Below are 144,179 nucleotides of genomic sequence, written 5' to 3'. Positions count from 1 at the left end.
GCCCCACCCTAGCACTCTATCCTGCCAGCTCCTCCGGTCCAGGGACTGTGCAGTATCTGTATAGTGAGACCTGCTGCTCTATTGTCCTGTTCTTACACTATGGGGCAGCTACAGGGAGCGAACTGTGGCCAAACACCAATAATGTGTCTAATTCAGTTGTTCTAATTAATCTGTATCTGGGAAAGCTGGGTTATAACCAGTATGGCTGCAACCAGAATTTTGTTAGTGAATTATAGCTTAAAGGGGTCATCGGGGCTAAATCCACAAGTCTGCAGTCACTTTGTGTTGCTTGCGATCAGATGCTCAATGGACTATCTGCAGGATATTTCCCTTAGGTTAAAGGGGTTGTCTGGTCAGCAGTGATAAGTCTGCAGTCCCTCTGTGTGTCCCTCTATGTGACTGCAGAGTTATGAATCCTCCCAGGACATGCACTTTGCACTGTGAGGATCTGCAGGTTTCTGTGCCGGGAACGGCGCCACGTGACTACAATTGTGCGCTGTGCATATGCGTGCACTGGGAGGATTCATAAGTCTGCAGTCACACTCAGTGGCACATAGAGGGACTGGGGACATCATTTTAGATCGGACAACCCCTTTATCTTAAGGGTAATTTTTCTACGTTGGAAATGTGCTACAGATAGTCCATTATAGCATCGTGGTGGCAAAGAGACACAAAGTGACTACAGACTAAGATCACAAGTCCTGTAATCATCTGTTAGAATGGATCCTGCAGAGATCAGTTGTCAAAAGTTCTGCAAACACAACTTTTATTTCTATTTTGAAAAATCTGATTTTTGCAGGTTCCTTTTTTTTTATTTTAACATTGGAGTCTATGGAAAATGGCTATTAATCTTCCATTTGAATGTGATCCGTTAAGAAAAAAATGTCTCTTTTACAAATGAAAGAAAAGAACAGACGGCTAAAAAGCAATCCATCCGTTCATCTATTTTCCATGTTAAAAAAACAGATCCCACAGACATCAATTTCTTCAAAATGGGCTAAAATGTTTTGTCTACACAACTTTTTTAGCCAAGGAATTGCTGCTGGATCTGTTCTAACGGATGAGCACTGGACATGTGAACCTGTGGAGCGTTTTGGAAATTCGCAACTTGTCAATTAAATTTATGTGGATTTTCCCTTTAGATTAGATGCGGAAAATCCACAAGTAAAAAATGCATATCCTGCGGACACATACTAAAAACAAGTATAATCCACACAACTAATTCAACAAAGTTTTGTCAAAGCCAAATACCAGGAAGTATAAAAATCAAAGCAGCTATATTTAAAACATTAACATACAAAAACTGCAACGTCAAAAATGCAATAAAAACCTGTAAAAAAAAAAACAACAAAAGAAAATATGTAAAATAGTCAACTGAAAAAAAAAAACTGCAAGTAACCTACCGTAATTTAACTAATAGGAGTAGAAGTAATCCAGAAAATCTGCATACAAAAAAGGAGTAATACAGAAATTCGGCATATTTCCCAACCCCCCCCCCCCCCCCCCCCCGTAATGTTTGACCTGAAAGAATTCTCTTCATGTGTGAAAGATTTACAGCACAAGTGCAAAGGGTGACCACACCAGAACACCCTCCCTGGTCATCCTAGACGCCATCTTTAATTTTCTGTCTTATTTTCAAGCTAGTTTTACTAGGTACAATCAGGTTAATTAGATTTTTGCTCCTCCTGAAAATGACCGTAGGATGGTCCGGATGGATACATGATGGCACAGGGTCGTGTCCCAGAATGTGCCAATGTGACGTGCTGATTAGCCAATGTCCCAATTTAGACGGGGTTTTAATGTAGTCCTTTTTTTTTTTTTTTTTCTTGTAAATCCCTTTGTCTTCCATCTGTGATATGCCATATTTTCTGTTCAATTGATCTAATTTTGTGAAAGGCGTCAACAGTTTTTTTTGGGGTACCCATTTTACTACAAATCTCTTTCAAGATGGCCGCTTCTTTTATAAAATCGGAATTTAGTGAACACATTTTTTTTTTTTTTTTTTTTTTTTTTATTCTCCACCATTGGTCATAAGGAATATTCCTAACCCATTTTCGCAAATAGCTACTATTAAATTCTAAATGGCTATTAACATCCACCTTTTTCAAAAAAGGTGGATGTTATAATTTTCCCAAGTGGGTCTATAGCGATATTCAGGTCCAAACCTTGAATTCGTTCAGTGGAACATGTAGCTGTGAACTCTTGTCCCCAAAGATTAAGTTCTTCAACAAAAGAATGAACCTCCTCAATGGTACCCCTCCAGATGAAGAAGACATCGTCCATAAAACACCAAAAAAACAATGTGACCCATTGCCAGGAAGGACCGCACGATGGAGAGACTCAAAGGATTTTCAACTTTACTGTGGCACAGTGGTTGGCGTCGCCCAACACCGCTCATTTTTTTCCTTTTAACCATTTTTTTCCCATGGTTTACTCCCGTGGGAATGATTGCAGGTGCAGCAGCTACCCTGTTATTCACCATCTCTTCCTCTGCTGTGTGATCCATAGTAGCAGGGTGAGATGCAAGACACAGGCAGGGGCAGGCTGGCCCAGGGGGAGGCAGGCAATTGCCCCCGGGCTGCCGTCCCAACCACTGTAGAGGGCCGGCCGCCTGCTGCATAATGTCATTATAACACACACATGGCCGCGCACAGTTCACTGCGCACGGCCGTGTCTCTGGTACTGTGATGCCGCGGGACCGGCACTGACATACAGGCGCAGACCGTGTCAGCCGGAGCATTATAGTCCAGGAGACACGGCTGCGAGCAGTTCACTGTGGGCGGCCGTGTATTGTAATGACGTCCTGTCAGGGCCGCCATCAGGGCATTACTGCCCGTACTGGTGTATGGGGCCCAGAAGCAAGGAGGGAGAACCGGCTGCTCACCAAAAGCTGCCCTCCCCCTGCTGCTCTGCACTAATCTGTGTGATCGGTGCAGGAGAGGAAGATGAACGGAGGCTGTTGGAGCGGCAGCAGGTGAAGTGAGTAATTTCAGGACCTATCAGGTCATGTGCCTGATCACATGACCGGTGACCCGGCAGGTCCTGTAGCTCATGCAGCCTCCATGCAGCCTCCATGCAGCCTCCATGCAGCTCCCAGCGTCTCATCTCCTGGTCTGCACTGATCAGGAACGGCAAGATGAGGTAGTGTGTGTGTGTGTGTGTGTGTGTGTGTGTGTGTGTGTGTGTGTACATGTGCTTGTAAGGCTGGTTTCAGACGTCCGTGTTTTAGGTACGTGTGACATCTGTTTTTAACACGGATGCCACACGTACCCATGTTATTCTCTGATGTGCCTCACACGTCCGTGTTTGCACACGGACCATGTGACCTTTCATGACCCCGCACGCACACACGCAGGCATCTCCGGCAGCACGGATGTCACACGGATCGCACACTGATGTGATCCTTTTGACATCAGTGTAAAACATACCGGAGAAAATATGGGTCTTTTTAATAAAAATATTTACTCCTCTCCAGAGATGCTGCCTCCGGCTCCTTATCGCCGCTCATTATACTCACTGAATATTCAGTGCCCTGTGGAGCAGCGCTGGGGACCTCAGTGCCGGGGACCGCATCGCTGGGTGAGTGTACAGCAGAGTGTGTGTGTGTATGTGTGTGTATATACACATGCATGTGTGCTATGTGTGTATGCGCACGGTGTATCCATGTGTCTGCTATGTGTGTATACATGTGTGTATATGTGCTCAGTGTGTGTGTGTGTGTGTGTGTGTGTGTGTGTGTGTGTGTGTTTGTGTGTGTGGTGAGAACCTAGAAGCCGGAACATTGCGGGGACAGCATCGGGGACTCATCACAGTTCCCAGTCAACTCTGATGAACCCGTGAAGCTGTAGCGCGGGGGTCATCAGGATGTCATCAGAGTTCATTGGGAACTCCGATGACCTCCTGGATGTCACTATGCTGAAGAATACTTGCCTGTCCTTGGCGGTGCTATATTTCTGGCGCCCTGGCCTAGCCAGGTCGTCACAGATAACATACAAACACCCCCCACTCCCACTAGACAGGGACACCAGCCAAACAAAAATCCTTGTTGCCTCCCTCCAGTGTCTGATGTCCACACCAGGTGGGGCGGAGCTAAGCGGTTGGCTCCACCCACCGAGGAGTTCACAGGCCTGGAGGAGGGAAAAGTGGCAGTTGAGTGTTGGACTTTGAGGAGTGAGGAGCAAGCACTTGGGTGTCTGGGTTTGTGGCCCAGGCACTGACAGCAAGGTTGGCAGACTGTGGTGGCCGTCTGCAGGAGTGGTGGAGCAACGCAGAACCGTAGGGCCGGGGACGGGCGACGGCCCGCCGGTACCGACCGGGGAGTGAAGTGAAGCCAGCACACACAGGCAGGGCCATCGGACCCCGACCAGGCTTGGAGCCGCCGCCAATAGTCAGATCCGAATGTGACTGGAACCCCAGGGGTTTCACAACAGCAAAAGTCCCGATTGAAGGCAACCGCCCACACCGTGAGGGTATACAGCTACCGCCTAAGGCTAGAGACCCAAGGGCCAGCGTCTGTGGGCAAACGGGCTCCTCCGGTACCCATACACCGGGGAGCAGACTACCGTTGGGAATCCATAGTAGTCAGAAAGAGAACATTAAGGTGCAGGGAAAGACAGCCGCCATCACCTGTCCGGGGAGAAGCACTGCAGCCGGCTGCGGGACCCGTCCATCCAGCCGTTTGGTTTACCGAGGACTTTGTACCTTTCTTTCTGAGTGAGTACACCCGTGCCATCTGGCACCGCGCCGCGCTGTCCCTGCACCTCACCGACCCTGCCTCCCCGTCACAACATCACCGGGCCCCCGGGACCACCGACCCCTACCCACGGAGGGGGAAAACAACATCTCAGCTGCTCCCTTCCATCGCTCCCAGGATCCCCGTCACCAGCAGCGGTGGTGCCCATCTTCACCACGACCCGTGGGTGGCGTCACGGACCAAATCCCCCAAACCAACCACCCCTTTCACTCACGGGCGAGGAGCGCCGCTCGAGTCCCCGGATCCGGCCCACCGTTCGAGCCACCAAGCAGCAGTCGCAGCAACGCTGGACCCGAGCGTTAGCGAAAGCACAGCAGCGACGGCGTCCTCCCCGCCCGCGACAACTTGGCGTCACAAACAGGATTAAACCCATCTACTTACCAGTAGAAGTGCGCCTTGTGATCTCCGCTGGCGGTGTCCGTCTGAAAACTTTGAAGCGCCGCCATCTTGGCGCGAAAATCTCCCACTCAAGCATCTTCTCCGAGCAGGGAAGGCGCGAAAGCGAAGCCCCGCCCCCAACAAACGGAAATGCTGAAGAGTACCAAGGGGGCGCGAGAGTGTGTCTGCCTGATGTAGCCGAGGCTATAAAAGCGGGGACGCCAGGACTCTGGCAGCAATTGGTTCCTGGAATACGGCCACGCATGATGTCCCGTCCGTCCGGCACCGCAGAAATCTCCGAGCCCACGCCAGGAACAGCGGCGTGGGTGGAAGCCCGGACCGCACAGATGTGCTGCCGCCTTCAAGCCTAGGTCCGGTTTTTGATGGAGCGCTGGGTGGCTGAGATGGAGGAAGTGGCTTTGGCCGTGCGGAGATGCGAGGTGGAGACAGAGTTGGAGGAGCGGGTAAGCGACCCACGCCCCTATGTCCGAGAAGGACTGGCCGCTGCGGCTGAGGGGCCCGGCCTGCGCCCGCTCACCCTCCTGCTTCCCCCGCCATCCGTACCAGCTGCTGTTGCCCCTCCGCTCGGTCTGCTACCCCCAACACCAGTGGCGGAAGCCAACCCGTCCGTCCTAGAGGACCGGCCTGGGGGCGTTGTTCGGAACCGGCCTGCCTCCCTCCCGCTACCGTGGAAGGCCCCGCGGGAAGAAGCTGTCCGCGACAAGGAGCCATCGGCCCCGGAAGTGGCCGCACCTGAAGCCGTCCCGGCTCCAGCAGTTTGCCCAGCCGTGGAAGAACCAGCCGCTGCTGGCCCGAAGGCTCAATGGGTGAGGTCAATAAGCCCTGAATCCCCCGCCTCGGCTGAGGCTGCGCCGGGCCGCAACTGCAAAGCCGCAGTCCAGGCCATGTCACCGCAGGACCCCCACAACAGAGAACCGGTCGTGGCCGGTGTGGGTGCGGTCCAGCGGGGCCCGACCCGGGCGCAGGGGTCTGCCAACGCCCCATACTGGGACAGGGAGCCAAACCCGTTGGGTCGGGAGATCGCCGCTAGAGAGCAGCAGAGGGTCGAAGTGCTGGCGAGGGTGATCCGAGAGAAAGATGCACTCCGGCATGCCACCTTTCGGGTGCGGGGCCCAGTGTACGAGGGTCAAGTCCGGCAGTTCGACCAAAGAAGGGGGTTTGGCTTCATCTATGAGCCGGGCCTGGAGACCGAAGTATTCGTGGCCTGCCGCGATGTCAATTCACACCTCCCCACGGGCCACCCAGGTCGTGATCTACTGCCGGGCGACCTAGTGACTTACACTCGCCACTGCGGAGAGAGGGGCTCGTTCGCCCTGGATGTAAAACAGAGGAAGAGCCGCAGTGAGCAGACGTGGCCCCAGCCCCCTCCTCCACCAAGCCGTCCGGATGTGGAGCTGGATGAGGTCTCAGAGGAGTATGACCTAAAGTAGTGGCAGCGGTCCTCCGTTGCAAGCAGTTGTCCCCCGTTGGGACCCTCAGCAGTTTGAATGAATGACTCTAATGAACCGTGACATTTACCTGATTGACTACCTGATTATTCCGGCCGTTGCCGTCAAGTTGTTCCTGGAGGGACCCTATGTGTTTACCCCACCTGCATGAGACTACTCATGGACAAGGCCGAGAACTGGCAGGCCACCCACGAACTAGTGGGCTTGTAAATAAGTTGAGGGATGATATTCCGTTGGAGCCGCCTCCGGAGAGGCAGATTTGGAGGAAGGGCCCGCAGCAGAGCAGGCTGGGGCCCGGCCACCACCAGGACCGGTGGCCATCCTCCGGGGGTCAGGGGTCCCCCCAAGGACGTGGGGTCCCCTGAAGTGACAGCCGGGTGCGAGTCACCGTAACCGTTCCCGCTCGGGCAGCCTGAACCTGGACTGGGGTCAAGGGGTGCTGCCCACTTCTTAGGGGCAGCATCAGGGCTAGGTTGCTTGGGTGGGAGAGCAGAAGACACCCGTCCGTCCGTCCGTCTGTTATTAAAAATGTTATATATGTGCAACGTTTAAGTGTCCTTGCAAGAAATGCTTATGTTTGAAATGTTTTATGTTATTTATATCTTTCTACAGTTTTGAAAAATAAAACCGGTGATGGACGGGCAGCCCGCGGATGGTCTGCATTTCACCAAGGGGGAATGTGGCGCTCTGGCCTAGCCAGGTCGTCACAGATAACATACAAACACCCCCCACCCCCACTAGACAGGTACACTAGCCAAACAAAAATCCTTGTTGCCTCCCTCCAGTGTCTGATATCCACACCAGGTGGGGCGGAGCTAAGCGGTTGGCTCCACCCACCGAGGAGTTCACAGGCCTGGAGGCGGGAAAACTGGCAGTTGAGTGTTGGACTTTGAGGAGTGAGAAGCAAGCATTTGGGTGTCTGGGTTTGTGGCCCAGGCACTGACAGCAAGGTTGGCAGACGGTGGTGGCCGTCTGCAGGAGTGGTGGAGCAACGCGGAACCGTAGGACAGGGGACGGGCGACGGCCCGCCGGTACCGACCAGGGAGCGAAGTGAAGCCAGCACACACAGGCAGGGCCATCGGACCCCGACCAGGCTTGGAGCCGCCGACAATAGTCAGATCCGAATGTGACTGGAACCCCAGGGGTTTCACAACAGCAAAAGTCCCGATTGAAGGCAACTGCCCACACCGTGAGGGTATATAGCTACCGCCTAAGGCTAGAGACCCAAGGGCCAGCATCTGCAGGCAAACGGGCTCCTCCGGTACCCATACATCGGGGAGCGGACTACCGTTGGGAATCCATAGTAGTCAGAAAGAGAACATTAAGGTGCAGGGAAAGACAGCCGCCATCACCTGTCCGGGGAGAAGCACTGCAGCCGGCTGCGGGACCTGTCCATCCAGCCGTTTGGTTTACCGAGGACTTTGTACCTTTCTTGCTGAGTGAGTACACTCGTGCCATGTGGCACCGCGCCGCGCTGTCCCTGCAACCCTGCACCTCATCGACCCTGCCTCCCCGTCACAAAATCACCGGGCCCCGGGACCACCGACCCCTACCCATGGAGGGGGAAAACAACATCTCAGCTGCTCCCTACCATCGCTCCCGGGATCCCCGTCACCAGCAGCGGTGGTGCCCATCTTCACCACGACCCGTGGGTGGCGTCACTGACTAAACCCCCCCAAACCAACCACCCCTTTCACTCACGGGCGAGGAGCGCCGCTCGAGTCCCCGGATCCGGCCCACCGCTCGAGCCACCGAGCAGCAGTCGCAGCAGCGCCGGACCCGAGTGTTAGCGAGAGAGCAGCAGCGACGGCGTCCTCCCCGCCCGCGACATATTCCTCGCTGTCCCCGCGATGCTCCAGCTTCCAGGTCTTGAGTTCGGTGAATAATCGATGAATATAATGAGCGGCAGTCAGGCGTGGGAGGCAGCAGAGCCGGAGAAAGCAGGTAAATATGAAAAATCTTTTTATTTCACAGACCCGTGTTTTCTCTGCCACCTGTCACACGCATGCAAACACGGATGTCACACGCGAGACACACGTATGACCATAACCATGCGTGTGACTGGTACCTGATTAAACACGGACGTCTGAAACCAGCCTTAGGCTGTGTGTGTATGTGGAGTATTTAACAGAGTTGTGTTTAATAGGTGCATGTATTAGAGATGTGTATGTTGGTGCATGCAGTAGGGCAATGTGTTTGTATATGTGCATGTGAGCTGTGTGTGTGTTTATATTTGAATGAAGGCGAGCCTTGTGTGCCTGTGGGCATGGAGCGGAGCCGTGTGCGCCTGTGGGCATGGAGCGGAGCCGTGTGCGCCTGTGGGCATGGAACGGAGCCGTGTGGGCATGGAGCGGAGCCGTGTGCGCCTGTGGGCATGGAGCGGAGCCGTGTGCGCCTGTGGGCATGGAGCAGAGCCGTGTGGGCATGGAGCGGAGCCGTGTGCGCCTGTGGGCATGGAGCGGAGCCATGTGCGCCTGTGGGCATGGAGCGGAGCAGTGTGCGCCTGTGGGCATGGAGCGGAGCCGTGTGCGCCAGTGGGCATGGAGCGGAGCCGTGTGCGCCAGTGGGCATGGAGCGGAGCCGTGTGCGCCTGTGGGCATGGAGCGGAGCCGTGTGCGCTTGTGGGTATGGAGCGGAGCCGCGAGCGTCTGAGGGCCTGTCTGTCTCTCGGCTCATACACAGCACCATACTATATATACAGGAGCACACTACAGTCTGCATTATGTCTGTATATACTATATGTATATAGTGTGGATGTGTGTGTACAGTATAGTGCTGTGTATACACTATATACAGCCCCCAGACTCTATATTATACACAGTGGGTACGGAAAGTATTCAGACCCCTCTACATTTTTCACTCTTTCATTGCAGCCATTTGGTAAATTCAAAAAAGTTCTTTTTTTTCTCATTAATGTACACTCTGCACCCCATCCCCCATCTTGACAGAAGAAAACAGAAATTTAGAAAGTTTTGAAAATTTATTAAACAAGAATACTTTCCGTACCCACTGTATATGCAGCCAGCAGCCTCTATATATTCTATATACACACAGCCATCAGCCTGCATCCTCAATTTACATTAGAATGAAACAAAAATCAAATCATTGATCATTTCACACAAAACTCCAAAAATGGGCCAGACAAAAGTATTGGCACCCTTAGCCTAATACAACCTTTAGCCAAAATAACTGCGAACAACCGCTTCCGGCAACCATCAATGAGCTTCTTACAATGCTCTGCTGTTATTTTAGACCATTCTTCTTTGGCAAACTGCTCCAGGTCCCTGAGATTTGAAGGGTGCCTTCTCCAAACTGCCATTTTGAGATCTCTCCACAGGTGTTCTATGGGATTCAGGTCTCGACTCATTGCTGGCCACTTTAGTAGTCTCCAGTGCTTTCTATCAAACCATTTTCTAGTGCTTTTTCAAGTGTGTTTTGGGTCATTGTCCTGCTGGAAGATCCATGACCTCTGAGGGAGACCCAGCTCTCTCACACTGGGCCCTACATTATGCTGCAAAATTTGTTGGTAGTCTTCAGATTTCATAATGCCATGCACAAGGTCAAGCAGTTCAGTGCCAGAGGCAGCAAAGCAACCCCAAAACATCAGGGAACCTCTGCCATGTTTGACTGTAGGGACCGTGTACTTTGCTTTGAATGCCTCTTTTTTTTCCTGTAAACTCTTATGTTGATGGCTTTTCCCAAAAAGCTCTACTTTTGTCTCATCTGACCAGAGAACATTCTTCCAAAACGTTTTAGGCTTTCTCAGGTAAGTTTTGGCAAACTACCGCCTGGCTTTTTTATATCTCGGTATAAGAAGCGGGGTCTTCCTGGGTATCCTACTATACAGTCCCTTTTAATTCAGATGCTGACGGATAGTACGGGTTGACACTGTTGTACCCTCGGACTGCAGGGCAGCTTGAACTTGTTTGGATACTAGCCGAGGTTCTTTATCCACCATCCACACAATCTTGCGTTGAAATCTCTCGTCAATTTTTCTTTTCCTTCCACATCTAGGGAGGTTAGCCACAGTGCCATGGGCTTTAAACTTCTTGATGACACTGCGCACCATAGACACAGGAACTTTCAGGTCTTTGGAGTTGGACTTGTAGCCTTGAGATTGCTCATGCTTCCTCACAATTTGGATTCTCAAATCCTTAGACAGTTCTTTGGTCTTCTTTCTTTTCTCCATGCTCAATGTGGTACACACAAGGGCACAGAACAGAGGTTGAGTCAACTTTAATCCATGTCAACTGGCTGCAAGTGTTATTTAGTTATTGCCAACACCTGTTAGGTGCCACAGGTAAGTTACAGATGCTGTTTACACAAATTAGAGAAGCATCACATGATTTTTCAAACAATGCCAATACTTTTGTCCACCCCCTTTTTTATGTTTGGTATGGAATTATATCCAATTTGGCTTTATGACCATTTTTTCTCTTTTCATTGAAGACAAATTAAATGAAGATAATAATACCAAAGAATTTGTGATTGCAATCATTTTCAAGAAGAAACTGAGTATTATCTGACAGAATTGCAGGGGTGCCAATACTTTTGGCCAGCACTGTATATATACATATTAGCTGTAGTACCCGGGCGTTGCCCTGGATAGTAACTGTCTCTCTGTCTCTCTCCCAGTCTCTGTCTGTGTGTCGCTATCTGTGTGTCTCTTTCTTTCTGTCTGTGTCTATGTCTGTCTGTTTCTATCAGTCTGTCTCCATCTCTGTGTCCATCTCTGTGTCTGTCTCTTGTCCAGGTCTGTCTCTTGTCCAGGTCTGTCTCTTGTCCAGGTCTGTCTCTTGTCCAGGTCTGTCTCTTGTCCAGGTCTGTCTCTTGTCCAGGTCTGTCTCTTGTCCAGGTCTGTCTCTTGTCCAGGTCTGTCTCTTGTCCAGGTCTGTCTCTTGTCCAGGTCTGTCTCTATCCGTCTCCCCACCGACATCTTATTACCTCATACATAAGCTTCTTATACTAACAGTTTATTTTGTTCCTATAGCAACCACTGACAGTTGCTATTAATAGCCTGTAGCTCCCACCTCCATTCAGTTTAATGGAGGCAGGATTTTGGAGAGTAAGGGGTACTTTGCACATTGCGACATCGCTACTGCGATATCGTTGGGGTCAAATCGAAAGGGACGCACATCCAGCACAACGTGTAAAGCCTAGAAGCACCAATAAACGATCGCAAAAGCGTTGAAAATGGGTGATCTGTGCAGTGTCGGTCATTTCCATAATTTCGCTGCAGCAACATCTCCTTACCTGTGTCCCGCCTGCAATGAGGAAGGAAGGTGGGTGGAATGTTTACGTCCTGCTCATTTCTCCCCCTCCACTTCTATTGGCCGCCTGCCATGTGACTTCGCTGTGACGCTGCACGACCCCCCCCCTTAGGAAGGAGGCGGTTCGCCGGCCAGAGCGACGTCGCAGGGCAGGTGAGTGCGTGTGAAGCTGGTGTAGCGATAAGGTTTGCTACAGCAGCTATCACAAGATATCGCATCTGCGACGGGGGCGAGGACTATCGCGCTTGGCATCGCTACAATCGGCTAGTGATGTCGCAGCATGCAAAGTACCCCTAACTGTAAAGCGCAGGGTTACATTTTCTTGTCAAAACATAGTCTATGACATTCCCTGAGTCACATGAGACGTCCGTGCAAAATTTTGTGATTGTAAATGCGACGGTGCAAATTCCTTTAGTGGACATACACACATAGATACACTGAGCTTTATATATTAGATATACATACATATGGCTGATGATTCCGTCTGGGGCTTGTCATTTTGATAACCCAAAAACATGGTGCATGCAGTTGTTTTTTTTTTCAGGCTGTCAAAATGATGACTGTGCTGCATAGCAGAACCGAACAGCGGTTAATGTTTGGTTTGTGAGGACGGTTTGCAGAAGTGGAGTTTTGCCAAGAATGGCGGTGGTACTATGGAAGGTTTGAGTGGTGGAGGCGGAGCTGGGATGGAGCCTGGGCAGAGTCTCAAGGGGCCTGAACATTTTGCCAGTATGGGGCCCTGAAAATCCTGGTCCTGCGTCATGCTGCGTGCGCTGCCTCCCCACCGAAGAGGAGCATCAAACAAGTCTGTGGGCCACACAGGAGGCAAGAGAAGTGTTGTCCTCAATCATCAAAAGTTAAAGCCCCCAGTATGTGCATGTCTGTGTGTATAGGATTGTGTCTATTTATGTGTGTGCATGTTTGTTTGTGATTGTCTTCAAATATGTATATGCTTAATGTGAATAAACCTGTGTACGTGTCTGTACGCCGTGTGGGTGTACGTGTCTGTACGCCGTGTGGGTGTACGTGTCTGTACGCCGTGTGGGTGTACGTCAGTAGTGTATGCTTGCATGTCCGTGTTTCTGGGGTTCTACGTATGTGTGTATGATGCGTGTATGTAAGGGTACGTGACCATGATCAGGGTTCACAGCATTTTGGATGTGGAGTGTTTTCGCTGCATCTAAAATGCTGTGTTTTACAGTACAAGCACAGTGGATGGATTTCTAAAAATGCTGCTGCTGCTCGGTGGCTCGAGCGGTGGGCCGGATCTGGGGACTCGAGCGGTGCTCCTCGCCCGTGAGTGAAAGGGGAATAGTTTTTGGGGTTTGGGAAGTCAGTCCGTGACGCCACCCACGGTTGTGGTGAGGTTGGGACACCACCGTTGCTCCGGACGGAGATCCCGGGAGCGATGACAGGGAGCAGCCGAGATGTTTCTCTCCCATCCGTGGGTAGGGGGTTTTTGGTGGTCCCGGGGCCCGGTGATGGTGACTGGAAAGTGGATGACGGGGTTTGGCGAGGTGCAGGGTCGCGGGAGTCAGCGCAGTGCCAGACGGCACGGTAGTACTTACTCAGCCAATAACGTACACGGAGTCTCTGGTAAAACAAACGGCTGGATGGACGGGTCCCGCAGGCGGCTGCGGTGGTCACTCCCGGTAGGTTGGCGGTGACTGTCTCTCCCTGCACCTGTGATGTGTTTTCGGCTCTGATGGCTTCCCACCGGTAGCCCGCTCCCCAGCGGTGTGTTTGCCAGAGGAGCCCCTTTTTGCCCGCAGGCTCTGGCCCTGGGAACTCTAGCTGTGGCGGTAGCTGTATTTCCCTTCATGGTTGAGCGGTTGCCTTCAGTCGGGTCTTTGCTGCTGGGAAACCCCGGAGGTTTCCGTCGCTAACGGATTTGACCGGTTTTACGGCGACTCCTAGCCTGGTCGGGGTCCGTAAGCCCTGCCGAATGGTGCTGGCTTCTCTTCGCTCCCCGGTTCGGTACCCGCGGGCCACCGCCCGTCCCCGGTCCTTACGGTTTACTCCAATCAGCCTCTCCTGCAGACGGTCACCACCGTCTGCCAACCTTGCTATGTCTGTCCTGAACACACACCCGGACGCCTTCAGTCTCCTCCACTACCACTTCACTTCTCTTCTCCTCAAACTCATGATCTCACTTCCTTTTCCCGCCTCCAGGACTGTGAACTCCTCGGTGGGTGGGGCCAACCACCTGGCTCCACCCCCTGGTGTGGACATCAGCCCCTGGAGGAAGGCAACAAGGATTTTTGTTTGACTTCGGTGTGCCTAGCCGGTGTGTGGGGTGTGTTGCTGTAGTACCTGTGATGTCCTGGCTTGTCCAGGGCGCCACATTCCCCCTTAGTAAAATGCAGACCGTCCGCGGGCTGCCCGGCCATCACCGGTTTTATTTTTGTTAACTGTAGAAAAGGGGTAAAAACACATAAACATTAAAACAAGCTTTACTGTATAAACTTCCCTTAACAGGAGGCACGGTTCTTAAACATTGCAAACGGTAACGGCTTCCGCTCTTCTCCCACCCAAACAACCTGGCCCTGATGCTGCCCCTAAGAAGTGGGCAGCACCCCTTGCCCCAGTCCATCACCAGGCTGCCCGAGCGGGTAAGGTCTCCTTCAGGGGACCCACGTCCATGGGTGTGATACCAATGTGATATGACTGAAGTATGAATGTGATTAGATAGGGATCATAATCAAAAGATAGGAGTGATCCCAGATATTATTTGACCTATCAATAATTCAGTATCAAAGAGATGTCCTCTGGATAACGAATTTCACTATGATGACCAAAGAATACATGTCAAACAGATTTTAAGATAATAAGGAAGTAACATTTACAGTTCCACTTACCGGAAACTTGTGGTTGGCTTAAAGACAGGTTTAAGGAAGCTTGCATATGAAATTTACGGCTCATTGCAATATTTCACTAACACTATGGTCAACTGTGGTCGGTCAGTTGTCAACTGGCAGGATGTACAAGTAAATGTGCAGGAAGCTGCTGGTGCCCACAGCAGTTTGTGGTCAAGTTACATGAACATGACTCAGCTGTCACATGCTGGTGACCATTTAAACACAACCTACAAATTTTCCTATAAAAATACACCGGACTCGCTTAATGTTAGGGGAAACCTTCCAGGACATTGAAGTGTACGCACTGCTCCTGTGATGCAAGATGCCATGTTGTTTCCTTTATCATTAAATCGAGTTCCCTCCGATGTGAAAGGATTTCTACAACAAACGGTAATGTTGATGCATATTTCTGTTATTGTATAAGATTCTATGACTATAGTTCTAAATGCCTATGTACCATTAACTATTCATGTGCTATTAAAATAAATAGTATCTTGCTATAAAGAATATTAGTATTCGTGCCTGATTAGGATATCAGTGAGCGCTTCGTAAGTACGGGCTTTCAGCCCCCTTTTTAGTAGAATTTAGCAAGACATAAATTGGCGTAGTCGGCAGGATTACTTCTATAAGAAGTAATTAAACTAATTTTTGTAACTTGGAAATTAAAAACATATATTTGGCAAATTTCCAGATATTTTTTCAATCTTTTTGCATAGTGTCAAAATGTTCAGAAAACGTAAGGATAATGTTAAGGAGGTTGTTGTGGAGATCCCCGGCTGGACTGAGGCTCCCTACAATCTTATAGCACATGAATTGGTCAATTGTGGATTGGCAGAACAATGGCAGAATAAGCTCAAGGGTAGTGAGATTACTGATGTTGTTAATGTACTCAGTAGTGTCCCTGTGAAAGCAGGTGATGTAGTGTCTTTAGGACGGCGCATCTGGATTTTGGCAAGTGCATATCGCGAGATGCATGAGCGTAATCTAAAGATGCAGAAGAAATGTTCCCAAATGGAACAAAAGATGATAGAATTAGGTGGCCAGAAAACAGTTCTGGAATGTAATACCAGACTGTTGAAGGATAAATTGGAACATTATCAGAATGTGGCAGAAAAAGCTGCCGTAAAAATTGCTCAAAATAAGTACAAGAAAAGAAGAGGAAAAGTAAATAAAACCAAAGTACATAAGTATCGCCTCAGCTTCTGTAAACTGGGATCCAGATACTTGGGATGGGGATGTGTGGGATTCATCATCATCATCTGATGAAAAGGATTACCATAAAGGGAAGATTCAGGCTAATCCCGTAAGGAGGCGCCTAGAGAGGACAGAGAATGAGATCATCCGGGAACATGTCCGGGATGGTCAGGGAAATCTGCAATATGACGAAGATGGTAATGCCATCACAAATGAGAGAACGATTCCTCATGTAAAAAATCGAGTAACCATTGAAGATTACTCTCAGGGAGAAGTTGATAGTGTTTTAACACAGTTTAGACAAAAACCAGGAGAAGGAGAAATTCCCTGGTTGGTCAGGGTGCACGATCTCTGAGGAGGTGGAGTGCACTTTGACGCCGGAGACGTGGCAAAATTTGTCACCATGTCTCGGGACCCAGTAATTCAGAGATCAATAAAAAATTATTTTGTTGATCATAATGAGCATGGTACTCAAAACTTAATCATGATCCTAGCCCATGCTTTTCTGGACAAATACCCATCAGAAGCAGACTTTCCTATCAATGATAAACCTTGGTATACCTTAAAAGATGGTATGGAAAGGCTGAAGGAAGAAGCAATTAGGAATGCTCTTCCTCTTTTGGGAATGGATGATGATTATCTCCAGTACCCATTGACAGCCAGCATAAGAAATAGGCTGGTTAAACATGCTCCTCCAGCATACAAAACAGTTATTTTAACCCTAACTGTAGCGCTGACTGGAGAATCAATCGGTGTAGTTCTAGGGAGGATGAGGGAGTTACAGGATATGGGACAGTGGGATAAATCATCCCCTGGAGGCCATCTTGGTAACAGTAAGCCAAACAATCCTGATTGGAAAAAGAAATCAGTAGGGGAGGCCCCACGGGTGTCTCGCAAAGACATGTTCCAGGCTTTGCTTAAAGCCGGGATCAATAAGGAAAGGATTGATGGAAAGGAGACAGGAGAATTATGGAAGTTGTACAAACAAAGTTCTATCCGCAAAGAAAGTGACCACTACAAATGTGGAAGGGGGTTCAAAAACCCCCAAGGTAAAGAAATCAGAGGGAAAAGGGGAAAAAACCCCAAAGAAAGTGTCTTGGGAAGATTTTCAGTCAGTTTATCCATGGGAAGAACTGGCTGCAGCCGTGGCCACAAAGGTTACGGAAGGAAGAGCTAATACACAGACTGAAGTCTGTGTAAATGAAAGTTCAGAAGGAAGTGATTTACTATAGGTAGCCAGCCAAGCCCCCCTATTGATAAAAAGGGACGAACGTCCCTACGTCAATCTTAGCATACATTGGAAAGGGGGAAATGTTCAAAGAGTCCCAGCTTTGATTGACACTGGGGCGGAGGCTACTTTAATTCATGGAAACCCAGAAAAAACAAAAGGACCTCGAGTAAAAATTGCTGGACTAGGTGGTCAAGTGATCACTGGGGTTCAGACACAGGTAGCTTTGAAGATAATTTACCTATCAAGAAGTATACGGTGCTGGTAGTTCCTATACCAGAATATATTTTGGGAATTGATGTCCTAAAAGGGATGACTCTTAATCTAACAGAAGGAAAATTCTCCTTTGGGATTAAGTCTTGTCATAAGGAAATGCGACCAGTGGTGGTGGGCAAAGTCAAAATTCCCCCTGTACATGTGCCTCCAGCTACAAAAATGGTAGCTATGAAACAATATCGAATACCAGGAGGTCACAGAGAGATAAGAGAAACCATTAAAGAATTGGTAGAAACTGGGGTAATGCGCCCTACTACTACTGCATGGAATAATCCTGTCTGGCCAGTTAAAAAGAGTGATGGCTCCTGGCGCATGACAGTTGATTATCGGGAGTTAAACAAGAATACTCCTCCCTTGACAGCTGCAGTTCCGGATACAATAACGATTGTGGAAAATATTCAGACTCACTCCGGAACTTGGTATGCAGTAATTGATTTGGCAAATGCTTTCTTTACTATACCTATAGAAGAGAAGGCTCAAGATCAATTTGCATTCACTTGGTTAGGAAGACAATATACCTTTACCAGGTTACCCCAAGGATGGCTACATAGCCCCACAATCTGTCACCGGACGGTGGCAGAGCATTTGGATGGATTTGATCTACCATCAGAAATGCAGATTTCACATTATATCGATGATATAATGATACAAGGACAAGATGAGCAAAGTGTGAAAGATCAATTGACAAAACTGATTGCTCATATGAGAAGTAAAGGATGGGAAATCAATGATGCCAAGGTTCAAGGACCGTCTCAGGTGGTAAAATTTCTAGGGATTCAGTGGAACAAGGGGCACAGAGAGATCTTGCCCAATGCCAGACAGAAAATTATTAATTTCCCGGTCCCTAAATCCAAACAAAAGACTCAGTCTTATATTGGATTGTTTGGTTTTTGGAGACAACATATCCCTCATTTGGGACAAATGTTGGCTCCTTTGTACAAAGTAACGAGGAAAAAATGAGTTCCACTGGGGAGAGGAACAACAAAATGCGTTTGAGATGGTCAAGGAAGCGATACAACAAGCCGTGGAACTTTGGCCAATGTTGTCAGGACCCGTGGAGCTGCATGTGTCAGTTCAGCATATGTATGCCAATTGGTCACTTTGGCAAAAACAAGGGGGAAAAAGAGTTCCTCTTGGATTTTGGAATAGAAAATTACCAGATGCTGGAGAAAAATACACTCCTTTTGAACAGCAATTGTTAGCTTGTTATTGGGCTCTGGTGGAGACCGAACAATTAACCATTGAACATGAAGTATTGCTGAGACCAGCAATACCCATAATGCAGTGGGTGTTGTCCAATCCTAAAACCAATAGGGTGGGGCATGCCCAGGAGCAAAGTATCATTAAATGGAAATGGTACATTTCGGAAAGGGCCAAGAAGGGAGAAGGCGGGATCGCCACTCTACATGAGAAAGTGGCAGAGGTAGCTGAGGAAACATCTTTTCCCAGCAAAGCTGCCATGCTAGAAGAATCCCCGGTGAAGTGGGGGAAAGCATATGAAGATTTAACCGAACAACAACAAACACATGCATGGTTCACAGACGGATCGGCCCGTTATGTGAGTGGGAAAAGGTTGTGGAAAAGTGTTGCATATAATCCCAGATTGGAAAAATTTCTGTCAGTAGAAGGGGAAGGCAAAAGTAGCCAATATGCAGAACTCTATGCCATATTCTTGGCATTATCTTTTGAACAAGGAAAAGAGTGTCATCTTTTCACTGATTCCTGGTCAGTAGCAAATGGATTAGCCACATGGATGATGGGATGGAAAAAACACAATTGGTTAATTCATGGAAAAGAGATTTGGGGCAAGGAAGTGTGGCAAGAGATTGAAGAGATTATTCAATTTACCAAGACCACTGTATTTCATGTCGATGCTCATGTTCCTACTAACTCACTTGAACGTTTGTTTAATTCAGAAGCAGATAAAGCAGCAGCCATCAGACAAGTCAGTCCAACAGTTGACAAGGAAAAAGAGTCATGGTTGCAAGGTACAGCTGTTTGGGCACACCAGAAAAGTGGACATTTGGGAGAAAAAGCCACTTACAGGTGGGCTCAGGAAAGGGGTGTGCCTCTTACTCTTGATATCCTCAAAGAAACCATTCTACACTGTCCAGTGTGCCAACATTCACAAAAGAGGGAGGTTCCACATACAGTAATGGGACACATAGGTCGAGGACAATTACCTGCACAAATTTGGCAGATGGATTTCATTGGTCCATTGACAGAAAGTAGAGGGTGTAAATACGTCTGCACTGCAGTAGACACATACTCAGGTTTGATGGTGGGTTTTCCCTGTAAGGCAGCAACCCAGTGGAGTACTGAGAGAACTTTAGAAATCATCACTCAATACTATGGAGTTCCATTGCAGGTACAATCAGATAATGGTTCTCATTTTACTGGCCAGAAGATAAAAGATTATGCCCAAGAGCATAACATTCAATGGGTGTATCACATGCCATACTATCCCCAGGCTGCTGGTCTGGTGGAAAGAATGAATGGGTTATTGAAATCCACCTTGAAAAAAGTAAATCAATCTCAGCGAAGCCCTACAGATAATAAACAATAGACCTATCACAGATTCTATGACTCCTCTCATGAGGATGTTGACACCAAATCTTACTGAGGTACACTTAATGAGGCACACGTAGTGAGTACAATCATTTATTGGAAAGTGGAAGAAGAGGCAAAACTCCCAGAAAGAGTGACACCTTATTCAGCAGGTTTAGACCTCAGTACATTGGAAACTGTCGTGGTACCCCCAGGTAAGGTAAAACCAATTTCAACAGGATTGGGTTGCCAGATGCCAAAGGATCATTATGGTCAAATAGCCACTCGCTCTAGTTTAGCGTTAAAAGGAGCCATAGTGGTGGGAGGGGTAATAGATGCAGATTATCAGGGAGAAATCAAGGTACTGATGTTAAATTTGGGAAATTTAACCTTTGATCTTGGTGAAACACCAGAAGGTGGCTCAGATGTTGATAATTCCAATAAACTTGTCTGAAATAAGAGAAGGAACTGCCCCGGCAGAATTAACAATATGGGGTACTAAAGGTTTTGGATCCTCTAATATTAAAAATGTAGGAGCAAAAATATGGATTCAAAACCTCCAAGGACCACCCTCAGAGACAGAGGTAATAGCGGTCGGAAAAGATCGTACTCTCCTGATAATGAGACCAGGAGTGGAGAAGTGGGAATATGTCCCACAAGAAAAATGTTATTTACGAGAATAATAGTGTATCTTTATTTGCAGAAGGTGTGGTAAATAAGCGGAATCCATGGTATAGGTTATTGGGAAGAGCTCGATAGTGATGAGATGGAGAAATTCCTGTGTTTGATGTTTGCCTCTTTGGTCGTTGGATGGACAAGTCTACATCAGGAGGAACCTATGGCGAATAAATTTCTGATGCATCATCACATTTTCAACACACAGATTGCTGGATCTGTACACATTCTTCGCTTACAGCCACCAATATCCCTTATCTGGATGTCCCGGTATCGATGGAGGAAATCTTAAAGTGGAAAAGTTGTTCTGATCATCTTGCTGATAAAGACACTTGAAATGTTCGTCTATAGAATACTACAGTACCCATTTCCGTAGTGGGATGGATCAATCTTCCATGGTGGCAAGGCAATTTGAATGCAACAGTCACCAATTTGCAATATTTGGCTTTTAAGGGAGGAATTTGGGTACCAAGAAATAAGACTGGACTGACCAACCTGGGATTCATCCCTATGGGGAATATAAAAATAAGTTTTGGGACAGCTATAAATACTGTAGATGCTTTTAAACCCAGCTTAGTGGAAAGGACAATTCATGATATGTTATGGCCTTATGCCAATATGTTCATAAATGGGTCTAGTGAAACTTGTAGTAACATATCGGGAAATGTAATGTGTAATGATTCCTTTGAATATCGAGCAAATGCCAAAACACATGATGTTCAAGGGAGCTTTTCAGATAATATTGCTTTTAGTTTTAATATACATAGTAGTGAAAGTGATTATATTTGTGATTCAACGTTTATCCAAACAAACCAAGAAAACAAAATTTGTGGCAAACGATATTTCTTGGTCATGGTATGGTATATTCCGAGTGATCTTCCTCTAGTGGAATACTGATGATGGAAAATAATCGCTGGGATCAAGGACCGATTGTGATACCAATGTGATATGACTGAAGTATGAATGTGATTCGATAGGGATCATAATCAAAAGATAGGAGTGATCCCAGATATTATTTGACCTATCAATAATTCAGTATCAAAGAGATGTCCTCTGGATAACCAATTTCACTATGATGACCAAAGAATACATGTCAAACAGATTTTAAGATAATAAGGAAGTAACATTTACAGTTCCACTTACCGGAAACTTGTGGTTGGCTTAAAGACAGGTTTAAGGAAGCTTGCATATGAAATTTACGGCTCAATGCAATATTTCACTAACACTATGGTCAACTGTGGTCGGTCAGTTGTCAACTGGCAGGATGTACAAGTAAATGTGCAGGAAGCTGCTGGTGCCCACAGCAGTTTGTGGTCAAGTTACATGAACATGACTCAGCTGTCACATGCTGGTGACCATTTAAACACAACCTACAAATTTTCCTATAAAAATACACCGGACTCGCTTAATGTTAGGGGAAACCTTCCAGGACATTGAAGTGTACGCACTGCTCCTGTGATGCAAGATGCCATGTTGTTTCCTTTATCATTAAATCGAGTTCCCTCCGATGTGAAAGGATTGCTACAACAAACGGTAATGTTGATGCATATTTCTGTTATTGTATAAGATTCTATGACTATAGTTCTAAATGCCTATGTACCATTAACTATTCATGTGCTATTGAAATAAATAGTATCTTGCTATAAAGAATATTAGTATTCGTGCCTGATTAGGATATCAGTGAGCGCTTCGTAAGTACGGGCTTTCAGCCCCCTTTTTAGTAGAATTTAGCAAGACAATGGGGAACCCCTGAACCCCCAGAGGATGGCCACCGATTACGGTAGTGGCGGGCCTGGGCCATCCCTTTCCTCCAGGCCCATCCTCCCAAATCAGCCTCTCCGGAGGCGGTAACGGTATCAAGCCAACAATTTTTATTTACATCCCACTAGTTTGTGGTTGCCCTGCCAGTTCTCGGGCTTGTCCGTAAGAAGTCCCTTACGCAACGGTTGCAGGAAGTCCCTATGGGGACCAGTTGCCAGCAACGGCCGGTTCAATCAAAGTTCCAATCAGGTGACATCTTCTGTTGTTTCACTTATCATTCAAAACTTTTAACGGTACACTCAACACACAAAGCCCCTTTTAAAGAGTAGTTTCCCTGTACCTAAGTGGGGGTCTACCTAGGTTGGGACGAGTGGACCTTCGGGGCCCAGTGTCAGTGGTGGCAGGTAGTGGGGTAGAGGGAAAAACAAGTTCCTCCTCCCTGCTATCGTGTGGGGCAGGCGGAGGCGTAGGGGAGCTGGGTACAGGTACATCCCTGGGCACTGGTTCATGGTTGATCGCTTCCATCACTTCCTCATCCACGGGTTGTGGGAACAGTATCATTGGAAGAATCACCACGCCGTTCTGTGTAGGCCAGTCTGCCGGAAAATCACCCATCATGGTATGGATTACCTCCTTTTCTTTCTCCGCCGGTCTGGGAACTGGAGCTTCAGCCGCTACCCTCAATGCTGGTGGGCACCTCTTTAGATGGTCCCGGGAAACCGTGGCCAGAGTCCCCCCCCTGGTCACGGCTGATCTGGTAGGCCTTCCCATTCTCCCATCCCGTGGGCTGTACTACGTACTGGGCTTTTTCCCATTGATCATGCAGCTTGTGGGTCCTTCTTTTACGCTTCAGCACTACATCCCCAGGCTGGAAGGGACCGGCTGGCACCTTCTTGTTGAAGCACTGCTCTTGTTGTTCCCGACTCCGGCACAAGTTCTTTTCAACATATTCCTGGACCTGTCGGTACTGTGTTCTCCGCCGAGCGTCCCATTCAGCTGTCGAAGGGAGTGCTTCTGGGGCTTCCAAGCCCATTTCCAAATCCACTGGTAGCCGGCCGGGACGAGCCCTCATCAGGTATGCTGGAGTGCATTTCGTAGAGCTGGAAGGGATGTTGTTAACCATATCGACCAGGTCAGGTAGCTTCTCCGGCCACAGGTTCCGCTCTTCCAGCGGTAACGTCTTGAGGAGGCCCAGGACCAAGTGGTTCATCTTTTCGCACATGCCATTGGTTTGGGCATGGTAAGGCGTGGTCCGGATTTTCTTACAGCCGTACAACTGGCAGAATTCCTGGAATACCTCTGCTTCAAAGGCCGGGCCCTGGTCGGTAAGCACCCTCTCGGGGTACCCATGTGGTCGACAGAAATAAGCCTGGAACGCCTTAGCAGCGGTACGGCCGGTTAGGTCCTTGACTGGGACAACCACCATGAACCTGGAATAGTGGTCTACAATGGTTAGAGCGTAGGTGTACCCACTTCGGCTGGGGGTGAGCTTTACATGGTCGAGGGCAACCAGCTCCAGCGGTTGATGCGTAATGATCGGGTGTAGGGGTGCCTTCTGGCTGGCCTCGTCCTTCCTTCTCAATGTGCAGGGGCCACATTCTTGGCACCAGGCCTCCACGGATTCCCGCATTCCACTCCAATAGAACCGCTCTCTCAACAACATCTCCAGCTTCTTCCACCCGAAGTGCCCAGCACCATCATGGTATGCTTGCAGGACGGTGGGCACGTTAGCCTGGGGAATCACCAGCTGGCGAATCTTCTCGTGGGTCTTCGGATTAATCAGCTCACGATACAACTTCCCCTGGTGTAGGTACAGCCGGGTCCGTCCTCGCCATAGACGTTGGGCTTCGGCAGGGACGGCAGGGTCTATCCCAGCAGAACCCTGTTCCACCAGGGTCTTGACCAGGCGGACAGCAGGTGCCTGGTCCTGAGCTTCCTGCCACTCCTGACTGGGCAGCAGGTCCAGGTTCACCCATTGTTGATGGACATGCACCTTCTCAGTTAGCGGCCGGTGAAATGCAGGCAACTCGATCTCTTCGAGGTCGTCATCCTCTGGCCCCTCTTCCGACAGGTGGGGCATCCGGGAAAGTGCATCGGCATTAACGTTGGTACGGCCGGCCCGGTATTTAATGGTGAAATCGTAGTTGGCTAACCTGGCCACCCACCGCTGCAACAACGCGCCCAGCTTGGCTGTATCTAGATGGGTCAGTGTGTTATTGTCCGTGTAAGCGGTGAACTTGGCTGCTGCCAGGTAATGGCGGAACCGCTCGGTGATAGCCCACACCAGTGCTAAGAGCTCAAGCTTGAAAGAGCTGTAGTTCTCAGGGTTCCTCTGTCGGTCGGCGTTTTCGGCTAGCATAAGCAATTGCCTTCTCCCTTCCATCTTGGACCTGGGATAGAACAGCCCCCAAGCCCACATTGCTGGCATTGGTGTAGAGGATAAATGGGCGGCTGTAGTCAGGGTACGCTAGGATTTCCTCTCCGGTCAGAGCCGCTCTCAGCTGGCGGAAGGATTCCTCATGCTTTTCTTCCCACACCAATGGGGCTCCTAGGGGTCTACCCCCCTTGGTCTGTCCCACGAGGAGGTCTTGCATGGGGGCAGCCATCTTCGTGTACCCCTTGATGAAGCGACGGTAATATCCCACCAGGCCCAGGAACTGCCTCACTTCCCTCACCATGGTCAGTCTCGGCCAGTCTTGGATGGCGGTGATCTTCTCGGGGTCGGGGGCGACACCTTCCGCACCAACCACATGTCCAAGGTACTGCACTCTGGGCTTCAGCAGATGACACTTTGAGGGCTTCAACTTCATCCCATACTTAGCAAGGGACGCGAACACCTCGGCTAGGTGCTCCAGGTGGGCTTCATACGTCTGTGAGTACACAATCACATCATCTAGGTACAGCAAGACTGTCTCGAAATTTAGGTGTCCACGACAGCATTCCATCAGCCGTTGGAAGGTCCCGGGGGCATTGCACAGCCCGAACGGCATGCTGTTGAACTCGCAGAATCCCATAGGAGTGGCGAAGGCAGTCTTCTCTCGGTCTTCCGGCGCCACGGCCACTTGCCAGTACCCACTGGTGAGGTCAAGGGTGGAGAAGTAGTTAGCAGTTCTCAGCGCGGCCAAAGACTCTTCGATACGGGGCAGTGGATAAGCATCTTTATGCGTTATCTGGTTAATCTTCCGGTAGTCCACACACATCCGCATGGTGCCATCCTTCTTTTTGACCAGCACCAACGGGGCAGCCCAGGGACTACAGCTGTCCCGAATAACCCCTGCCTCCTTCATGTTCCTCAACATATCTTTGGCGCATTGGTAATGTGCAGGGGGAATAGGCCGGTACGTCTCTTTGATAGGGGGGTGCTCACCGGTGGGGATGTGGTGTTGGACCCCTTTAATCTGCCCAAAGTCTAATGGATGTTTGCTGAAAACTTGCTCATACTCCTGCACCACCCTGTACACCCCTTCTTTATGATGTGTAGGAGTATCGTCAGTGCCCACGTGTAGCTGTTGGTGCCACTTATTTGACTCCCCTTGGGGCGGGTGAGTGCTGGTAGTAGGTGGAGAGGCTGGGGGAGCTGCCTCGTGGATCGTGTGGGGATCTAGGGTGAGCAGCTTGGCAAGGGTGGCATACCGGGGAAGCCTGACTTCTTCCTCCCCACAGTTCAGCACCCTCACGGATACTCTCCCCTTCCTTACATCTACCACCCCTCGGGCGGCCATTACGGTGGGCCAGTGTTCGGAGGGAATGGGCTCTATCATGGCAGGGTAGTCATGCCCCTGAGGCCCTACTGCCGCTCTACACCAAATCATCATCTCACTCCTAGGGGGTACAATCAACGGAGCAACATCCATCACTCTCACTCCACCAATCTCTCCTCCTGTTGAGTTTACATGCTGGCGGTACATCAAGGCTCGGATCTCACGCTGCACAGCTCTCTGTCGGCTCCCCGCCGCTGTGGCAGCCAGCTGTTGCAGTAGGGCCAACACCTCACCCATACAGTGCTCAATCACATTGGTTCCTAGCACTATCTTCGGGTTATGGTCACTGGGTTCATTCATGATCACAATCATACCCTGGTGTTGCAGTTCAGCTCGCCCCACTGTCATAGCCACTTGTTTATACCCCACTTGGGTCAAGGGGAGTCCATCAGCAGCAATCAGTGTTATACTAGTATCTGGGGGTGCCAGCTCGTCTGTCCCCCAATACCGCTGGTATAATGTGTATGGTATGGTGGTTACCTGTGATCCAGTGTCCAAGAGAGCCATCACCGGTATGTCGTCCACAGCCACGGGGATGATGGGATGGGCGCCGATGTACCGGGCCCGCCAGTCTGTGGGGCCACGGGGCTCTATGCCTGAGGATTGGCCCGTGGCCCCAGGGGTTGCTTGTTTAACGGGCACTATCGGAAGTAATGACCAGGCTTGTTGCACTTGTAGCAGGTTGGAGGTCTGTTCCGTGAGTTGTTAGCACCTCTCCGCTGCATCCAGGGAACATCCTTCGGGCTGTCGGCAAGCTGTATCCTGGGTGGAGGCTGGGATCTGGTCAAAGGTTGAAGTGCAGCGAAGATCTTGGCGAGGTCTCCGTCCATACGGCGGACCTGGGCTGCCAGTTCTTCCATTGTGCTGCTGGGAGCTGGTGGAGCAGGGGCAACCACGACGGGGGCTGTCTCAATGGGCCACGGGGCTGGCTCCGAGATTTCTGAAGCTGGGGGTTGCAGTGCTTTAATGGCCCGTTCCTTTAACACAGCAAAGTCCACATCAGGGTGTTCCAGGGCCCACAGCCGGAGCTGTTTGCGATCCTCAGAGGACCTCATCCCCTGCACGAATTGCTCTACTAGCATCTTGTTGCTATGCGCCTCATTGATAGTGCCTACCCGCTTTAGGGTGCGAAGAGCGGTTTGCAGGCGTAAAGCATAGTCCCGAATGCTATCCACAGGCCGTTGTCGGCACTGGTAAAACTGCATCCTCAGCTCAGCTTCGGTACGGGTCTCAAAGGCAGTCTGTAGCTTTTCAAATATGGTGGCTACAGAGAGCCGGTCCCCCTCGGCCCAGGTCTCCGCTTCCTGCTCGGCCGCGCCGGTTAACTGGCCCAGCACTACCGCTGCACGTTGCTTATCGTACAGGGGGTACAGTTCCAAAAGTGGATTAAGCTTTTTCCGGAAGACCTGTAAAGCATCAGGTTTCCCGTCATACTGCGGTAGCCAGGTAGCTCCGGGCGCATAAGGCAAGGAGAACGGCATCACCTGAGCGAGAGCGGGGGCCGCGGCACCTCCCGCCAGCACGGCCGGGACCTGGGCAGGCCCATTCCCATCCACGGGTGCCACTGCGGCTGCGACCACCGCTCCTCCAGCGGCTCCGTCGGGCGCCGACATCTTGTTTCCATCCCCCTTAGCTTCTTTCTGGCCCCTCCTCTATCAGGGCGGGGTTTTGGCCTTTGCGCCTCCGCTACTCGAGAAGACGCTCGAGCGGGAACTTTTCGCGCCAAAACTTTTCGCGGCTTCTGAAATTTTCCGGCCGGACACCTCCGGCGGTCACAAGGCGCACCTCTACCAGACGGCAGAGCGGTAAGATCCTGTTCGTGACGCCAAGTTGTCGCGGGCGGAGGAGGGGACGCTGCGCTCTCCCACTGCTCGGGTCCGGCTGCGGCTGCGGCCTGCTGCTTGCTCGGTGGCTCGAGCGATGGCCCGGATCCCGGGGACTCGAGCGGCGCTCCTCGCCCGTGAGTGAAAGGGGTTTGGTTGTTGGGATAGTTTGTCCGTGACGCCACCCACGGTTGTGGTGATTGTGTGGACACCACCGCTGCTCTGGCTGGGGATCCCGGGAGTGGTGGTATGGAGCAGCCAGTTGTTGATTTGCCCCTCCGTGGGTAGGGGATTGATGGTCCCGGGGCCCAGTGATGGGGTTGGGATGGTGGACAGTCAGGTTATGGGGCCTGTGGAGGTGCAGGGGCAGCGCTGTGCCGCACGGCACGGAGGTACTCACTCAGCCAAAAGATGATGACAAAGTTCTCGGTAAACAAACGGCTGGTTGGACGGGTCCCTCGGGCGGCTACGGTGCTGATGTTCCCTGCAGTTAGCGGTGACGGTCTCTTCCCTGCACCTATGTATAGTCTGTTGGTAGCGATGGATTCCCACCGGTAACCCGCTCCCCGACCTGGATATGAGCCGGAGGAGCCCCTCTCTTGCCCGCAGGTGCTGGCCCTGGGAAACTGGTGCCTTGGCGGTGGCGGTGTCTCCCCTTAACGGTCGGACTGTTGCCTTCAATCGGGACTTGGTTGTTGGGAGACCCAGTGGTCCCCTTCACTGACGGATTTGGCAAATTATGGCGACTCCTAGCCTTGCCGGGTTCCGAAAGGCCCCTACCCTGGTGCAGACTGTTCTTTGTATAGCGCTCCAGTATCGCTGGGTCATCACCCGCCCACGGTCCTTTCGGCAACCTCCGAGCAATCTCTCCTGCAGACGGTCACCGCCGTCTGCCAACCTTGCTGTCTCAGTCCGGGGCACACATCCGGACTAACTTCAGGCTTCTTTTTGTCACTTTTCTCTGTCACTACTCTCACTTTCTTTCTTCTCCTTCGCTGTTACTCCTCACTCCTTTCAACTCTCAAACTAGGCTTCACTCCTCACTCAAGCTCTTCCCTGAGCTAACTGAACTGCCTGGTTTTCCCGCCTCCAGGGCTGTGAACTCCTCGGTGGGTGGAGCCAACCGCCTGGCCCGCCCCCTGGTGTGGACACCAGCCCCTGGAGGAAGGCAACAAGGATTTGAGTTTTGACTTTGGTGTACCTGCAGGGAATGTGGGGTGCGTGTGGTGTTGTGACCTGTGACCCCTGGCTTGCCCAGGGCGTCACACATGCGGCGTCCATAGGCATGCATTGCAACTCGCACCGGATGCGGCGCGATGCGGTTTTTTTTGTTGGACAAAAAAACGTGCTAGGCACCGTTCCATCCGGCCGCCGCATCGGCTAAATCTGCCACATGCGGCAAAAACCGGACCGAACGCAAGCCCATGCGGCACAATACGGCACTAATGTAAGTCTATGCAGGAAAAACCGCAACCGGTGGCAAAAAAAAACTGTTGCGTTTTTCCTGCAGAGCGCCGTATTGTGCCGCACGGAAAAAAACGGATGTGTGAAAGCAGCCTTAGGCTAAGTTCACACATCAGTTTTTTTTCCAATCAGGCACAATCCGGTTTGTGCCTGATGCAACGGATCAGTCTCAGATTGTGAAAAAACTGATGCGACGGATCCGTTTTTTGTTGGGTTTTTTTTTGTTTTTTTTTTTGTTATGCTGAGAGAGTGACAGAGACCCCACCATCACTGCACAAACACCGGCACTACCTCACACGCATCATCACCGCACACGCCAGCACTACCCAGCATGCATCATCACCGCACAGGCAGGCACTACCTCACACGCATTACTACCGCACGCATTATCACCGCACACGCCGGCACTACCCTGCACGCATCTTCACCGCACACAACCCGGCATTACTTCAGTGACGTCACCGCTGACAGCGCGACTCCATTCAGTTGCTGCGTGGAGCTGATAGAGAGAGGCGGTGTTCTACTGCCGTTCCTGTCAGCTTCATGTAGTAGAGCTGAGAGCGTCGCTGGACCTCTGTGGATTACGTCGGACCTGGAGGGGTATTTGGGGATTTTAATAAAATGGTGAAAGAGGGTGTTTTTTTGTCTTTTATTCCAAATAAAGGATTTTTTTGGGTGTATGTGTTTATTTACTTTCACTTACAGGTTAATCATTGGGGGTGTCTCATAGACGCCTGCCATGATTAACCCCTTATTACCCCGATTGCCACCGCACCAGGGCAATTCAGGAAGAGCCGGGTAGAGTCCCTGGACTGTCGCATCTAATGGATGTGGCAATTCCGGGCGGCTGCTGGCTGATATTTTTAGGCTGGGGGGCTCCCCATAACGTAGAGCTCCCCATCCTGAGAATACAAGCCTTCAGCCGTGTGGCATTATCTTGGCTGATATCAAAATTGGGGGGGAACCACACGCAGTTTTTCTTTTAATTATTTATTTATTTTACTGCACAATATAGACCCGGCCACCGGCTGCTGTGATTGATTGCAGTGAGGCAGCTGTCACTCAGCGTGGGGGCGTGTCTGCCTGCAACTAATCATAGGCGCCGGTGTGCGGGGAAAGCAGGGAATACGAGATTGAATAATGAGCGGACGGCATTTTCAAATCAGGAGAAGCCGCCGGAGCAGTGTGACAGCTGTGCAGCCCTGCGCCGGTGATCGGTGAGTGGGTGAGAGTGAGTGAATAAGTCAGTGAGTCAGTCAGTGAGTGAGAGAGTTTGTGATTGATTGATTGATTTTTCAGACAAGCAATGAATTTATATCTCTTCTGGGCATGCTCAGAAGTAAAAACCGGATACCGTACATGCTTCCGGCGTTTGAAGCATGACACCGAATCCGGCTCGCATAGACTTTCATTATGCACCATGCCGCACAGCGCCGCACCCGGAGCTATGCATTTTTTTGCCGCTGGCAAAAAAAGGTTCCTCTCTGCGTCCTGTGCGGCCGCCGGAGTGACGTTTTTTGCCGCATCAGGCAAAAACCGGATCAAACGCAAGACCATGCGGCACAATCCGGCGCTAATAAAAGTCTATGACGAAAAACCACACCCGGCGGCAAAAAAAACCCCAGATGCGTTTTTCCCGCAAGGCGCCGGATTGTGCCGCACAGCAAAAACCTGATGTGTGAACATACCCTTAGCTGCACACCCTGTTCAGCCCTGTTCAGCTCTCCTCCTGCATCCTAGCTGCCTGCACACCCTGTTCAGCTCTCCTCCTGGGTCCTAGCTGCCTGCACACCCTGTTCAGCTCTTCTCCTGGGTCCTAGCTGCCTGCACACCCTGTTCAGCTCTTCTCCTGGGTCCTAGCTGCCTGCACACCCTGTTCAGCTCTTCTCCTGGGTCCTAGCTGCCTGCACACCCTGTTCAGCTCTTCTCCTGGGTCCTAGCTGCCTGCACACCCTGTTCAGCTCTTCTCCTGGGTCCTAGCTGCCTGCACACCCTGTTCAGCTCTCCTCCTGCATCCTAGCTGCCTGCACACCCTGTTCAGCTCTCCTCCTGGGTCCTAGCTGCCTGCATACCCTGTTCAGCTCTCCTCCTGGGTCCTAGCTGCCTGCACACCCTGTTCAGCTCTCCTCCTTGGTCCTAGCTGCCTGCACACCCTGTTCAGCTCTCCTCCTGGGTCCTAGCTGCCTGCGCTCCCTGTTCAGCCCTCCTCCTAGGTCCTAGCTGCCTGCACACCCTGTTCAGCTCTCCTCCTGGGTCCTAGCTGCTTGCACACCCTGTTCAGCACTCCTCCTGGGTCCTAGCCGCCTGCACACCCTGTAGTTAACTCCCTGCCTGTTCTGCACATTGCTGATCTGTGGTGGCTCAGAGCGATCACGGACAGCTTCTGCAGTTTCAGTTTGCTGGATGGGTGTAGATGGGGAGTGGATATGGATGTGGCAGTTTGTAAAATGGGTGTGCTTAGGGGCGTGGCCTAAAAATTGCCAACTTTGTCCCTCTTTCCCTTCTTTAAAAGTTGGGAGGTATGCTGCCAGCATTATACATTGAGCATGGGGGGCCTGCCTGCAGTATACATGGAGCATGGGGGGCCTGCCAGCAGTATACATGGAGCATGGGGGAGCTGCCAGCATTATACATGGAGCATTAGGGGACTGCCAGCAGTATATATGGAGCATGGGGGGACTGCCAGCAGTATACATGGAGCATGGGGGGACTGCCAGCAGTATATATGGAGCATGGGGGGACTGCCAGCAGTATACATGGAGTATGGGGGGACTGCCAGCATTATACATGGAGCATGGGGGGACTGCCAGCATTATACATGGAGCATGGGGGGCTGCCAGCATTATACATGGAGCATGGAGGGGCTGCCAGCATTATACATGGAGCATGGAGGGGCTGCCAGCAGTATATATGGAGCATGGGGGGACTGCCAGCAGTATATATGGAGCATGGGGGGACTGCCAGCAGTATATATGGAGCATGGGGGGACTGCCAGCAGTATACATGGAGTATGGGGGGACTGCCAGCATTATACATGGAGCATGGGGGGACTGCCAGCATTATACATGGAGCATGGGGGGCTGCCAGCATTATACATGGAGCATGGAGGGGCTGCCAGCATTATACATGGAGCATGGGGGGACTGCCAGCAGTATATATGGAGCATGGGGGAGCTGCCAGCAGTATATATGGAGCATGGGGGGACTGCCAGCAGTATACATGGAGTATGGGGGGACTGCCAGCATTATACATGGAGCATGGGGGGACTGCCAGCATTATACATGGAGCATGGGGGGCTGCCAGCATTATACATGGAGCATGGAGGGGCTGCCAGCAGTATACATGGAGAATGGGGGGACTGCCAGTAGTATACATGGAGAATGGGGGACTGCCAGCAGTATACATGGAGCATGGGGGACTGCCAGCAGTATACATGGAGCATGGGGGACTGCCAGCAGTATACATGGAGCATGGAGGGACAGCCAGCAGTATACATGGAGCATGGGGGGGACTGACAGCAGTATACATGGAGCATGGGGGGACTGCCAGCAGTATACATGGAGCATGGGGGGACTGCCAGCAGTATATATGGAGCATGGAGGGGCTGCCAGCAGTATACATGGAGAATGGGGGGGACTGCCAGCAGTATATATGGAGCATGGGGGGGACTGCCAGCAGTATACATGGAGCATGGGGGAGCTGCCAGCATTATACATGGAGCATGGGGGAGCTGCCAGCATTATACATGGAGCATGGGGGGGGGACTGCCAGCAGTATACATGGAGCATGGAGGGGCTGCCAGCAGTATACATGGAGCATGGGGGGGGGAGCTGCCAGCATTATACATGGAGCATGGGGGAGCTGCAAGCATTATACATGGAGCATGGGGGAGCTGCCAGCATTATACATGGAGCATGGGGGAGCTGCCAGCATTATACATGGAGCATGGGGGGGGGACTGCCAGCAGTATACATGGAGCATGGGGGAGCTGCCAGCATTATACATGGAGCATGGGGGGGACTGCCAGCATTATACATGGAGCATGGGGGGCTGCCAGCATTATACATGGAGCATGGGGGAGCTGCCAGCATTATACATGGAGCATGGGGGGACTGCCAGCAGTATACATGGAGCATGGGGGAGCTGCCAGCAGTATACATGGAGCATGGGGGAGCTGCCAGCAGTATACATGGAGCATGGGGGGACTGCCAGCAGTATACATGGAGCATGGGGGAGCTGCCAGCAGTATATATGGAGCATGGGGGAGCTGCCAGCAGTATATATGGAGCATGGGGGAGCTGCCAGCATTATACATGGAGCATGGGGGGACTGCCAGCAGTATACATGGAGCATGGGGGAGCTGCCAGCAGTATATATGGAGCATGGGGGAGCTGCCAGCATTATACATGGAGCATGGGGGGACTGCCAGCAGTATACATGGAGCATGGGGGAGCTGCCAGCATTATACATGGAGCATGGGGGGACTGCCAGCATTATACATGGAGCATGGGGGGAGCTGCCAGCATTATACATGGAGCATGGGGGGGACTGCCAGCAGTATACATGGAGCATGGGGGAGCTGCCAGTATTATACATGGAGCATGGGGGGACTGCCAGCAGTATACATGGGGCATGGGGGGAACTGCCAGCATTATACAGGGAGCATGGGGGGACTGCCAGCATTATACATGGAGCTTCACCCCAAAATGGTTGTTGCTTTCCCAACCTCACCATGAAAACAGAGTACAATAGTCCATCTTGATTGGCTGTAAGCAGGGCTGTATTTTGCCTTCATGCTGCCCTAGGCACTTTAAGTGGTCGCGCCCCTTAGTGACAACGTAACACTGAGTTTTCGCACACGACATCTGTTTAAGGCAGATCTACCCTCTAAAACACTTGAAAAAGTATCAATGAGAAACGAAGGGCACTAACCCCCCCCCCCCCAATGGGGATCACCACAGGCACATCAAAACGTAGCATCAGTATAAAATATTCCCACCACACCGTCCCCACTTATATACTGTGACTGTCAAACTGCCCCTAATAAACTACACACTGCCCTCCCTTATAAATTATACCCACCACACCTTCCTCAATTATGAAATATGATCTGCACATTGACCTCACATCATGTTGCCCCCTCCTCACAATGTCCCATGCATGCTGCCCCTTCCTCACAATGTCCCATGCATGCTGCCCCCTCCTCACAATGTCCCATGCATGCTGCCCCCTCCTCCCAATGTCCCATGCATGCTGCCCCTTCCTCAGTGTCCCATGCATGCTGCCCCCGGCTCACAATATCCCATGCATGCTGCCCCCTCCTCACAGTGTCCCATGCATGCTTCCCCCTCCTCACAATGTCCCATGCATCCTGCCTCCTCCTCACAATGTCCCATGCATGCTGCCCCCTCCTCACAGTGTCCCATGCGTGCTTCCCCCTCCTCACGGTTTCCCATGCGTGCTGCCCCCTCCTCAGAATGTCCCATGCATGCTGCTCCCTCCTCACAATGTCCCATGCATGCTTCCCCCTCCTCACAATGTCCCATGCATGCTGCCCCCTCCTCACAATGTCCCATGCATGCTGCCCCCTCCTCAAAATGTCCCATGGATGCTGCCCCCTCCTCACAATGTCCCATGGATGCTGCCCCCTCCTCACAATGTCCCATGCATGCATGCTTCCCCCTCCTCACAGTGTCCCATGCATGCTGCCCCCTCCTCACAATGTCCCATGCATGCTGCCCCCTCCTCAGTGTCCCATGCATGCTGCTCCCTCCTCAGTGTCCCATGCATGCTGCCCCTCTTCACAATGTCCCATGCATGCTGCTCCCTCCTCACAGTTTCCCATGCATGCTGTTCCCTCCTCACAATGTCCCATGCATGCTGCCCCTCTCCATGAGCTCCTAATGCTGCCTTCCTCTTTTCCATAATGACACCTCCATGCTTCCCCATTCATCATACTAAGACCACCACACTAACGCTTATGCTGAGACACCCCTCCCCCCCACACACACACACACACTCACACACACACTACCCCACTCTTGATATTGACTCCCCTACATTGCTCCACTCCATACTGAGCCCACACATGCTGTCCCTTCTCCATAATGAGCTCCCAATGCTGCCCCCTCTCATTCTGAGTCCTTACACTCCCCCCCCCCCCCCCCATCGATTTTGTCATTGCACTATCCCTCAACCCTTGTCCTCTGTCTCTTGGATTGGCCCCTCTCTCCCATTCCCCCAGCAGCAGCCGCTCTCCCCCGCCTTCACCAGCAGCCTCTCCCCCAGCATCAGCCTCTCTCCCCCCAGCCCCCCCAGCATCAACCTCTCTCCCCCCAGCGTCCCCCAGCTTCAGCCTCTCTCCCCCCAGCCTCCCCCAGCTTCAGCCTCTCTCCCCCCAGCCTCCCCCAGCTTCAGCCTCTCTCCCCCAGCTTCCCCCAGCTTCAGCCTCTCTCCCCCAGCTTCCCCCAGCATCAGCCTCTCTCCCCCAGCTTCCCCCAGTATCAGCCTCTCTCCCCCAGCTTCCCCCAGCATCAGCCTCTCTCCTCCCAGCCTCCCTCAGCATCAGCCTCCCTCCTCCCAGCCTCCCCCAGCATCAGCCTCCCCCCTCCTACCCTCCCCCAGCATCAGCCTCCCCCCTACTAGCCTCCCCCAGCATCAGCCTCCCCCCTCCTAGCCTCCCCCCTCCTACCCTCCCCCAGCATCAGCCTCCCCCCTCCTAGCCTCCCCCAGCATCAGCCTCCCCCCTCCCAGCCTCCCCGAGCATCAGCCTCCCCCCTCCCAGCCTCCCCCAGTATCAGCCTCCCCCCTCCCAGCCTCCCCCAGTATCAGCCTCCCTCCTCCCAGGCTCCCCCAGCACCAGCCTCCCTCCTCCCAGCCTCCCCCAGCATCAGCCTCTCTCCTCCCAGCCTCCCCCAGCATCAACCTCCCTCAGCATCAGCCTCCCTCCTCCCAGCCTCCCCCAGCATCAGCCTCCCCCCTCCCAGCCTCCCCCAGCATCAGCCTCCCCCCTCCTACCCTCCCCCAGCATCAGCCTCCCCCTACTAGCCTCCCCCAGCATCAGCCTCCCCCCTCCTAGCCTCCCCCCTCCTAGCCTCCCCCAGCATCGGCCTCTCTCCTCCCAGCCTCCCCCAGCGTCAGCCTCCCCCCTCCCAGCCTTCCGCAACATCAGCCTCCCCTCCCCCAGCATCAGACTCTCTCCTCCCACCCCATACGCAGATCTCCAGTCTGCATTAGAGACACCCCCACGCTCCTTATGAATCTTCAGCTCTGCGAGCACTTACCTGCTCCAGGGCCCGCCGTCATCTTCCTGGCTCACGTGAGTATCCTCTTCTGACACCGGCTTCCATCGCGGCGTCCTCTACGACGTCCTGCTGTGAGCTCTGCATGTGAAATCCACACAGCATTGGACACAGCACAGAGGAAGGAGCTGATTGGCACGCCTGTGACCCCGGAAGAGCAGGCGCCGGCTGTTCCGGGGTCAATCAGCTCTCTGTGCCCGGCCGCCGCAGTTTGTCTGCATTCGCGTCTTAATTGACGCGGATACAAATAAATAAAGGTGCGCCTCTCCCCCCTCCCCCTCCGAAAATACAGCGGATTTAATGAATGTGTGAAAAAAAGACACGGGACCACGTGTGCCAAATGGTAAATACGGCCCTGGCTGTAAGGCATTATAGGGAAGCCTGCCCGGTGGTGCTCAAGCTCATAGGAGCCTTCTCTGGCTGATTACATATTCTGTATTGTATAAACTGGTGGCAGGCATTTTTGTTTAATTTGTTTATTTTAAGAATTGTACCAATACAAAAATCACTCAAGTAACAATAAGAGATAACATTTAAGGCAATGTTATTGTACAAGACATCAATAGTCAGAGCCCCTGATTAACTGCACACAATCTTATGCAAAGCACAACAGATCTCATACCATCCTGTCTAGTATATTTTCAATATTCAGACAATGACCAATGGCTGGTTATTTTCCCATGGATTAGAGAGTCATGTTTAGCAAATAAGTAAAAGCATCTAGGGGGGACCACAACATCTAAAACTTGCAGTATGAGATTCTTAACCGTTATCCAAAAGGGTGAACTTATTGTAAAGTCCCAAAATATGTGACAATGTTCCCACCGCTCCAACAATGGTCAGAAGTAGAAGGAAAAAAGCTATGTAAGACCTCTGGTGTATGGTACCAATGCATCAATATTTTATACTGATTCTCCAACTGTGCTATACATAGAGAAGATTTAGCAGCTCTCCACAGCGTTCCCTGTCCAAATATGCCTCCACTTAGTCATACACTGATGAGCAAAAGGGTAACAATGCTCTGAACTTTTTACTTTCAGGACCCATATCTCTTCATCCACTACAGCTTCAACTATGAAGCTCCCTTCATTTTATAGACAATAATCTTGGCTATCTCATACATAAATTTGACTTGCTTCTATTTAGTATATGATTAGTTATGAAGATTCTTGTCATGTCACTCCATTGTTACTGTTTTTAGTGTTTGAAAATCTTTTTCTTCTTGTATACTACAAATTCTAATCTATTCTTACATTCCCTAATAGTTCAGTGTGTTAATAGGATAATTCCCAAGGGACAAATCATTGGTTCGAATTGAGCCACAGCCATGAAGAAGATTTTTCAAGAAAAGAGAAACAGCATCGATAGCGTTCACTTAGCCAAGAAAATTGCCAAACTGCATCATGTGAGGCCATGACAGCTGGAAGAAGAAGAAATAAAGTCCGTCCATCGATTCAAAAACCAAGAGGTGGACAACCAGGCAAAATATTTGAGTTAACATGTCTGCTCGTCACAGGGTCTATCAGTTTTGGTGACAAACTCGGCAGTAGAGGTGGCTTATATGCTTCTTAATAGTGAAATCACCAATGTCTGTGCAAGCACCAAGCAAAGCACGTTACACAAGTCTGGAATGGAGGCCTGAAAAAAGTGAAGAAGCCTCGACTTCAATATCCTCATAAAAAATGTCGGCTCAAGTTTGCAAAGAAGTACAATAAGTGGACAAAAGAAGATTGGAAACAGGTGACATTGAGCAATGAGATATTGTTAGAATGGCCCACTACTCCTCTGCCTCTCCATTCTCCAAATCTCTCCTTTGGCTCCCAGCTTCCCACCAGATACCATTAAAACTACTTACAATGACTTACAAGGCTGTCTATAACCTATCTCCCAACTAATATCCTGATAACGTCCCACATGTAATCTCTGGTCCTCACAAAAACCTCTTCTGTCCTCCACTCTCATACGTTCCTGACCTTTTTGCCTTCAATATGTCTCCTGTGTATCCTCCATCTTCTGGGATTCTGTGCCCCAACAAAACCATTATTCTCCACTTTTGGAACTTTCAAACTAAACTTGAAAGCCCATCTCTTCAGGAAGGCCTACAGTCTTGAATGACCCCTCTGCCACCTCACCACCACCGGAGCTGCTGCAGTCCCCAAACCTACAGTCTATTTCACCTTTACTCTGTAGACTGTGAGCCTTGGAAGGCAGGGTTATCTCCCTCTGTTCCAGTCTGTTAAGGTGGTGTCACACACAGCGACGATGACAACGACGTCGCTGCTACGTCACCATTTTCTGTGACGTTGCAGCGACGTCCCGTCGCTGTCGCTGTGTGTGATATCCAGCGACGAGCTGGCCCCTGCTGTGAGGTCGCCGCTCGTTGCTGAATGTCCAGCTTCATATTTTGGTCGTCGCTCTCCCGCTGTGAAGCACACATCGCTGTGTGTGACAGCGAGAGAGCGACGAAATGAAGTGAGCAGGATGCAGGGAGCCGGCGTCTGGCAGCTGCGGTAAGCTGTAACCAGGATAAACATCGGGTAACCAAGGGAAGACCTTTCCCTGGTTACCCGATATTTACCTTCGTTACCAGCGTCCGCCGCTCTCGCTGCCAGTGCCAGCTCCCTGCTCTCTGCACATGTAGCTGCAGTACACATCGGGTAATTAACCCGATGTGTACTGTAGCTAGGAATGCAGGGAGCCAGCACTAAGCGGTGTGTGCGGCTCCCTGCTCTCTGCACATTTAGCTGCAGTACACATCGGGTAATTAACCCGATGTGTACCGTAGCTAGGAATGCAGGGAGTCAGCGCTAAGCAGTGTGCGCGGCTCCCTGCTCTCTGCACATGTAGCACAGCGACGCTTGTCGTTATGATCGCTGCTGCTTCTGCTGTGATTGACAGCTAAGCAGCGATCATAACAGCGACTTACAAGGTCGCTGTTGCGTCACAGAAAATGGTGACGTAACAGCGACGTCGTTGTCACTGTCGCTATGTGTGAACCCAGCTTTAGGCTATGTGCGCACGTTGTGTAATTACATGCAGTTAAGCTGTGATCTGCAGGGCAGCGTAACTGCATGCGTCCTGCGTCCCCTGCATAATCTATGAAGATTGTGCAGGAGACGTGGGCACGTGGCGTATTAGAGCGCAGCGCTTCGGCTACTGCCCGAAGCGCGCGTTCTAAGAAGTAACATGTCACTTCTTCCGTGCGCTCTGCATGCAGTCCCCGCTCTGTCTATGGGAGGGGCTGCAGTCAGAGCGCATGAAATCAGCCTTTTTTTTTTATTTTTTCAGTACGGACTGTTTCTGCAGCGATTTGAAGCGCACATGTGCTGTTCAGATCGCTGCAGAAATTTCTGCAGGGACAGAACACAACGTGCGCACACAGCCTTAGTTTGTTTATTGTGATTTGTATTTTGTATACAAACCCTTTTCACATGTGTAACATCATGGAATCGATGATGCTCTAAAAATAAATGACTGTTCTATAAGACAATGTTCTATAGATAAGATGTACTCACAGAAGGCAGGCGTGTAGACGTCTCCTGTGCTAGAATATCCGTAAAAACAAATAACCGCTTATGAATTATTACTGATGCCCAACATTCTTCCATCTGAGCATGTGCAGAAACTCCATGGCAGTATTTTTATTCAAATACTACCCCCTTTTCCAACAGCGCACAGCCCTCTCTTATTCAGTGGTCTCGTATATGCTATCTATATATATATATATCTTATTTTTTATCTTTTAATTGTAATTTTTATTCTAACTACCTTTATTTAAATCCCCTGTGAAGACTGGATATTTTCCCATATCAGTGGCTGCCTGTTGGCTGTTTCTTGTACAGCATATTTTTATTACATTTTTTTTTCCCAACACAGAAATTACAGAGTAATACTTCCATTTTATAGGGGAGGGGGGATAAGGGTAAATGAGGTAACATCTTTTTAGAAGAATATTAATGGAGGAATGGGAAGGTATCGGGGGAGGTATTCCTTTAAAATGAAAAATAAGAACTCTTTATGATTTATAAATATAGTACTAAACAACACAATAAATCATTGCTCTACATCGTGAGATCAGTACGTATCATCTGTGCTCCCTGTTGGCTGCTTCTGAGCATGCTCAGTTCAGACAGCGGACCTCAGCATGCATGTTTTCTGAGCATGCTCAGTTCAGACAGCGGACCTCAGCATGCATGTTTTCTGAGCATGCTCAGTTCAGACAGCGGACCTCAGCATGCATGTTTCCTGAGCATGCTCAGTTCAGACAGCGGACCTCAGCATGCATGTTTCCTGAGCATGCTCAGTTCAGACAGCGGACCTCAGCATGCATGTTTCCTGAGCATGCTCAGTTCAGACAGCGGACCTCAGCATGCATGTTTCCTGAGCATGCTCAGTTCAGACAGCGGACCTCAGCATGCATGTTTCCTGAGCATGCTCCGTTCAGACAGCGGACCTCAGCATGCATGTTTCCTGAGCATGCTCAGTTCAGACAGCGGACCTCAGCATGCATGTTTCCTGAGCATGCCCAGTTCAGACAGCGGACCTCAGCATGCATGTTTCCTGAGCATGCTCAGTTCAGACAGCGGACCTCAGCATGCATGTTTTCTAAGCATGCTCAGTTCAGACAGCGGACCTCAGCATGCATGTTTTCTGAGCATGCTCAGTTCAGACAGCGGACCTCAGCATGCATGTTTCCTGAGCATGCTCTCTGGGGTTTTCTCAGCCTGTGGTTACGGAGCATGCACGAGACTTTGGTAATCTCACGATACTTCGGGCGGGGGCTTAAGCAGCAGTACTGTAATGGCGTGCTTAGCTGGGCAGCAGAGCTTGCTTGTGGTGACATGTAAGTGTGTTTCCTGCTTATTCCGGTGTGTGGTCTCCGCCATTGTGCCTTTCTTCATGCTGTTTCCCGTGTGTGCTTTGTTGTAGATGTCCAGCTTCGGGCGTAGTGAGAAGAGGGGGGAGGTAAATCTAGGATTGTAGGAAGCCATTACCTGCTAGATGGAATCTAATGTGTCTGAATTGTGCGTTTCTACTATGGATGAATCGGTCCATACCGAACACAGTGTTTTATACATGGGTCAAATCAATGCTGTGACATTTCAGGAGGTCATTCATTCCTGTAAAGCTTGTAACCCTGCTCCCAGCAATGATTCATCTGCTGTGCAATTACCCTCAGAGGGTGAAGTCTATGAATCTGATGATTCAGCCCGTTCTGGCGGATTCCGAGACACGATCACGGCCGTGCGAGTGCTCCCTGAACACCCACTTTTGAAAAGCCCTTATGCAGTGGGATTGCTGCAATCCGGAGTGGAAATTAGATTAGATGATGAGATTTAGCGGTACTTTGCACGCTGCGACATCGCAGGCCGATGCCGCGATGCCGAGCGCGATAGTCCCCGCCCCCGTCGCAGCAGCGATATCCTTGATAGCTGGCATAGCGAACATTATCGCTATGGCAGCTTCACATGGACTCACCTGTCCTGCGACCGTCGCTCTGGCCGGCGACCCGCCTCCTTGTTAAGGGGGCGGGTCGTGCAGCGTCATAGCGACGTCACACGCCAGGCGGCCAATAGGAGCGGAGGGGCGGAGATGAGCGGGATGTAAACATCCCGCCCACCTCCTTCCTTCCGCATATCCTACGGAAGCCGCGGTGACGCCGGTAGGAGATGTTCCTCGCTCCTGCGACTTCACACACAGCGATGTGTGCTGCCTCAGGAGCGAGGAACAACATCGGACCGTCGCGTCAGCGTAATTATGGATTACGCCGACGCTGCAGCGATGATACGATTACGACGCTTTTGCGCTCGTTAATCGTATCATCCAGCCTTTACACACTACGATGTCGCATGCGATGCCGGAAGTGCGTCACTTTTAATTTGACCCCACCGACATCGCAGCTGCAATGTAGTGTGCAAAGTACCCCTTTGAGCTAAATTAGACGCCAAGATTTCCAAGATTTGGGAATCACCCCCTTCATTATTCTTGCAGTTGCTAAATTAGCAAAGAGACCTTTCCTCTGAACACGAGATCATGTCTTTTTAGTGCTGGTTAGTGAGGTATGTTGTAAGGGATTACTCACTATGAGAAGAAAAAAATAATCCAGCTTCCGGAATAATATAAAATCTTCAGCAAGCTTTATTTTAAAGGACGGAAAAAATACTTCTCATTACAAGGGATAAACTAGGGAGCCCATGTGCGGCTACGCGTTTCGACTGCTACCTGCGTTCTTTGTGAAGCCAGGCTTGACAATAAGTATTTTTTACGTCCTTTAAAATAAAGCTTGCAAAAGATTTTATATTATTCCGGAAGCTGGATTATTTTTTTCTTCTGTTGGATCCTTGCACTACCAGAGTGTTATCCTTGCATGCCGGACCTTGCCACAGCTGAGCTGGATCACCTTTTTCCCTTCATTACTCAGTATGGCAGCGCTTGACGTAGGCACAGGCACAAAGTTGTTTTGTGAAAAAAACCAAAAGATTTATTATAGTCCATAAATCTCCAACAAATGACTAGAAAACAGCCTTATCTTGGGCATAAAGATATAATAAGGCCTAAGCCACACGGTGAGAAAATCGGTGCGAGTGGAGAGCGATAAAACATCGCATTCCCCTCGGACCAATATTAGCCTGTGTGACAGCACACATGAGCGATTTATTTTCTCAGCCCTAATCGGACCAAGAAAACAATCGCAGCATGCTGCCACTGTAATGCGAGACTCTCTCTCTCACCCATTCAAGTGAATGGGGCAAGAGAAAACTCGCACTGCACTTGCATTACACCGGTATACCGCGAGTGCAGAGCGAGAATCACAATAGCCAACTACAGAGGAGAGGGGGAGAGAAATCCCTCCCGCCCCTCCTCAAAGCTGGCCCGCCCCCTGCAGCTGAGGTCCGCTCGCACAGTCGGACCTCAGACGCAAATATACTAGCATGGCCAGCGTGAGCCCAGTGTCATGCGAGCATCGCACTAGTGCCCCCGGCCTAAGCAAAACAGTCCATCCAGCAATTACAGGCTCATCCGGCTACAGATGTTTTCCACCCCGGTCTGCACAGGAACACCTGTCCGCTCAGTTTCACACAGCTTTAATTTCAAGGGGTGTTTTCACCTTCACTCCCAGAGAGCCCAATGAGGCAGGTGAGCTGCCTTTTATTGTGGAACTGAAGGTAAGGGAATGGCCAGACCCACCCAGCTCTAGTAGCCGTTCCTAAAACCTGGACCCAAAATCTGGGCCCATTAAAATACACATCTCAGCACTGCTGAAGCTTCTCCAGGTTCTACATCACCGAGCCCTGCCAGGACCTGTCCTGCTGCAAACTTACATATATATCTATCTGGACATAAGCGATTGAGGATAGTTAGTGGTAATATTCATATTTTGAACAGGTTCCTTACTTAGTATGAGAGATGTCTGTATTGTAGTGATTTGGAGAAAATTATCCCTACACTTAACAATTATTGTAGCAGGTTGACACGTGGTATAGATGTTTCTACCATATGAGACCACCGCTTCAAGTATGACTTGATCAATGGAAAGGTTATGCTAAGAGTTGGTGTTTCACAAGGTACAATGCTGCACACCTCACAAGCAAATCCAGTACTGATGAAACAGTCTGAGGCAGAATACACAGAGAGAGCCCGTTACATCTCTGGTATCATTCCTTTTCTTCATCTGGGTTAGATCTTCATGACTTTTCAGCTATGTCTTACCTCTACAGAATTCTGCTCAGACATTTTTGGCTTTTTACATGCCATGTATATAAGGACCGAGCCATACACTGTGCCCCCTGGTAGTACAAGCTGTGCCTTATGTGGCCTGAAATAAATATTAATTTACTATATTATAAAAATATAAATAATGAGTAATACACCACAACCTCTAAAAAGAATTACCATACACACTGTGCCTCAAAAGTATATGGCAATGAAGAGTACTTCCATTAATATTAGGAGAGTTCAGTCTGTTGTTCAATCAAGCACCATTATAAAAGATAATTGGGACTTGGCCTCTCTGGATGCAGCCAAGGCATTTGATTCTCTGTAGTAGAACTTCCTGATCGCCGCCTTCAAAATTTTGGATTCGGTCCCAGGCTCTGTAACTGGATTTAAATGTCATATCGGGCTCATAAGGCCAGAATGGTGGTTAATGGGGTCTCATCTGAGCCCTTTTGGGGTTGGGAAGGGGGACTCGGCAGGGGTGCCCTTTTTCCCCCGGCCCTTTTTGCCCTGTCCATTGAAGCTTTAGCAATTAAGATTTGCTCTAATAAATTGATATAGGGTATTCAAGTTGCTGATCGAGTGAATACCATCAGGATGATGTGATTTATATTTATGGATGATGTGGAGCAGTGTTTGTCTTTGGTTGTCTGCGTCATAAATGAATTTAGTAAATACTCTGGGTTAGGCATAAATTGGGATAAATCCAATCTGATGTCTCCTTCCCACTGCCCCACGACTCATCTGGATGCTCTATCCCTACTGCCCCACGACTCATCTGGAGGCTCTATCCCCACTGCCCCACGACTCATCTGGAGGCTCTATCCCCACTGCCCCACGACTCATCTGGAGGCTCTATCCCCACTGCCCCACGACTCATCTGGAGGCTCTATCCCTACTGCCCCACGACTCATCTGGATGCTCTATCCCCACTGCCCCACGACTCATCTGGAGGCTCTATCCCCACTGCCCCACGACTCATCTGGAGGCTCTATCCCCACTGCCCGACGACTCATCTGGAGGCTCTATCCCCACTGCCCCACGACTCATCTGGAGGCTCTATCCCCACTGCCCCACGACTCATCTGGAGGCTCTATCCCCACTGCCCCACAACTCATCTGGAGGCTCTATCCCCACTGCCCCACGACTCATCTGGAGGCTCTATCCCCACTGCCCCACGACTCATCTGGAGGCTCTATCCCCACTGCCTTTTAGTCTCTAATTTGAAATACTTGGGGATTATTATACAAAAGGATAGTAAACAGGATTTACATTCTAATATGTACCCTCCTTTGGAACTGGCCAAATCTAAATTCCTGTTATGGAGCAAGTTACCTTTATCGGTTCCATGGTGTATTAATTTATTAATGATGATACTGCTTCCTAAATTTAGCTATTTCCTTCAACATAGCGCTGTTCCTGTCGCTAAATCCTTTCTCATCTCTAAATACGTTAATCTCTGGGTTTATATGGGGCAATGAAGACCTAAATTAAAACTGACTACATTACAAAGATCCAAGTAAATGGGGGGGTGTAGCATTACCAGATTTTTTTTTTTTATTACTTAGCCGGCCAAGTAAAGATGCTTGGCTCTTATTTCCCTAATTTGGAGTGTCAATCTACTCTGTTTTCTGGAAACAGATTGGGTACGCAGAAGCTCCTGCCCATACTTAGATTAGCGCATTTAGATTTTAGATTTGGAAACACGCACTTTCCCTCGTTATCAGACCACCCATCATCCGTACTCTGGAGCTCACACGGCATTCTCTGTTTAGATTATATAGATGAGCAAAATGCTTTAGGCTATGTGCGCACTAGAAATGTGAAGTTTCTCAAGAAAATTTCTTGAGAAACTTCTGCCAGTGAAAGATTTCCGGACCTGCGGAAAAAATCCGCACCAAATCCGCATGCAGATTTGCCGCGGATTTGCCGCTGATTTACCGCGGATTTACTGCAGGTTTGTCCCTGCAATAAATAATAAAGATAATCGATAGACAGATAATGGATAGAGGGAAAGATGGATAGATGAATAGATAGATAGATAGAGGGATAGATAGATAGATGAGAAAAACCTATATAATGTTCCACCTCCCTGCATTTTCTAAGCTGGCACCCTTTAGTGACTTTCATGTGGCACTAAAGGGTGCTTAGCCTTGTATTTAGCCATAAAATAAATAAATAATTAAAAAAAACCGACGTGAGGTCCCCCCATTTTTTGTAGCCAGCTAGGGTAAAGCAGACGGCTGCAGCCTGCAGACCACCGCTGGCAGCTTCACCTTGGCTGGTAATCCAAAACAGAGGGCACCCCACGCTGTTATTTTAAATTATATAAATAATTTAAAACAAAAAACGTGCGGGTCCCCCCCATATTGGATCACCAGCCAAGGTAAAGCGGACAGCTGGGGTCTGATATTCTCAGACTAGGGAGGTCCACTGTTATTGGACACTCCCCAGCCTAAAAATAGCAGGCCGCAGCCGCCCCAGAAGTGGCGCATCCATTAGACGTGCCAATCCTGGCGCTTTGCCCCAGCTCATCCCGCGCCCTGGTGCGTTGGCAAACGGGGGTAATATATGGGGTTGATGCCAGATGTAATGTCACCTGGCATCAAGCCCTGGGGTTGGTGAGGTCAGGCGTCTATCAGATACCCGACATCACCAACCCAGTCAGTAATAATTAAAAAATAGACAACAAAAAAAGTTTTATTTGAAAAAACACTCCCCAAAACATTCCCTCTTTAACCAATTTATTGAAAAGAGCACAATCAATTCCACTTCCGGCGTAATCCAATAAGGAGGGGGGGGCACGGCGATCCATACCATAGTCGCTGTCCCAGTCAATGAAGAACAGAATGTTCCCCATTGGCTGGGAGAGCAATGCAGTGACCTGAGCTAACATCAATAGGTCAGCTCAGGTCACTGCAGGGGATGACGAGCGCTGCCATCAGGAGCATAGATGAGATCATTACCTTCTGTGATCATCTCCTGTACTGCTGACGTCAGCGCTGTCACTGACTTCTATGCCCGCCGCGTTGTCAGAAGTATCGCGAGAGCCCGTGACGTCACCGCTAGTGACAGTCTCGGGCCGCTCGCGAGACGGGCATAGACAGCAGTGATCGCGGTGATGTCAGGAGGCAGGAGATCGTCACAGCAGGTAATGATCTCACCTCCTGACAGCAGCGATCGTCATCCCCGCGGCTCCCAGCACTGCAGGGTGTCAGTGTCTGCCTGCGCTGCCGCGTGACAGGCTGCTGACACTGCGAGCAGACACTGATACCCTGCAGTGCAGTGTCAGTGTCTGCCTGTGTCAGTGTCTGCCTGCGCTGCCGCGTGACAAGCTGCTGACACTGCGGGCACACACTGACACCCTGCAGTGCAGGCAGCCGCGAGGCCGGAGCAGGACACAGACTGCACGGGCACCTGGAGGTCGCACGGAAGTGCTTCTGTGCGGCGTCCAGGGAGTGTGACGTCTGTGTTTACTCTGCTCCGCTTCCTCTTCCTGGCATAATGACATCGCTTCCTGCAAAACCGCAGGCAGCGATGAGCATTCCCGCAGGTAATTCGCGGCTATTCCGGTGGTATACCGCACATCATTGCTACCTGCGGAATACCCCCGGAATACCGCAGGTACCTGCGGAAATTAATGGACATGCACATTTTCTCAAGAAAGTTTCTCGAGAAAATTTTCTCAAGAAATTTTCTTGAGAAAAATCTGCACAGTGCGCACAACTATTTTTTTTTTCTCATTGAATTTCATGGGAAATGTCTGCACAAAGATTGCAGACATTTCTCAAGAAATTTCCGGGGCAAATCCGCGGGTAAATCCGCAGGTAAAAAGCTCTAGTGCGCACATAGCCTAAATGTCCTTTGACCAGATCTAGTCCAAATTTCGTATATCTAGGCATCATTTTTTAGGTACTTCTAGCTCAGGGCTGTCCAGCATCACATACAGCAAACATCTACAAACGATTTAATATCTTTCCCTTTGATTGGGATTCTTCGATCTCAGGGCCCTAAGGGTGGATATCCTCTTTATGCATATACTCGCTATCCGTGGGGAATGAGTCCTAGCCATTGACAGTCAGGGAGAAATGGGGGTTGTTAATTCCAGATTTCAAGAGGAGGATTGGGAGGAAGTTTTAGTATCCCCATCTAAGGTCTCCCCCTTGCAGTAATCAAGTGATTCAAATATATATATAGTGCACGAGGCATATTTAACTCCACTAAGATTAATTTGGATGCATCACTGGGTGACATCAGAGGTCTCGAGGTGTCATGGGGAGGACGCAGACTTTATCCACATGATCTGGAGCTGCCGGTAATTGCCCTACTTCTGGCGAGAGGCTGTCTCAATTCTATCCTCCCTAGCCTCTTTCCCCATACCCCACCTTTATTATAGGGGCCAGCTGCATCCTGCGAGTGCATTTGCCATTTTGACCTGTGTTGGCTGGTGGCTTTTTTTCTGGAGATCATCTTTCCCCATACTTTTTGATCCACTGCTCTGTCTTTTTGGAGTTTTTGGATGAAGGGTCATGGTCTCATCACCTCAGAATTTTCTGGAGTCTCTTTTTATGGCTAGGAAAATTATAGCCCTTCGGTGAATGGGCGACTCTCACCCAACTGCACGTGCTTGGATAGAGCTGGTCAATGCAATGATTCCTTTTGAATGGACTGTATCCCAGAATATAGGGTGCCCCTGAAATCTTTGCCAAGGTCTGGGAGATATGGCACTCATCCCTCTGACGTTATCCACCTGATTATAGTGATTCTTGTCTTTTTATCCATGTGATGTACTTTATTTATAGACTGAGATCTGTTTCATATACGTGTCAGGTCGGCGCCCAATGACAGAAGCCGCTATACTGTTACTCTAGCTCCTGATAAGATGTTTATATACGTCAGGTACGTCAGTTATGTAGTCTAGTCATGCTGGGTAGTGACACTGCTGCCTCGTATCAGATTGTATTGTGTTCATGTCTACTGTAGGTGATGGCTCCCTCTTGTTCTGTATTGCATTCTTGTACACATGTTTTACATATCTTTACCTTGTACCTGTTGTTGTTATGTCGCGGGCGGGGAGGGAGCCGTCGCTGCTCGCGCTCTTGCTGGCGCTCGGGTCCGGCGCTGCTGCTCGGTGGCTCGAGCGGTGGGCCGGATCCGGGGACTCGAGCGGCGCTCCTCGCCCGTGAGTGAAAGGGGTAGTTCGGTTTGGGGATTTGGTCCGTGACGCACCCATGGTTTGTGGTGAGGTGGGGCACCACCGCTGCTGGTGACGGGGATCCCGGGAGCGATGGCAGGAGCAGCTGGGATGTTGTTTCCCCCACCTGTGGGTAGGGGGTTGGTTGTCCCGGGGCCCACTAAGGTGTGACGGGGAGGTACGGTTGGTGAGGTGCAGGGGGGGGGGCAGCGCGGTGCCGGATGACACGGTGGTACTCACTCAGCCAAGAACAGATGCAGAGTCTCCGGTAAAACAAATGGCTGGATGGACTGGTCCCGCAGCCGGCTGCTGTGGTTTCTCCCAGACGGTTGGTGGTGGCTGCCTTTCCCTGCACCTTTTGTGTAACTTCGGTCCCGATGGCTTCCCACCAGTAAACCCACTCCCCAGCGTGGATATATGCCGGAGGACCCCTTTTGCCCCCAGCTCTGGCCCTGGGAATTCTAGCTGTGGTGGTAGCTGTATTTCCCTTGTGCTGTTTGGACGGTTGCCTTCAATCGGGTCTTGGCTGTTTGGAAACCCCTGGGGTTCCGGTCACTAACGGATTTGACCCTGTTTAAAACGGCGACTCCAAGCCTGGACGGGGCCCGCAGGCCCTGCCGGTTTGTGCTGGCTTCTCTTCGCTCCCTGGTTCGGTACCGCGGGCCACCGCCCGTCCCCGTCCTACGGTTCCGCGTCAAATCTGCCTCTCCTGCAGATGGCCACCACAGTCTGCCAACCTTGCTCTTGGTGCCCGGGCCACGTACCCAGATACTGTCAGTCTGCTCCTCTACTACCACTTCACTCCTCTCGCTTTCACCTCTCTCACTCAACTGCCTTCCTTTCCCGCCTCCAGGACTGTGAACTCCTCAGTGGGGTGGGCCAACCGCCTGGCTCCGCCCCACCTGGTGTGGACATCAGCCCCTGGAGGGAGGCAACAAGAATTTGTGTCTGACTGATGTGCCTATCTCGGGGTGTGGGGTGTGTTGTTGCAGTACCTGTGACGACCTGGCTAGTCCAGGGCGCTACAGTTATATTTAGTTGTTTAATAAACAAATTTAAAAAAGTAAAGGACAATATGCATCATACCTCTAAAATTAATAACTTACAGTGCCCCAAATTCTTTATGTAAAATGGGACCACATCCCCAAGATATTAATAAGAATATACACTGCATCAGCAGTCCTCTTAATACTCCTCAGGTGTCGTGACAATGTTAAAGTGAATCTGTTACCAGGTTTTTGCTCCCCCCACTTGACAGCAGCATAATGTAGGGACAGAGGTCATTATTCCAGCGATGTGTCACTTACGGAGCTGTTGTCTGTCATTTTGATAGAATCAATGTTTTCTCTGCTGCAGATCTAGCAGTTACACAGAGCTCATGAATATGCTGGACTACCCGGAAGCAGGCCAAGTAGCCCTGTAATGATAATCTCCTGCTGATTAAACAGTGATTCTCAAAACTACACTAAGCAGCCCAATAAGTGACACATCACTGGAATCCAGGTATCTGTCTCTACATTATGCTGCTCTCAGAGTAGGTAGCAACAGGGGTGGCAAGCTTAGGCAAGAACTCCCTGGCCATCAGTCCAGTGAGAAGATCATTAAAGGTGCAAGGGAAATCCGACTGTGAACAACTGATTCAGGAGAATTGTTGGGAGCCAGGCTGATCCTATCCCTGAGGTCGTCAGCCTATTCATTATTTTGGAGTCATTTCATCAAGGAAGTGTACATGCTCCATTACATGATCTTTTCATAGCATACCTGAATGTAATGGGGAGCTAAGCTTATGTGTGCCGACCCCGTGCCAGCAGCCGGCGCTGCTCGGATCCGTACCTGCTGTGTGGCTCGAGGGATCCTCCAGACCCGGGGATCATGCGGACACGCCGAATGAAAAGGGGGACGTAGTTGTACGGCCTTGGCCGTATTTGGTTCGCGACGCCACCCACTGGGTGTGGTGAAATAAGACACCACTGCTGCTGTTGTGGGATACCCGGGGGAGATATAATGGCAGCTGGATGTTAACCCCTCCGTGGGTAGGGATGGTTGCCCCGGGGCCCAGTGTCTCTGTGCAAGGTATGGCGATGGCAGGGGCTTGCGCGCCCGGACGGACCAGGGGATGTTTGGTTACTCACAATTAAATGAACCACACGAGTCTTTTGGTAAACCAAGGTGCTGGTGGCCGGCCGCCACGGCCGGTTGTACTCTGGTCCCCCACCCGGGCTGGTGGTCGCCGTCTTTTCCTCTGCACTAGTTGTGGTTGTGTTTTTAGACTTCCCGGTATGAAACATGGGAGTCCGCTCCCGCCTTTCTGTGTGCCTGAGGAGCCGTGCCCGCTGATGCTGACCCGTGGGATCTATGGGCCCTGGCGGTTGCACTATCCCACTCTGTGGGTGATTGTCTGCTTTTGGGACTTTGGTTGGGACAGGACCTATAATCCTGCCCTCAATCGGTTGATTAGCTAGGCCGTTGGTTCCGGTCCTGGCTTCAGGGTCCGAGTACCCCCTCTGTGCAAGGTTTCCGGTCGGGTCTCCGGTGTCGGTACCGGCGGGCTCCAACCCTGCTTCAGTCCTCCTCGGATTTGCCGAGCCGTCTTCCCGTCTCCTACTGACAGAGACCACCATCTGCCACCTAGCCAAGGTACCAGGGCTCCGACCCTGGCACCGTCCAACTTGAACTTCTCCGCTGGAGCTACACCTAGCCCCAGCCTCCACTCCTCTCAACTTGAACTACAGCTTAATCTGCCTTAGACTGACTGCTTTCCTGCCCCGGGTTGTCTAGACCCCTAGGTGGGCGTTTCCTAACTGCCTGGTCCCGCCCACTGGTGTGCCTGTCTTGCCCTGAGGGGGGTGACTAGGGTTTCAGGTCAGCTGTATGTGACCTAGGTGAGGGAAGGTGTTATGCGGGGGCCTACTGTGTGACTACCTGGTTTTGCCAGGGCGTCACATTTCCCCTAGGTTTAATACAGACCGTCCGCGGGCTGTCCGACCACCAACATTTATTTAACGGGAACTGAAAATAGAAAAAGAACATTTTACAACCATAATAACAGTGGTACATTTGTTTTTCTTCCCTTATGGGAGGCACTTCTTAAACGTTACACATGCAATCCGGGATGGGATGGACCGGGTCCTTCTCACCTCACCCCCCCCCAAAACAACCTGCCCCCTGGTGCCACCGCTAAGCAATGGTGTGCACTCCTTGCCCAAGTCCAGGACAGGGCCGGGTAAAAAGTTCCTTACCCGGCAGTCTTTTTCAAGGGTCCCACGTCCAGGGGACCCCTGACCCGGAGGGTAGTCACTGGTTTTGGTGGTGACTTGGCCTCGTCGACTCTACCGCAGGCCCTTCCTCCAACCAGCCTCTCCAGAGACTGCAGCAGGGTGAGAAGGTTGGTCAGGGACTATTTACAAGGCCCAATAGTTTTTGGATTGGCCTGCCAGTTCACGGCCATGGTCCATTTTTAAAACTTTTTCAACCTTTCTTTAAATTGGGAACGGTCCCAACAGGGACTTGCACTTGGGGTAGCCAGTGTTTCGCTACCACTGCTGCATGGGGCCGTATGGCTCACTCGGCACCCTGGATTCAGCACCCCTGGACCAGCTGAAATGCATCCCAGAACTCTGAACTTCTATCGGGAACGGCGGTGGTATAGCAGGTGATGCTGTTGCTCCGGGGAACTGTGCTTGCCGGCACTCTCTCACCACGTAGGGAACCGGCTCCGGGCAGGTCAGCGAGGTCGGGATGGTCTGGGTACCTCTCTCCCGACGCGACGCTGTATAGGCAGCTCGGCTCTCATGTGCCCACACCACGGCCACCATTCTCCGGACCTCCGCTTTCCACTCCAGCACTTGCTGGTGCGACTGCGATCGCACCCGGACACAGAATCTCGCCAGCTCCCGCTCCAGCCAGGCAGCGGTTCCATCGGTAAGCGATCTGATTCGTGTTCTTCTGCGGGAATCACCACTCCGCCTCGGGGCGCCGCCATTCCAGCGGTTGGCGCGGCTCCACCATCAGGATTAGGCGCAGACATCTTCCCGCTTCTCCCCCTTGGTCTTTTGCAAGCTCTCCCTTGTGCAGCAGGTCAGTTTCGTTTTCGGCCGTGTTCCCAGGGGGCGGGGCTTCAGCTTTGCGCCCTTTCTTGGGGGAGAAAACGCTGGGCTGTAGTTTTTCGCGCCTAAAAATGGCGGCAAAAAACGTCGACTTCTGAAAATGTTTCAACGGTTCACCGCTGACTGTCCAATTCAAGGTGCACTTCCACCAGGTAGGTGGATGAGTTCGAATCCTGTTCGTGACGCCAAGTTTCGGGGTGTGCTGCGCCCCATGCTAGCAGCCGGCGCTGCTCGGATCTGGACCTGCTGTGTGGCTCGAGGGATCCTCCGGACCCGGGGGTCACGCGGACACACCGAATGAACAGGGGGACATAGTTGTACGGCCTTGGCCGTATTTGGTTTGTGACGCCACTCTCGGGGTGTGGTGAAGTGGGACACCACCGATGCTGTTGTGGGATACCCGGGGGCGATGTAGTGGCAGCCGGATGTTAACCCTCTCCGTGGGTAGGGATGGTTGCCCCGGGGCCCAGTGTCTCTGTGCAAGGTATGGCGATGGCAGGGGCTTGCGCGCTCGGACGGACCAGGGGATGTTTGGTTACTCACAATTAAATGAATCACACGAGTCTTTTGGTAAACTAAGGTGCTGGTGGCCGGCCGCTGCGGCCGGTTGTACTCTGGTCCCCCACCCGGGCTGGTGGTCACAGTCTTTTTTTCTGCACTAGTTGTGGTTGTGTTTTTAGACTTCCCGGTATGGAACACGGGAGTCCGCTCCCGCCTTTCTGTGTGCCTGAGGAGCCGTGCCCGCTGATGCTGACCCGTGGGATCTATGGTCCCTGGCGGTTGCCCTATCCCACTCTGTGGGTGGTTGTCTGCTTTTGGGACTTTGGTTGGGACAGGACCTATAATCCTGCCCTCAATCGGTTGATTAGCTAGGCCGTTGGTTCCGGTCCTGGCTTCAGGGTCCGAGTACCCCCTCTATGCACGGTTTCAGGTCGGCTGTTTGTAACCCTGTGAGGGACGGTGTTATGCGGGGGTCTAATGTGTAACTACCTGGTTTTGCCAGGGCGTCACATATGACTGGACACTACTGCTGCAACCAGCATCAGCCATCTGACCTGTTTCAGCTCCTTTAGGCCCTGTGCGCACTTGCCGTTTTTTGTCGCGGATTTCCTGCGGATTTGCTGCATGTTTTCGCATAACATCTCTGCAGTGAATCACCAGCAAAACCTATGGGGAAAAAAATGCTGTGCGCACTATGCGGATTTTGACAGCTGCATGTTTTGCTGCGGGATTCCCGCAGCAAAAACAATTGCATGTCACTTCTTTTCCGCAGGTAGCTGCAGGATTTCACTGCATTGACTTCAATGTAATCGTGAAATCCCACAGGGAATAACGCAGGCAGCAAATTCTGTGCGGTTCATTGCATTTTCCTGCGTTATTCCCTGCGGTATTTCACGTTTTCGGGACATAGTGATCATCACTGCCTGCGGTTTGCAGGGAAGTGATGTCATTATGACAGGAAGAGGAAGCGGAGCAGAGAGTAAACACACACATCACAGACACATCACACTCACACCGAGACACAGCACACACACACATCGTACTCACACACACATAGAATACACATAGAAAGCAAACGGACATATAGAAAAAAAAACATGTGGGCTCCGCTGTATTTTTACCGTCCAGCCGAGGTAAGCACACAGCGGCGGCCCGGTATTCTCAGGCTGGGGAGAGCGAGGGGCAGGGTTAATGTCCCCCGCCTCCCTCCCACCTCCCGCAGCCGAGAATATCAGCCGCAGCTGCCCCGGGACTGTCTCATGCATTATGCGGCAGTACCGAAGTGTGCCCGGCTCTTCCTGCTGCCGTGATGCGGTGGCAATCAAGGTAATATAAGGAGTTAATGGCGGCGGATCACCGCCACTAAGTCCAGGCTTGATCATGGCAGCGTCTATGTGACAGCTGACATGATCAACCCGTAAGTAAAGTGAAAAAACACACACACCGAAAAATCCTTTATTTTAAATAAAACACAAAAAAGCCCCTGGTTCACCCGTTTATTAACCCCCCCCAAAACGCACCGCTCCGGCGTAATCCACGTCCTGCGATGCTTGCATCCAGTCGCGACTGACATAGAACTCAATGCAGCCTCGCAACGAGACAGCAGAAAGGTAATTACCAGTCATTTCCCACGGCCGGTAATGTGAACTCACTACCGACCGAGAGAAATGCAGCGTGTGCTCACAGGGACTCTGTCCCTCTGTCTGTCCCTCTGTCTGTCCCTCTGTCTGTCCCTCTGTCTGTCCCTCTGTCTGTCCCTCTGTCTGTCCCTCTGTCTGTCCCTCTGTCTGTCCCTCTGTCTGTCCCTCTGTCTGTCCCTCTGTCTGTCCCTCATCTCAGAAGGAAATTATTTTTTTTTTTCTTCTTCAATGTGCTTTATTGCATTGAATGCATTAAAGCACATGTACCAACCCGCACGCTGCAAAACCGCGGCAATACCGCGGTAAAACTGCGTCAAACCGCATTAGGTTTTCGGGTGCGGTTTGCCGCGGTTTTTTTACCGCGGGTGCAGTAATCTTTCAGACCTTGCGGAATTTTCTTAAGAAAATTCCGTTTTCCAGTGCGCACAGGGCCTTACTCCTCAAAATACCTACACAAACTTTCTTAGAGCCCCCAAAAAACACAATTACCCAAACCACAACGTATTCTTGCTGTGATGTTATGGTAATCATGTTAAAGCCATACAGACTGGGTTCTGGGACCACAAAAAGCATTTATTTTGTAATTAAAAACTATCAAAAATATAGGGCTTAATTTGGCATCACGGATCTTTACCAAAACTGCAGTGAATCTGATCACTGACTGAGGAGCATCTATGTAGCACCGTGCCTGGACAATTGGTTGGTGAAAGACACTCGGAAGATCTGCTGCTATCCCATCTGCAGAGATCCTTGAGATTTCTACAAAACCATGGGTTCTTGGTGAGCAGTGAAAATCTTCATCATCTCGGGTAACATAGGTTTTGAGATTCATGTCAAATGTCTCTATATGTGTTTCAGGAGAGAATCTTGAGGCTGATGTCCTTAGTTCAGAACCTAATATGTTATCCAGAGACTTCAGTGTAGAAAGTTAAGCTTGGGCATCCTAAACTAGTAGACAGATGCTGTGCCATGGTCTAAAGCCCACAGGGAAACTTGGATGAGACATTCAGGGCCAGTGGCCTCATTCTCCTCTTTGCCCAGACAAACGGATTGTTATATCTCAATCACACACTGATCTCTGGCAAATCTCTTCGACCTCTTCATCCAATAGTCCTAAAACTCAAAAGCTCAGATTGTGGCGGGGCTTGTGTGTGCAAGATGTTTAGAGGGAAATTGTGATTGGGTTCAAAAGAACTGTAACTAGCAAGAATCAAAGTGAAGGAACTCGGAGAGGTCTTTTTACAGATCTGTTACCTCCAACATCATGGATTTATATGGAATCTGCCACCAGGTTTTTGTTACACTGAGAGCAGCAGGATATAAGGTTTATTAAACCACTAGAAGGTGGCCCGATTCTACGCATCGGGTATTCTAGAATTTACGTATTGTGTAGTTCATGTATGATTTTTGTTATATATATATATATATATATATATATATATATATATATATATATATATATATATATATATATATATATATATATTAGATGTTGTTGTGTGTAGTTACCAAGTGTTTGTGTAGGCGCTGTACATGTTCTGGGTGTTGTCTGGGTGTGACGGGGGGTGAGAGCGGTGTTGTATGTGTGTTGCGTGTGTTGCGTTGTTTGTGGAGCGCTGTGTGTCTGTAGCATTGTGTGTGTTGCGCGGTTTGTGTGTGTGTGGTGTGTTTTGGGGGGAGGTATGTTTTGTGCAATGTGTGTGTTGTGCGGTATGTGCGTATATTTGTGTGTGCCGCGGTGTTTGTGTGTTGGGTGTTATGTGTGTGCAGCGTTGTCTGTGTGTGTGGGTGTCTGTGTAGGGCAGTTGTTTGTGGTTCCCAGTGTGTGTGTGTGTGTGGTGTGTTGTGCAGTGCGCGCGTGTGTGTGTGTGTGTGTGTGTGTGTGTGTGCATCAGCCTCTCTTCTCTCAGCCTACCTCTCCCAGCCTCCCTCCTCCCAGCCTCCCTCAGCATCAGCCTCCCTCTCCCAGCCTCCCCAAGCATCAGCCTCCACCAGCATCAGCCTCTCTCCTTCCAGCCTCCGCCAGCATTAGCCTCTCTCCTTCCAGCCTCCTCCAGCATCAGCCTCCCTCTCACAGCCTTCCCCAGGATCAGCCTCTCTCCTCCCAGCCTCCGTCCTCCCAGCCTTCCCCAGCATCAGCTTTCCCCTCCCAGCCTCCCTCAGCATCAGCCTTCCCCAGCATCAGCCTCTCTCCTCCCAGCCTCAGCCTCTCTCCTTCCAGCCTCCCCCAGCATCAGCCTCTCTCCTTCCAGCCTCCCTCAGCATCAGCCTCCCCTTTCCAGCCTTCCCCAGGATCAGCCTCTCTCCTCCCAGCCTCCTTCCTCCCAGTCTCCCCCTCCCAGCCTCCCTCAGCATCAGCCTTCCGCTCCCAGTCTCCCCCAGCATCAGCCTCCCCCAGCATCAGCCTCCCCCAGCATCAGCCTCCCCCAGCATCAGCCTCCCCCAGCATCAGCCTCCCCCAGCATCAGCCTCCCCCAGCATCAGCCTCCCCCAGCATCAGCCTCCCCCAGCATCAGCCTCCCCCAGCATCAGCCTCCCCCAGCATCAGCCTCCCCCAGCATCAGCCTCCCCCAGCATCAGCCTCCCCCAGCATCAGCCTCCCCCAGCATCAGCCTCCCCCAGCATCAGCCTCCCCCAGCATCAGCCTCCCCCAGCATCAGCCTCCACCAGCATCAGCCTCCACCAGCATCAGCTTCCACCAGCATCAGCCTCCACCAGCATCAGCCTCTCTCCTTCCAGCCTCCCTCAGCATCAGCCTCCCGTTCCCAGCCTTCCCCAGGATCAGCCTCTCTCCTCCCAGCCTCCTTCCTCCCAGCCTCCCCCTCCCAGCCTCCCTCAGCATCAGCCTTCCCCTCCCAGTCTCCCCCAGCATCAGCCTCCACCAGCATTAGCCTCTCTCCTTCCAGCCTCCCCCAGCATCAGCCTCCCCCTCCCAGCCTCCCCCAGCATCAGCCTCTCTCCTCCCAGCATCAGCCTCTCTCCTCCCAGCATCAGCCTCTCTCCTCCCAGCATCAGCCTCTCTCCTCCCAGCATCAGCCTCTCTCATCCCAGATCAGCCTCTCTCCTCCCAGCATCAGCCTCTCCTCTCTGTCCCCAGCATCAGCCTCTCTCCTCCCAGCCTTCCCCAGCATCAGCCTCTCTCCTCCCAGCCTCCCCCAGCATCAGCCTCTCTCCTCCCAGCCTCCCCCAGCATCAGCCTCCCCCAGCATCAGCCTCTCTTCTTCCAGCCTCCCCCAGCATCAGCCTCTCTCCTTCCAGCCTCCCCCAGCATCAGCCTCCCTCTCCCAGCCTTCCCCAGGATCAGCCTCTCTCCTCCCAGCCTCCGTCCTCCCAGCCTTCCCCAGCATCAGCTTTCCCCTCCCAGCCTCCCTCAGCATCAGCCTTCCCCAGCATCAGCCTCTCTCCTCCCAGCCTCAGCCTCTCTCCTTCCAGCCTCCCCCAGCATCAGCCTCTCTCCTTCCAGCCTCCCTCAGCATCAGCCTCCCCTTCCCAGCCTTCCCCAGGATCAGCCTCTCTCCTCCCAGCCTCCTTCCTCCCAGCCTCCCCCTCCCAGCCTCCCCCAGCATCAGCCTCCCCCTCCCAGCCTTCCCCATGATCAGCCTCTCTGCTCCCAGCCTCCTCCAGCACGCCGTGCTCCTCTGCCGACACTCACACACCCGATCGCATCCACTCACACACACCCGATCGCATCCACTCACACACACCCGATCGCATCCACTCACACACACCCGATCGCATCCACTCACACACACCCGATCGCATCCACTCACACACACCCGATCGCATCCACTCACACACACCCGATCGCATCCACTCACACACACCCGATCGCATCCACTCACACACACCCGATCGCATCCACTCACACACACCCGATCGCATCCACTCACACACACCCGATCGCATCCACTCACACACACCCGATCGCATCCACTCACACACACCCGATCGCATCCACTCACACACACAGACACTGACGATATCGCACATACGCGCTCACACTCACAACATCCGGAGATACCACATGCCTCTGGCCATGTGATCCTCCGTCAGGTCCTGGAAGGTCACAACAGCACAGTATCGAGGCCGAGAAGCAAGCGATATCGCCGGATGCTGTGAGTGTGTGGATGCGATGTGAGGTGTGTGTGAGGTGTGTGTGAGGTGTGTGTGAGGTGTGTGTGAGGTGTGTGTGAGAGTGTGATCTGATGTGTGTGTATGTTTGTGTGTGTGCTGTTATGTGTGTGCGTGTGGATCTTCCGCCACAGCAGGACCTTGATGCGCTTGTGGTTACCAACGTATCCACACCACTCCCGTGCGAGCGGGGGCCGGGGGGGGTGTGGGGGTGGGGGGGGGAGTACAGTACTCACCTCCGTGACAGCCGTGTCAGTTCGGGGAATGCGCGGGGGGAGGGAGGGGGCGGGGCCAGAGCTAGCGTGCATTGCGTGAGGGGGGCGGGGCGTGGCGTGGCCGAATTGCCAATGCCTGCAGGGTGCCGGGGCGAGAGGCCAATCTGTGGGGGGGGCGGAGCCTGGGCGAGCGGCTGGCCAATCCGTGTGGGGGCGCAGCCTGGACGAGCGGCCAATCGGTGTGGGGGGGCGGGGCCATGGCGAGCCCAGCGGCCAATCGGCTTTGTGTCACCGTAGGGACACAATTTTGGAGCATGACAGACAGACAGACAGACAGAATAAGGCAATTATATATATAGATTGTTTTATCTGCAGCAATTCTCTGAATGCTGAACTCCAATGAACCCCTTCCCACACTTCTGATGGGCAGTTTTCTGCCTATGCACAGTATACACAATGCCAATCAGTGGTGTGGATGGGATTATACAGAGTTCATGAATATGGAAGACTACATGGCAGCAGGGTTGCTAGTGATAATCTCCTACAGTGAGCTCAGTAAGTGACACATCACTGGCATCAGGGTCTCTGTCTCTACATTCTGCTACTTATAGATTAGGTAGTAAAGATCTGTTTACAGAACAAAGTGAAAGTGCTAGTGTTCTGTTACCTCCACAAGCTAGATCACCTCTCATGCATTAGATGGCATCTATTTCTGCTGGCAGAAGATATTCCCGCTGCTTAGGAACCAAGACCATTGAGGTCAAAATAACCTCTAGAATCAGTATGTTCTCTTGCTTAACTTTCTATAACATTTTTTGAATTAAAGAGTTATTCCCATTTGTGTGTTTCATGGCCGAGGGAGGAATAACTGCTCTAGGTCACTAAAGGCAGGGTTACGAAAACAGTCCAGTGCAGCTGTGCTCCGCTGTTTGCCCAACTCCTATAGACGTTAATGGGAGCTGCATAATCCGCATAGCTCAGTGATTTCTGCAATTCACGAGTTACACCAATAGTTCAGCTCCTTTTGCTACACTGTTTCTATAACTCCCTTTATTTTTATGGCAATTATGCATACAGCGTAATACAGCTTTGCCTGTCTGTTTCCACAATACCTCCTCTAATGGCTGGGACCTATTAACCAAAAGTCAAGCAACAAATGCAGTGGTAATAGGGTGATGAATATTTGGGGCTTGGGCCTAAAGGACTCTGTTCCTACTCTTGTTGACACTTTTGAACGGGAATGCTGCCGCTCTGGAAGAACCTGTTGTTTCAGACTGGATTTGCTCAACCAGGCCTGACATTTCTACACCTTTTATAGGCTTGAAGATGAAAGGGGACATCAGAAGAGCAGGATTCTCTAATGAGGTGATACATACCCTATCTGCAGCCAGGAGGTCCAACACAATTAACCCCTTCATGACCGGGCAATTCTCCATTTTTCGTTTTTGTTTTTTGCTTCACTTCTTCAGAGAGATGTAACTTTTTTTTTTTTTCCCATCAATATTGCCATATGAGGGCTTGTTTTTTGTGGGACGAGTTTTGCTTTTAAATGAAACCATAAGGGTACGTGCCCACGATCAGTTTTTGCAGTGTTTTGGACGCAGCATGCTTCAGCGGTGTCCAAAACACCGCGGTGTACAGTACAGCATAGTGGATAGATTTCTACAAATCCTGTGCCCACTGTGCTTTTTTTTTTTTTTTTCTCCACAGCAAACACTGACCTGTGGTGCGGCTTTCCACACCACATCATGTCAATTGTTTGCTGCGGATTCACATGAGTCCTCCGTAGGGAGAACACAAGCAGGAGACCGCAGTGCACGGAACCCTGATCATGGGCACAGTTAGGCCAAAGACACATGGCATGAAAATCGGAGTGAGCGGAATGCGATAAAACATTGCATTCCACTCGGACTAATGTTACCCTATATGCCAGCACCCATGAGCTATTTTCTCAGCCCTAATCGGCCCGAGAATACAGTCGCAGCATGCTGCAGGTGCAATATGTTCCTGGTTTCTCTCAAACCCATTCAAGTCTATCGGGCGAGAGAAAAATCACACTGCACTCACAGTACACCGGTGTACTGCGAGTGCAGGGCGAGAATGGCAATAGCCGGCTACGGAGGCGAGAGGAAGATAAATCCCGGCCTGACCCTCCTCAGTGCCGGCCCGCCCCCTGCAGCTGAGGTCCGATTGCATGATCGGACCTCTGTCGCAGGGATAAAAGCATGACACTCTGCTCCTGTTGTGCTGCCAGCGTGAGCCGAGTGTCATACAAGGATCGCATTAGTCCCCCGTGTGGCCCCAGCCTTATCTACGGTCTCCTGCGTTCTTCTGTGGAGGAGAGGTGCGGCCCTGCAGGTCAGGACCCGCTGCGTTCTGAATACAGCGAGTCCTGATCGTGGGCACATACTCTACGTTTTACCATATAGTGTACTGGAAAACAGCAAAAAAATTCCAAATGCAGAAAAATTGCAAAAAAGTGCGATTGCATGATTATTTTTGTTACATTTTATTCACCGTGTTCACTATATGGTAAAACAGATGTGGTGTCTCAGGTCGGTTGTGAGTTTGTATACAATAGGATAAAGAGTTGCACACTAGTCACAATGTATAGGGGAATAATGAAAAGCAGAACTTCTATGGGAATACTAGAGTGAAAAATACAATGAACTATCTGAAAAAAAAGAAAAATATGAAAATGGAATATGCATAACTGCTATGAATAATAGGACCTTTTCAGGTGAGTGTATTTTTCCTGCTCTACCTCACTGATCTGTTGGTATTACACTATCAGCGCTCCTTATTTTTCAGTTTATATGAATAATAGGAATATAAGAGATGTTTAGCCATTGTATTGCTCAATCCAAAAGAGCCCCAAAACCACACCAAGGTAATCTCTATTTTTGAGGTCCCTAACCTATGTGTAACCTCACCTGCAATTAAAAAAACTTGCTCTGTATGGGAAGCAAAGGACCAAGCTATATATGTGAAATAGGACACATGGCTATGGGTGGGGCAGTGTTCTCCGACATGAAGTGCATACTAATTAACTTTTTTCATTGATCAATACAATGGCTAAACATCTCTTATATTCCTATTATTCATAGCAGTTATGCATATTCCATTTTCATGTTTTTTTTTCACTTTTTCAGATAGTTCATTGTATTTTTCAGTCTAGTATTCCCATAGCAGTTCTGCTTTTCATCATTCCCATATACATTGTGACTAGTGTGCTACTCTTTATCCTATTGTATAGCTATATGTTTTTGAGTCTTCCACCATGTTCACACTATTGGTGCTCCAGATGTACACTGTTTAGTTGGTACCAGTTTGTAGACACCAAACATGTATAGGTTTACTTTCATCTAAGGGGTTAAAAAAGTTCAGCAGTTTGTCCAAAAAAAGTGGCGCTTTTTTTGTGCCATTTTCCGCGACCCGTAGCGTTTTCATTTTTCAGGAGCTATGGCTCAGTGATGGTTTATTATTTGTGTCTTGAGCTGACGTTTTTAATGTTTTGACGTTTTTGCACAGATGCTGCGTTTTGATCGCCTGTTATTGCATTTTGCTCAAAATTTGCGACAACCAAAAAACTTAATTGGATTTTTTTTTTTGCCACTGTGCCGTTTTCCGATCAGATTAATTTTATTTTATATTTTGATTGGGTGTTTCTGAACACGGTGATACCAAATGTATGTGTGTTTGTTTATTTTTTTTATTTTAACCCTTTAATTTTCAATGGGCCGAATGGGGGCTAATTTGAACTTTTAGTTTTTCTTTTTACTTTTTTTTTTTTTTTTTTTAATTTTACTAGCCTACCTAGGGGACAATAAGGTTCAGCAGTCTGGTTGCTGATTCATTTCTCCTGATCAGAGGAGCATCGGTTTGATCAGGAGAAATGCTCCATTCTTGTTACAGTGTTCCCCGCTGTGGGCATTTAAATCACTGTCACATTTTGGCAGCGCAATTTAAGGGGTTAACAGGCACGGGTAGATCGCGGATCCACCTGCACCTGCGAGGCACACGTCTGCTGTAGAAATTAGCAGAGATGTGCAGGGATCACCACCGGCTCACCACAGCAACCAGTGGTGATCACCCCTTCATGATTTAGGCCGTATCGTTACGTCCTCAATTGGGAAGGCGTTAATGTCAATAATTTTATTATTATTATTAACTGGTTCTGGAAGATCTTTGCAGAATGGCATTCCTTTAAAAATCTTGTTTCCACTTGACTCGCCATTTCTCTAACAATTCCATCAAGAAAGTATCCAGAAGGGTCTATAGTTTGAGCTTGAAAGAGGAGTTTACTGCCATTCTTTCACAAAGTCACTTTTTTAATTAGTTGAAAGGTCTCTACAGTGAAGATCAGATGTAACGCTCATGCTGCATATTTTTATGTGAATCTTTCTTTGGTACTTGTATACCCCCATCCAAATATGCAATTTGAGGCCTTTCAAGATATTCATCTTCAGTATCAGTCTTGCAAAACGTTCTTTGTTGCCATGTAGCTGCCCATCAAATTCGCCTATTGTTGTAGCGAGTCATATTTCAGAAGCCTTTCTTATTGCTTAGGCTGGTTTCACACTACGTCTTTTTAACATCCGTTGAAAACGTTTTTTTAGCGGAAGTACGGATCCTGCTTTTACAGCAAATAACGTATGCAAACGCATATGTTATTTTGCAGGATCCTGCACTGGATGTTTAGGGGCGGGCATTGGAGTCATGTGATCGGGAGTGAGGGGAGCTAGACTGGGAGGAGGCTTCTGACAGCTGCAGACGCTGGTAACCAAGGTAAACATCGGCCTTGGATACCCGATATTTATCTTGGTTACGAGTGTCTGCAGCTGCTAGGAGCAGGGCTGCCTGCACACGTAACCAACGTAAACATCGGGTAACTAAGAGAAGTGGTTACGCGATATTTACCTTGGTTACGAGTGTCCGCAGCTCTCAGGTGGGGGAGAGGGAGGGAGGGAGGGAGGAAGGGGGTAAGACAGATAGAGAGAGAGAGAGAGGGTGAGGGAGGGAGGGAGGAGGAGAGAGAGACAGATCACGCGAGACTGGTTCTGGGCATGCTCAGTACTTTCTGGGCATGCTCAGTACAAAAGCAGGATCCTGTCTATCAGCACGCCAGCGTTCACCTGCGTTCGCGTGCGTTATAGTGCGGATCCGGTGACTTGCAGTATTTTGACGCAGCTCAAAAACGCTACAAGTAGCGTTTTTGAAACATGTTAAAAAACTGCAAGTCACCGGATCCGCACTATAACGCACGCAAACGCAGGTGGACGCGAGTCCATTGCAAATGCATTGAAATGAAAACGCATTTGCACTGGATCCGTACTTCCGCTAAAATAACGTTTTCAACGGATGTTAAAAAGACGTAGTGTGAAACCAGCCTTAGGCCTCAAAATTTTGGATTTCTTTTCAAAAGTAGCTTCTTAGTTACAGATCAAAAAACAATATTTCGAGTTTGTGAGAATCCTCTTGCCAAAGTGAAACGACATTCCTTTGGTGTCAGCAGATCTGCTTTATGCGATCTAGATATAATCAAAGATTTAATAAATTCTGAAGCTTTACCTCTCCGATAACTAGGATGTATTAACCACCTTTGCCTGTTAGATCAGGAGCATCACTTCCAATCAGTGGCGCCAGTAGAGATCGATGGGCCCAGATGCAAAATTTGGACCTAGGCCCCTCACCTTCCCCCTCGGGGTATAGGACAATTACACCAACACTTGGTGCTTTCCCTCAGCACCCGGCATTCCCATGCTCTGAAATCCCTCTATCAGCACCCAGCATTCCTATGTTCTGATATCCATCTTGTCCTCAGCACCCAGCTTTCCCAATTCTCTGTATACATCTTTCCCTCAGCACACAACTTGCCCTTGATATCAGAGCATAGGAAAACTCTGCACTGAGGAAAAGACCTCTTGCAAAACATGGGAAAGCTGAGTGCTGAGTGAAAGATGTGTAGTAGAGCATGGGAAAGCTGGGTGCTGAGGGGACCGAGGTATAGTAGAGAATGGGAAATCTGGGTGCTCAGGCCACAATGTATAGCAGAGCATGGGAAAGCTGGGTGCTGAGGGGACCGAGGTATAGTAGAGAATGGGAAAGCTGGGTGCTCAGGGCACAATGTATAGCAGAGCATGGGAAAGCTGGGTGCTGAGGGGACCGAGGTATAGTAGAGAATGGGAAAGCTGGGTGCTCAGGGCACAATGTATAGCAGAGCATGGGAAAGCTGGGTGCTGAAGACAAGATAGATATTAGAACATAGGAAAGCTGAGTGCTGATAGAGGGATATCAGAGCATGAGAAAACTGGGTGCTTAGGGAAATAACTTATTTCCCTCAGCACCGATATTTCCCATCCCATGCTTATATCTTTGTCCCCCATACTCGTATATATGTCCCCATACTGGTATACGACCCACGGTCATTATTCCTTTTTTTTTTTTTTTGTTGCTGTACATTATATTTGTGCTATAAATAACATTATAGTTTATTAACATAGTAACATAGTTTGTAAGGCGGAAGGAAGACATTATGTCCATCTAGTTCAGCCTATTTTTAGTGCAGCTGTTCTGCAGTGTTGAACCAGGGGAAGGTAAAACCCACAGAGTAGGAGCCAATTTTTTTCATGGGGAAAAATATTCTTTCCCGACTCCTAATCTGGGTCATCTATCTACCTGTAATTTTATGTTATTCATAACCTTTTATACTGTTGCTTTCAAGAAAAGCATCCATTCCTCTGTTAAATTGATTCAGTGAGTTGGCCATCACCACTTCCTCAGGAAGAGAGTTCCAGAGCATCACTGCTCTTACCGTGAAGAACCCTCTTCTATGCTGATGTAGGAATTTTCTTTCCTCCAATCGAAAAGAATGCCCCCTTGTTCTTGTCATAGTCCTTGGTACAAACAGATCATGGGAGAGATCTCTATATGGCCCTCTGATATATTTGTACATGTTTATTAGGTCTCCTCTTTTCTAGAGTAAATAGACCTAATTTTGATAACCTTTCCGTGTATTGTAATGCACCCACTCATTTATTATTTTAGTAGCCCGCCTCTGAACCCTTTCAAGTTCAGTAATGTCTTTCTTGAGCACCGGTGCCCAAAATTGCACACAATATTCCAAGTGTGGTCTGACGAGTGATTTGTACAGAGGGAGAATGTTTTCATCTCATCATCTCATTCATTTTGAATATAAAAATGGTAAAGGTTTTTTGGCACTTTTAGTATTGTTTTTTAATGTCTGAATTTTATCACTAAAAATGTCACACGTACACATTTAAGGGGCCGCATGGTGTAATATGTCTGTATTTGTGTGAATAAGTATTCACATAAATGCAGACATATTACACCATGCGGCCCCTTAGGCTTCTTGCGGCCTGCAGGCCCATGGTAGTCAGCGCTTTATTTCACTTGAATGAACTGCTGGCGCAGCACAGAGGTCTCTACAGAACTATACCTAAGGCAGCCACCGGCCACTCACAGGCCAGCAGCTGACAGTGATATGACGTCAAGCACTGGACTCTGATTGGTCAGCGGGTGCCATTGGTTAGGGCTGCAGAGAGCTCAGAGCGGCACTAGAACTTAATTCAAATTAAATAAAGTGCTGAGAACTGTGGGCACTGGCCTCGATGATCATGGGGTCTGTGAGCGGTAAGAAGCAGGGAAGAGTACACCAAGGGAACGGAGTACAGGTGAGAAGAATGTTGGTTTTTTTTTTATCTTTTCTTTTCTTTTTTAATATCTGAAGAACTGCATATAAGGGGAAATTACTACAGGATTGGATATTACTATAAGATGGGGACCAGGATGGGCACATTAATACAAGGGGAGCAGAATGGGTACAGCACTACAGGATGGGACGTTACTACAAGAAGGGGAGCAGGATGGGCACATTACTACAGGATGGGGACAAGGATGGGCACATTAATACTAGAAGGGGAGCAGGATGGGCACATTAATACAGGATGGGGACAAGGATGAGCATAGTACTACAAGAAGTGGCACAGGACGTGCACGTTACTACAAGAGTGGGTGCAGGATGGGCACATTACTACAAGAAGGGGAGCAGGATGAGCACATTACTAGAGGGTGGGGACATTACTACAAGATGAGGCCCCATGGGAAAATAACCACAAGATATTGGCCAAAATTACTATATGGTGCTGATTGTAAAACAATATTACTTACAAAAAGGGGCTAAAATGTAAAAAAAAAAGTGAAAATTTCAAAAAAGTGATCCTGTATAGAAAAAAATTATATGGTATTACTAAAAATGACACTTTGTCCTGCAAAGAATGGAACCCCCCAAAAAGTTTTTTCTATGTGCGGCCCATATGCCAAGTTTGAAACCTCTGTATTACACTATACTTATTTTTATATACTATAGATCTGTGCATTTTTGTACACACTGTAGACAGAAAGAAATAGGAAAGTTGGATCTCTGATAGCAAACTCCATGAAGATGAGGCGTCCCAGCCACCATCACAGGACAGCAGGGAGGCTTGAACTACAGGGGAGAGAGGGGACAAGCGAGTGCAGCTGTGAGGGCAAATAGGAGGGCAGAAGAGGGGAGTGGGAGAGGGGACAGGAGAGTGCAGCTGTGAGGGCAAATAGGAGGGCAGAAGAGGGGAGTGGGAGAGGGGACAGGAGAGTGCAGCTGTGAGGGCAAATAGGAGGGCAGAAGAGGGGAGTGGGAGAGGGGACAGGAGAGTGCAGCTGTGAGGGCAAATAGGAGGGCAGAAGAGGGGAGTGGGAGAGGGGACAGGAGAGTGCAGCTGTGAGGGCAAATAGGAGGGCAGAAGAGGGGAGTGGGAGAGGGGACAGGAGAGTGCAGCTGTGAGGGCAAATAGGAGGGCAGAAGAGGGGAGTGGGAGAGGGGACAGGAGAGTGCAGCTGTGAGGGCAAATAGGAGGGCAAAAGAGGGGAGTGGGAGAGGGGACAGGAGAGTGCAGCTGTGAGGGCAAATAGGAGGGCAGAAGAGGGGAGTGGGAGAGGGGACAGGAGAGTGCAGCTGTGAGGGCAAATAGGAGGGCAAAAGAGGGGAGTGGGAGAGGGGACAGGAGACAGGAGAGTGCAGCTGTGAGGGCAAATAGGAGGGCAGAAGAGGGGAGTGGGGGAGGGGACAGGAGAGTGCAGCTGTGAGGGACAAATAGGAGGGCAGAAGAGGGGAGTGAGTCTAGAGACATCATTCAGAGCTATGGTGATGCTGGCCCACTGCCTCTGCCAGTCACACCGCACTGCTGATTCATCTCCTGCAACGGCTGACTGCATCTACACACTGTAGAAGAGGTCACAGGCAGGAAGAAGCTGAAGGGGCGGAGCCAAGCACTGCCCGGCCTCTTCTATTAAAACTAGTAGGCTATGTTCACACAGTGCATCTTTTACTGCATTTTTGGTGCATTTTTGAGGTCCCAAAGATGCACCTAAATGCATGCATTTCCTTCTCCCAGCAAAGTCTATGAGATTTCTATTTTGCTATTTTTCTATTTTGCTGTCCACACAGTGCATCTTTTTTGGCTGTGTTTTTGAAGATGAAGCATGTCAATTCTTTTTGTGTTTTGCCAGCGTTTTTGAGCCCTTCTAGTCAATAGTTTTGACTAAAAAAACGCATTGGGTAAAACGCGGTAAAAATGCATAAAAACGCATGCGTTTTTTGATGCTCTTTTAGGCCTTGTGCGCACAAGGCGTTTTTGCCGCGTTTTTAGCGGCGTTTTTTACCGCGTTTTTGTGCTGAAAACGCAGTGACATTGCTTCCCCAGCAATGTCTATGGGTTTTCATAAGTGCTGTCCGCACACAGCGTTTTTTTTATAGCTGCGTTTTTGTGGTGACCACAAAAATGCAGCATGTCAATTATTTCTGCGTTTTTCACTGCGTTTTTCACCCATTGAGTTCAATGAATGTTCAACAACGCAATGAAAAACGCATATAGCCGCGTTTCTATGACTAAAAACGCAGCTATAAACGCAAGGGGTGGGTACTACAGTGACGTGTACAGGAAGAGGATTCCTTCTGTTGGTAAACACAGAAGCATGAATCCTCCCGGTACCGTCACCGCTGCGTCCACAACCCGCCCGGTGCCATGTCAGCTCCGTGCGGCGCCATGTCTGGGCGGGAGGTGGAGGCAGCGGCGAAAACAAAAGTGAACAGTAGAAAAAAAAAAAAAGCCATATATACTCACCTGTCTGCAGGGTCCCGGTGCCATGCCCGCTCCCAGCTCCTGTCCCGGTACCGCCGCTCTGGCTGTGTGCAGTCTCCCCGGGGCAGGACCTTGCTTGCAGGACCTGGCGGTGGATCACCTGATGCAGTCACCTGACGCATCAGCTGATCGTAGTCTCGCCGGCTTTTTCGCGGCCGGCTATCAGCTGATCCTGCCGTCAGGGGACTTCATCAGCTGATTACCGGCAGCTCCTGCAGCGATCGGACGAGATCAGACTCCTGTCCAATCGATCGCTCCAGGAGCTGCCGGTAATCAGCACAGCACATAAGTGAGTATTATTTTTTTTTTTCTACTGATGCATCAGCTGATTGTATAATCGGCTTTTATACAATCAGCTGCTGTGTCATGTCACGTAGTTTAACCTGACACATCATCTGATCGCTTTGCCTTCCAGCAAACCGATCAGATGATATTGGATCCGGATTGGACGGCGCGGGACCCTGACCCAGGATTACTGCGGCGGGGGGTTCTTTATTTCAATAAAGATGGAGTCACTAATTGTGTTGTGTTTTATTTCTAATAAAAATATTTTTCTGTGTGTTGTTTTTTTTTTTTTTTTTTTTATCATTACTAGAAATTCATGGTGGCCATGTCTAATATTGGCGTGACACCATGAATTTCGGGCTTAGGGCCAGCTGATAATATACAGCTAGCCCTAACTCCATTATTACCTAGCTAGCCACCCGGCATCAGGGCAGCTGGAAGAGTTGGATACAGCGCCAGAAGATGGTGCTTCTATGAAAGCACCATTTTCTGGGGTGGCTGCGGACTGCAATTCGCAGTGGGGGTGCCCAGAAATCTTGGGCACCCTGCACTGTGGATTCCAATCCCCAGCTGCCTAGTTGTACCCGGATGGACTCAAAAATTAGGCGAAGCCCACGTCATTTTTTTTTTTTTTTTTAATTATTTCATGAAATTCATGAAATAATTAAAAAAAAAAGGGCTTCTCTATATTTTTGGTTCCCAGCCGGGTACAAATAGGTAGCTGGGGGTTGGGGGGCAGCCCGTACCTGCCTGCTGTACCCGGCTAGCATTAAAAAATATGGCGAAGCCCATGTCATTTTGTTTTTTCTTTTTGGGCAAAAAACTGCATACAGTCCTGGATGGAGGATGCTGAGCCTTGTAGTTCTGCAGCTGCTGTCTGCTCTCCTGCATACACTAGTTCTGCAGCTGTCTGCTCTCCTGCATACAATGAACATTTTGAAGAAGGAAATGACATCAGACTTTTTTTTTTTTTTTTCATCAACAATCTTTAATGGCATTGTGCACTGATTAAAAACGCAGCAAAAAACGCACCAAATCGCGGCAAAAACGCATGCGTTTTTGCCGCGTTTTTTAGCCGCGGGTGCATTTTTTGAGACAAAAACGCACATAAAAACGCAGCGTGAAAAAAACGCCTAGTGCGCACATACCCTTACGCTGGGGCCAAAAACGCTGCACCTTTGTGGTTAAGAAAAGATGCAGTGTGTGAACATAGCCTTACAGAAACAGCACAGCTCCTCTCTCACTGAGCAGAGTCGGCTGCTTCTATGGAAGGCGGGCGCCTGGCCCCTAACCCTGCCGGTCGCGATCTCTGCGACTGCGATCGTTACGCCCCTGCTTACAATTATTACCAACTGGAAGGTCTAGATCAGGGGGTCTCAAACTCAGCTGGGTGTATGGGCCGCACATAGAAAAAAAAATTGAGAAGGGCCGCATTCTTTGCAGGACAAAGTGACATTTTTAATGATTCCATGTTTTGTTTTTTTTTCTACACACCTTTTGGATCACTATTTTGAACATTTTTTGCTTGATTATAACAAACCTGCACTTTTTTGTTTAGTTAAAGGAGTTGTCCGACATAAACTCAAAAATTTTTGTGAAGCTAATCTGTGCTGTATTGTCATATAAATCACCCCTACATTGTTATTTTTTGTTTTCTAACTTTTGTTCCTCTTGAATTATCCCTTTTATTCTCTGCAGCTCCTTGTTTACATTCAGCTCCAGCAAACATGATAACTTCCTGTGCCAAACCACCCAGCCTCAGTGTCCAGCCCCACCCCAGTGTCCAGCCTCGCCCTCTACCCGCCCCCTGCACACACATTTCCTGTCAGTATTCTTCCCCAGCACTGACCTGTTATCACTACAGCATTGCAAATAACAGCCCCACATCGGGCTCTGCACCCCCCACACGCACATCGGGCTCTGCACCCCCCACACGCACATCGGGCTCTGCACCCCCCACACGCACATCGGGCTCTGCACCCCCCACACGCACATCGGGCTCTGCACCCCCCACACGCACATCGGGCTCTGCACCCCCCACACGCACATCGGGCTCTGCACCCCCCACACGCACATCGGGCTCTGCACCCCCCACCACACACATCGGGCTCTGCACCCCCCACCACACACATCGGGCTCTGCACCCCCCACCACACACACACACACACACACACACACACACACATCGGGCTCTGCACCCCCCCCCCACACACACACACACACACACCGGGCCCTGCACCCCCCCACACACACACACACACACACACACATCGGGCTCTGCCCCCCCCCCCTCCCCCCCACACACACACACACACATCGGGCTCTGCACCCCCCACACACACACACACACACATCGGGCTCTGCACCCCCCACACACACATCGGGCTCTGCACCACACACTCACACACACACACACACACACACCGGGCTCTGCACCCCCCCCCCCCCCCCCCCCCACACACACACACACACACACACACACACACAGACATCGGGCTCTGCACCCCCCACACACACAGACATCGGGCTCTGCACCCCCCACACACACAGACATCGGGCTCTGCACCCCCCACACACACAGACATCGGGCTCTGCACCCCCCACACACACAGACATCGGGCTCTGCACCCCCCACACACACAGACATCGGGCTCTGCACCCCCCACACACACAGACATCGGGCTCTGCACCCCCCACACACACAGACATCGGGCTCTGCACCCCCCACACACACAGACGTCGGGCTCTGCACCCCCCACACACACAGACGTCGGGCTCTGCACCCCCCCACACACACAGACGTCGGGCTCTGCACCCCCCCACACACACACACACGTCGGGGTCTGCACCCCACACACACATCAGGCTCTGCACCCCCCCCCCCACACACACACACACACACACACACCGGGCTCTGCACCCCCCCCCCCCACACACACACACACACACACACCGGGCTCTGCACCCCCCCCCCCCACACGCGCGCGCACACACACACACCGGGCTCTGCACCCCCCCCACACACACACACACACCGGGCTCTGCACCCCCCCCCCCCCCCACACACACACACACACACACATCGGGCTCTGCACGTGCACACACACACACACACCGGGCTCTGCACCCCCCCCACACACACACACACACACACACACACACACACACATCGGGCTCTGCACCCCCCCCCCCCCCACACACACACACACACACACACACACACACACACACACACACACACACACACACACACACACCGGGCTCTGCACCCCCCCCCCCCCACACACACACACACACACACACACACACACCGGGCTCTGCACCCCCCCCCCCCCCCCCCACACACACACACACACACACACACAGACACCGGGCTCTGCACCCCCCACACACACAGACATCGGGCTCTGCACCCCCCACACACACAGACATCGGGCTCTGCACCCCCCACACACACAGACATCGGGCTCTGCACCCCCCCACACACACAGACATCGGGCTCTGCACCCCCCGCACACACAGACATCGGGCTCTGCACCCCCCGCACACACAGACATCGGGCTCTGCACCCCCCGCACACACAGACATCGGGCTCTGCACCCCCCGCACACACAGACATCGGGCTCTGCACCCCCCGCACACACAGACATCGGGCTCTGCACCCCCCGCACACACACAGACATCGGGCTCTGCACCCCCCCCACACACACAGACATCGGGCTCTGCACCCCCCCCACACACACAGACATCGGGCTCTGCACCCCCCCCACACACACAGACGTCGGGCTCTGCACCCCCCCCACACACACAGACGTCGGGCTCTGCACCCCCCCCACACACAGACGTCGGGCTCTGCACCCCCCACACACACAGACGTCGGGCTCTGCACCCCACACACACACAGACGTCGGGCTCTGCACCCCCCACACACACACACATCGGGGTCTGCACCCCACACACACATCAGGCTCTGCACCCCCCCCCCCCCCTCCCCCACACACACACACACACACACACACACACACACACACCGGGCTCTGCACCCCCCCCCACACACACACACACACACACACACACCGGGCTCTGCACCCCCCCCCCCACACGCACACACACACACACACACCGGGCTCTGCACCCCCCCCACACACACACACACCGGGCTCTGCACCCCCCCACACACACAGACATCGGGCTCTGCACCCCCCACACACACAGACATCGGGCTCTGCACCCCCCACACACACAGACATCGGGCTCTGCACCCCCCACACACACAGACATCGGGCTCTGCACCCCCCCCACACACACAGACGTCGGGCTCTGCACCCCCCACACACACAGACGTCGGGCTCTGCACCCCACACACACACAGACGTCGGGCTCTGCACCCCACACACACACAGACGTCGGGCTCTGCACCCCCCCCACACACACAGACGTCGGGCTCTGCACCCCCCCACACACACAGACGTCGGGCTCTGCACCCCCCCACACACACAGACGTCGGGCTCTGCACCCCCCACACACACACACGTCGGGGTCTGCACCCCACACACACATCAGGCTCTGCACCCCCCCCCCCCCCCCACACACACACACACACACACACACACACACACACACACACACACACACACACACACACACCGGGCTCTGCACCCCCACCCCCCCCACACACACACACACACACACACACCGGGCTCTGCACCCCCCCCCCCACACGCACACACACACACACACACCGGGCTCTGCACCCCCCCCACACACACACACACCGGGCTCTGCACCCCCCCACACACACACACACACATCGGGCTCTGCACGTGCACACACACACACACACCGGGCTCTGCACCCCCCCCACACACACACACACACATCGGGCTCTGCACCCCCCCCACACACACACACACACACACACACACACACACACCGGGCTCTGCACCCCCCCCCCCACACACACACACACACACACACACACCGGGCTCTGCACCCCCCCCCCACACACACACACACACACACACACATCGGGCTCTGCACCCCCCCGCACACACACACACACACACACACATCGGGCTCTGCACCCCCCCGCACACACACACACACACACACATCGGGCTCTGCACCCCCCCGCACACACAGACATCGGGCTCTGCACCCCCCACACACACAGACATCGGGCTCTGCACCCCCCACACACACAGACATCGGGCTCTGCACCCCCCACACACACAGACATCGGGCTCTGCACCCCCCACACACACACACACACATCGGGGTCTGCACCCCACACACATCGGGCTCTGCACCCCCCCCCCCACACACACACACACACACACACACCGGGCTCTGCACCCCCCCCCCACACACACACACACACACCGGGCTCTGCACCCCCCCCCCACACACACACACACACACACACACACACACACCGGGCTCTGCACCCCCCCCCCACACACACACACACACACACACACACACACCGGGCTCTGCACCCCCCCCCCCCACACACACACCGGGCTCTGCACCCCCCCCCCCCACACACACACACACACACATCGGGCTCTGCGCGTGCACACACACACATCGGGCTCTGCACCCCCCCCACACACACACACACATACACACCGGGCTCTGCACCCCCCCCCACACACACACACACACACACACACATCGGGCTCTGCACCACCCCCCCCCACACACACACACACACATCGGGCTCTGCGCGTGCACACACACACATCGGGCTCTGCACCCCCCACACACACACATACACACCGGGCTCTGCACCCCCCCCCCCACACACACACACACACACACACACACCGGGCTCTGCACCCCCCCCCCACACACACACACACACACACATCGGGCTCTGCGCGTGCACACACACACATCGGGCTCTGCACCCCCCCCACACACACACACACACACATACACACCGGGCTCTGCACCCCCCCCCCCCACACACACACACACACATCGGGCTCTGCGCGTGCACACACACACATCGGGCTCTGCACCCCCCACACACACACACACACATCGGGCTCTGCACCCCCCCACACACACACACACACACACACACACATCGGGCTCTGCACCCCCCCCCCCACACACACACACACACACACACCGGGCTCTGCACCCCCCCCCACACACACACACACACACACACACACCGGGCTCTGCACCCCCCCCCCCCACACACACACACACACATCGGGCTCTGCACCCCCCCGCACACACACACACACACACACACACCGGGCTCTGCACCACACACACACACACACATCGGGCTCTGCACCCCCCCCACACACACATCGGGCTCTGCACCCCCCCCCACACACACACACACACACACACACACACACACACATCGGGCTCTGCACCCCCCACACACACACACACACAGGGCTCTGCACCCCCCCCCCCCCCACACACACACACATAGGGCTCTGCACCCCCCCACACACACACACACACACACACACACACATCGGGCTCTGCACCCCACACACACACACACATCGGGCTCTGCACCCCACACACACACACACATCGCGCTCTGCACCACACACACACACACACACATCGGGCTCTGCACCCCCCCCACACACACACACATCGGGCTCTGCACCCCCCACACACACACACACACACACACACACATCGGGCTCTGCACCACACACACACACATCGGGCTCTGCACCCCCCACACACACACATCGGGCTCTGCACCCCCCCCCCCACACACACACACACGGCGCTCTCTACCGACCCCCCCCTACCCCCATAGGGAACACATATAGGGAATACATACTTACCCCTCCTCGGTCCCCACCGCTCCTGCACATCTGTGATCTGTGATGACGATACATTTGAATGTGCGATCCTTACACCGCTGCAGCCACAGCCAGGCCCCTCCCCTAGGTCACGGACCCCACAGCAGTGCCGGGGGAGGTTGTTGGCAGAGTACGGGGTGCGGGGGGAATGTGTGGGAGGGTGCAGGGAAGGGGGGCGGGTACTCCACGCACTGTAGCCGCCCAGTAGGGCGGCAACATGCTGTTTCCAGATCTGCATGTCAACATGGTCCTGCCCATGTTAACATGAAATGACCGGAAGCAGCAAAATCGCGGCAGGAGCGGTCACATGATCACTCTGAGCCGGGGGAGAGGGGCTGACAGCAGGGCAGGTAAGTGGTCACTGTCTACTTACCTGCCCCAATGTAGCCCAACAGGGTAATAAAAGATATATATATATATATATATATTAATATATATTAATATATATATATTAATATATATATATATATATATTAATATATATATATATATATATATATATATATATATATATATATATTAATATAATATAATATTTATATCCATATACATGTTTAATGGCAGAAAGTGATTCTTTATTTTGAATATTTTTTCTTTACATTTTATCCCCTTCTAATATTGTTTTGCAATTAGCAGCATCATACAGTAATCTTAACATCTTTTAGTAATGTCCTCCTTGTGTCCTGTATAATATGCACATCCTTGTGTCCTGTAGTTATGTCCCCCATACTGTAGCAATGTCCCCATCCTTGTTCCCTGTAGTAATGTGCCCCTTCCTTGTACCCTGAGTAATGTGCCCATCCTTGTGCCCTGTAGCATTGTGCCCATCCTTGTAGTATTGTCCATACTTGTGCCCTGTAGTATTGTGCTTATCTTTGTGCCTTGTAGTATTCTGCCCATCCTTGTAGTATTGTGTCCATTCTCATGCCCATCCTTGTAATATTGTGCCCATCCTTGTAGTATTATCTATCCTTGTGCTTTGTAGTATTGTGCCCATCTTTGTAGTATTGTGCCTATCCTTGTAGTATTCTGCCCTATAGTATTGTGCCCATCTTTATAGTATTGTGCCCATCCTTGTAGTATTGTGCCCTCATCCTTGCCCCTATTATGTGGCTCTTCACAAACGCATAAAAAAATAATTCTTCTCACCTTTCCTCCATTCCCTCAGTGTTTGCAGCGTTTTGGAGGCAGCATGTTACAAGCAGAGTGGATGGGATTTCTAGAACACTGACCTGCGGTGCTGCTTTCTGAGTCGCAAGTGTCCTCTGCACTTAGAATACAGCGAGGAAACCGCAGTGGCTCAAACCCAGATTGTGAGCACGAGCAGCTGCGGTCTCCTGTATTCTCCTGTGGAGGAGACTCACAGCCCGCAGTCAGGACCCGCCGCGTCCAGGACACAGCGGGTCCTGATCGTGGGCACATACCTGCTGTTTGCGGCCCGCATACCCCGTGACGATCGCACCTCAATGCCGGGAGCTGGCGCTGGCAGGCAGGGTTTTATAGTACGGTATAGTATAGTATAGTATAGTAGTATAGAATAATCTACGGTGCTGTGCAGAGGAGCTCTAAGCACTATACTAATGGCTGCCGCCGCCAAATAGATGCTAGGATGTGACATCATACAGCGACATCACCTCCTTGCATCTGATTGGCCGCGTCATCCATTGGTGTAGTGTAGACAGCTCCTCTGCGCGGCAGCGCAAATGATTCAACTATGCTATAAAACCGTGCTTGCCGGCTCCCGGCATAGAGCTGCGATCGTCACGGGGTCTGCAGGTCGCAAAAAGCAGCCTCAGGGGCCGTATGCGGGCCGGGTGTTTGAGACCTCTGCTGTAGATCCTCCACTACAAAGTGAAGGTGAGTCTACCAGCCCCACTTCTGCCTCTTGAGCTCAGTTTGCTCACATTTCAATGATTAAATATGCAGACCTGTGGTATGGTCATGGTGACCCGATATGTTCATCAAGCACTGGTGCCTAGATGTCAGTACCACGTTAGGCTTCATCTGTGGGAAATAAATGATTATGAAAGTTACCAATCCTTCTTCCACCCTTTAACTTTTGCTTTGGAAAAACCCTTCTGTGCTCCAGAGGACAAGTAAAATGAAAATGTGATCTTCCATAATGTAGTTTTCTGTTTTCATAGGTAGCACAATATATCCCTGCTAATCTACACTGTATGGCTTTAAAAAGAAACCAACAATATGTTTGAATATCTCAAGGGTCACACTGACAACTAAAGTTGCTAATCATTCTTTCATTCTTCTGTTCTGTAGGGGTCGTATGAGATGTAACCCTTCTGTGCTGCCTTGAGACTACAAAAAACAAACATTTTGGTGAGTGGATTTTAATTAGATATGTACCATTGTGTATATCCTTTGTACAACGTGACAGCCAATATTTTCCTCTACATACTGCTTTTATAATATACAGTATATTGTTTGTGTAACATGGCATATTGTGTGTGTATGTATCAAATATGCTACTGTGCAGTCCAAATACACATACAGCGATGACCAGGTATGTAAAGAGCTTCATAATATGATGGTACTCTAAAGCATAACAAATAAATCTATTGTGCAAAGGTTTTAGGCAGGTGTGAGAAATCTAAAATCAATATTAGGTGTGACCTTTCTTTGCTTTCAAAACATCATCACTCCATCACTAGTTCTAGATACACTTGGACATACCATAGTTTTTGAAGGAAATCGGCAGGGAGGTTGTTCCAAACATCTTGGAGAACTAACCACAGATTTTCTGTATGAAGCTTGTGCAAATCCATCTGTCTCTTCATACAATCCCAGAGAGACTGGATGATATTAAGATCAGGGCTCTGTGGGCATATCACCACATCAAGGAGGACTCCATATTCTTCTGTACACTGAAGATAGTTTTTAGTTATACAGTACTTGTGGTATGTTTGGGATCATTGTCCTGCTTCAGAAAGTATGTGGAGAAAATCAAATGCCACGGATATGGTATTGTATGCTGGACAATTAAAAATCCCCATACTTACTTACAGTGTGTGTGTATGTATGTACAGTACAGACCAAAAGTTTGGACACACCTCATTCAAAGAGTTTTCTTTATTTTCATTACTCTGAAAATTGTAGATTCACATTGAAGGCATCAAAACTATGAATTAACACATGTGGAATTAAATACTTAACAAAAAAGTGTGAAACAACTGAAATTATGTCTTATATTCTAGGTTCTTCAAAGTAGCCACCCTTTGCTTTGATTACAGCTTTGCACATTCTTGGCATTATCTTGATGAGCTCCAAGAGGTAGTCACTGGAAATGGTTTTCCAACAGTCTTGAAGGAGTTCCCAGAGATGCTTAGCACTTGTTGACCCTTTTGCCTTCACTCTACGGTCCAACTCACCCCAAACCATCTCGATTGGGTTCAGGTCTGGTGACTGTGGAGGCCAGGTCATCTGGCATAGCACCCAATTAGTGTCACCAGCAAAGCACCCCCACACCATCACACAGTCTCCTCCATGCTTCACAATGTGAATCAGGCATGTAGAGTCCATCCGTTTACCTTTTGTATGTCGCACAAAGACACGGTTGTTGGATTCAAAGATCTCAAATTTGCACTCATCAGACCAAAGCACAGATTTCCACTGGTCTAATGTCCATTCCTTGTGTTCTTTAGCCCAAACAAGTCTCTTCTGCTTGTTGCCTGTCCTTAGCAGTGGTTTCATAGCAGCTATTTTACTATGAAGGCCTGCTGCACAAAGTCTCTTCTTAACAGTTGTTCTAGAGATGTGTCTGCTGCTAGAACTCTGTGTGGCATTGACCTGGTCTCTAATCTGAGCTGCTGTTAACCTGCAATTTCCGAGGCTGGTGACTCAGATAAACTTATCCTCGCAGCAGAGGTGACTCTTGGTCTTCCTTTCCTGGGGCGGTCCTCATGTGAGCCAGTTTCTTTGTAGCATTTGATGGTTTTTGCCACTGCACTTGGGGACACTTTCAAAGTTTTCCCAATTTTTCGGACTGACTGACCTTCATTCTTAAAGTAATGATGGCCACTCGTTTTTCTTTACTTAGCTGATTTTTTTCTTGCCATAATATAAATTCTAACAGTCTATTCAGTAGGACTATCAGCTGTGTATCCACCAGACGTCTGCACAACACAACTGATGGTCCCAACCCCATTTATAAGGCAAGAAATCCCACTTATTAAACCTGACAGGGCACACCTGGGAAGGGAAATCCATTTCCGGTGACTACCTCTTGAAGCTCATCAAGAGAATGCCAAGAGTGTGCAAAGCAGTAATCAAAGCAAAAGGTGGCTACTTTGAAGAACCTAGAATATAAGACATATTTGCAGTTGCTTCACACTCTTTTGTTAAGTATTTCAATCCACATGTGTTAATTCATAGCTTTGATGCCTTCAATGTGAATCTACAATTTTCAGAGTCATGAAAATAAAGAAAACTCTGAATGAGGTGTATCCTAACTTTTGGTCTGTACTGTATGTATGTATGTATGTATATAATATATATATATATGTGTGTGTATAATATATATATATATATTATACATACATACATACATACATACATACATACATACATACACACACACACACACACACACACACACACACACACACACACACACACACACACACACTTATTCCCACAGCCCCCTGCACAGTATATCCATATATCCCCCACAGTAGCCATTACAGTTTGATGCCCTCATTGCTCCCCCACACAAAGGAGATGTCTGGCAAAGTCATCATGCCACCTGCGCCAGGACTCTGATGTCCTGTGTGTGCTTTTGATGTTTTGTAGGCTACTGGTCTATCATGATCTGAGGACCACAGAATGGGGCGTGGTAGGGCAGGGACACCAAGGCTCTATCCTCTACTGCAGAGCTTAAAGGGGTGTTTGGAGTTAATATTATACTGCACCTAATATGGGTAAGCAGAAGTAGATAAGTATACTATAAGTACTCACCTTTTTACATTATATATTATATACCCCTATAAACAAAAAATAGCCAATACAATAATAGTCAATAAAATTGAGTTTTATTAGTGAATGATTAAAAACAAGATGCACAACAAGATGGCACGGCAAGGGACATATAGTAGTATCAAAATTACAGGAATATTATTGAAGGCTCCAAATGATATCAGAAAAATTGTAAGCAAGATAATAATCATAAATAGCAATAAATACAAAAAATACGTCCATTTTAATAGATTCTCCCAGATAAAAATTTACAGGTACAAAAAGATAACACACATATTCAGCACAGAACTGCACACTAAATTGTAAAATATGTAATAGAAAATGTAATATAGTAATAATCCCACAAAACTGATTAAGGTGCAAGGCTAAAGTGCAAAGGGTTAAAGTGCATTATAAAGGTGTGACCAAATAGCACTAGTATCTCAATGTAGATATATAACAAACTCACTGGGTATTAATATAGGGAGCTACGAGCACAGGCAACCAAATAGGAGCAATGGTTACAGATGTGAAGGAGAGGGTTTACCTGAAGTCATGTCCCACTGCCGTGCCGACGCCACGTGGCCTTCGTCAGGGAGGTGTGGGATATATTATAATATGGGATAATGCACAATATGTTATCAAACACGTCTTGTGGAGTATGATGGCAACTAAGATAATTGCTCCATGTTATGAATTAGTAAGTATTTATTCCTATATAAGTGGGCTTGTAAGGGTATGTGCACATTTTGCTGTTTTCATGGCAGTTTGAAGCCGCTCTGGGTCTGGGGGGAGCTGGGGATGAACGGTGATGGGTCGTGGCTATGTCCGCCCGTCAAATTAAGAAAAATGTGTTTGAATTCAGTAATGTTTCTGGTGAAGTCCACGTTACTCATATGATTCATATTACCCGTATTAATTAGTGATGAGCGAGCATGCTTGTAACTACTCGGTACTCGCACGAGTATCGCTGTACTCGGGCTGCTCGGCGGGGACCGAGTAATCTCGCGATACTCGTGCTGTACTCGTGGTCTTCATTTCTGCATGTTGGCGCTCTTTTGAGAGCCAGCCCTCATGCAGGGATTGGCTGGCAGACCACTGCAATGCCACAGCCCTGTTAGTTGTGGAATTGCAGTGATTGGCCGGCCTGCACAGCGTGACCGAGCCTTTATACCGGCCGGCGCGCTGTGCTCTGCTCACAGCTACCCAGACAGTCAGTGTAGGGAGAGTGTCGCTGATTCAGGGAAAGCTTTGCGGCCCTTTATAGCTTTTTCAGTTGCAGGGCTGCAAACAGTGTGACCAAAAGTCCTTCTCAGGACTATTCTAGTTGTATACAGGCAGGCAGGGTATAGCCAGGTCGGAGTACAGTAGCAGAGTCCTTCTCAGGACTATTGTTGCTATATACAGGCAGGGTATAGCCAGGTCTGAATACAGGCTAGTGACCAGAAGAGTCCTTGTCAGGACTATTGTACCAGTATGCAGGCAGGCAGGCAGGGTATATATAGCCATTCCTAGTGGTGACCGTATACCAGCCTTCATCATATCTGGGGCTGGTGTACACAGTGTAAAACAGTCCAGATAGTGTCTGACTTGTCTGTAATTGTCGCTCCCCAAAAAAACCTGTTAGGTTCTTATTGCGTCCGTGCTTGGTTTTTAAAACCGCACGTGTGTGCCTGTCGGTGGCAGCGTACAGGTGCACTTGTGTGCAATTTCCACAAACTTTGATATAACGCACAAGTAGTGAATATACACGTCAGCAGTGCACAGCATTGCAAAATGCGCAAGGGCATTGGCAAGGAACAAGGAAGTGGACGTGATGGTGGTGCAGGCCGAGGTCGTGGGCAAGCTCTAATTTCGCCACAACAAAGGGCCACATCTAGTCGCTCGCACGTCCTGTCCCAAATTCTTGGGGACCGCAGCAGTACACCGCTCTTGAACCAAGACCAGTGTCAACAGGTTGTTAGTTGGATAGCAGATAATGCTTCCAGTCAGATTGGCACCACCACAAACACTCTGTCTTCCACACGGTCAAGTGTCAGTAGCCGTGATACTGCACCGCACATTTCTGAACCTGATCCTCCTTCCTACCACCAGGCTGAGTACACGTCCTCCTCGGACATTAATGATCCCACACTTGGACACTCGGAAGAGCTGTTCACGTTTCCATTCACACATTCTGGCCTCTCGCCAGCTCATATTGAAGTGGGTCATGAGGAGATCGTCTGTACAGATGGCCAAATATTTGAGCAGCCACGTTCTCACGAAGTTGGCAACGTCTCTCAACAAGGGGTGGACGATGATGAGACACAATTGTCAGGAAGTCAGGAGGAGGAGCAGGGTGCGGAAGAGGAAGACGACGTGGTGGATGATCCAGTAACTGACCCAACCTGGCAGGAGGATATGCAGAGCGAGGACAGCAGTGCACAGGGGGAGGGAGGCGTAGCATCACAACAGGCAGTAAGAAGCAGGGTGGTGGCCCCAGGCAGAAGTCAGGCAACCGTTCCCCGGAACAACACGACGACACAAGGTGCCTGTACAAATGTTAGGTCTTCCCGAGTCTGGCAGTTTTTTAAGTTGGATCCAGATGATTCAAAAAAGGCCATTTGCAACACCTGCCGTGCCAGCATCAGCAGGGGTACCAAAACTAGCAGCCTGACCACCACCAGCATGATCAGGCACATGTCAGCCAAGCACCCGACTTTGTGGGAAGTACAACAGAGTCGAGGAGCAGTGCTTGCTGATGTCACTGCTACGTCTTCGCTGGTTGTGCATGCGAGCCAATCCCCTGTCCATGCTGCCTGCGAACAAGCCTCCTCCACTCCTGCACCTGCAGTTGCCTACGCAGAAAGAACACCATCATCAAGCACGTCCTTGTCCCAGCGCAGCGTTCAGTTATCCATTCAGCAAACCTTTGAACGCAGGCGCAAATACACTGCCAACACCCCACATGCCACAGTTCTAAATGCTAACATTTCGCGACTGCTTGCGCTGGAAATGTTGCCTTTTAGGCTGGTGGAGACAGAAGCATTCCGTGACCTGATGGCGGCAGCTGTCCCACGTTACTCGGTCCCCAGCCGCCACTATTTCTCCCGGTGTGCCGTCCCCGCGTTGCATAACCACGTGTCACAAAACATCACACGTGCCCTGAACAACGCTGTTTCACCCAAGGTCCACCTAACCACAGACACATGGACAAGTGCTTGTGGGCAAGGCCGCTACATCTCGTTGACGGCACACTGGGTTAATATTGTGGAAGCTGGGACCCAGTCTGAGCGAGGGACGGAACACGTCCTTCCCACACCAAGGTTTGCAGGCCCTACCTCAGTCAGTGTTTCACCCACACTCTACAGCTCCGGAATGTCATGCTCTTCAGCCTCCTCCTCCTCCTGCGCATCCTCATCCACTGTACCCTCCACACCAGTCACAAGCTGGAAGCACTGCAGCACTGCCTTGGCGAAGCGGCAACAGGCTGTGCTGAAGCTAATCTGCATAGGTGACAAACCCCACAATGCAGAAGAGCTGTGGACAGCTCTGAAACAGCAGGCAGATCACTGGCTCACACCTCTGAACCTAAAGCCAGGAAAGGTCGTGTGTGACAATGGCCGGAACCTGGTGGCGGCTTTGAGGCGAGGCCAGCTGACACATGTTCCATGCGTGGCCCATGTGCTCAACCTCGTGGTTCAGCGGTTTCTAAAGTCATACCCAGAGCTGTCTGATCTGCTGGTAAAAGTTCGCCGCCTGTCTGCACATTTTCGAAAGTCACCTACTGCTTCAGCCGGCCTTGCCGGCTTTCAGCGCAGTTTGCATCTTCCGGCTCACAGACTGGTGTGTGATGTCCCCACGCGTTGGAATTCAACTCTGCACATGTTGGTCAGGATATGTGAGCAGAAGAGGGCAGTTGTTGAGTACCTGCATCACCTAAGCCGTCGGGAAATGGGTCAAACTCCACACATAACACCTGAGGAGTGGAGATGGATGTCAGACCTATGTACCATCCTCCAAAACTTTGAGGACTCCACCAAGATGGTGAGTGGTGATGACGCCATTATTAGCGTCACCATACCGCTACTCTGCCTTCTAAAACGGTCTCTGCTGAAAAACAAACATGATGCATTGCAGGCGGAGCGCGATGAGTTGCAGCAAGAAACAGTAGTGGGTGTGGGTGATGATAACACACAGCCCAGCCTCGTCTCATCACAACGTGCAGTGGAGGACTATGACGAGGAGGAGGATGAAGACATGGAGCAACTCTCCGGCCAAATTGAGGATATGACATGCACACCAGTCATATCCTCGGTTCAGCGTGGCTGGCCAGAGGACAGGGTAGATGAGGAGGAGGAGGACAGCATGTTCAGTCATCTTGTTGGTCAGGCTACTGAAGTCCTGGCTGTTAAGAGTCTGGCGCACATGGCTGACTTTATGGTAAGCTGCCTGTCTCGTGACCCTCGCGTTAAGAACATCTTGGCCGACAATCATTACTGGTTGGTAACACTGTTAGACCCACGCTACAAGGAGAACTTTTTGTCTCTTATTCCCGTGGAGGAGAGGTCAACCAAAATGCAGCAGTTCCGGAAGGCCATAGTCACGGAAGTAGGCAAAGCATTCCCCTCACAAAACGCTAGCGGCATAGGTCAGGAATCAGTGGACAACCGAGGCGTACAGCCGAGAGAGGCACAAGTCCAATCCGCCAGAGGTAGGGGAACAGTCTTTAAGATGTGGGACAGCTTTCTCAGCCCCTCACGTACCACAGCCCCTGAGGTGCGGGGTAGTGCCACAAGAAATCCTAAGTTTGCCCAGATGCTGAAGGAGTACCTTGCAGATCGAACAACTGTACTCCGACATTCCTCTGTGCCTTACAATTATTGGGTATCCAAGCTGGACACGTGGCATGAATTGGCTCTCTACGCCTTGGAAGTCCTGGCCTGCCCTGCTGCTAGCGTTTTGTCAGAGCGTGTTTTTAGTGCCGCAGGTGGAATCATTACAGATAAACGCACCCGCCTGTCAACTGAAAATGCTGACAGGCTGACTCTGATCAAGATGAACAAGGGTTGGATTGGGCCAGACTTCACCACACCACCAGCAAATGAGAGCGGAATTTAAAGTTTGCCATGTACCTCCACTCACCCATGGGTACACACTTCTGGACTTTGGATAATCGCTGGACTGCTCCTCCTTCTCCTCATGCGCCACCATGATGATGACCGTTACAAATTGCAATACTTAGGCCTTTGTTTCAGGTATACCCCCAGTGGTAAATTTTTTCGCCCATTCTTTGCAGAATGGACATTACAACGACAGGAGACCCGCTCCTTTGCAATGGGAGCAATGTTTTGAGGCCCTCATGCACGTCTCTATCCAGGGACAACGTGGAGCCTCCCAATTTTTGGCTGCCCTGCCTAAGGGCTATACTATAATACGTCCAATTCCTGACAATGGACACTTAATGTTTTGAGGCCCTCATGCACGTCTCTACCCAGGGACAACGTGGAGCCTCCCAATTTTTGGCTGCCCTGCCTAAGGGCTATACTATAATACACCCACTTCCTGACAATGGACACTTAATGTTTTGAGGCCCTCATGCACGTCTCTACCCAGGGACAACGTGGAGCCTCCCAATTTTTGGCTGCCCTGCCAAAGGGCTATACTATAATACACCCACTTCCTTCCAATGGGCACTTCAGGTTTACAGGCCCTCATGCACGTCTCTACCCAGGGACATACAGGCCCTCATGCACGTCTCTATGCAGGGGCATTGGTGAACCTCACAATTTTGGACTGCCCTGGCAAAGGAAAATACTACAAAGACTCACTTCCTCAAAATGGGCACATTAGACTCAAGAGGCCTTCATGTACGTCTCTTCTCAGGGACATCGGAGTGCCACACAATGTTTTCACGTAAAATCTTTCATGTATCAATCTCAAAAAGTAACATACACCAGCTCTATCTCACTATTGGGTATGTGCCCTTAACATTTCTGCCATGAAAAATCATTTTGGGGTCATTTTGGAAGGTTTTCTGGTGAGTCCGTAAAAATGGCGTGAAACGCGGACAAAATTGTTCACAGCTGTGACTTTTGAGTGATAAATGCTTCAAGGGGTCTTCCCCATGCTGTTGCCATGTCATTTGAGCACTCTTCTGAGACTTTTGTGACATTTTTAGGGTTTCTACATGCTGCCGGTGGTCATTTCACAAAAATACTCGGGTCTCCCATAGGATAACATTGGGCTCGTTGCTCGGGCCGAGTACACGAGTATCTTGGGAGGCTCGGCCCGAGCTTCGAGCACCCGAGCTTTTTAGTACTCGCTCATCACTAGTATTAATACATTGGCCCCTTAATTATTTTGGACAGAAACTTTTCAAATCCTCAAAAATTGAAAACCCCCTAGAAACTGCCATCTTGTTACATCAAAGCAGTTACTTAAAGGCTTTGAAAGTCGCAACATTTGGCGACTTGGTGTGGTAAAATCCGCTTGTGTATTCAATGACAAACTGCGACTTGCCTAACATCATCACTCTTACTCCTGTCTCTGACTTTATTAAGCTTAATGGTGAGCCGCACTCCACTAGTCAGACATGATTCAGTAAGAGGTGTGCGCCTCCTAACCCCTCCACCATCTGGCACTTTTCGTTTTTTCCTCCCATTCTTCCTTTTGCAATATCATTCCCCAGGTCAGTACAAGATCATAGATACTAAACATAAATAGCTTTTGTTTGTTTTTTATTTCAATTTAAGTGGTAAAAAAAAATTAAGAAATTTGAATTATTAAATAAAAAAAAAAAAAGTCACCATTTTCCAAATTCTGTAGCGTTCTTATTTTTCAGGATCTGGGGCTCAGTGGGGTCTTATTTTTTGCGTCCTGAGCTGACATTTTTAATTTTACCATTTTTGGGTAGATGCGATGTTTTGATCACTTCTTATTACATTTTATTGCAATGTTCTGGCCACCCAAAAAACTTTAATTCTGACATTTTGAATATTTTTTTTTTGTCATGCTCTTTACCACTCAGATTAATTTGTTTTATATTTTGATAGATCTGGCATTTCTGATTGCGGTGATACCAAATTTGTGTATTTTTTTGTTTTATTTTTAATGGGGCAAAAGAGGGGCGATTTGAACTTTTTGTGTTTTTTGGGGTTTTTTTTCATTTTGTAAAACTTTTTTTTATTTTTTTTAATTGTTTTTTACTAGTCTTCTAAGGGGACTTGAAGCTGACAGTCCAATCGCTTCTGCTGTTCAGAGCGATAGTTCAGCACTACTCGGAACATCGGAAATGCTGATCTCTTGTGAACGCTGGCATAGCCGATGTTCACAGGAAGTTTGTCATGACAGTGACAGGGGTCATCAGCTAACCACCGTCTGTCATGATCCATTGGCATTCTGTGATTACGTCACAGGGCTGCCAAAGGCAGTGGGGAATGGCACGCTCCCCACCAGAGTGTGTTAAATCCCACTGTCAGAGATTCATAGCGGGATTTAACTAGTCAAGAGATCTATTGACATGTGGGTTTACCGCAACCTTAAGCAGATCGGTACGTCCCAGATCGTGAAGGGGTTGAAGGGAAGTTTTTGCTATGTATGTATCTATGCAATCAGTGTTTTATCAGCAGGATATTCTCACTAGGGGACAACTTGAAACATGCAGGGTATCCAACTCGTCCCCAGTCCTGATTAGCAGCTGTCTGTTACTATACGATGTACACAGAAAGCTGTGTTGTGGGTAGGGTTATACACAGCTAAAGAACTTGGCTTTGATATATCTGCAACACAGAAAGCTGTATCATACATCGATGGACTCTGGGTCTCTGTCTCTACATCATGCTGCTGTCAAATTACATAGCAAAAAAACTACTGCCAGATATTCCTTTTAATGTTTAATAACAGTCGTTGAGTTTCTGCACAGCTTTTGCTTTAAAGATTCTGGTGTAAACACCTTATTGAATCAAGACCTTGGTGTTACGTCACCACCGGAGTCCGCTCCAGCAACTTCTGCTCCGATCGCCAGGTGACGCCGTGTTCCTGCCGTGGATGGTGCTGGTGATAGGAGAGGAGTCGATGCCAGCGGTGCCGGTGGACACAGGCTCCGATCATCCACTGGGCTGGGTTATCTTGGGATCTGCAGTACCACTGGCTGACTGTGGGTGGCGTGTGTCTTCCAGCTGAAGTTGCCAGCGTTCAGCTACAGCCAATAGGAAGACACCACACCCTTCTTATTCCCTTTCCTGTCTGCTGACCTCTGCCAGAGATAGTTCTGATTTCCTGGCTCCTGGTCCGCCCTATTCTGTTTTTTGATTCCTGTGTGCTGACTTCTGCGTGTTTTCTGACTACCCTCCTTTCTGCTGTTTTTGTACCTCGCTGCCCGATCCGGATTTGACCTCTGCTCCGTTTTCTGATTACGTCCTTGTCTGCCGATTCTGTCCCTGTTCTGCTTATCCTGGCTTGACCCTGCCTGATGACTACTCTCATCGGACTGCAGCCTTCCACAAGTAGTGATCTCCAGTTCCCTGTGTAATTCCAAATCCCTGTATAGGGGTTAAAGGGTTTCAGGGTTCTAGGGGTCCTGCTTGGTGAGTGGCTTCCCTTTAGTCTGTCCATTACATCCCCCCCCCCCCTGAGTCTGTTGATCCAGGCAGGCGTTACATTTGGCCTGCACATAGCCTAACACTGCTTGAGAAAGGCTATATAGAGAAAGCTGAAATGTAGCTGTTATGGGTGAATAATGGATTCATCTTACCAATTAGGCAAAGTTCACATGTCCTGTAGTCATTCCATAGAACGAATCCTGCATAGATCCAGTGGGAAACTGACTACTGCCCGATCCGTGTTTTGTTTTTTTTAACATTAGAGTCTGTGGACAACAGATCCGTTAATGGATTGCTATTTATGTTCCATTTGTAACGGATCCAGTAAGAAAACAATGGATCCGTTACAAATACAATATGTTAGCTACTGTGCATTGTATACTCTGCAACTGATTTGTATCCTTATATTTCTATGGAAAAATGTAATTTCTTATTGCATACACATCTGTTATAGTTATCACATATAGTGGCAAATCTTAGCAAGACACTTGTTACTCACTCACTGCTGTCTATATTATTTGCTGTTTTACACAAGACCGTTACAATAATATAGAAATACGCAGTCATTGAGCTGAAAATCTCCTGAACACTTTCCTCTAATACAAATTAAAGGGGTTGTCCAAACTTGGGACATGCGCACGCTGTCAGTATTTCTGGTGGGTGGCGGGTTGTCAGGTGACCACACAAATGTTATTTCTACACTTGCAGTCACGCGTCGACTAGTCTCACCCACCTTCACTCAATTCACGTCAACTGAGAGAAGCCGAATGCGTCTAGTCAGCATGTTACCACAAGTGTGCAAATCATATACATGTGGTCACGTGACCGCCTGCCCCCACCAGGAGCACTGAGAATCTTGACAGCGGGCGCATGTCTCAAGTCTGGAGAACCCTTTGAAACAAGCCAGAGCATGCTATATCCCGGCCACTTACATATCAGCTTGTATGACTGCTATTAATTCAAGCAGATCAGAATCCTACCTGCAGATTTTGGAGGCGTAGGCCTGAGCTAGGTGCATACCGAGTCTTTGTCAGGAGGATTCCACCTACCGTTTTAGTCCAAAAATAAGACACTGTCTTATACTTTTTTTTTGCCCTCAAAATAGCACTAGGGCTTATTTTTGGAGGAGGTCTTATTTTTGAAGAAACACGGTTGGGGGTAAGTTTACCCCCCAAAAAAGCAGACTTCCCAGGAGACTCATACTTACCAGACCCGGACATCTGCGTGACTCCCAGGTACTCCCTGTGATCTCCAGTGGGTCCTCCAAGCAAGTATGCTGCACGGCGTCCTCCCCTGCTTCTAGCTGACACATTCCCACACAGCAGATCACAGAACACGTGTGTGTGTGTGTGTGTATACGCACACTCATTCATCACATCCAGCGTTACAGCATGCTTCCGGCCGCAGGGAATGATAGGAGGAAGTCACGTGTTGCAGGTCCTGTAAGCTAGCATTGTGGCAGGTCCTTGCGCTCCACTGCACTGCCTCTCAGGATTCTGCCAGCAAGAAGAAATGTGTCGCTGGATGTTGTGAGTTTGTGGGGGATCTGATTGGATGTGTGCGGGGGTGCAATCACTGCAGGTCCTCTACTCGGCGTCTGGTGAGTGTGATTGCGGGGTGTCCGCTGTCTATAATGAAGTGTCCTGCAGGATCTTTACCTTTTTTAGCTGCATGGATTATCTTCATAACTTCATTATTGATCCGGGACTAGGGCTTATTTTCGGGCGAGGACTTATATTTAAGCCTTACTTTGAAAATGCTGAAAATCCCTGCTAGGGCTTATTTTTGGGGGAGGTCTTCTTTTCAGAAAAACACGGTAGAATTAGCCTTAAAAAGTGCATATAAAAAGGCTAAAAAGAATGAACATAAGCAATGCCATGCCAAAACAACTTCATGTGCAAATGTATTTATTTATTTATATATCGCCAACATATTCCGCAGCACTTTACAATTGAAAGGGGATTTGTACAGACAATATCCGACAGTACAAAAAAACACAACTCAACACATACCAAGAGGGGTGAGGGCCCTGCTCCAAGCTTACAATCTATTTAGTCTCTGACATTAGAAGCACCTCAGGTTTCAGAAGCCATGAAGAAGCTAAAAGTGACGAACCATTCTTCTGGAGGCTTCTATTCAAGCCACGCACTAGTTTATGCATGGAGTCAAAACCTCTCCAAAAATAACCAAAAAGTCGTTCCAGGTACAACAGTACAAGCGTTTTCCATTTGCATTGTCTGCTTCAAAAACGAAGCGGGTTTGTGATGTCTAAAAGACATTGCGCACATAAACCCTAAGTCATCATTCACACACCAGTTTTTTTCAAGTACAAGAATATCTTCTTTTACTTTGCATTGCAGCCACAGTAGCCTTCGTCTGCACATTTGTCCCTTTCTTTGATGTTGTATCTAGCTGTTTTCCTTGTCACTTTGTTTAAACACTTTACACTTTTTTTGTTGTTGTTTTTTTTTTTAATAGGGTCGATCTGCAGGAAATGTATGTCTATTAGGCGAAAATTGTGTGAAGAAACCTCTGCAACTGTTTCTGTCCAACCATAGCGTATGTCTGCCAACTTTATGATGGAAAAAGACGAAGATCAACTGACAGAGACTTTATTAAGTCTTACTATGAGAATGATCTACTTGTTAACCGGAGGGGTGAGAAATACTTACACAATGGTAATGTTGTGTTATTTACCTAAGTAATGGCTTCTTCTATGGAGAAGTAACAATTTTGATACTAAATTCCTAGGAATACGTTATTGAGAAGTCACGGAGTACCCTCAGGGATCATTTACTTCACTCTCGAAGAAAGGAGAAAACCAACTATCAGGAAATCTTAGATCTCACCAATAGGATTGTTCATTTGCTGACTGGAGAGGTGAGCACTGCTGGGAACGCTGGGCATTTATGGAGCATCACTAATGGAAGTATGTGGATAATGAGGGTATCTTTTACATTTTAGGTTCCTGTAAGATGTCATGATGTTGCTTTGTATTTCTCCATGGAAGAGTGGGAGTATTTAGAGAGACACGCAGATCTGTACCAAGATGTAATAAGTGAGACCCTCTGCCTTCCCACTACAATGGGTAAGGGATATTTTAAGGGTTAATCAGAATCTGATACCATTTTAGACATTTTACTTAAAATCTATTTCTTTTAAACAGGTCACAAAGAGGTTGAGGACTTCCCAGAAGAACATGTTATCTCTGATTCCTCCTCAGATAGTTCTGATCTTCCGTCACCTGCAGACCTCTCAATATGTGCTTCAAGCCCAAATATATTGTTAAATAACATACATGAAAAAATCATCTTGTGTGACGAAAATGAAGACATATCAGGCACTGCGATTTACAAACCCATAGATCATATTCAACAATATTCATCCTGTACTCTTAACATAGACGTTTTAGAGTGTGAAGAAGACGATGACGAAATTATAGATGCTGACATCTATATACCAATAGACCATACGATACAGGCTCCATCTACGTCCATAGCTAGAAAATTGGTCTCAAGTGAGAGTCAGAATCATAGAGTCATTGATATTATTACCATCCCCGATCACTCTCCAACCCATTTTGATGTCACTGATGATTGTGATTGGTCTGATAATGCAAAAGTAAGGTATCAGGCTGTCTTGGAGAACCATAAGAATTCTGGTAAAGGCTTGCATCAAGCTTCTAGTGTCCAAACCTCACGTGATAAAGATGAGAAAAAGTACAATGGCTCACGGTGTGACAAACCACCTACAAAAATCCTTGACCATTTAGAAGATCATCCAGACTCTCCATCTTTTATCTGCGGTGAATGTGGAAAGTGTCTTTCGTCTCGGTCAGATTTGATTATCCATCAACGGAGTCATATTAATGAAAGCAAGTGTACAAGAGTAAACGGGAGGAAATCTATTAATCGTAAGCCCATTCCAAAACCACATCTTAACGGAGAAGAAGAATTTAAATGTCGGATCTGTGGATTATGTTTCAGCAATACAACAGAGCTTGTCACCCACCATCAAATTCATATTAAGAAACCATATTCCTGTACAATATGTGGCCGAGGATTTTACAGCCATTCAGGACTGGTCACTCATCAGAAGACACATGCATACCAGAGGCTTTATGACTGTGCCACATGTGGCAAAACGTTTATTTCAAATGCTCACCTCATATTACACCAAAAGGTACATGCCGAGGCTGGGGATACTTCAGAAACTGGGCCCGATGCCGGAGATAGTTCAGGAGGAGACTCCAAACTGAACGACTATAAGCATTTCGGAAGCCAAAATAAATTATTCTCTTGCTCTATATGCGGCGAATGTTTCTATAGCAGTGAACATTTTCTACAGCATCAGAAAAGCCACTTCAAGAGCAACCCTCTTATGTGCCCTGATTGCGGCAAGCTTTTTATGAGAAAGTCAGGGCTTTCTAAACATCAGAGGGTTGTCCATCGAGGAGACGTAGCACTGACTTGCTCCGCATGTGGGAAAGGCTTTGCTTGCAAATCGGAGCTCACCAGGCATATGACTGTTCACTCAGGACAGAAACCATACACATGTACTGAGTGTGGAAAATGCTTCTCCTTCAAATCTGCTCTCGTGAGACATCAAAGGATTCACACTGGAGATAGACTGCAATATTGCCCTGAATGCGGAAAGGGATTTTCATGCAACTCCGAGCTTCTTCGGCATCAGTCTGTTCATCAGTAAATATTTTACAATTTCTTACTTTTTTTATTTATTTATTCCCCCCCCCCCCCCCCCAAGGACATGAACTCAAGTTCTGTCCCAAAACTAATCTCCACTGAAAACTTAAAGTGCAACTGTCATTTTAGGAAAACTTGCAGCAGAATTTCTATGTCTGCTTTTAGCTGCCCCCGTCTCCATAGAGTTTTATAAATGGCAACTATCCCCTACCTCAGTTATGAGAATATCTGTAATTGGAAAGGGAATCTTTGTCAGCAGGTTTTTGCTATTTCATCTGAGAGCACAATAATGAAGGGGGAAGAAACCCTAATTCCAGTGATGTCACTTTCTGAGCTGGTTTTTCCTGTTTCAATACAATCAGTTTTCTATCAGCAGGAGATTATCATTACATGATAACTTGCACTGTGCCTCCTGGTCCAACCATGCAACCAGCACTGATTACTAGCTTTCTGTAAATATACATCATACATAGAAAGCTGCCAATCAGTGGTGTAGGCAGGGTTATACTGGGCTCAGCATTCAGATCTCTGCTAAATTGACAGCAGAGAAGACTGATTCTTTCACAACTACTGTGCCCACTAAACTAAGTGACACATCACTAGAATCAGGGTCTCTGTCCCTACGTCATGCTACTATCAGATTACATAGCAATAACCTGCTGACAGATTCCCTTGAAGACTGTGTTTACCCATGAATTGAGTGACACATCAGTTCAAGAGAAAAATAAGGAGATTTATCTGATTATATATAGTACAAAGTTTGTTGTCTTTTACTATTGATTTACTAGAAAAGAAAAAAAACTAAAAATGACAGTTACTCTTTTAACATTTTATGTGCATTTAACCCTAATACTCCCCCTGCTTTCACTATCAAAGGGGTCCATAAGGCTGAAATATGAGTGGTTGGCTTGTATGAAAAGGCTACATAATGTTTTTTTTCTACATTTTTATATGCATAAGAAAAAAGTCACTCAGAAAATGTCCCTACAGAAATTTTTCCTCAAGAAAATTGTCTGTATATTATTAAACAGTGGTGTTTTCTATGCATCATTTTCTGGTTCACTAGCATTTAATGCGGTACCGTTGGCCCTTTATCTGCCTATGGTGGGGTTACTGGTGATTTTCTTGCCATGGTGGTAGGTGCCCACCTTATTATATCCATTTCTAAGACAGGCACAGGATCAGCTAAAGTAAATAAGGGCTCCACAATACAACTATACACTGCGTCAACCCATATCCTGTCCACCGCCATTAACTTGAGAACGGCGGCAGCTATAGGAATAGAAGTGGAGTCTAGGTATAGTAAAGTAGCCATGCGCTACACAATGAAACCACCTATAGCGCCACCTGGTGGAAAACAACTGAGTTAGCATTTTTATCTCAAACTGAATAGAGAAAAAAAAGGGAATTACAAAGTTGCAGGGCATCATCAATTCAATACGATTCGACACCTAGGTGGTTTAATTGCGTAGCGCATGGCTACTATACCTAGAAACCACTTCTATGCCTATAGCTGCTGCCATTCTCAAGTTAATGGCTGTGGACACGCTGTATATCATCTAGACCCCATGAAGATAAGATTTAAGAAGGCTTTATAAGCAGCCTCTCCTACAAAGTTGCCAGCATGGAGGGCAGAAAGGAGAGTACATCTTGGTTCCATGGAATCACATAGTTTATATCAGTCCTTAGACAGTATGATACGGCGTGCCGTGGGGCGAACCCATGGCAAGGGTGACAAAAGGGCCACGTACGAGTTTTCTTAGCACCAGGTTAGAATGATTCCATCTCTCACCAAAATTACAACAGCCACCACTTGCATATTGCCATAAGGTGCTGCTTATTCTTCATCAGTGCTTCCTATTTCGTAAGGACGTTTACAATGCTCTTTATCGGCCATTGTCCAACAGACCACTGTGACAGTTTTTACATCTAATCACTAAAGCATAGTTCTGGGGATCCACAGTAGGAGATGGAGGCAGCCCTGCAGCTGAAGAAAGGCTTCTGTGTTTTTTAGTGGTTGAATAAATCGACTGTTTTTACAGGTGGCTGTCTCAGTCTTCTTCTTGTGGCTTATATTTTGTGACAATGGATCAGGTTTTCAGATGTAGGCTTTTCTTGCTGCCCTTCTTATGGTGTTTCTGTGGCTGCAAGTTTTATGGGTTCTTTGGTTGCTTCAGTTTACATATTTCTGTAAGCTTCATATTAAATCATTACAATATACAGTGCCTACAAGTAGTATTCAACTCCCAGCAGATTTAGCAGGTTTACACATTCGGAATGAACTGGGCGTTGTGACATTTGGACTGTAGATCAGCCTGGAAGTGTGAAATGCACTGCAGCAAAAAAGAATGTTGGTTTTTTTTGTTTTGTTTTTTTTTTTAAATTGTGAAAAGTTTATTCAGAGGGTCATCTATTATTCAACCCCTCAAACCACCAGAATTCTGTTTGGTTCCCCTAAAGTATTAAGAAGTATTTCAGGCACAAAGAACAATGAACTTCACATGTTTGGATTAATTATCTCTTTTTCCAGCCTTTTCTGACTAATTAAGACCCTCCCCAAACTTGTGAACAGCACTCATACTTGGTCAACATGGGAAAGACAAAGGAGCATTCCAAGGCCATCAGAGACAAGATCGTGGAGGGTCACAAGGCTGACAAGGGGTACAAAACCCTTTCCAAGGAGTTGGGCCTACCTGTCTCCACTGTTGGGAGCATCATCCGGAAGTGGAAGGCTTATGGAACTACTGTTAGCCTTCCACGGCCTGGACAGCCTTTGAAAGTTTCCACCCGTGCCGAGGCCAGGCTTGTCCGAAGAGTCAAGGCTTAACCCAAGGACAACAAGGAAGGATCTTCGGGAAGATCTCATGGCAGTGGGGACATTGGTTTCAGTCAATACCATAAGTAACGTACTCCACCGCAATGGTCTCCGTTCCAGACAAGCCCGTAAGGTACCTTTACTTTCAAAGCGTCATGTCAAGGCTCGTCTACAATTTGCTCATGATCACTTGGAGGACTCTGAGACAGACTGGTTCAAGGTTCTCTGGTCTGATGAGACCAAGATCGAGATCTTTGGTGCCAACCACACGTGACGTTTGGAGACTGGATGGCACTGCATACGACCCCAAGAATACCATCCCTACAGTCAAGCATGGTGGTGGCAGCATCATGCTGTGGGGCTGTTTCTCAGCCAAGGGGCCTGGCCATCTGGTCCGCATCCATGGGAAGATGGATAGCACGGCCTACCTGGAGATTTTGGCCAAGAACCTCCACTCCTCCATCAAGGATCTTAAGATGGGTCGTCATTTCATCTTCCAACAAGACAACGACCCAAAGCACACAGCCAAGAAAACCAAGGCCTGGTTCAAGAGGGAAAAAATCAAGGTGTTGCAGTGGCCTAGTCAGTCTCCTGACCTTACCCCAATTGAAAATTTGTGGAAGGAGCTCAAGATTAAAGTCCACATGAGACACCCAAAGAACCTAGATAACTTGGAGAAGATCTGCATGGAGGAGTGGGCCAAGATAACTCCAGAGACCTGTGCCGGCCTGATCAGGTCTTATAAAAGACGATTATTAGCTGTAATTGCAAACAAGGGTTATTCCACAAAATATTAAACCTAGGGGTTGAATAATAATTGACCCACACTTTTATGTTGAAAATGTATTAAAATTTAACTGAGCAACATAACTTGTTGGTTTGTAAGATTTATGCATCTGTTAATAAATCCTGCTCTTGTTTGAAGTTTGCAGGCTCTAACTTATTTGCATGTTATCAAACCTGCTAAATCTGCAGGGGGTTGAAGACTACTTGTAGGCACTGTACATTGAAAAGCATCTTGTGATACACAATCTTTACCTCCTTAGATACCATCTGCATAACATGAAAGGCTTTTGCTTTTTGGCCAAAAAGAATGTGCACCTTCCTTAATTGTGATTTTGGCCAGGCACTTCATTGATAAGTAGAATAACACTGGAATGATGCACTTTGAGTTTAAGGTATAGAAGGAATGTGACAGTGCATGCCAAACTCTTAGTTGGGGTCCTTCACTTTCATAAAGAACTTCCCATTAAGCTATCTTGCATGCATGCTTTCATTATTCCTCAGCATTTATCAAGAGGGTTGCAGGAGAACATATTCTAGATGTTGCATATTTTTTTGTTTTGTAGATCGGTAACTGTAAAATGTATGTTATTGCAACACAAATTCTTGTTAGGATTTGCAGTGATTTTTTACAAATATGGAGTTTATTGCAGATCTTCATAGGGCTGTAGTAGAGGAAGAATACATAGTTGTTGGGATCTTGGCTGTTAGAAAGCAGCCATGATAAAGGTCCCTTGATTCTTCTATGTCACACTGCAAAGTGAAGCATTATCTACATGAGCTGTACTCCCAAACCCTATGCCCAGGACCTATGTATCATAATACTGTAAAATCGTATTTAACAATATCTCTGTTGTATAATGTATGGAAATGTAAAGTAATGCCTATTTTTTTTTTCTTTCTTACAGGAGTCTATATCTGACTTCCATGGTTCTGCCTATGGTTAGAACAGTTGATGATCACACTACAGGGAGCATCTCAGGAGAGGCCTAAGAACATACCTTACAATGTACAATCTCTTTAATCTCAGGTTTTCCTATTTAAAAAAACACAAAGCTGTCGTCTACTCCAAACCTGAAACTACTGGGATGACAGCATTGAAATCACCGTTGTCAGAGGCAGGCACAAGGAAAAACAATGCTGCTATACAGTGTTAGGAACCCACCAAAGACCTACCTTATCTTCTTGGACGCTTGGGAGATTGATATTGGGGAAATGAGATATTGGAGTATTCACACATGAATATAGACGCAATGAGTAGTTAGTTATAGGTTATGAATAGCCATAAAATAGATTTTCAGTAGCCGAAAAAAGCCACAAATTTCTGCCAACCAGCACCTTTTCGTGACACAAACCAAGTTTTACATATGAATGGCAGATCTCTGACAAAAGTTCATCCACCATGTTGGATTATTTTTGGCTATTGTTGTAGTGGAAATGTTTATGAAAAACAACCAAGCTGCATCCCATTAGATCAGCTCAGCAAGGCAGATATCCGTCAGTGATTTGTTGGTTTCCTTATGCCATTCTTCTCCTAGATAATAACATTTACAGACCAAATAAGAACAAACGGTTGTTCAGAACACGGCCGTCTGAAATCCATTTATATGGCTAGGTTTAGGCTTTAACTGAGACAGTTTTGGGTTTTGGTGGAGTGCAAAATTAATTTTTAATGTTGTAACATAATTCTTACTAATTTTTTTGTGAATGTTTTATATGGATGGGGAAATAAAATATATTCTACTCGTTGAGGAGTAATATTGTAACTTGTGGGAAAATCTAAGATTACAATTTTCTCTGCATTCTCAGGTGTGATACATTTTTATTACTCAACTGGTGATTATCTAGTGCTAGAAATGATACATTCATAATTTCTTGGGAGGCTTCTTATTATTAAAAAGACTTTAGTTATGGCATAAATGCCATATTTTCTGAACTTCAGATATTCACTACAGACGAAAAGTTTGGACACACCTTCTCATCTCTAGAACAACTGTTAAGAGGAGACTTTGTGCAGCAGGCCTTCATGGTAAAATAGCTGCCAGGAAACCACTGCTAAGGACAGGCAACAAGCAGAAGAGACTTGTTTGGGCTAAAGAACACAAGGAATGGACATTAGACCAGTGGAAATCTGTGCTTTGGTCTGATGAGTCCAAATTTGAGATCTTTGGATCCAACCACCGTGTCTTTGTAGAAAAGGTGAACGGATAGGCTCTACATGGCTGGTTCCCACTGTGAAGCATGGAGGAGGAGGTGTGATGGTGTGGGGGTGCTTTGCTGGTGACACTGTTGGGGATTTATTCAAAATTGAAGGCATACAGAACCAGCATGGCTACCACAGCATCTTCCAGCGGTGTGGTATTCCATCTGGTTTGCGTTTAGTTGAACCATAATTTATTTTTCAACAGGACAATGACCCCAAACACACCTCCAGGCTGTGTAAGGGCTATTTGACGAAGAAGGAGAGCTACGCCAGATGACCTGGTCTCCACAGTCACCAGACCTGAACCCATTCAAGATGGTTTGGGGTGAGCTTGACCGCAGAGTGAAGGAAAAAGGGCCAACAAGTGCTAAGCATCTCTGGGAACTCCTTCAAGACTGTTGGAAAACCATTTCCGGTAACTACCTCTGGAAGCTCATCAAGAGAATGCCAAGAGTGTGCAAAGTAGTAATGAAAGCAAAAGGTGGCTACTTTGAAGAACCTAGAATAGAAGACATATTTTCAGTTGTTCACACTTTAAGTATTTCATTCCACATGTTTTAATTCATAGTTTTTATGCCTTCAATGTGAATCTACAATTTTTAGAGTCATGAAAATAAAGAAAACTCTTTGAGGAGGTGTGTCAAAGCTTTTGGTCTGTACTGTATGATGCTGCTATTTTGGTCCAATTAGTCCAGTTGTCATTGCCCAGAACAGCAGTTAACAGTGAATATTACCACATTTCATATGAGGTTCATTGGAATGTGGCTGATAGTAGACATCCATCCTATAGAAAGCGAGCCTGTCAGGATATTTGGTGTAACCAAACAGAATACATGGGTGTGCTGGACATGACATCAGACGTTCATGCATACCGACCCCAAAGCGATGTGCTGCATTGTATAGAAAACCTGGTTAGAACATCCTTGTAAATGAGCCTCCATTGATGAAACCCAACATACTTCCCAGCTCATCTGCATAAACTTTCTGACCAGGTCTTTTCAATCTGTATTCCGTCTAATTATCCTAGCTGTCTTGACAAATTCCATTTTAAGTTATGGGCAATAACCCAAAAACGTTGACTTGGTCTTGAGCTCTTGAAGGACTACTGTCCATATATATGAAGCAAATAAAATCTCAAGGGAAGTCTCACATGCATCACAGAGGTCATAAAATGGTAACACTGGAACGTGCTGTGCCCTGAACAATATCCACTTAAAGGATGTGTACTCAGAAATATATTCTTTTACTGTTTGATCACACAATAACACATTTTGAGTTATCAACTTCAGTCTAAACAATAACCTATTTAAATGGGTTGGCCCCTTTCTCTATTTAATGCAGCCAACCAGCACTTCTGTCAATAAAATGACTGCTGATGGAGGAACATGTGACCAGAACAGTCCATCAGTGTCCTCCAATAGAAAAGCAGCATTCCCCTGCGAGATGATTTTACAGTTGGAGGAGGCTGATGGATTGGTCTGGTCACATGATCCTCCACTAGCAGCTATTTAATGGACAGAAGTGCAGTCTGTGAGGAAAGCTGTATTAACAAAAAAAAGTGTCTAACCCCTGCAATATTAAAAAGGTATTCTCAAGTTATTTCCTACACATGGCATAAGGGATCATTTCAGAATCACTGAGGTCTGACCGCTAGAAGCCCCACCAATTTTTGAAGATCTCCATGTGAATGGAGCAGAGGTCGATCAATCCCTCTGCCACTCCAGGTCGATCAATCCCTCTGCCACTCCAGGTCGATCAATCCCTCTGCCACTCCAGGTCGATCAATCCCTCTGCCACTCCAGGTCGATCAATCCCTCTGCCACTCCAGGTCGATTAATCCCTCTGCCACTCCAGGTCGATCAATCCCTCTGCCACTCCAGTCATTCTCTTGTGAGTGGCAAAGACCAGCTGGATTAACTCTGGCAGTCCCATTCAAAATTAATGAAGCAGCAGCGTACATGTTCAAATATTGCTTCATTTGCATAGGTGCTTGAATTCTCAGGATTGGTAGGGATCCCAGTGATTTGGAAGTTTTTCAATATCCTGCTCCACACAGGGGCTGCTATATTACATTAAAATAGATGCTAGCTAAAAGCAGTCATCAGTGCTCCTGCTGATTATTGCTACTATCCTCTTAAATGCAGCTGGCAATCACTGACCGCAGCATTTATGCATTGCTATTTGGCCCAAGCATCTATCTTGGTGCCCCTTCCCAGTGACACAATTGAAGGCAGCTGTTGGTATGGTATGACAGCTAGGGGCCTGCCATGTTTTTTCTCCTGTGACATCATACTAGACACTGATTTTTATTATATACAGCAATACTGTGGGAATGCTGTATATAGTACAAATGGTCAACGGTTCAAGTTTCTTAACAATAGTAAAAATACAGTGAAAATTAAAAAAAAACACTTGTTGAAAAAAATGTTAAGTATATAAAACATATCCAAATTTGACCTGGTCTTGAGCTCCAAGCATTGACATGGCTGTGATTGACTCTTGCACGATGTGACCTGACCTGTATAAATGCTGGATCACAGGTGGCGCTGCCATTCTACTCTGAACCTGATGCAGTGTTCATAACAGAGCCTAGTGCAGAGCACCCTAAGAATGTAATGATCTGCTATGCACTCTCTCTCTTCTCTACTGTCCACTTTTTTGGGTTGCAAAGAATGGGAGCATCAAATAGGGGGACGTGGTGATAGTGTAACTGCTGCAGGGAGAAGACTTAGTCCATATGCGCCTGTTAAGCGTACAAATGAAATCCCTTGCTCTGGTGCGCACACGTGTAATTTCATTGCCCGAGTACCATTGGACAATTGGTCAAACCACAACAAGTAGTGTTTTAGATTGGATGGCTGAGCGTACCTCCAGTTTCTTCACTTTGTTTTCCACCAATTCCCCTGCTGAAAGAGCAGTTTGCACCTGCAGCCCATATGGATCTGTTTTCCACCTCATCCCCTTGCAAATCAGCCAAGCAGTCTGAGCCCCAAGTCATGTAGCTGTCACTTCTAGAGATGAGCGAGCCTCCAGAGGGTCGAGTTCGGTTCGGCGAGCCATTCGACGAACCTCTTGAACCCCATTGAAAACAATGGGAGGCAAACACAAACACATAAAAACACAAATATACACATACAGTTAATAAACATTGCCATAACACTTACCTGTCCCCGCGACGCGTCCTGCACTCTGTCTTCCCCCGCTTTTTCTTCCGATAATCGCTGCGTCCTCCCGGTAACCAGCACTGATGATAGGACCTATCGTGACGTCAAAATTGCATGTGACCAGTCACGTGTCTATTATCTCATTGGCTACAGACTGGTCACATGGCTATGACGTCATGCTAGGTCCTGTCAGTGCATCTCTCTGGTACGCGGTGCTCGTTTGAGCATGTCGTGTACCGGCGAAATGCTCTGGTACATGGTTGACTCCCCATTCCTGCATGTGGACGCTCTTTACAGAGTCAGCCACATACAGGGACTAGCTGTCACAGCCGGTAAATAGCGGCATCGGGAATCACGTGATCGGACCACCGTTGCTATGGTAACCAGTCTGTCAGCGGTGACGTCACCGCTTACAACCGGCAGCCTCTGCTCACTCCTTGAGTGATTAGACTGCACGGGAGCAGCAGCGTCTTCCTCCCATGCAGTGCTGTCTGATGTAGCAGAGCTGCATGTGTTGAAGGAGAAAGAAGACACATGAGCAGGATCGTGGAGGGATAAGAGGGAGTAATAAACATGGAGTCTCTAAGTGTGTCTGTGTATTTATTTCTATTAGGCTATGTGCCCAAGCTTCGGAAAATGTGCGGATTTTGCCGTGGATTTCTCGCGGAAAAGCCGCGGATTTTCCAGAAATCTGCAGCACAGCTACTCCCCAGCCATTTCTATGGCATTTGGGAAATGCTGTGCCCACGCTGCGGATTTTTCCGCAGCGGAAATCGTGCGGATTTCCGTGCGGAAAAATCTGCAGCATGTCAATTATTGTTGCGGATTTCTCCGCAGGGTCCCATATACTTACCTGCCTCACCGGAGTCACTTTCTCCGTCCGGTGTACAGGAGCGCGGTGAATCCAGGTACAGGAAGGAAGAGGTGGGCGGAGCCTGCACGAGCTCCGGTCATGTGACAGCCGGAGCTAGTTCAGGCCCGCCCACCTTCTTCTGAAAACGCTGAGTGACCGGCTGCCGGAAAGCGAGGTGCTGCATGATGGAGGTAAGTATGAACTCCCCCGATCACTGCAGCACTTGTTCTGCATTGAGGATGCAGTGCCGAAGCCATGGCACTGTATCCTCAATGCAGAATGCCCGCACCATATCCGCACGACATTCTGCAGCATGGAAACAGACAAAAGTTGTGGTGATGTTTCCTGGGAACACCTGCGGAATGTCTTGCGAATATATCCGCAGGACACTGTCCCCGTGGGCACATAGCCTTAAAGTATTTTTTTCTCTGTGTGGTCTTTTTTTTAACCCTTTATTGGAGATTCTTAATGGCCGGGTCAAACTTGCCTGACATAAGAATCTCTGGCTTAATACTATCTAGTAAAACAAAGCTAGTATTAACTCATTATTACCCAGCAAGCCACCGTCACTAGGGCAGCTGGAAGAGCTGGATACAGTGCCAGATGATGGCGCTTCTATGAAAGCGCCATTTTCTGGGGCAGCTGCGGACTGCAATTCGCAGCAGAGGCGCCCAGAAAGCTCGGGCTAACCTGTGCTGCGGATTCCAATCCCCAGCTGCCTAGTTGTACCTGGCTGGACACAAAAACGGGGTGAAGCCTACGTCGTTTTTTTGTTTTTTTTTTAAAATTATTTCATGAAATTCATGAAATAATTTAAAAAAAGAGCTTCTTTATATTTTTAGTTCCCAGCCGGGTACAAATAGGCAGCTGGGGGTTGGGGGCAGCTGTACCTGCCTGCTGTACCTGGCTAGCATACAAAAATATGGCGAAGCTCACGTCATATTTTTTTGTAGCTTTTTGGCAAAAAAATAAAAAATGCTTCCCTGGATTTTCCATTGCCAGTGAAGGTAACACCAAGCAGTGGGGGTTGGCAGCCAGTAGCTGCTTGGATTACCCTTGGCTAGCAATACAAAAAATGCAGCGGGAGCCCATATATATATTTTTTTATTATTTATTTAAATAACTAAAAAAAAAATGGGCTTCCCTGTATTTTGATTGCCTGACATCACAGTGCTGTAAAAATAAATCATTAAAAAAAATGACGTAGCGCTCCACGGTATTTTTGATTCTCAGCGCAGATAAAGCAGACAGCTACGGGTTGCCACCCCCATCTGCCTAGCGTTACCTTGGCTGGCAATCAAAATACAGGGAAGCCCATTCATTTTTTTTATTTAACAAAATTAAAAAAAAAAAAAAAAAGACGTGGGGTCCCCCCATTTTTGATAGCCAGCTAGGGTAAAGCAGGCGGCTGTAGCCTGAAAACCACAGCTGGCAGCTTTACCGTGGTTGGTGATCCAATGTGGAGGTCACCCCAGGCTCTTTTTTTATAATTATTTTATAAATATTAATTACAAAAAAAAAGTAGGGTCCCCCCCAAATTGGATCACCAGCCAAGGTAAAGCGGACCGCTGTGGTCTGGTATTCTCAGGGTGGGAAGGTCCATAGTTATTGGCACTTCACAGCCTAAAAATAGCAGGCCGCAGACGCCCCAGAAGTGGCGCATCCACTAGATGCGCTAATCCTGGCGCTTCACCCCAGCTTATTCCGTGCCCTGGTGCGTTGGCAAACTGGGTAATAAATGGGGTTGATACTAACTGTAAGGTCACCTGACATCAAGCCCAGCAGTTTGTGATGTCATGGCATCTATCAGATACCCGACATCACAAACTGTCAGTACTAACAAAACAAATAGACAAAAAAAAATGTATTTGAAAAAACACTCCCCAAAAACATTCCCTCTTTCACCAATTTATTGTAAGGAAAAAAAAAATAAGGGGGTCCCACGACGACTCTGGACCGTCTAGAATATGGGGGGACACGCTCAGGGAACGTATCCCCCATTTTCTAGGAGTACAGACCCTCCATATGAGGAGTGTGGGTGCAATGAATGCACCCACTCTCCCCGGGTCCACAGCAGCAGAGTCCATGTGGTAACTGTTGCTACCAAAGCTGCAGTGCCCCTGCTCATGAGGTAAGGGCATGCCTAATCAGGAGAACTATTCTACATTTCCAAATATTGGTATTTGCTGATATTATTGCTATTCCACCTACTATATTTTGGGGATAGGATCTTGGAGATGGAATACCCCTTTAAGTCCAGTTATCCTGCTGAATGAATACTAAACAGAGCTCGCTATTTAGACATGTTTTCTTGTGGCGTATAACGGACTCTCATGTTTTGGTAGTAGTTCAGCAGTGCAACTATAAAATCAAATACCTCCATTTGGAAATGTAGTATTGCTCTCCTGATTTAACTATGTTCCTTACCTCATGAGCAGGGCATTGCAGTAGCTTACAGATGCATGGTTACCGCCACTCACTGTGTCTGAACACAGGAAGCTGAGCTGACAGCCGCTCTGTGCATGCGGCAGCGTCTATTGTGAAGGAGGGGGCCGCAGGGGATCAACGCTGCACAGGTACCGAGGTACCGTGGAACACTGGTGGTGTTATAGGGGGTGACCTGGCAGGGCTTGGGGAGGAGTTTTCTGTCGCATGTGTCATAGCACATGCGACAGAAATCAGAGTAGGGTGAATGCGGCCGGCGCGCTGCTGTGCGCGCGGCCATCTTGGATTTCCAGGAGGGGGTCGGGGGGGGAGGGCACTTAGGTGACAGCGGAGGACCTGGAGAAGATTTATCTCCCATCTGACATGTTTGTTCATGCCAGATGGGAGCTAAATAATTTTTTACTGGCGCTGTCATTTACTGTAACGTGATCATCGGTATACGGTGTATACCTGTGATCACGTGAGCAGGGACCGGAAAAACCGGCCTGAATCATGATCTCCAGGGTCTCAGCTATCCCCTAAAACCCCGGAGAATTTCTGACGCTGGGGGGCGCTATTCACTTATTTCTGCCTGCTGTTTATAAACGGCAGATCAGAATAAGGCTACATTTACACGACCGATCCGTATTTGCGGTCCACAAAAAACGGTCCGTTTTTTTCACGGGTGCATCCGTGCGGCATCCGTTTCCGTTCTGTATATGGTCCGTATGTAATCTGTTTGTCATCCGTGTGCCTTCCGTTTTTTTGCGTACAAAAAAACTGAAGGAGGGTAAATGCATAAATTTACCCGGGATCCATAGCTTCATCCTACATGAGGCGGTCACATGTTCACTCCAGTGCCATTTTCTACTGCTTTTCACAGCGTAGAGCGCTCTGGTGATTTTCCTGTGCTTGTACACTTCATATCAGTCTTTTCTGTCATTATAATGGCAGAAAGACACATAATGTTCCACTCTCCTGCATTTTGTAATTTTGCACCCTTTGGTGCCTTTCATGTGGCACTAAGGGGTGCTTAGCCTTGTATTTAGCAAAAATAAATTTAAAAAAAAAAATAATGTGGCGTTCCCCCCATTTTTGATAGCCAGCTAGGGTAAAGCGGATGGCTGCAGCCTGCAGACCACAGCTGGCAGCTTCACCTTGGCTGGTAATCCAAAACTGAGGGCACCCCACACTGTTATTTTAAATTAAATAAATAAAACACGTGGGGGTCCCCCCAAAATTGGATCACCAGCCAAAGTAAAGCAGACAGCTGGGGTCTGATATTCTCAGACTAGGGAGGTCCATGGTTATTGGACTCTCCCCAGCCTAAAAATAGCAGGCCGCAGCCGCCCCAGAAGTGGCACATCCATTAGATGCGCCAATCCTGGTGTTTCGCTCCAGCTCATCCCGTGCCCTGGTGTGGTGGCAAACTGGGTAATATATGGGGTTAATACCAAATGTATAATCTCACCTGGCATCAAGCCCTGGGGTTCGTGATGTCAGGCGTCTATCAGATACCCGACATCACCAACCCAGTCAGTAATAAAAAAAAAAAAATAGACGACAAACACATTTTTATTTGAAAAAAACACTCAACGCATTCCCTCTTTCACCAATTTATTAGAAAGAAAAACAAATCCAGGTCTGGTGTAATCCAAGGGGTTCCTATGACGATCCATACCATAGTCAATGTCCCAGTCAATGAAGAACAGAATGTTCCATATTGGCTTGGAGAGCATTGCAGTGACCTGAGCTAACATCAATAGGTCAGCCCAGGTCACTGCAGGGCATGACAAGTGCTGCTGTCAGGAGGATAGCGAGGCACAATACCTGCGGTGATCGCTGCACTACTGATAGCAGAGCTGTTACTGAGTTCAATGACCGCCGCCTTCACAACCAAGTATCGCAGGAGCCAGTGACGTCACCATTAGTGACAGTCTCGGGTCAGCAGCTAGAGCAGATGTGACAAGCGGCGGCCATGGAGGACAGTGACAGTGCTGACGTCGGGAGGGCAGGACTTCATCACCGCAGGTAAGGCTAGGTTCACATTTCCGTTATTTGCATCAGTCACATGCGTTGCTTGACGCTTGTGACTGATGCGTTGTACAACGGATGACAAGAATAGAATTCATTGTCGGACTCCGTTGTAAAAGAGAGAACGATCAGCTGATCGCTCTCATTAGCCGGCCGGCTTTTGAGAACGAACAGATGATCTCCCGGCGGCCGTGTAATGAGAGCGATCAGCTGATCGCTCACAGCAGTCGGCCGCCGAGAATGTGTGCGGCGTGCAGGGTGGGTGGGGCCATGTGTGCGGGCGGCGGAGTGTGAGGTGGGTGGAGCCGAGCGGGGCCATGTGTGCGGGTGGGGTGGGTGGAGCCGAGCGGGGCCATGTGTGTGGGTGGCGGAGTGCGGGGTGGGTGGAGCCAAGCGGGGCCATGTGTGCGGGCGGTGGAGTGCGGGGTGGGTGGAGCCGAGCGGGGCCATGTGTGCGGGCGGCGGAGTGCGAGGTGGGTGGAGCCGAGCGGGGCCATGTGGCGCTGAGGACGTCAGTGCTGGGGACTGCATGGCTGGGGACAGGTGAGTGAGTGTGTGTGTGTACATGCTGAGTGCAGGAGGGGGCGGAGCTGAGCGAGGAAGTGTCGCCCCCCCTGCACACGTAGCCAGGGTAAATATCGGGTTACTAAGCAAAGCGCTTTTCTTGGATACCCGATATTTATCTTGGTTACCAGCTTACCGCAGGCTGCCACCGATGGCTCCCTGCACACTGTAGCTGTAAAAAGCCCCGCTTTTGGTGATTGAACCGTTCTCGAACGTAACTCGAACTTTTAGCAAAAAGCTCGAGTTCGATCTCGAGCACCCCGCAAAATCACTCGAACATGAAATTGGCGAACCTCGAAGATTGCTCAACTCTAGTCACTTCTGCTTTTTGATGACTGCTTGCTGAGGTTTTGTGGACCGTCTACCTGGCCCTGCCCCAGAAGTGGAAGTGATTGAGTACACTGATGTCCAGCCACTTGTGCTTGAGGATGAGTACATGGCTAGTGCACATGATCAGCGTACCATCACAGTACACCTCTGATGATGAAACTCAGGTGCCAACTGCTGTGGTTTTCTGTCGAGTGCAGACTGGTGGGGAATGGGTTGAAAATGAAGTGGGGGATTATGAGGTGCCAGATCCCACCCATGTGGTGTAAAGGTTATCTGAGTGATGTGCACAGCTCAGAGGAAGAGGAGGTGATCACACTGCCCCAGCTGCACATAAAGAGGGAGCAGGGTGTAAAAACACAATGGCTACTGTCCATGGCACCAATGAGCTGAGCACACGAAAGTCAGCTCAAAGGAGCTTCTTGGCATGGCATTTCTTCAAGCAATGTGCTGACAAGAGACAGGCGCTTTACACTCTGCCGTCAGAGCCTGAAGCGAGGCATTAATGTTCTTAACCTGAGCACCATGTGTATGACACGTTTTCTGAATGCAAAGCATGAGCTGCAGTGGAGTACACCCCTCAAAAACCAGGAAAGATCTGATGCTCCTCCTACTACCTCTTCTGCTGCAGTCTCAGCCTTTTCCTCCCCCTCCCGAACAACAGGGCCACCTGGCTCCCCGCACAGAGAGGATGTGACAGCACTACCACCAGCAGTGTCACCGAGCATCTCCACACTGCCCCATGGAAGCTTTCAGCTGTCTATCCCCAAACACTGAAAAGAAAAAGGAAGTACCCAACTACCCGCCACCCTGAATGACAGCATTTCAAAGGCCAGGAATTTTGAAATGCTGCCATCCAAGCTGGTGGAGACAGACACTTTTAAAAAAACAAACTTATGGCAGTGGCTGTCCCACAGTACATGGTTTTCAGCCCTCACTACTTTTCTTAAGCGGGCCATCCATGCCCTGCACAAACATGTTGCAGACAAAATTAGGTGTACACTGTGTAGCGCTGTCAGCGGCAAGATCCACATAACAACCAATACGTGGACCTTTAAGCACAGGCAGGAACGTTATAGCTACCTAACTGCCCACTGGGTAAATGTAGTGGCGACTGGGTATTAGGCGGAAGGCGTTTTGGTGCATGTCTGACCACCACCAAGGATTGCTGGACATTTCTCTGTCTGTGTTGCCTCCTCCTAACCAGCTTCCTCCACCACCTCCTCATCCAGTCAACATAACACCTGCACCACCAACTTCAGCACAGCAAGGGGGAAACGACTGCTGACTGTTCTAAAACTCATCTGTTTGGGTGAAAAATCCCACGACACGCAGGAGCTGTGGATGGGAATCAGACTGATGACTGGTTGGGGCCGCTGAACCTCAATCCTGGCCTGTTGGTGTGTGATGACAGGCAAAATATCATAGCAGCTCTAGGCCAAGCCGGTTTGACGCACATCCCTTACCTGGTGCATGTGCTGAATTTGGTGGTACAGAGCTTCCTGAAAAATTACCCCAAGATGTGAGAGCTGCTGCAGAACACGCGGGCCGTCAGTGCACTATTTCGGCATTTTCACCCTGCTGCACTCGCCTGTTTGCACTGCAGCATTACTTCTGCCTCCTCAATCACTGCCTTAGGGTTCGGTTTCACTTGCGTTTTGCACGGACAAGTGCAATCCGATAAAACATAGGATTGCTCTCACTCTAGTGCAACGCAATGGGGCAGTATCCATCTGCGATTGATTTCTCATGTCATAGTGGAATGAATTGCAACATGCTAAATTTGGCAGCGAGTCTCGGCTCACACCCCCATACAAGTCTATGGGAGTGTGTGAAACATTGCACTACACTCACATGTAATACGACTGCAGGACGATGTAAGCAGAGACAGACAGCGGAGGAGATGGGGAGAAAGTGCTCCCTCCCTCTTCTCCGCACCTGTGATGCACTGCAAGTTTGGACTATGCCCCCTAACCACACCCATTTGCAGTGAGGGACATTCAGCAGATGCCCAGGACTGTTTATTCATTCATAGGCCGGGTACACATATCCGGCTTTTCGCCGGTTTAACAGATGCAGCGCAAGCCACTACAGTGTATACCGTACACTGGCAGCGCAACAAGCGCCGGTCACATGCTGTCATGTGACCGGTGCATGTGACCAGGAAGTTGCGGCGCTGCCACTGTAGTGTATCATACTGTACTGACGTGCGCCATATCCATCAAACCGGCAAAAAGCCGGATATGTGTTCCCGGCCGTAGTCATAGAAGCCAGAACTTTCTCATCTTTATGTAGCTTCACTATATGATGACATATAGCTTTTTTGTTTTCTGCAGGTGTCTGCACCAAACTACACAATAACAATATTCTCTGGTTATTGCATCTTTGCTTCCTTTTTCTATGCCTTTTCCTCATTATTTCATGCGTTTTTGGTGCAGATGTGAAGCCGCGTTTTTAAGTTTATTTTTATAGTACAGAAAAGCTTTGATTTTGCACTTAAAAAAGTAACTGCAGTTCTTCCATGGATTTTTTTTTTTTTAAGCGCCACATAGAAGTCTCTAGAGAAAGCAAAACAAAACCGCAGAGTTCAGCAGCGTTAAGACGTGCAGTGTACGCAGTTTTCTGGAAATAACATCCACGTTGTTTGGACAGTTAAACAGCAGAATTTCTATTAAAAAAAAAAAGCAGTAGAAACAATACATTTACACTACACGTGAACATGCACTACATATCCAAGCAAAGTATGAAATCTCCATCTTTGGTGCATCTAAAAACGCTGCTGAACTGTGCGTTTTTGGTGCTTTTTTTCTCTATAGGCTGCTATGTTGAGCCAGAAAAAAATGCAAGCAAAAAAAATGCTGTTGTATTTTTAAAGGGAATGTATCGCGTTTTTTTATTTTTGTATTAAAAATAGTGATTATGAAATCAAGTATTTTTAATACAAAATGAAAATCGCAGCTTATTTAGCTTTATTTAATTCTAATTTTACTGGAGGCACTGGGGGCCATGCTGGATTTGCTGTGTGTGTAACGACAATTACTCACTCCTTTATGGCAGCCCCTGTGCATAGAGAACAGTGGTCGGGATCCGACCCCATTCACTAACATTACAGCGGGCGTCTGCTGTGACCTGGACGCGCCCCCTGGGCTGTCCAGATCACAGCAGAGGGAGGAGATCAGCACCATCATTGTGGAGCTCACAGCGTATGCTGTTTGCTCCACTATACCCCTGTCAACCGCCGGTATATGTGAGTACGGGCTGCCTCCCCTCCCCCCGTTACCGTCTCTGATGAGACCCTCTCCCCAGCCCCCGCTGCTGCCCGCCGCTGCTGTGTGTGTGTGTGTGTGTGTGTGCGTGTGTGCGTGCGCGCGCCACTGCATGTGAGTACCGCCGCTGCTACCGCTGATACTGTCTGCACGGATGTGTATCTAATCCTCTCCTGTGTGATACTGTCTGCATGGCTGTGTATCTAATCCGATCCTTTGTGATACTGTCTGCATGGCTGTGTATCTAATCCTATCCTGTGTGATACTGTCTGCACGGCTGTGTATTTAATCCTCTCCTGTGTGATACTGTCTGCACGACTGTGTATTTAATCCTCTCCTGTATGATACTGTCTGCACGGCTGTGTATCTAATCCTTTCCTGTGTGATACTGTCTGCACAGCTGTGTATCTAATCCTATCTGCACGGCTGTGTATCTAATCCTCTCCTCTGTGATTCTGTCTTCTGAGCCGTGTATCTAATCCTATCCTGTGTGATACTGTCTGCACGGCTGTGTATCTAATCCTCTCCTGTGTGATACTGTCTGCTGAGCCGTGTATCTAATCCTATCCTGTATGATACTGTCTGCACGGCCGTGTATCTATGGGTGCCGTCACACTTTATCGACGCTCCAGCGATCCCACCAGCGATCTGACCTAGTCAGCATCGCTGGTGCGTTGCTACATGGTCGCTGGTGAGCTGTCAATCAGGCAGATCTCACCAGCGACCAGCCCCCAGCCAGCAGCGACGTGTGGAGGCGATGCTGCGCTTGGTAAATAAGGTAAATATCGGGTAACCAAGCACTTGGTTACCCGATATTTACCTTGGTTACCAGCGCACACCGCTTAGCGCTGGCTCCCTGCACTCGTAGCCAGAGTACACATCGGGTTAATAAGCAAACGCTTTGCTTATTTGCCCGATGTGTACTCCAGCTACGTGTGCAGGTAGCAGGGAGCCGGCACTGGCAGCCTGAGAGCGGAGGACGCTAGTAACCAAGGAAAATATCAGGTAACCAAGCAAAGGGCTTCGCTTGGTTACCCGATATTTACCTTGGTTACAGCTTACCGCAGGCTGCCAGAAGCAGACTCCCTGCTCCCTGCTCATTCAGATCGTTGCTCTCTCACTGTCAAACACAGCGATGTGTGCTTCACAGCGGGAGAGCAACGTCCAAAAAATGAACCAGAGCAGTGAGTAACGAGCAGCGATTTCACAGCAGGGGCCAGATCGCTGCTCAGTGTCACACACAGCGAGATCGCTAATGAGGTCACTGGTGTGTCACAAAAACCGGGACTCAGCAGCGATCTCGCTAGCGATCTCGCTATATGAGAAGTACCCCTAATCCTCTCCTGTGTGATACTGTCTACTGAGTTGTGTATCTAATCCTATTCTGTGTGATACTGTCTGCACATCTGTGTATCTAATCCTATCCTGTGATACTGTCTGCTGAGCTGTGTATCTAATCCTATATTGTGTGATACTGTCTGCTGAGCCGTGTATCTAATCCAATCCTGTGTGATAATCCTGCTGTCCTTGGTGACACTTTAGACATTTCTGGTCACCAACAAAATGGCTGTGCACTATGTCCCTACATGTCATTCTCTGTTATCTGTTGTAAACACTCAGATTAGGAGGGGGGAGGTGACATCACACACAGGAGAGCAGACTCCGCCCACTTTACTGCAGCTGTAATGTGAGCTTTTTATACAGTGGGATTTCTGTAGGATTTCAGAAGCTGCTCCCCCTAGTGTTTAACAGTGGAAAATATTAAACTTTCTCTAATTTTTTTTTTTATATTTTGCTCAATGAAAAAAAAATAATATTTAAACAAAACATTAAAATATTACTTTACATTTTTACAGTTAATGAATTTTTTTTTTTTTTTCTGACGATACATTCCCTTTAAACACAGAATCAAAGCTTTTCTGTAACATTAAAATGCATTAAACCCACATTCACATCTGCACCAAACATATTAAATATCAGGGAAAATGCATAAAAAATGCAGCAAATATGCAATAATCAGACAAGATTGTTATTGCCTTGTGTGGTGCAGACATGAAGTAAAACTGCAGCATTTTCGATACGTGTGAACACGGCCTCAGCATTACATTTTATTACATTTTTTTTATGGGTTTAATAGAGAAAAATAGACAATCACACCATGTTTTTCCGATCAGCATGAAGAATGTGGTCGATGAGTTGTGCATGTGGTTAAGATTACAGGAGTAGCAAATATGTCCATGTTATTTGATGATTTATGATGTGTATAATTTATTTTATTTTTTTTAAAAGGGCATTAAAATGACAATATTCTATTTTTTAGTGATTTTATAAGAAGAAAAAAAATCTCTTATTCTCCCTCTAGAATCCAGGGCATAGAGATGCACTGCTCTGTACAATAGATCTCTAATCCAGGTCTATCTCCCCGTGGAGGCTGCAATGCAGCTTCAAGTATACAAAATTCTCTCTGGGACACTATCAGAGTCTATCAGAGGCTGGACTCACACGAGCGTATGCATTCCGATGCGAGAGCAACGGATGCGATATGCTAATGACCCCGGCTCAGGCACTGCTGAAGAGTGGACTGCAGGCCACACCATGCTCTCCCCTCATTACCCGTCCACCGAGTCCCGATATCCCCACTATACATTCTCAGTATACAGATAGCAAGGAATACATTTGTGGACAATGATGCCATTGGCTCCATCTTCCAACAATCAGCATGTGACAGCAGAAGTGATGACGTCACATCATCGCATGTGCTGTGTGGAGGGTCAGTACACTGGAGCAGGGTATGTGGTATTTTTCCATGTGTATGGAATGTCTGCGTGTATTTGGATGTTAGATATAACAATTTTGCCATAATAAATATAACACTGAGGAGGTCACTCAATGGGACCCCCTAGGGCAGTCATGGCGAACCTTTTACAGGCCGAGTGCCCAAACTGTAGCCCTAAACCCAATTTTTTTCCGAAGTGCCAACCAATCCTATTATGTAAATAATTGATTGTAACCTTACCTTTGCCGTCTTCTCTTCAGCAGGGGGCATCACGCTCATGCATGCTTACCACACATTGGAGCTGAGCCCCTGCCCTTTCCAGACACAGCAGTTGGATTGATCTTTCTGGAAAAAAATTGCAGCATATTAGACAGAGATTTTAGCCTGGAATGCAATCAGATGTCACCCTGTAATCCACATCTACATTTCAAAGTCTGAACATCTTGAAATCCCATAAAGACGTACGAGTGGCTCCCCTCCCCATCATTGTGTAGTTCTGTCCCCCTTCCTCGGCCACTTCCTGGTAAACATGTCCCCCATCCTGATATATATTTCCTACATTCTGGTATATTTGTCCCCATAACGGACCCATCCTGGTAAATGTCCTCCATCCTGGTAAATGTTACCCATTCTGGCATGTTCCCCCATGCTGGTAAATGTACCCCATCCTGACATATTGCCCATCCTTGTAAATGTTCCCCCATCCCGGCATATACCCCATTCCTGGTAAATATTCCCAATCCTGGTTAATTTACCCCATCCAGGTAAATGTACCCCTTCCTGGTAAATGTACCCTATCGTGACATGTTTCCTCCATCCTGGCATGCATGTTTCCTCCATCCTGGCATGCATGTTTCCTCCATCCTGGCATGCATGTTTCCTCCATCCTGGCATGTATGTTTCCCCCATCCTGGCATGCATGTTTCCTCCATCCTGGCATGTATTTTTCCCCATCCTGCCATGCATGTTTCCCCATCCTGCCATGCATGTTTCCCCATCCTGGCATGCATGTTTCCCCCCCCCATCCTGGCATGCATGTTTCCCCCCCCATCCTGGCATGCATGTTTCCCCCCCATCCTGGCATGCATGTTTCCCCCCCATCCTGGCATGCATGTTTCCCCCCCATCCTGGCATTCATGTTTCCCCCCCATCCTGGCATGCATGTCCCCGCCCCCCATGCTGGTATGTGCGTTCTCCCACCCCATGCTGGCATGTGCATTCCCCCACCCCACGCTGGCATGTGCGTTCCCCCACCCCACGTTGCCATGTGCGTTCCCCCACCCCACGCTGCCATGTGCGTTCCCCCACCCCACCCTGCCATGTGCGTTCCCCCACCCCACGCTGCCATGTGCATTCCCCCTCTCCCACCCCACGCTGCCATGTGCATTCCCCCACCCCACGCTGCCATGTGCGTTCCCCCACCCCCACCCCACGCTGCCATGTGCGTTCCCCCTCTCTCACCCCACGCTGCCATGTGCGTTCCCCCTCTCCCACCCCACGCTGCCATGTGCGTTCCCCCTCTCCCACCTCATGCTGCCATGTGCGTTCCCCCACCCCACGCTGCTATGTGCGTTCCCCCTCTCCCACCCTGCCATGTGCGTTCCCCCTCTCCCACCCTGCCATGTGCGTTCCCCCTCTCCCACCCTGCCATGTGCGTTCCCCCTCTCCCACCCCACGCTGCCATGTGCGTTCCCCCACCCCACGCTGCCATGTGCGTTCCCCCACCCCACGCTGCCATGTGCGTTCCCCCACCCCACGCTGCCATGTGCGTTCCCCCTCTCCCACCCCACGCTGCCATGTGCGTTCCCCCTCTCCCATCCCACGCTGGCATGTGCGCTCCCCCTCTCCCACCCCACGCTGGTATGTGTGTTCCCCCTCTACCACCCCATGCTGCCATGTGCGTTCCCACTCTCCCACCCCACGCTGCCATGTGCGTTCCCACTCTCCCACCCCACGCTGCCATGTGCGTTCCCCCACCCCATGCTGGCGCTGCCGCACACGAGTTATAAAAAAAAAAAAAAAAAAGCAACACACAACTTACCTTCCTGCACCCGCTCCACCGCTGCACGCTGCTCAGTTCCCACGCGGCCAGCAGACGGCGCTGGCGCCGCTCTCTGACGCTCCTCCGTCTCCTAGGCAACACACCTGCAGCCTGGGGGAGGAGTAGTGTCAGAGCAGAGGAGAAATGTCTCCTCCGCTCCAACACAGATTTGATCTGCCGGCGCGACTGCACTAGCAGACCAAAACTGCAGAATCGGGCGACAGCACGCGTGCCAACAGAATGGGCTCAGCGGGCCCCTGGTGGCACGCGTGCCATAGGTTCGCCATCACTGCCCTAGGGCAAAAGCCTACACCAAAAGGCATGCACAATAGGAGGACAAAGGAGATAAGGCAAGAAAGTACGTATGAAAAATTGCATTTTAATAGATAAAATCACATAATATCATATGGTACAAAAGACACAAAATTAGGACAAGTCTAACGTTAATGTGGGAGTATATGAAGTGGTTAAAGTGTGGGCAACCAATTGCCTCACAACCAGCCAATGTGTATGACAGGAGTGAAAATCTATAATGCCATCATATCAAGATTGTAACAGGGTGGTGGCCCGGTGGAGAATAGGAAGGAGGAGAGAGTATACCATGAGTCTAAATTCATTAATTTAGAAGACAAAGTGTCAAAGTATATTTCTCCATACGGACACACCACCACAGCAGTAAGGGTTAACTCAGGCGCTGCAGGGACACCCAGGCTAGGACAAAATGAGGGTACCGCATCCCAGCATACGTATGCACACTAAATTCATCCCAGCATGGGTGGCCCAGCAGGCAGGAAGAGTCAACCTATGGATGGCAAAACGGATAACAGTACCTGAGTTGTATAATAGGGCTGGTTGTAGAGGCAAGGAGACTCCTTGACAGCTGTTTCGCCGCGTTGCTTTATCAAAAGGAGGTACAAGTACAGCGTGTATGCCCAGGTTTTATAAGGGGTAAGTAAGGTGTACACAATCAACCCGACTGCGATGGTTGTACTGCGCATGCGCCGGCGCCGGAGTACGGAGGGCAACAGGGAACAAAAAGCCTGCTGTGTACGGCGCACGCGCAGGACCACGGGACGCGTCACCATGGTACCCGGGCGCGCGCACCAGTCAGGCTCGCTCCCAGCAGCCGCCCGCAGTCAGTACGCCGGAGGACGCGCTGCATCACAGGTGACGGTAAAGAGCATGTACTGGTGGTCATACAGTTATATATATCACAAAAAGTATAATGTAATAGAAATTCCAATTGCAGGACCAGCATTTTCACAATGGGGCCGATGTGCGGTTGAAAGGTATTCTTGTCCCAAAAAGGAGGGGATAAAAAGAACCTGAAGAAAATAAAAATGAAAATAAATAAATAACAAATAAGAAAAAATATAGGACATACACCATTAAAATAAAGGCCCACCACAGACCACCTGTTAGTAACTATATATGACCTGCGTCACACACTATATATATGGCGCAGGGGACCCGAGAGAAGAAAGGAGGGAGAGAAGTTTGTAAGGACATGGAATATGAAAACCCCATTCTACAGTCTGTATGATGGACAACAGACAAAGGTGGAGAGGTACAAGGATTGGCATCATAAGAATGGAGCATAACTGACCATTTTGTTTAAACCGAAGGGCACGAGGGTGTTCAGGGAGACAATCCACCTAGACTCCCGCTGTGCGAGGATCTTACGCAGATTGCCGCCCCGGACACCCCCGTGAATAGCATCAATGCCCCTAATCTGTAGGGATTTGGGGCTGAAGTTATGGACAGCTCTAAAATGGCGAGGCAATGTTTTCAACAATGTGGTATCCTCCACTGAAGCAGCCCCAAGAATGTCTCTCACGTGCTCCCTGACCCTAATGCGGAGCTCACGAGACGTGAGCCCAACATAGATCAGGGAGCACGAACATGTAGCATAGTAAACCACGTGTGTGGTACTGCACGTAATATATTCGTTAATGGAGAACACCTTTTTACCATCCGAAGAGGAAAAAGTAGGTGCCCTAATGATGTTACCACATGCGGCACAATGGCCACATGGAAACCAACCCCGGAGGGGACCCCTAGATCCAAAAAAGTTTTGTCTAGGGGGAATGTAATGGCTCCTGACGAGAAGATCCCCCAGGTTCTTCGCCCGTCTAGCCGTCATGAGGGGTCTCTTTGGAAGCACTCCGGCCAAGGTAGGCTCGGTAAAAAGTACCGGCCAGTGCTTCTCAAAGATTCCCCTCATCGTGTCCCACTCATGATTATATGTCCCAATAAACTGGATCTCACTGTCCATGGTTGGCCGCCGTTGTTTATATTGGAGAAGATGTTCCCTGAGGGTATGCTTTGCACGTAAGTAACCTTTTTTAATGCATCTGTTGCTATACCCCCTCGCTCTAAACCTGCACAGGAGATCGGACGACTAGGTTTCAAAGGTGGAAGAGGTGGAGCAGATCCGCTTCATCATCAAGAACTGTCCGGTCGGGATGGCGCGTATGGTTGACATGGTATGACCCGAGGATGTGTGTAGGAGGGCATTCACCGACGTGTCCTTGCGGAAGACGTCGGTCTGAATGCCCCCCAACGCATCCACATAAATACTAATATCCAAAAAGTCCAGCTGCGTTTTACTGGATCTATATGTCAATTTGATGTTAAGAGAGTTGGAATTGAGGTCATCCATGAACTGGTCGAGCTGCCCTACCGTGCCCTGCCAAATAATAAAAAACATCATCAATATAGCGGAGCCAGCACTGCACATGGGAGCCCCCCACAGCGCCACCGTCCCCAAACACCAACCTCTCCCAGAAACCCAGAAAGAGGTTGGCGAAGGAAGGCGCGCAGGAAGCACCCATGGCAGTGCCGCGCCACTGAAGACAATTATATATTTGGATGTCTATATGGAATTCATACATGGCAATATGGGGGGCTCCTAGTGTATACAGTGGCATGCAAACGTTTGGCAACCCCGAGTAAAAATTACTTTTATTGTTAACAGTTAAACAAGCTGAAGATCAAATGATCTCTAAAAAGCCATAAAAAGTTAATGACGGCACATTTCCTTTCTATTTTGGTCAAAAAGAAATTCCATCTTTTCCATTTTTAATTTAACAAAAAAGGAAAATGGGCCAATGCAAAAGTTTGGCTGGAGACCCTCATTACAGCTCCAGCATAAGCCACTCACACTGATCTGTCTGGAGCGGAGCTGTACGGGGAGACCCTCATTACAGCTCCAGCATAAGCCCCTAACACTGACCAGTCTGGAGCGGAGCTGTACGTGGAGACCCTCATTACAGCTCCAGCATAAGCCCCTAACACTGACCAGTCTGGAGCGGAGCTGTACGGGGAAACCCTCATTACAGCTCCAGCATAAGCCCCTAACACTGACCAGTCTGAAATGGAGCTGTACGTGGAGACCCTCATTACAGCCCCAGCATAAGCCCCTAACACTGACCAGTCTTGAGCAGAGCTGTACGGGGAAACCCTCATTACAGCTCCAGCATAAGCCAGTAACACTGACCAGTCTGGAGCGGAGCTGTACATGGAGACTCTCATTACTGCTCCATTCTAGTCCCCTCACACTGATCTGTCTGGAGTGGTGCTGTACGGGGAGACCATCATTACAGCTCCTTTCTAGGCCCCTCACACTCATCTGTCTGGAGCGAAGCTGTACGTGGAAACCCTCATTACAGCTCCAGCATAAGCCCTTAACACTGACCAGTCTGGAGCGGAGCTGTATGGGGAAACCCTCATTACAGCTCCAGCATAAACCCTCACACTGATCTATCTGGAGCGGAGCTGTATGTGCAGATCCTCATTACAGCTCCAGCATAAGCCCCTAACACTGACCAGTCTTGAGCGGAGCAGTACGTGGAGACCCTCATTACAGCTCCAGCATAAGCCCCTCACACTGACCAGTCTGGAGCGGAGCTGTACGGGGAAACCCTCATTACAGCTCCAGCAAAAGCCCCTAACACTGACCAGTCTTGACCCTGGAATTGTAGATTCCGGCCAGAATTTAGCACACACTTCCCTTTTCAATTCCCCCTTATCCGTTAATAACCACTCAGACACCAATTTATCTTTGGATAATTTTGGCCATAGCAGCCATTTATTAAACAAATATATAACATGTAGAAAATTGCATTATGGTAAGGTCCTTGAAGCTAAAACCCTGGTGATTCCCATAACCAAAACATAGAACCAAATTGCTCCCAGCCGTTACCCACACTGGCTCAGGAGCACCAAACAGTGAGGGTTATTCCTCCATTAACCACCAAACACCCACGGGGGCCCCGACATACCCCGTCGGGATCCCCCAAAAATCACCAGGTGACCAACCATTCTGCCAATGAGGGGATCCATAACCGGATGGGTTCCCCGAACCAATTTAAACCAACTTCAAGGACCCACCAATAAACCTGCCACCAGGCCACTACGACCCGATAAACTTCCCGACCACCCCCCACAAAAAACTTACAGCCCATTGCGAACTCAAAATCTTTAGGGAGGGCGGGTGGGACTCTTGTGTCCCAAAGCGGGAAAAGTGTCACTCCTCCCCCAGCTTCACCTTTTATCCTGTACCCGGGCCTACCCCCCCTCCCCTACCCATGACACCATGACCTCCACTCCAATCAGCGTCATGCTGGCCTCCTCACATGCCCGGGGGGAGGGGGGGAAGTGCTCCGGCCATTCTTGACCCTGGAATTGTAGATTCCGGCCAGAATTTAGCACACACTTCCCTTTTCAATTCCCCCTTATCCGTTAATAACCACTCAGACACCAATTTATCTTTGGATAATTTTGGCCATAGCAGCCATTTATTAAACAAATACATAACATGTAGAAAATTGCATTATGGTAAGGTCCTTGAAGCTAAAACCCTGGTGATTCCCATAACCAAAACATAGAACCAAATTGCTCCCAGCCGTTACCCACACTGGCTCAGGAGCACCAAACAGTGAGGGTTATTCCTCCATTAACCACCAAACACCCACGGGGGCCCCGACATACCCCGTCGGGATCCCCCAAAAATCACCAGGTGACCAACCATTCTGCCAATGAGGGGATCCATAACCGGATGGGTTCCCCGAACCAATTTAAACCAACTTCAAGGACCCACCAATAAACCTGCCACAACGAGGGCACCTTGATAACCTTCAAGTGCCTGAGACCCCCTGCAATAGCAAAAGCCCGTTCAATATCTCCCATTGATCCAAGGGCCCACACAACGATCCTTACTGCATTCACATGCACCCCATTCCCCTACAAAAATTCTTCATCCTTCCGCTCCAACTCCAAATGCCGTACCGCAACACCCCCCTTTGCGGCTAACAATTTTTTGAGATAACCATATGAGCCTTCACTCGAGCCTTATTCAGCTTCTCCCCATACCGTGCTTTTCTGCCCAAACCCTTGTCGGAAACCATGTCCGACCACACAATTATCATGCCTGTACAAGACACCCATAACCGCAACAAAACAGCTTAAATATTGTTCATCAAAATGCGAAAAGGCCGCTCACCCATTTCCCCCCGACGTGTAAACCAACAATTCAGGAAGCCTGTCCAAAACGGGCAACAGGCATACCTATGCACCTCCTGCACTACCCTATTCCACCCCATACCCCTTATCCCGGGCCATCTGACAAGAACCCTATCCCTCTGAAAATCAGCTGTCTCCCGTTCCCTCTCGCCTCTGCTCTCTATATCCCCCAATACGCATTAGAATGGCCCAGGATCCAGACCAAGCAGAAAAAGGGGGGGGGGGGAAGTGGGGGCTTCTGAAACAAAATGCACAAACCGCCAAGACCAATTAGCTCCAATACAAACACCAAAAATGACACCCCCCAGGCCCCCTCTATCGAAACCCGTCCCCCGGTCAATTATCCACAAAAACCGGCTGAACCTACAACTTAACAACGCTAAGACTTCCCTCGGCCAATCTGTTTAACTGTCTCAGCGGGGATACCACACATAGAGGCTTCCGTCGCCGCCTCAATACCAAGAGAATGCAACACACATATCACCGGATCTAACCCCCATGATCTCAAAACATGGACGAAAAACTCTAATTACTGATCTTCATACACAAAACTCATCCTCGTGACATAACAATGGGCCATCCAGACTCGGGTGGACCCTTGCCAAACTCAAAACACTGCCACGGGCACATACCCGGTGCCGTGAACTTCCTTAAACGAACCCACCTGCGTGCCCCCACTTGATCCATTTTTGATTTCCAGATCCAAATTTGATCCCCATGTTCCAAGATTAGGATGCCACCACTACCCCATCCCCCGGTGGACGTCATACTGGGAAATGCCAATTCACCAATACACAACGCCCCGACAAAACGCCCCTGAAAAAGCCAACCATAACAATGATACTACCATGCCGATGTACAAACTACGTGCAAATTCCTTACCCAAACATTCCCATAAACTAAAATGACACAGGCCGTCAACCTGCAACCACTCACACACTGCTCCCCGAGAACCCATGTGGCTTGATACGCCGCCCACGTGGTACCAGTCAAAAAAGGCCCGAATCAGTGGTCCTGCTGCTGGAAGACACAATTTCCAAAACTGCGCAGGGCACTACAAGCTGCTGACGTCTGTCTCCGGTGCACAAACCCATAAACTACCCCACTGAGAACAAGAAAGGGAATCCGCTATTAGGTTCACTATCCCCGGTACACGAGCTGTTGTGCCACGCATTAAGTTTCAAACAATTCAACCAGCTGCCGCAACACTTCGTACAACTGGGGGATAGGATGCTGCGACATGATTAATCGCCAGCACCACCCCATATTGTCATATTTAAACCTGATTCTACGTATTAGACAACTGGTGCCTCCACAAATGAAGTGGGACCAAAATTGGAAAACTTTCCAATAGCGACCCATTCCTTATCACACCCTCCGCCATCCCACTTACTGGTCACCGATCCACACCACTGACCCTGAAAGAAGGCCCCGAAACCTGAGCCACCCGCAGCATCCGTAAACCACTCCCCATTCGACATATTCCCCCCCTCATCCCTTAGCAGCAACGACCATTATCCCATAGCAAAAAACCTCTCCCCAAACCGACAAGTCCCCTTATTGTTCCGCCGACAAAAGTATGTCGTGGTGAAGAGCAAGCACTGCAGCTGTAGCGCAAGCTAGCCGACGTGAAAAAACTCAGCCCATTGACATTACCCAACACACAAATTAAGTTTTTTCCAAGTGATTGAACCTCCCTTACTCGTAATTACCTTCACCGGCATGCCCATGCTACATCCACTTTTAGCGCCGCGACCTTGTCGTCAGGAAGCCGAACCTCCCAAATCACTGAGTCAATTACAACGCCCAGAAAACAAATACAAGTATTTTGACCCCACAGTTCTTCCAGTGCAAAAACACCCCAAAACACCTCGCCACCCCTTCCATTGCTGCTAGAATGCTGGTGCACTGTGCCGAAACAACCAATCCCACAAAATTCATCCAGGTAATGTACCAGTGAAGCCAAACCAAAAAATATCACGCACCACCCATTCTAAAAAGAACTAACCGTTTCACTAAATGCTCATGATATTGAACCACCCATTGGCAAGCAGCGGTCCACCAAATAATATCCCTCCCAACAACAACCCAATAACCGGACCCATTCCGGATGAACTGACAAGAGCCAGAAAGCTGACTCAACATCTGCCTTTGCCATCAACGCACCCCTCCCACAACGTTTCTCCCATTTTATAGCCTCCTCAAATGACGTATACACCACTGAACAAAGCTCAGCCAGTATACCATCATTCACTGACCTACCCCGGGATGAGACAGATGGTGGATCTGCCGAAATTAACCTGGCTCCCGCATGCTGATATGCCGAAGGCAGCTTCCTGGTTGTCCCTGTAACATCAAACAGGAGCAGGAATCCTAAAACCCTCTCCAACCTAACCTCAAAAATTTCAGTTTTGTTCCCATCAGTATACCTATTTAGGTACGGAAGCATCCGACTAAGCTCATCGGCATCTGACCCTTGTGTATTAGAGGTAGCGGACTTGGGCTTATTCTTTTAAAAACACTTGGATGCCCATGGGATGTTCTGCTGCTCGGGTGCCGAGGTATTTTAAAACCAGCAAATGGCACCGAACTTGCATTCCCCCTCATTAACTTATCCCCACAAACTGGCTTCTGGGACCCGCCTGTCCGTACTGACCACTAGCACCCTGGCCTCCATACTGGCCGTATAACCCAGCCATGCCCTGAATGGACTGCCCATACCTGGCTGGCCCATCACCCGCACCCCAAACCTATATCCATCTGATCCCATGTTATGGTTGGACTGATAGCCTTCCTCTGACGAAACTACTCGTCAGAACACAGCCAGGTCTGCTCCTCATAAACCTTATAGGCCTCCCCAATGGAGCCCATATAGCAAAACCAATGAGAACAATTCTCTGGCCCTTTTTGCCAATTGCTTGCCCAAACTGCAACGCCTGCAATCAAATATCAAATGTCTGAGGAATCAAACTCCACCGCCACTTCTCATTTTCCTGCTTGCTAACATCATTTTCCCCTTTTTGTCCAACTAAACTTTTTGCCAATGGGGGGAGGGAAAATGTCCCAATATACTCATTCTTCCAGATCTTTTTCCCCACTTTCTTCTTAAGATGGGAATCCAATGGGCCCTCAAAACCCACATAAACCTCTCCGCGCGTGCAATCAGCCAAATTAATCCTATCCTCCTTATCCTTTTCTGTTTGAGCCGATATTGGGGAAGAAATACTCCCACCCGTGGACTCACTAACCACAATGACAGACAGATTAAGCCAAGCTGCCACTACCGCCAGGGTTTTTTCTGCCCCCCATCCGCGTCAGCAACGTGTGAATACAACTTAAATTCTGAAAACTCCCCACCCGACGCATTCCCCCTAACACCCACCGGCACCCCCAAATCTGAACCCCCCGCCGACCTGTCACCCCCCCCCCCATACTGTGTACCTGACATAATGTGAAGACAAACAAAACATAGAATCATACTCACCAAGCTGCACAAGGGTAGAGACCCCGCCAGCCGGACCTCCCGCATCCTGACGTCCCTCCGATCTAGCTTGACTTGGCTCCTCCCCTCTGACTCCGCTCCACTGGCTCTCGTAGCCGCACAGCCCGAGGCCCCAGAGGCCGCACATCCTGGACCCGTCGATCAGTGGCGCCGACACAAGAGGGGGAGCTGCATATTCGCTTCAGGGTTCTCCGAGCGCAGCCCCCCCCCGTCCCCGCTCCAAGTGGCTCCTCTTCCAGACAGGGCCTCTGTAGCCTCAGGCCCTGAATACCAGGCCCGATGTGTTGCCGACCGCAGCCGCCTGGCTTCGCCCGCTTCACAGGGATCCCTCTGAGACATCGATGCTGCAGGGAGAAGGGGCTCAGGGCGCTCGGCAGGTACATCACCAGAGCGCCCCGCCGCACAGCTGACGTCACTCGCCGACAAGGCGGCAGCAGGCCCCGCCCCCAACTCCAGCGCAGGCCTGCCGATCGCCGCTGGGCCCAGCCGCCCGTTAGAATTCCTCCCAGGCCGGGGCCTGCTGGACCTCGCAGCTCGCGGCGTCCGGCCTGGAGGGTCCCCGGAGGGGCTTCTGTGGCGACGCTGGGCCCTGGGAGTCAGGTCAGGCGACCGCCTCTCTGCCGGTCCAGACCTCCGGGGGCCCGCTGTCGCAGGGGTGCAGTCCCTGCCCCCCCCGGACTCCCACCGAAGATCCTCGCTACCATGCTCTGCAGCCACCTGGGGGGATGGTCCCAGCAGCAGCTCTCAGCCGCTCCAGGAGCTGATCCACGGAGTCCATGACAGGTACAGGGATGGGGACTCTCACTTGTGTCCCAAAGCGGGAAAAGTGTCACTCCTCCCCCAGCTTCACCTTTTATCCTGTACCCGGGCCTACCCCCCCTCCCCTACCCATGACACCATGACCTCCACTCCAATCAGCGTCATGCTGGCCTCCTCACATGCCCGGGGGGAGGGGGGGGCAGTGCTCCGGCCATTCTGGAGCGGAGCTGTACGTGGAGACCCTCATTACAGCCCCAGCATAAGCCCCTAACACTGACCAGTCTGGAGCGGAGCTGTACGGGGAAACCCTCATTACAGCTCCAGCATAAACCCCTCACACTGACCAGTCTGGAGCGGAGCTGTACGTGGAGACCCTCATTACAGCCCCAGCATAAGACCCTAACACTGACCAGTCTGGAGCGGAGCTGTACGGGGAGACCCTCATTACAGCTCCAGCATAAGCCCCTCACACTGACCTGTCGGGAGTGGAGCTGTACGGGGAGACCCTCATTACAGCTCCAGCATAAGCCCCTCACACCGATCTGTCTGGAGCGGATCTGTACGGGGAAACCCTCATTACAGCTCCAGCATAAGCCCCTCACACTGATCTGTCTGAAGCGGAGCTGTACGTGGAGACCCTCATTACAGCTCCAGCAAAGCCCCTAACACTGACCAGTCTGGAGCGGAGCTGTACGGGGAAACCCTCATTACAGCTCCAGCATAAGCCCCTCACACTGATCTGTCTGCAGCGGAGCTGTACGGGGAGACCCTCATTACAGCTCCAGCATAAGCCCCTCACACTGATCTGTCTGGAGTGGAGCTGTACGTGGAGACCCTCATTACAGCTCCAGCATAAGCCCCTCACACTGATCTGTCTGGAGTGGAGCTGTACATGGAGACCCTCATTACAGCTCCAGGATAAGCCCCTCACACTGATCTATCTGGAGCGGATCTGTACGAAGAGACCCTCATTACAGCTCCAGCATAAGCCCCTCACACTGATCTATCTGGAGCGGAGCTGTATGGGGAGACCCTCATTACAGCGCCAGCATAAGCCCCTAACACTGACCAGTCTGGAGCGGAGCTGTACGTGGAGACCCTCATTACAGCTCCAGCATAAGCCCCTCACACTGATCTATCTGGAGCGGAGATGTACGGGGAGACCCTCATTACAGCTCCAGCATATGCCCCTAACACTGATCTGTCTGGAGCGGAGCTGTACGGGGAGACCCTCATTACAGCCCCAGCATAAGCCCCTTACATTGACCTGTCTGGAGCGGAGCTGTACGGGGAGACCCTCATTACAGCTCCAGGATAAGCCCCTAACACTGCCCATTCTGGAGCGGAGCTGTACGGGGAGACCCTCATTACAGCTCCAGCATAAGCCCCTCACACTGATCTATCTGGAGCGGAGATGTACGGGGAAACCCTCATTACAGCTCCAGCATAAGCCCCTCACACTGATCTATCTGGAGCGGAGATGTACGGGGAGACCCTCATTACAGCTCTAGCATAAGTCCCTAACACTGACCAGTCTGGAGCGGAGCTGTACGAGGAGACCCTCATTACAGCTCCATTCTAGGCCCCTCACACTGACCTGTCTGGAGCGGAGCTGTACGGGGAAACTCTCTTTACAGCTCCAGCATAAGCCCCTCACACTAATTTGTCTGGAGAGGAGCTGTATGGAGAGACCCTGCGTGGAGGTACTGGAGCGTGCGAGGTACTGAAGCAAAGTGCGGGGATTGAAGATAATTGTGGCATAGTTTAAACACAATCTCATAGTGGTGATAACTGTAATTGTTTAATTTCATTAGGGAATTGTTTGGCTTTTTGTCTGTGATACTGTGAAAAACCAAATACAGCAGAAAACTAAAATATAACTTTTAATAATGAATTCTCTAAAAAAAGGAAAGGAAAACCTTGCCTTTTTTTAAAATAAAATGCCTCGTGGAGAGTAAGGTACTGTCTAGCCCTTATAATGTATAAGAGGGCTGGAACACCCTATCACGTGACATATAAGACCACAAAGGCTAATGAGGTTTTACCACTGACCCAGGCACAAATGGTTTGAAATATATAGGCAAACCTTCAGACCTCAGGCCTTTTCACTATAGTGCTGCCCATAATATTGTACCACACCACATCATCGAATACCTCATGAGGGGGATAGGTACATCAGTAACCAGAGGGTGTTAAATCAGCCAATAGGTGCCCAGTAAATCAGGACAAATCGACAAAGCTTCAGGATTAATAATACATTCACATCCCCATTGTGCCTTTGTCTGATTAGAAAAAAAATGGAACGATCTCACCCATGTTGGTGTATCTTTTTCCATATAGACAGTTTGTCACCATTAACGGCATATCCACAGGTCCGTATGCTCTGGAACCGGGATCCCTTCTAGTAATGCAAACTGTCCATCTCCCAAATCCTCCTTCTCCCGACGCGTTTCCTAGATACTATTCTTCAGGGGAGTTTATATGAGGAGATACAGGTTTTAATGAAAAAACCTCTAGTGGGTTCACTATAAAAAGAGAAAAGCGGGATAATAAGAAGGGGAGTTCAAAATTACAGCACCCCAAATGCATCCAATCTTTAGAGAAACAAAGAAGAGGAGGTAGGCGACTTACCAGATGGTGACAGCAAGAATCCTCTCCGCTGTACACCTCTGTCTATACCCCACACGTTTAAATGGTCGCCGCCCTCCCGCCGGTGTCTGACGTCACTTCCTCAAAAGCGCTCACCACTTCCGCATTACGCGGTGGAGCGCACAAGTGGAACGCAAGTCCATCAGGAAGTGACGTCATAGACGCCCGGCGCACTCATGACACCTTGGAGATAGGAGGTATGAGTGGGACGCTGATGCGCCCATCAGGTCCGCCCCTTCACTGCATATAGACAGCGCGCTATGTCCCAAACTGTCGCGCATGCGCTAAGTCCATTTAAACGGACATTTTTATATGCTTAGTGCTCATCTGCTCTTATCAACAGGAAACAGATAGCAGGGGTCGGGCCCATAATTACCAGATAATATGCACAAGTTTATAGACCCAGGGGGATGTAAAAAACTCAGTCTCAGAGGGAAGATGCACAAGTTTATAAGTTTACAATTATCTGGTAATTATGGGCCCGACCCCTGCTATCTGTTTCCTGTTGATAAGAGCAGATGAGCACTAAGCATATAAAAATGTCCGTTTAAATGGACTTAGCGCAATGCGCGACAGTTTGGGACATAGCGCGCTGTCTATATGCAGTGAAGGGGCGGACCTGATGGGCGCGTCAGCGTCCCACTCATACCTCCTATCTCCAAGGTGTCATGAGTGCACCGGGCGTCTATGACGTCACTTCCTGATGGACTTGCGTTCCACTTGTGCGCTCCACTGCGTAATGCGGAAGTGGTGAGCGCTTTTGCGGAAGTGACGTCAGACGCCGGCGGGAGAGCGGCGACCATTTAAACGTGTGGGGTATAGACAGAGGTGTACAGCGGAGAGGATTCTTGCTGTCACCATCTGGTAAGTCGCCTACCTCCTCTTCTTTGTTTCTCTAAAGATTGGATGCATTTGGGGTGCTGTAATTTTGAACTCCCCTTCTTATTATCCCGCTTTTCTCTTTTTATAGTGAACCCACTAGAGGTTTTTTCATTAAAACCTGTATCTCCTCATATAAACTCCCCTGAAGAATAGTATCTAGGAAACGCGTCGGGAGAAGGAGGATTTGGGAGATGGACAGTTTGCATTACTAGAAGGGATCCCGGTTGCAGAGCATAAGGACCCGTGGATATGCCGTTAATGGTGACAAACTGTCTATATGGAAAAAGATACACCAACATGGGTGAGATCGTTCCATTTTTTTTCTAATCAGACAAAGACACAATGGGGATGTGAATGTATTATTAATCCTGAAGCTTTGTCGATTTGTCCTGATTTACTGGGCACCTATTGGCTGATTTAACACCCTCTGGTTACTGATGTACCTATCCTCTCATGAGGTATTTGATGATGTGGTGTGGTACAATATTATGGGCAGCACTATAGTGAAAAGGCCTGAGGTCTGAAGGTTTGCCTATATATTTCAAACCATTTGTGCCTGGGTCAGTGGTAAAACCTCATTAGCCTTTGTGGTCTTATATGTCACGTGATAGGGTGTTCCAGCCCTCTTATACATTATAAGGGCTAGACAGTACCTTACTCTCCACGAGGCATTTTATTTTAAATAAAGGCAAGGTTTTCCTTTCCTTTTTTTAGAGAATTCATTATTAAAAGTTATATTTTAGTTTTCTGCTGTATTTGGTCCTTGATCATCTAGTTCACCAGTGGCTGCATTTCTCTGATACTGTGAAAAAGCAAAAAAAAAGTTTGTCTTGTGATTTAGTCAGTAGTATTAGCCACACCTGTTTCTAGAAGCTTCTGGCAGCTTCTGGAAGTCCTTGTAGAACTATATAAACCAGCCAGAGCAAGTGAGGTGCTGAAGCAAAGTGCGGGGATTGAACATAAATGTGGCAGTTTTTTTTTTTTTAATCAGATAAATTTATATTTTTCACCAAGTATACAAAACATGTGTTATATTTTCAGCAATAACGAGCAGAACTATAAACTTTCCCTCCCCAACATCCCCTCCCCCTCCCCCCTCAGCGTACATATTACCCATATTAATATCAAAGATCTTACATTTTAACCCTTCAATAGCATATATTGGAATGTATAGAAGTAACTATCTCTGCTCCTAGTCCAACATCTCCCAACTCTAATATTTATCCATATTGCAACCACGGATTCCACAATCTATCAAAAAGTGCAAGTTGTTTCCTTTTCCCATATATGCTTCTCTCCATTCAAACAATATGATTAACATATGTGACAAATTCCCCTCTAGTCGGTGGGTCGCCCTGCATCCAGTGTTTGGCAATTACTTTCCTTGCCGCATACAGCAGTCTGGCTATCACTATTTTAAAATTGTTGTCTACTCTAATTTCCTCCACGTAATCTAGAAAACATACCAGGGGTTGTCTGGGAAGTTTACATCTATAAGCTCCTTCTATTCTATTAATAACAGTTATCCAAAAGGATGCCAACCTGGGGCACATCCACATCATGTGGAAAATGCCGGAACCTTCTCCATTACATCTAGGACAGTCGGAGTTACTCCTCAATCCCATTTTACACATAATTAGCGGGGATCTATATGCCCTATGCACCACGTAGAGGTGGTATAATCTTCACTCATTGATAATTTCGGTATGTATTCCAAAACACTATCCCATACCTCATCAGTGATCCCGTCTATCTCTGCCTCCCATTTAGTCCTAGTGCAGTGTTCCCCAACTCCAGTCCTCAAGGCCCACCAACAGTGCAGGTTTTTGGGATTTCCTTAGTATTGCACAGGTGTTAATGTAATTACCTGCCCAGGTGCTGGTTCCAACAGCAGTGCAATGTTAAGGAAATCCTGAAAACATGCACTGTTGGTGGGCCTTGAGGACTGAAGTTGGGGAACCCTGTCCTAGTGTTTACAGGATGAGCAAGCAAATATGTATGCAGTAGGTCCCTATATATAGTAGATATGATTCCTCTTGTGGTTCCACTACTACACACATATTTCAGTACTAGGTCTGCCTGTACCAGCAATGATTTCTTAACCCCCTGAGCCACTACTGCATGCGCCAACCGTTTGTACTGGTACCACCCAAGTGGGGATATCCCAAACTCATCCTGTATTTGTGTAAACGATTTCAGACGTCCCTGGCTAAGAATTTGCCCCATATACCATATACCTTTACGTGCCCATTCCTTAATTTTGCCTATCTTGTATATCTCAGAGCAGTTTTCATTGTCCCACAATGGAGAGAATTCAGTTATTGCTGTAATCCCTCGTATTTGCTTGATCTTCCTCCAGATTCTATTCATCAGGCTAAGTGTGGGGCTCGTTTTTTCTATTCTCCCAAATGATCCGTCCTCCAGTCCGAACACTAATGGCTTCCGATGCAGAACGTGCCCTAACAGTCTGGATGCTGGGTCTACCACCCCCAAATCTACCCATCTCCTGAAATGTTGACTCTGAGCTGCCAGATAATATATTCCCGGATTGGGTAGTGCTAGCCCCCCTTATCCTTCGGTCTCTGTAGCGTCTCGAGTTTAAGTCTGGCTTGTTTGTTCTTCCATATTAGAGCACAGAACATGGAATCAATCTCCTTAAAGTGACTCCGAGGGATCCAAACAGGAGAATTGTGCAACACAGAGTATCTTGGGCATAAGCACCATTTTAATAAGATTAATCCGTCCTATTACTGATAAATAAAGCTTATTCCAAGCAGTTATCTTACTTCGCAGTTGCTTCAGCAAAGGGACTAGATTAATAGTAATGTAATTCCCAATTGGCATAGATACCTGAATGCCCAGATATCTAAACTGGTCCACAATCCGCAGTCTGTTGACCTCATCACCCAGGATCGACCTATCCACTCCCGCGTCCACCTGAAACAGATTCGATTTGGTCCAATTGATAGTCCAGAGATCCCCCCGTACCGCTCGATCACATGCATGGCACAGCTCAACGATGCCCCTGGGTCTCCCAGAAACAATAGAATGTCGTCTGCATAGAGGGTTATCTTCTCTTCTAGATGGCCATATAAAAATCCCTTTATGTCTCTGTTCTGCCGTATAACAGCCGCCAGTGGTTCCACTGCCAGAGCAAAAAGGAGAGGCGAGAGCGGACATCCTTGGTGAGTACCCCTTTGTAAATCCACCGTGTGTGACAACATTCCATTAATCCTCACTTTAGCTACTAATATATAGCAGCTGTATGCAGGATATAAAATTAGGGCCAAATCCCATATGTCTTAGCACTCCCCACAGATATCCCCATTCCACACTGTCAAATGCTTTATGAGCATCCAACAAAGCTATTACTCTCTGTCCCGAATTGTCCACCAGCAGTTGCATGTTAAGGTATAATCGTCGTATATTTTTTGCCGTGGATCTATTAGGCATAAAACCCGACTGATCCTGGTGGATTAGGGTATATATCACTTCTGTTAATCGATTAGAGAGTACTTTGGCCAAAATGTTTACATTCGTCGTTAACAGTGAGATGGGCCTGTATGATTCGGGGAGTTTTGGATCCTTATCCTCTTTAAGTATTACTGTTATTATCACCTTCCTCATAGACTCTGGCAGTGTCCCCCTCTCCCTTGCCTCCTCCAAGACACTCCGCAAATTGGGTAAGAGTATTTCTTCCAAAGATTTGTATACCTCCACCTGTAGACAATCTACCCCCAGGGCTTTTTCATTTGCCATGCCATGCAAAGCTCTCTCTATCTCCTCAAGTGTGATAGGGCCCTCTAGACTGTGTTTCTCTGTCTCTGTAATTTTGGGTAATGTCATTGTACCTAAGAAAGCCTCTAGGTCGCTCTGTCTCGTCTCCCCTCTAGTGGAATATAATTCCTCATAAAAGGCTGCAAACGTGTCCAGAATATCTACCCCCTCCGTAACCAAATCTCCCGTTGTGGTGCAAATGCAATGCACAAAGGATGATTGTCTCTGGGCTGCCGTCACCACTGACAACAGATGTCCCACCTTTTCTCCCTCCGCATAAAAGTTCTCTTTTTGAAAATCTTGCTTCATAGCCACTTTCTCCAATAGCACCTTATTAACTTCTTCCTGCGCTGCTTTTAGCTTCTGCCTATTCTCTGGTGTGGGCTGTGTTACCATCTCTGCTTCTGCTCCCTTCAAGGCCTCTAAGCAATCAATTTCCCCCTGTCTACTACGAGACTTACACCGGCAAACATCTCTAAATAAAAGACCTCTCAGGTATGCCTTCATGGCGTCCCAAACTACCAATGGATCCGCACTACCTCTATTAAGGGCAAAATATTCCAGAATCTCACTGGCTATACCGTCCATGTCAATACGTTTTACCCAAACCGGATGTAGCTTCCATTCTCTTGTTAGCCTCTTTCCTACTCCCCGTTTTTTAATAGATACCAGTATTGGACTATGATCCGATATTACTCTAGCCAAATATTCAACATTTGAAATTCCAGAATCCATCATTTAATTTCCCAAGGCCAGGTCTATACGGGAAAGCGTACCATGGGTCGCTGAGTGACAGGAAAAACAAGTCACCCCTAAATTCCTTATCCTCCAAACATCTACCAACCCCAATTCTTGAATAAAGATACCAAATGCAGTGGTATCCGTCCCTCCTCGCCTCCCGTGAGTTTCTGCTCCTGTCCCAATATGCATTTATGACATTATTAAAGTCACCGACCAACAAGAATGGCAAATTCCCCCATTTAGTCGAACGCTCTCTCACCTCTCTAATTTTGACACTAGAGTAAGGCGGTGGAACATATATAGCAGTAATGCATAATAATTGTCCATACAACTTACAGATCACCATTACATATTGTCCCTCTGTGTTTATCTATGTCTCCACTTCTTCATATGGGGCAGATCTATGGACCAACACAGAGACCCCTCTAGCATAAGTAGAAAAAGTAGAGTGATACGCCTTTTGCACCCATCGCTTGTTCAGTACATTTGTCGTTTCGCTCGTCAAATGCGTCTCCAATAAACACATTATTGATGGTCTCTGGTCTAGCATATATTTTATCATTGTGTCTCTTCTACCTCTATCTGACAGTCCCCTTACATTACATTGCACGCTGAGTCTTTCCCTTCCCTAACCCGCCCCTTAGAACCACCCCAACAAAACTCCTCCACCTCCGATTTACATCTTTAACTCCCTTATAGGGAATGAGGTCTGTCTCCCCCAGACCGGTCAACCTCCTTCCTCCTTTTCTTTCATACCAAACCTGTCTCATCCCAGTGAGCAGAACCCTCTAACTCACTTCCCGCCTTCACCATATTCGTTTTCATTTGCATATATCATATAATGTAAACTACTAACATATGAATTTTTGAAAACTTAAGCATTTATCAATCGCCGCCGCACGGCCAGAAGAAAAAAAAAAAAGGGGGATTTATTATCCTCCTCCTGTCATTGTCCAGCTTAGTGTTAGGAAACCTCTCCTTGCCCCATCTAACACTCAGGAACAGGAGCAAGAGATCAACAATAACCTGGAAAAAAAAGAGAGAAGAAGAAGAAAAAAAAGGGTGTACCGTCACTGCCATAAAAATGGGCTTATGAAGTCTCCTTCTCCTCTAGCATATGCAAATGCTTATGAGTAACCAGTCCTGTAGTCCAGGAAAAATCACAAAATTGCAGTGTCACTCATAGACAGCTTCTATCCTTCTCCTGTTGTTTGCAGCTTCCTTGCATTGATGTCTATCCATTTCATGGCCTCCTCTGGATCAAGAAAAAAGTGTAGCTTCTCCAGTGCTGCTATTCAAAGTTTTGCTGGGAACATCATGGAATATTTAACCCCCAGCTCACGGAGTCGTCTCTTTACCCCTGTAAATTGCATTCTTTGCTTCTGTACTGGTACTGAGTAGTCAGGGTATATAGCCACTGGGTGTCCATCAATTGTCAGGTTCTCCAGATCCCGCGCCTTGCGTAGAATAATATCCTGGTCCCTGTAGTTAAGCAGTTTCGCCAGCATCATACGGGGTCCCTTGCCAGGTGGTTGCGGTTGCATTGGGACTCTGTGCGCCCTCTCAATTGCATATAGCTTGGTCAAATTATCAGCGCCAATCTTTTCTTTAAGCCACGTTTCTATGAATTCAGTAGGATTTCTTCCCTCTACTTTTTCCGGGATGCCAACCAGTCTTATATTGTTCCTCCTGGAACAGTTCTCCAAGTCATCCGTTTTTGCGGACAACTTAGATATTTGCTGCTGGAACTTTTTCTCTGCTTTTTGCAGTGTAACTATATGATCTTCAGCTGCCCCCACTCTTTCCTCCACAGCACTGGTTCTCATATCAGTTTTCTTCTGATCTTTTTTGAGAGTAGCTATATCTCCCTGTATTCCCAGCACCTGCTGGGTTAATGTTGTGAGGGCCTGTTTGCAAAACATCCTGAAACATCCTGAAACACATCCTTAATAGTGGGGTTCTCCTGTATTTCCTCTGCTGCCTGCTGCTTTCCTGAATCCTCCTCCTGTTTGTCTATTCTTTCAGCCTCCTCCAGATCTTCCTCCTCCTCCTCCCCTTTCTCCTCCACCATCTTACCGGGCTCCTGCAGAGATTCCTCTGATTGTCTTGCAAACTGTGCAAGCTTTGCAGCTGCTTCCATACGATGCTGGCAGGCTGTGTTTGCTTTCTCCGCCTCCTCTCTGACCTCGGTGCCATTTTGTAATCCAGGCCCTCTGCCTGCTCCAACTTCCCTCTGTCACCGCCTGGACATGCTGCCGGTTCAGGAGCTGAGACTTCTCCTGCTGGATGCCGGTACCTTCCTCTGCCCTCCGGTGTCACTATAATCGTCAGCCGTGCAGCGGCTCCAGCGGAATCACGGTGAGTCAGCAGGAGAGTATCTCCCTGTGTGTGCTCACATCCTGGTCCAGGCTCCGCCCCCAAATGTGGCATAGTTTAAACACAATTTCATAGTTTGACACAAGAACATAGTTTGAATTTATCCTTATACGTTTCCGATTGTTTTTTTTTTTCTCTTTGTTTTTCTACTTCACTGTTTATCCCCATTTAATAGGTGCTCCATGGACAATGCTACCAGGTGTGTGTCTTGTCAGATGTATATGACTCGCCCACCCCAGGGCTATGGGACACCCGGTGCCGGGCCGGACTAGTCCGGTGGTAGTCAGTGGTGGCTGGGCCCGGCTCCGTGGCCCTGGTGGGTGTCAGTAGAATATGTGGCTTGCTTGTTAATGGTTGTGTTCGTGACGCCACCTGTGGTATGCGGCTATTAAGCCGCCGCTGCTGTGTGAGGCCTCCGGGATGATGATATAGCAGCTATGGTAGTACTGCTCCCCACAGGTGGAGCAATGCCCGGGGCACAGTTGGTGCTTGTGGAAGTCTATGGTGCTGTGTGACTAACACGGTGCAGGGCCGACAAGCAATGAAAGAAACAGGCACAAACAGTAGTCTCTTTACCTTCTCCTCTTTTACTCGGCAGAAACTTAGTCCTGGGAGACCGTCACAGATGGTAAAGGTGGTCCGGCCGGCCTGGAAGTGCCTGGGGTGATCTTTGGCCAGTTGAGTATGAGGCCTACTCCTTAATCTTTCTCTGCTGTTTTAGGACACTGCACTTTGGGTTTGCAATTGCCCTCTTGCTGCTGGGACTTGTTGTTCGTCCCCTTTTCTGTGTGGTAGACTGCGCAGGCCCTCTCTGGTGCTTCTCTGCTGGAGCCCACACCAGGCCCTTGGAATGCAGCTGTACCTTCAGATTGCTTCTGGGACAGGGGCTTGCAGCTCTCCTGCCCTCCGGATTCAGCTACCAGGGATGGATTTTATGCCCTGGCAACTACAGACTCCGATGTCCGAGTCTCTGCTGTGCCTCTCTGCTCCCCTTGCTTCCCTGGGCCAAGCTATCCAAGCTCTAGGCCCCAGTTTCACAAGGCAGCACTACTCTGCGTCTGCACTCTTTTACTCCTGTCTCCAGACTAACCACTACTTCCTCCCTCCAGCCAGACTTAAGGAATGCTCCCTGAAGTTCCAGGTTCAGAGCTCCCCCTGCTGGCCGGAGGGAGAACTGCGGTTGGTGTTACACTTACTGGCCAATAGATCTCCCAATTACCTCCAGGCTCAGCATTAACCCTTTGGGAGGGCAATGCTGTTGTGGCGACCAGGTCCTGGGGCGCCACACTCCCCCTTAGTTAAATTCAGTACTCCCGGACTGTAGAAACAAACATGACATGTTAAAACATTTCATCCCATTATGGGAGGCGCATTACTTTAACGTTACAACCTTAAACATTACTATAAGAGTCCAGTGTGGCTCCCTGCCGGGTGTCCATTACACTGCTCCATGGGGGACCCGCCGCGTTCAAACCCCCAACGTAGGCTCTGGGCGTGCGTCAGAGCATTGATGACCCCACTCTATGCACGCCGGACGGGTTTTTCTTCAGGGGTGTTGAGCACACTGGTGCTAACTATGAACAATTTAGGTGTTGGCCACCCATAGTCCAGTGGCCCAATTGTCCATTTTCGCAATCAAAGAAAAAGAAAACATTTTGTACACAACATGACAGACATTTTGCATAACTATTTACATTCTAATAAGTACTCTTTCCCTTATACAGTTGACTCTCTATACCTTAGAGGGGGTTGTCCCCGAGTGCTGCGCTGGGACCTACGTAGCTCTGGTGTTTGCCCCTGACTACGTGGTGTGTCTTCTATCTCAGCACTACAGGTGGGCCTAACCCCAATAGGTAAGCGTGATGGTTGCCTTTGTGATCTAAGAGTCGCCAAGGGTATGACAGGTTCACCACTGACAGGGGGTTGATCCTCCTGTTCCACTGCTGGCGTGTCATCTCGTGCTGGAGCGGACGGTTCTTTAGGTGGATCCGGAACCTTTTCTGTTTCTGGCTCGACCAACTGCGGAAACGTCAAAACTGGTACCACTATGGCATTGTTTATTCGGGTCCAAGTTTTGGGGAATTTTCCAAGGATGGTTTGAATCATCTCCCCTTCTTTCTCTTGACTTTGGGGACTTCCTTGTATTCCTTCCATTTCTCTTTGGATTCTGCACCGTTCAGGACACGCTTTCAGGCGGTCTCGAGAAATTGCTTGATAGGTCTTGCCTTCATCCCTGCTTATGAGGCATACCTTACTATTGTCAAAGTTGGAGGGGATAATGGTGTAGGGCTCGTTTTCCCACTGATCATCCAATTTATGCGTCCTCCGCTTCTTCTTGAGGACTTGTTCTCCAGGTGCTAAGGGAGTTGCTGGGGCGGTTTGATTGTAATGCTGCTCTTGTCTCGTTCTTGCTTGAGACAGGCTCCTCTCTACGCACTCCTGGACCTTACGGTACCGCTGCTGCCGTTCTGTATCCCAATCCTCTATTTCTTGAACCGCCTCGGGCGACACAGTCCCCATCTCAAAGTCTACAGGCAACTTGCCAGGTCTGGCTCGCATCAGGTAAGCGGGGCTGCAGTTGGTCGAATTCACTGGGATATGGTTGTACAGGTCTACCAGATCGGGCAACTTTTCTGGCCATTGGTTCCTTTCCTCCAGCGGTAGGGTCTTCAGCATATCAATAACCACATGGTTCATTTTCTCGCACAGTCCATTGGTTTGGGGGTGGTACGGTGTGGTTCGGATTTTCTTACAACCGTACATGTTACAGAACTCTTGGAACACTTCAGCCTCGAATGCAGGACCCTGATCAGTCAGTACCCTTTCCGGATAGCCGTGAGGTCGACAAAAGGATGCCTGGAACGCTCTAGCTGCTGTCCTGGCTGTCTGGTCCTTCACAGGCACTACTACCAGGAAACGAGAGTAATGGTCCACAATGGTGAGGGCGTACACATAGCCTGACCGGCTTGGTGTTAACTTCACGTGGTCCAGGGCCACCAACTCCAGGGGCTGCTTCGTGACAATTGGCTGTAGGGGAGACCTTTGGCTGGCATCATCCTTCCGCCTCAGGTTACACGGGCCACAGTCTCGGCACCACTTCTCGATCATCTTTCTCATGTGCACCCAATAGAACCGATCACGGAGTAGGGCCTCCAACTTCTTCCACCCGAAGTGTCCTGCGTTATCATGATACGCTGCTAGGACCATTGGAGCATCCCTCTGCGGAACCACTATCTGCCAGACAAGTTCATTTGTTCGCCAGTTGACATATCTCTTGCAGAGCTTGCCTTGGTAGGTGAACAGTCGTCCCCTCTCCTTCCACAGCTGCTGGGCTTCCTCTGGAGCGTCTGGGCCAAGATGGGTCTCAGCTTGCGCTAGCTTCTCTTTGACCAATCGCACGGCCGGGTCACCGTTCTGTGTTTCTTCCCAATTATGGTGGAGTAATGGGTTGACCGAGACCTCGTGCTGGCTTGAGCGCTTCACTCCCACCGCATGCTCACACTGGGAAACACCTTGGTGATGGAAAGCCGGTAACTCTATCTCTTCGAGTTCATCCATGTCTTCTCCAGACTCGGGTAAGTGAGGCATTCTGGACAGCGCATCAGCATTGTTATTCTTCTTGCCAGCCCGATACTTGATGGTAAAGTCAAAGTTAGACAGCCGGGCCATCCATCGCTGTTCCATCGCACCTAACTTGGCTGTTGCCAGGTGTGTCAACGGATTGTTGTCCGTGAAGATGGTGAACTTGGCCGATGCCAGATAGTGCTTGAAGCGTTCAGTCACTGCCCAAACAATAGCGAGGAACTCCAGCTTGAAGGAACTGTAGTTTTCTGGATTCCTTTCTGTGGGCCGAAGCTTCCTACTGGCGTACGCTATCACCCTCTCTCTGCCTCCCTGTACCTGGGACAGAACTGCTCCCAGGCCCACGTTGCTGGCGTCTGTATACAGTACAAACGGTTGGCTGTAGTCAGGGTAGGCCAGAATTTCTTCTCCCGTGAGAGCCCCTTTCAGCCGGACAAAGGATGTTTCCAGTTGGCTGCTCCATTCAAATGGAGGGCTCTGCTTCTTAGCCTGCTTTGGCTGGCCCACCAGGAGATCTTGAAGGGGCGCTGCTATCTTGGTGAAACCATCAATGAACCTTCGGTAGTAGCCCACCAGTCCAAGGAACTGCCGCACCTCCTTCACTGTGGTGGGTCTTGGCCAGTCCTTGATTACAGTGACTTTCTCCGGATCAGGTGCCACACCTTCTGCGCTGACCACATGACCCAGGTACTGTACCTTTGGCTTCAAGAGGTGACATTTGGACGGCTTGATCTTCAGGCCATATTTCGACAAGGACTCAAACACTTCTGCTAAGTGCTTCAGGTGGTCCTCATAAGTCTTGGAGTAGACTATGACGTCATCCAGGTACAACAGCACGGTTTCAAAGTTGTGGTGGCCCAAGCAGCACTCCATCAACCTTTGGAATGTCCCTGGGGCGTTGCAGAGCCCGAATGGCATACAATTGAACTCACAGAGGCCCATTGGTGTCGTGAATGCAGTCTTCTCCTTGTCCGCCTCTGCCACGGGAACCTGCCAATACCCACTGGTGAGATCCAAGGTGGAGAAATAGTTAGCTGACTTTAAGGCTGTTAGTGACTCCTCTATTCTGGGCAGTGGATAAGCATCTTTATGTGTAATGCGGTTAATTTGCCTGTAATCTACACACATTCTCATCGTACCATCTTTTTTCTTTACGAGCACTAGTGGAGCTGCCCAGGGGCTACAACTATCTCTGATAACCCCAGCCTCCTTCATTTCCCGTAACATTTCCTTGGCACACTGATACTGTGCGGGGGGTACAGGGCGGTATCTCTCTTTAATGGGATGATGAT

At 49.1% G+C, this 144,179-nt stretch overlaps 1 protein-coding gene across 2 annotated transcripts; it reads left to right on the top strand.

Moving 5' to 3' along the window:
- The first annotated feature begins 41,491 nt into the window (after positions 1-41,491).
- On the top strand, positions 41,492-102,244 carry LOC142311113 (uncharacterized). Of its 2 annotated transcripts, none has more exons than XM_075349231.1 (7): positions 41,492-41,512; positions 79,871-79,930; positions 93,622-93,800; positions 93,895-94,023; positions 94,108-94,231; positions 94,310-95,846; positions 100,353-102,244. In XM_075349231.1, exons 3-7 carry the CDS (start codon positions 93,705-93,707, stop codon positions 100,435-100,437), a joined length of 1,971 nt encoding a protein of 656 aa, XP_075205346.1. In that variant the 5' UTR covers positions 41,492-41,512; positions 79,871-79,930; positions 93,622-93,704; the 3' UTR covers positions 100,438-102,244. The 2 variants fall into 2 exon arrangements, with proteins under 2 accessions (XP_075205346.1, XP_075205345.1); XM_075349230.1 differs by lacking the exon at positions 41,492-41,512 and adding an exon at positions 41,522-41,601.
- Positions 102,245-144,179: the final 41,935 nt, after the last annotated feature.

The sequence above is a fragment of the Anomaloglossus baeobatrachus genome, chromosome 5, assembly GCF_048569485.1.
Source record: "Anomaloglossus baeobatrachus isolate aAnoBae1 chromosome 5, aAnoBae1.hap1, whole genome shotgun sequence".
Classification (NCBI taxonomy): Eukaryota; Metazoa; Chordata; class Amphibia; order Anura; family Aromobatidae; genus Anomaloglossus; species Anomaloglossus baeobatrachus.
This window is presented reverse-complemented; position numbering and strand designations above follow the sequence as displayed.

What these genes read in the sequence shown, in the direction of transcription:
- LOC142311113 (XM_075349231.1), top strand. Translation starts at nt 93,705, where the DNA reads ATGTCTGCCAACTTTATGATGGAAAAAGACGAAGATCAACTGACAGAG. An exon ending in CTGCCTTCCCACTACAATGG is followed by an intron (nt 94,232 to 94,309) that starts GTAAGGGATATT and finishes TCTTTTAAACAG; the next exon opens with GTCACAAAGAGGTTGAGGAC. An exon ending in CGGCATCAGTCTGTTCATCA is followed by an intron (nt 95,847 to 100,352) that starts GTAAATATTTTA and finishes TCTTTCTTACAG; the next exon opens with GAGTCTATATCTGACTTCCA.